Raw genomic sequence first — 121,896 nt, 5'->3', positions numbered from 1 at the left:
TTTTTAGTACAAAAATTATTATAACATTTTGATATTCTCATCTACAGAGAAGCCACAAAGTTCCATCCATAATACATAAGCTACAGAACACAGTTTGTCATTAGGTGATTAAAAAGGTTAATCAACTGCTTTCATTCAATCAGTAAACTGCTAATTTGTTAGAAGTTTATGTTATTTTCACATATTCAATGAGAATTTTGATTTGTGTGGGTATTTAAGTTAAAATAGCAGACACAAGAAGTATATTACAATTGAAGAAAGACTTCTGTTGCTAGTGCTTGGGTGCATGAGTGTAGAAAATGCAAATGAAAACATAAGACAGATTCAATTAGCGTTTTGATAAGGGAGCTCTATCAGTAGTAACACATTAAGTTAAGCAGGAAGTAAGATTAAGGTAGAAAGTGGGAAAAGTCTTTTCCAACCAGTCTATCCCCTTGATTTGAAAAGATCTGAATATCCTTAAATTTGACTGAATAGCTCTGCTATCGTTGAAGAATCCTGTTTATGATCGACTCTTAAGTCAACCAGGAAAAGGTCTTCAGAAAAAAAATTCTCCATTCAAGAAAACAACAAAAAAAGATTGTGGGTTAAAGCCCTTAAAGCCTACTTGTGTTAATTAGCTTTTTTGGTTGAGACATAGTCTTAAGGTAAATTTGTTTTTAAGGGAACCTCCCAATGTTAGTAGCGGAAATCAGTTTTTTCTCCTATAGTTGGCATTTACCTGAATAATAGATCCTTGGAACATGCATTTTTGGTGTAAATTCCTACTTTTATAAGGAAATCACAGACTACTCAATTCATATAATGATCTGGGCAGTGATAACTAAAATGCATCTAATAGGATCATAATCTTTTTAAAGAAATGTTAACAACATTACACGTGCTTGAAAATTATGTTATTCCTTGGTGTCGATTGATTGGTATAGAATTAATTACTATTTTATAGCAAGATGGAATTCCAATTTATTATGCCCAATCAATAAGAGAGTTCTTACATTAACATTTTTAAGGGTGATGATTGGTAGTGACTCCAAAATTTGATAGCTGCCTAGAAATTTATATTTAATAACCTGTTACAACTCCCTTTGGGTCTTAATCAAGTAAATATTTCCAGTTATGACAAGGAATGTTGATGAGCTGAAAACTGCTGTCAGAAACTGTTTTTATTATTTTAAATTTCAATATGGAAAAAAGGTCTAATAGCATCTAGGGACTGATAAAGTGTGTTTGGTCAATGATGGAGCACATACAGATATAACACGAAGCAAGTTTTGTAAGTAAAAACATTAGATAAACTAATGACAAACAATTTATGTTTATTTTTTATGTGGAAAAGTACAGTGTAGGAAAGTGTACGTTTAAAAAGTTCAAAAGTTTACAGTGTATGATACTGTTATGCTCACAGCACCACTAAACATTATGTAGTTCATATCAGTAACGGGTAGGAGTTCTATTTCTAACAAAATATATTTACTGAATAATTTGAGGCCAGAGTGAATAGTTCTCGTATGATAGATGAGAAATTTTTTTGACAAAAGTTGAACATATTTTATTTGTTCTTTTAATCAATGTATAATTTATATAAATAAAAATAAGACCAGGTCATAGAACTATAGGCAAAATAAAATAGTAATTTTATTTTATTATAGTATTATTTATTGTAGTTGCATCTTTGTATATTTTTATTTCTTAGGAGAAATATAGTACTTAGATACAAATAAAAATTCAGCATTTTGTTTTATGAAATTTTGTTTATTTATCTTATGAAATAGTGGTTTGTAAGAAACAGATGTGAACAGACCAATGTTCAATTATTTTTATAGATTCATTTTCTCAAGGATATAAAAGCATTTATTCCCAATAATAAAATATTCTGAAAAAATTTATTCTCAATGCTTATCAATATGTTTGTTCAGAGCAGTAACACATTGGTGTGTTATTCTACAGTAAACTACCACTTTATAGTTATCATTGAACAAAATGTAAAATATAATTATGAAACTTAAGTAATATATTTTACAGTGCTTAGTTTTGACTTATTTGAAAGTAAGGATAGATTAGATAGTTTCTGCATTTTATATACATACATATGGTTAAAAATAAAGAGAAAGATTCTGAAAATTTACAGAGAAATAAAAAGGAAAAGATCAGTTAAATGGAAATTTTAAAACATTTTCTTGTAATAAATCACATTGTTATTGTTCACTTTCAAAATAAACACTACATTTGATTTTATTATTATTTTTTTACAATGGTAAAAATAAGTTAAAAGTTCCTGCCTATTAAAACCAGGTGAACTAACTGTTCTGCTTTTTTAATCCATAACTTAGTGTAAAGTGTCATTACAATTATTTTATTTTTGTTCCTTGTTCTCTACTGAACTTGAAATATCTACTTTTCATTTCTTTCTTGCCATTCTGGTTTTTTCGTTTATATTTTTTATTCTATTTTAAAATAAGCTAACAGAAATTTCTTTTGCCTTGTAATATTGTATGCAAAACTTCTGCCTATGGTTATTCATTTCTTTCTTAAAGTACTGATTTTGCTTACCTAATTTATTGTTTTATTATTCTAATAACTTAACTTGATAACTTTGCTAATGAATTCAATTTGTTTCCTGACGTATGCAAAAATAATTATCTTGATAATTCTTTTTTGAATCTACTTCTAAATGTTATTGAATCATTACACTGATAAACATAATTTTTGTTTCCTAACATACGATACACGATTTTAATCTGTTTTTTGATGCTGAAAAGAAATATGTACTCAGAATCTTTCTATCGCCCACCATTTTTGAAAAATTAAAAAAATTTTATTTAAGGATTTTTTTCCATTTTTCAACATATAATTAGCATTTGAAGCTTCTATATTGTATTTTGTTAGCTCATTTTTTTATTGTTTAGCTTTGTTAATGTAATTTGTAAGCTATAAGTAAACAATACAAGACAAAGAATTAAATCGTATTTTAGTTACATATTGTGACATCATATCTAATACTGAAGAGTGAGCCTTCACGGATAAGGTAAATCATATCTGTGCAAGTCAAAACATGTAGCTGAAAACACAGCTGTGTTGTTTGTATTAAGCACTGGATTTAGGAATGAATTAATTTTGTTCAGTCTTAAATTTGTTAATAGTGCAGTGTTGTAATGCCTCAAAATTGTGTAAATGATGTAGATGCCTTTTGTTATGTATGTGGTGAGTTTACTGTAAAATCAAATAGAAAAAAAAAACATTACACCTTTAATTACAAAAACATATAATTTGTACTTTCAGTGTAAAGTTGGTGATCAGGATAAGACGTGGGCTCCTGATATGGTATGCACTAATTGTTCTGTATATTTAAGAGGAAGGCTGAAAGGTACACAGAAGGCTTTGCCATTTGGTGTACCTATGGTTTGGCATGAATCAAAGAATCATGTAACTGATTGTTAGTTTTCTTTAACAATTGTGTCTGGAATTTTTAAAAATCTAAACATGCTGTAAAATATCCTTCATTGCAATCTGCAATCAGGCCTGTAAAATCACAGTGAAATTATTCCCGTTTCCAAGTCCCTTCTGTGAATGTATGTTTCGAAAGCAGTGATGAAGAATCAGGCAGTACTGAAGACAATAATGATTTTGATTTTGAATTACCTTCCAATAAGCCACATCTTATGTGACAAGGTAAATTAAATGACTTGGTTAGGGATTTAAATTTATCAAAAAATCAAGCTGAACTGTTAGGATCAAGACTGCAAGATTGGAATTTACTTAAAAAAAATACAAAAATTTTGGGCTTTAGAAGCCAACAAAAAGAACTTTCTCAGTACTTTTATTGATGAAAATAATTTGGTTTATTGCCACAATAAAGTACTTTTTTATACATTCCAATTTCCATGCCCTTTCTGGTGTTGAAAATGTTCATGTTATAAGCAGTACCAAGTTGTTGGCAAAACCATGGTATTTTAACCAAGGCATTTTGATTTTTCGATCTATTTTTATTTTTGGGGGGCATTTTTTGAGCCATTCCCTCATTACCACTTCCAGAGAGCAGTTTAATAGTAGCATGAGAGTCCATCACCTTGGTGCAGTCCTGTTTTGATCTCAGATGGTTCTGAGATGGAAAGATCTCAAATGAGAAGAAGAATTGTTGAATTCTTCTTCTATTGATTTCAGTATGCCTTTTTATTTTCTGCAGAGATCGATGAGTCTCTGTCCATTTTTGTTTTTCTTTTGGGTGGGTCATTTTCCAATGATGTCACAGTATCTTCTTTCTCTGTCTAGTTGAGCACTGAAGTTTCTGATTAGTTGCTTAACATGGTTTTTGGGGATGTTATTTATAGTCAGGTTGAGTAGTTTTCAGAATGTTTCTGTTTTTTTATGGTCTTTTGGAGAGTTATTTTTATTATTAGTGGGTGCATGGGTGTTTATTAGTGTAGATTTTATTAGATGCTTTTAGGGTGAGTGTTGAGATTCTTGCGGATTGAGACAATAAACCATTCTTGTTTTGTTCTTGTCAAGTTTATTATTTTGAGGCTGACTAAAAAGCCTGTTCCAAACTGTGGGACACTTTTCATCACTCTCTTCCCAGGTATACCTTTGTAGAATCTATATCCTTGAGATTTCATGGCGTTCTGGTTGGTGTTTCTTATTTCCTGCAGACCCTTGATGAGAATTTCATGTCTGTCCATTAGGCCAGTTATTATTTTTAGTTTACCAGTCTGCATGAGTGAGTTTACATTGTGTATGGAAATGTAGGTGATTTGCTTGGTTTGATTTTTTGACGTTGTATTTTTCTTGCGTAATGTTGGGACATTCCAATGCTTCTGATTGTGTGTTGACTTCTAAGTGGCAGACCACCATATCCGAATGCTGCCTTCTCTGAACTCTGGTGTAGCTTGGTTCAGCCAGTGGAGTTTCCTTAAAAAAGCTTTCATGGTTGACTGTCAAGGGATCACTTTTGGTGGGACTAGGTTCCGAGTTATAACTTAGGTGTGATCTAGTGAGGTGATACTGGGGAATGACTTAATGATAGATAAAGTTGTGAAGTTTGTTTAGATTCAATTCACCAGACAGATTTCTCCTATTTGTTCCGGATATATCCATATGCACCTCATGGAGATTTGATCTGCCTTTCATTAAAATTACCTTGGAGAAAATTTAAAAAGTCTAATCCTAATCATTTCACCCATATATACATTTATAATAAATAATCTTTTTTTTAAATCTTAATCACAGGCAACTATATGTCAATTTCAAATTGCCTAATGAAATATGAAGGGAAACAGCATTTATTTTTGTTTAACCGTAGCAATCCACAAAAACAAGTTTATTAAATATGGCTTGCTGTTAGCATTTTGTACATGTTAATATCATTCAATTTCTGGATGGTTTTGTAAGAGATACTTTCTAATCTTTTTCAGGTATTGCATGTAGAATCATGATTCTACATGATATAATTGGTTTAACCAGCATATGTAGTTATAAACATATAAAAACAAGAATGTTACTTTTCACTTGAATTTTAATTTTTAATGTTATGAGTCTGAAAAAAGATTAAATATGTATAATAATTTTTATATCAAGCATAATTTTAAATTAAAACATTACATATGCATGACATTTACATAAAATATATAAATATGGATGAATTTTCAGAATAAAAATAATTAATTTACAGCTTGTTTAGATGGTGATTTAAGTGATTTTTAATTTTCAGACATTATTCTACACATACAACAAGGAAGATGGATAAAAAGATGCCCAATCCTTGCCCGTTATAATACAAGAACAACCAACATGCTAACCAATTACAATCACCGTGATTTGTGTAGTATGCCATCTCTGAGAAAAATTGCCATGACTGTCTAGGTATTCATTTCGAAGCCCCATTGTTTGAAAGGGCAACTGCTGAATGAATATTAAAATTCTACATTTAGTACATGAATTCTTGTTAGGAATTAAGGCAAAAACATCTTTAATAAAGCAATAACTATATTAATGATTGTTGTTAAAAAAAAGTTTTATTGTAAAAATTATTTATTTATCTTGGTACCTTACTTAGTATTTCTATCTAACCAACAAAAGCAATGTTTGGTTGGAAAAAACAATTTAGTACCAGCATTTTTGGAACCTGAATTATTTCAGTGAAATTATAAAATACTTCAAAATCACCGATATTTTTATTTTATTATTTTTTTGGAGTAATTACTAGTACTTTAGGTTTTTGTATTACAATAATTTTTTTGTTTTGTTGGGACATTGTAAGGGAACTTGGCTGACTAGTCGACACGCAGCGCTGTTGTTGCTATTTATCGTCAAGGCAACGTGCCTTTAGTGTTGTGAAGTTGATTCAGTTCAGTTGTGGCCACAGCGTCAGTGAGTTGTGTTTTTATGGCGGTGATGGTGGGAAATTTTTGAAAGTTTTGATTCGGAAACTGTTTATTTCATAATGAGTGTATTATCTTTTTCCGAGATAACAATTTTTGTAACCATTTTATTGACAGTTTTCTTCAGAACTGGTTAGTATTTATTTTACAAACATTATTTAAACTTTCTATTGAATAGGTTATACTAGTTCATGTCTACCTGCAGTCAGGTTACGAGCGTTACACCTATAGTGTGATTGTTTTGTTGTGGGCGTTGTTCATGCTAACTGATTCACGAACCGAAATTAAAATAAGGTCTCGTAAGAATTGTTACTTACAAAAGAATGAATCTGAAAACAGTATTAAAGTAGAATAAATGTTTTTAAATTGTTTAAGTTTAGTTTAACTTAATTTTCTATTGTTTTTTACAGGACAAGTGACATTTTTTCCATGTAAATACAAAAATAACCTCTATTGAAATGTGTTTTCTTTCATTTCAGTTTATTGCGTTTATGTTGTTTTGAATTCAATTTCAATTACTACTGTAACTATAATTTTTTTCGTACTTTTTTTAAATTCATTTTTCATAATCATTCAAATTATCTTTAAATTAAATTTACCAAAAAATAGCATTTTCTCTCTCTCTCTCTCTCTCCATATATATATATATTTTTTTTTTAATTGCATATACTAGTAATCTAACCTCTTGTTTTCGGTTATGATTATTATTGTTTCAATTTAAATTATTTAGATGTCATCCATAAAATTACATAAGTATAAATGTAAAACAATTTACGTTAGAAATTGTGAAATAATTTTTCGTTAAAAATTATTCCGAAAATTTTTTAATTTGGATTTGATAAAAGAAATAAGTTTTTTTGGATATAACTTTGAGATCTTGTTTACTCTTTTCTGAAATAGTTTGCAAATTATCTCACTCATTTAAATTACCCTTAATCGTGTGAAATTTCCTAGAAATCGAATACTTCTTCACAGTTGTAAATAAGTAAGTTTTTTATTCGGATTAGCTCTTTATTTTTATTATATAGATAGCTCAAAAATAGGTAAGAGAACCATAACAGAACAACAAAAAGAACGAACCGATTCGTCGTTTACCAGGTAGGATCAAGGGGCACTGAAAAAATTTGGACAGAATAACCTCACGAAATTAATAATAAAAGGTAAAACTGTTTATGCTCATTAATTCATTAAAATTATTGTATATTGCAATTAACGTTTTGGAATAAATTAAAGATTTTGAAGAGGTTATATGAAAAATGTATGTGTATGTTGTATGTAAATATACCGTACGTTTTTTAAGTATTCGTTAAACAAAAATACAGGAAATACGAGTTTATTTAATGTGCATTATTTAAAATATCCACAGCAGAATAATCATGTTTTTGAACAATAATGTATCCTAATTTAATTTAAAATAAATTGGCCAATAGATCTTTTAGATGGTTAGATAAATGTGTTTGTTGTTTTCTATATAACTAGGTTTGTACTGATTTAAGTGTTTAGTTTGGTACTGTAAAATACTGGGATCTTTTTCGGAATTCCCCCCCACCACCCTAAAAAACCACTTAATTTGTGGTGCAATTTTTAATATCCAATAAGAGTTAGGTGGGAATATGCGTGTTTCAAAATAGCAGGAAATATTGCTACTAACAATAGCCAGGTTTGAGAAAAATCCGATAACACATTTTCATGCTCTTTTATATAGGTCATTATAAATATTCTCCATATTAACTTATTTTACATATTAAAAATATAAGCGTTATTGCTTACATTTATAGATATAAATTATAAATATAAGTAACCAAACTTAACCTACGCTCGCTTCGATCGCTAACCTTGACTAATAGTAATGTTCTGATTGTTTAAATAATTGCAATAATTACTGAATTTATTATTTAAATATTCAAAACATTACTGTTAATTAGTAAGGTTAGCGAGCGTAGGTTAAGATTCGTTAGATTGCATTTATAAAATAAATAAAGATAAATGGTTATATCTGATTATTGGGTTATTTCTCAAACCTGGTTATTAATATAAATATTTCTTGCTATTTTCAGTTCTCCAGGTGAAAAACTTGCAAACTTTCTGGTGAGGGGGGGTAACGAAAAAGTACTAATTTTAATTTTTTATTTTGAAACAAGCATGTTTCCACCTAATCCTTATTTGATATTAAAAATACATCAATTTTTGGCCGATTGATTAAAAAATTAGTGTTTTTTTGTGGGAGGAATTCTGAAAAAGATCCAATTACTGTCTGATCACTTTTTTAATTATTCTTTATTATTGTGTATGCTTTTATTATTTGTATCACATACTTAATGTGATACATTTAATTTGTTGCATGTGCTATTACTCTGATAAATGATAAAACTATATCTTTTATCTAATTTACTAGATTTTAATTTACTAAATTTTATTTTTAACAGATGCTGTTATCAAATTACTTTTTATTAACATAACTTTTTATCATTATTTGTAAAAGAAATGAGAGCGTGAAAGAAATCTGTATTGAAATTATTTTTTCAGCTTTTTCCTTGTTTTAAAACGTAATGAAATAAAATTTATGATTTTGCGTTACAACAGTGTATGTTAAAACAATAATTCATGTTTAGTCTTTGCTTTTACTTTTTTTTTTAATATCTGAATTATCTATTTTATTTAATTATTGCCGATAAGATATTTTGGCCTCTGTTATCATTATCACTTCACGTTAAGATTTTTAATTTTCGCTCGAGTTTTCTAGATAGACTAGGTCTTCGGATTTAATGTAGTAAGCTGCTGCAACCGGCTTAAAATTTCAGAATTTATTAACGATAATAAAATTTACTTTTGGTGAATACCGACTTTATTTTTGAAACGAAGAAAATTCGTCTGTTAACGTGAGAAAACTTAAGAGCAGGAAATATGGTTTCATCCTAATTTCCTTAAGTTATACTTACAATGGAATAGAATGCAAAAGTGGCGGGAGTTTCACAAATTCTCCCTTCGAATCGCAGAGCCTGGACAGTGTCCCTTGCTGCTGTATGATTCTGTAATCGGGCGTTATTTTTAATGACGGGTCTAAGTTTTTAAGTTTTATTATATTTTATGGACGGATTTATGATTAGCATTCCATATCCGTTTGGACCGGCGTTCGCAAACCCATTTCTGGGTCCGACCGCGGGAGGCTAGGTTTTTAAAACCTGTGCCCCCGATGTAATTCCCCTTCAGACCGTCCGCTGAAGTCCTTTCGGTGCTAGCGCTTCATAGGCTAGCAGGAATACGCCACAATGGGGCCCTAGTTTTGGAGGGAGCAATGCGCCCCCTTTTCCGGAGGGAGTCGCAATTACTGGTTTAAATTAATTGTAAGTATTAAGATATTTTACGGTATGGATAAGGAGAAGTGCTTCATCTACTTCTTCAATGGCTGCCCTTCACGGTGCTTCTCTGCTGGGCTCTTTTTCCGGACTCCTGTCTGTGACGTCGGGTCGCGTAGCGGGTCTTCTTTTTCTTCTTCAGATGACCTCTTCGTTCTTCTTTGGCTTGCACTTTCCGAGACTCGGTAGTAATCGAAATTACATACTAGTAACCTTGATGTTCCCTTATATTTACAAGAGGAGTAAAGTGGAAATATCACATTTTATGCTTGCTGAGAAAAAGAGTGAAGCAAAGTCATTTCTTGTCGCCTTCTTCCAGAATCTAATATATAATTACGTATCGGTATTCCCACCGAAATTCAGGTGATATTAAGCCCTATAAGTAATCCTTATTGTTTTCAATTGTTATTTTAAATCTGTTTATTCATGGTTGTGTAGTTAACACCATTACTCTCACTGAAAATAACATTGACTCTAGTTTATCGGGTGCTTTACAACCATAAGACAGACTGAGATAGACAGGCTGTAATTTGTGCTACAGATATATGTTTAATTTATAAAATAAATTGAATCAGTTGCGATAGTGAAACGGCGTTGTGTACTACTTCAACTCATTGTCAGAAGGAAAGTTTTTTATAACTGCTAAAATATAATTTATTGTTTATAAAGATTTTGCCGGTTACAAAAAAAATTGTTTCCAAGTAAAAAAATCTCGCCTTTGTACAATATAACACAATGCGTTTTTTTGTTTATGTAGGCTAATCCATTGTCAATTGATTAAATGAAATAACATTCCGTATTCACATTGTTTGCTTAGGGTTATCGAAATTATTTTGTTTTAATATTTTATTTATCTAGTTACAATGTAAAAATAGACAAAAGACTGCACAAGAAGCATTAAATAATACATTGAACGTGTTGTGTAGTTAATATTGTTTACCCATTAACGAAGATTAAAGGTCAGTCGATAGAAGTTACATTGTGTGTTGAACTGAAGATCATAAGATAATATACGCCAAAATCTCATGGTGTCGGTGATTTTAGGGCATAACTCAAAGAATAAATATTTTTATTTAGGCGATTTTTGTTATACAAATCTAGTATTCAAATCCGTATAAAAATAAAACTGCCTTTACTAGAATTTGAACCTTTGAACTCTCGACTTCGAAATCAGCTAATTTGCGATGACGCGGTCACCACTATTTGTGGCAGGCAATAGAAGATTCAACCGGACGGGGGGTGGTCCGATCTGCCGTGCCGGATTTTTAGCCTGGTGGGTGCGGAGGCCTCCTTTGAGTTAAAGGACATGCCCCCGGGCCGAGTATACTTAATTGGATGTCCGGCACGGGGATGTAGGGATATATATAAACAAAAAAAAATTGAATAATAACTTAATAAACGGTTTTACGTTAACCTATTAACTGCCGGACATAAAAATACGCAATTTTTTTCTCGAAATAAACTCCATATTTCATGTATAATTAAGTATATATTCTCATATTAACAAAAAAATCAATTATAGCTGAGGAATAAAGTGGTTCGTTTACCCAACTTTAGCAAAAGCATGCAAATAGTCATTTTCTGAAGAATATAAGTCACACGAACAATTTACATTGCAATTTATTAAACTGAAAGTAATACAGTTTCAAATACGATATTTTAAGTTGCACTTATATATATATATATATATATATATATATATATATATATATATAGAAAAAGATTTTATAGTTTTTGCATGTCATGCTCATTTTGCATGTTCTGTAATAACTTGTGCCCTATTTGATCATATCGAACATCTGGCAAACTGTTTTTTGACGGACGACTCTTGGTTGCCGTTGGTGGAAAATTTATCTTTACTTTTTTCTTCATCCTCAGCAATGCTTCGTGGTATTTATATTTCTTCACTCTTTATCTGTGATAATACAAGAGAAGACCTAAAATCAATTAGTCTGGTTTTACTGTTATTTGCACTTGCAAATAAAAGATATAAAATAAATAAGATATACATACTTATGTATATCTTCCATAAATTTACTGTAACAGACGATTCTATTAAATACTATCTATATAGTATTTATAAACAACGGCCACCACCGTTTTTTCTCACGCACTCGAATTCTATAATTTCCAATACCATTGTCATAGGAATCAACGCCTCATACTTTTAGTATGTTCTGCTATCATTAATCTCCGAGCAGTGACAATGTCTTCTTTCTTTTCGGCTACGTTTCCCTATTTGATAACGGATATATGTCATTGCGATTACTGGTAAATGTCACCACTGCATTATCGTTTCATCTAGCAACCGAGAAATTTGTTTTTTCAAGGGCAGTTGGGAAGCTTATTTCTCTGACGGTGCCAGTCGCAAAATATCTTTTGTCGTTCAGTAAATTAAACTGATCATATGTACAAAAAAAATTGTCAAAAAAGTTCTACGCTCATTAGGATTGGTACATTAACAAATTTAGTATTTACTACTTATATCCGAAGAGCGTATTCAGATTTTTCTTCGTTTGCACCTCCGTTTGGAATAAGCGGTACAAATTTCTATCTGAACTACATAAACACCAAAGCTTAAATTTAAATTTAATTGGTTTTCCCTTGTTAAACATTTTTGCTGAGCGCCTACCAAAATGTGGCACCATTTTTTCGTCAATAGATAAATTATGAGAAAAAAAACAAATTGCAAACTCCGTTTGTCGAAAAACGTAAAAACTGAACGTTTTATAAAATAACGATTTCTATAAAACTAGGAAATTATACACAAAACAAAAATTTAACTATTCAAACACAAAAATAGTACAATACGAGATTGTGAAATTATTATTTACAAAGTAAGAATATAACATATTGCACGCCTAGCGTGTGATTCATCACTCCATAACCAAAGGTTCGTAATCAAACCGTTATATTAACAACCAGTATTCATTATCAGTTTTCAAAATAAATCATTTTCATAAACTGATGAACAAAAGCAACACTTAAATAAGCAAATAAAATAGAAATATTTTTAGCAAGCATATCGCGATTATTATATACGTAGTAAATTTACTATACGATAGTAAATTCAGTTTATAACAGCGTACAACGTAAACCCACGCAGTAATTTAAAGATGAAACCGAATATAGATTCAAACCGAAACAAATGGTTTGATCTAGTAAAAGTGATGCACATATTTGCATTTTAAAGGTAGCTGTTACCTCTTACAAGCCATGTTACGGCCTATGACATATGGATAACTGAAGAAAAATGATAACGTGTCGATGAATAGTCATATCCGTATCGTGAGTCAACAATAAGATCTGTCATCTGCTGATGTAAATTATCAGTGCTATATGCTCATGCGCATTCATAAAATTTTAATAATTTGACAAATAATTACCGCATTTGTTTGATTATAAAAAGTAATACACTATCCGCGTATTATATTTATTAATCTTAATCTCGGATGTATGATCGTACCGTAATACAGGATAAATAACTTTCTTCTGAAGCTGTACTGTATTCGAACTAAGTTATTTCCTTTTTAGTGAAAAGAATTACTACTAAATTAAATTCTTTTCTGGTGGAAAACTGTACGATATGATAGAAAGTATTCGACGTCAAATTAATTAATTCACGGGGAAATGAGAATTCGTTTGAAGAAAATTTCTCTTTGAAGTACTCTTTGAAATTCCAGATGAAAAATCTTACTCTAGTCATCGGGTTAAAATACTTTTTCTTTCTTTTTTTTTAATTAAAAAATTTAATAACTACTGTATAAAACTTTGCCTATCAGAAAGTTTTTCATTTAATTAGATTTTCGTTTAAATTTAAAACTGAAACTTAATAAAAAAATTAATTCTTATATTAATGACGTTTTTTTTTTTTTTTGGTCGGTTTGTAACTTTCATCGATATAACTACGCTTTTCGATATTGTATCGTATTTTATTTTTTGTTATGAGTGTATAATATGGATTGGTATTATACACATCCCATAAGATGCTCTCTTAAGGCAGGGTAATGGTTTTCACTTATTTCTACGGTTCGCGTAAGTATGTTTTTAAAATCGACTGATTAAATAAAGATTTAAAATAAACTTAATTTTTCACGTTTCATAAATAAATCATGAAACGTAATTTTATCTTGATAATATTGCGTGCCGGCATTGCAGCAGGAGAGGTGCCCGGTGCATTTTTGATTTTTAAGTAGGACAGAATCGAGAAGGTTATCGTAAAATGAACTCTGTGACGCAAGAAAAACTGTTGAAAACAAAATCAATGGAAAATCTATCATCTCGATCGGTTTTGGTAGTCATAACTGTTTCTTTCGCAACAGAAAATTACAATTGAAATACGGGTTTTCCAAAAAAAAAAACCTTATTTATTGATTGTTGTACGCTGAAGGTTAAATCATGTTAAGTAACTATTCGATTGAAAGCAAGTGTTGTCGTTCAAAATTTTGTCTTGTTGAAAATTTATAAATTTAGAATTCATCCTTGTACGAGTATCTATTTTTGTGACGATAATGCAGCGGCTGAAGGGTTTGGGAGAAACTTGGATGATTGCGATTATATCTTGTTGGGGAAGTTTTCTCGTTAGATTTCCTGATGTATTTTCGGTTCGTTAATCTTTCTTTTAAATTTTCGCGTTTTGTTCCTTATATAAAATTCATTAAATCGTCAAATTTATTTTGTAATTTTCCCATCGAATTTCCTCTGACGCGTTTATATTTTTGATTCGAAAGTTTTAATAATATGGTTTTTTTTTTGTAAATGCGATTTACCCATTTTATCTTAAAAGCGGATTTTAATTAAGCTAATTAATCGCACTTGACATTAAATTTGTATATAATTCGTTAAAATAAGCCGAGCGTTGGATTTATTAATTTTCTTCTATTTATTAATTTTGTTGTTTTTTTTTTTAGGAAATTATTTTATACGTTAGCATGTAAAAGTTAATTAAGTTTTACCACAAAATCGATCATGGAGATTGGATTTGTGCGGAATATTTCGGCAACTTGTTGATGGAGGGTATGTCTTTTTATTATTGCGTAAACCAACTGTTATATGTGCATGGAAGCGAGAACAGTGTGCAATACTCGTGCCTCTGTCACTTTTGTTGTTAATTTTATTTATTTAATTTTTTAAAGAAAAAAAAAGAGGAAACTGATTTCTTTCTGTATTAAATTTTTTTTCAATTCATCGGCTCGATATCCTATAGATATCACCTACATTATCACTGTTTGATGATCGAGATTGATCTCTGTTAACATCACTACTATTATTATTATTATTGTCATCGTTCGAGATTATAGAACTTTTAGTTCGCATATCGGAAATCTTATTTGTCCCTTAAGTTTTCAGTTTAGGAAAGATCGCAACACTTATTCGGCCGAAATTTTCATGAGATATTCGGTTAAAAATTTACATCATTCATTCATCTCCGGCTTCTGACAGATTTTTCTTCCTGATCTAATTTCATTTTCTTTGAAATCGGCTTATTCGGGTAAAGTTCAAGGTGGTAGAGCGGCAAACTTAATACGCAGTGACGGTAATTCTGTAGGCATTTAATCCTGTAGGTCGAGATAGTATTTTTAATAATTTTCATAGCGCAGCTTAAAACTGTTTTTACTAAAGCGTGGGTAGTTTGTTCTTTCTTTTATCTCACTTCGTAGCTTAATTTCTGTTTTGGAAGATTCGTATTGTGATTGTTATATTGATTTTGTTTTCAACAGTTTTTCTTAGCTCCCAGTGTTCATTTTACGGTAATTTTCTTGATTCTGGCCTACCTAACTATCAAAAGTGCTTCAGGCATCTTTCCTGCTGCATTGCCGGCACGCGGTATTGTCATATCGTTACGGTTTTTCTGTATCTGTCAACAATGTTGTCAATCCGGTCGAAACTTTTTAACGCATCGAATGAATATAATAATCGTCTGAAAAAAAATAATCTGCCTACATTAGCTTTTGTAGGTTTTGCATAACTTTTCAGTAATTTGCGATTTTGAAACGTCTAGTATCTAGTGTTTTACCACCAAAAGCTTTCTCTTATTAACAGCTTTTTTCATCTGAAACCCATACTCCTTAAAAGTTTGTCTAACGTTGCGTGCGTATTGAACGAAAATCCGGGTGTTTTGTTTTTATAATCGTTAACAACGGTTTCCATGTCGAAATTGTTTTATGGTGTGCGTGGAGATTGTATGCAATATTTCTTAACTTGCATCGTTCGTAATTGTTATCGCTGATAACATTTCACTTTATTCCTTTAGGACGTTTTCTCAAAATACTGAAACGTTCAGTTTCTTCCGCCTCATTAGATTTTATTAAAGCTTTATAAACAATATGAGAAGCTTGAATATCTGAAATTACATTTCCGGATTTTCTTCTGTAATTTTATCTTGAAGATTCATTTTTTTCATGCTTTTAATAATCAATATTCAAGCTCTTCTTTGTCCTTATCGGCGGTTAAAACATATTCAAGGCATTACCGGGGTAGGCACAGCTGTATCTAAGGTACTAATGCGGACTGAAGTAATTTATGAATTACTGAAGTAATATTTTTTTTTAAATACTGGATAGTATTGAAAAATATTACTGTAGTCTGTTGAAGAACGCAGTGTTATAATTAATAAAGCTATTCTAACCCGAGTTCAATGAGTAACGAAGCTAAAGGCCTTCGAAAGATGTATTGTGGTGTTAGTACTGGATATTTTTTGTAATTTTATTCACCATTTAATCATATAATAAATCAATATATTAATATCCGACCATTTTCTGCAAAAAAATATGTGTTATGTATTTTTCAAAATTGTAGTGACAAGAATTGCTTATGTGAAACTCTGGGAATTAGTCAACAGTATGCGTACCCATAAAGCGGTTTAGCATTCGAATTAAAATGTGTTACCTTCATTGAGTGCTGGTGTTCAGTTTTATTTTCAAACACATAATTCAAAGGTTAATGCAAGATAACGATTAAATGCACTAAATAACGGAATCGGATATTACAGCAGAACTTTTTTTTTTTTTTTTGTCTTCAGTCATTTGACTGGTTTGATGCAGCTCTCCAAGATTCCCTATCTAGTGCTAGTCGTTTCATTTCAGTATACCCTCTACATCCTACATCCCCAACAATTTGTTTTACATACTCCAAACGTGGCCTGCCTACACAATTTTTCCCTTCTACCTGTCCTTCCAATATTAAAGCGACTATTCCAGGATGCCTTAGTATGTGGCCTATAAGTCTGTCTCTTCTTTTAACTATATTTTTCCAAATACTTTTTTTTATTAATTTGCTGCAACACCTCTTCATTTGTCACTTTAGCCACCCATCTGATTTTTAACATTCTCCTATAGCACCACATTTCAAAAGCTTCTAATCTTTTCTTCTCAGATACTCCGATTGTCCAAGTTTCACTTCCATATAAAGCGACACTCCAAACATACACTTTCAAAAATCTTTTCCTGAGATTTAAATTAATTTTTGATGTAAACAAATTATATTTCTTACTGAAGGCTCGTTTAGCTTGTGCTATTCGGCATTTTATATCGCTCCTGCTTCGTCCATCTTTAGTAATTTTACTTCCCAAATAACAAAATTCTTCTACCTCCATAATCTTTTCTCCTCCTATTTTCACATTCAGTGGTCCATCTTTGTTATTTCTACTACATTTCATTACTTTTGTTTTGTTCTTGTTTATTTTCATGCGATAGTTCTTGCGTAGGACTTCATCTATGCCGTTCATTGTTTCTTCTAAATCCTTTTTACTCTCGGCTAGAATTACTATATCATCAGCAAATCGTAGCATCTTTATCTTTTCACCTTGTACTGTTACTCCGAATCTAAATTGTTCTTTAACATCATTAACTGCTAGTTCCATGTAAAGATTAAAAAGTAACGGAGATAGGGAACATCCTTGTCGGACTCCCTTTCTTATTAGGGCTTCTTTCTTATGTTCTTCAATTGTTATTGTTGCTGTTTGGTTCCTGTACATGTTAGCAATTGTTCTTCTATCTCTGTATTTGAACCCTAATTTTTTTAAAATGCTGAACATTTTATTCCAATCTACGTTATCGAAAGCCTTTTCTAGGTCTATAAACGCCAAGTATGTTGGTTTGTTTTTCTTTAATCTTCCTTCTACTATTAATCTGAGGCCTAAAATTGCTTCCCTTGTCCCTATACTTTTCCTGAAACCAAATTGGTCTTCTCCTAACACTTCTTCCACTCTCCTCTCAATTCTTCTGTATAAAATTCTAGTTAAGATTTTTGATGCATGACTAGTTAAACTAATTGTTCTATATTCTTCACATTTATCTGCCCCTGCTTTCTTTGGTATCATAACTATAACACTTTTTTTGAAGTCTGACGGAAATTCCCCTTTTTCATAAATATTACACACCAGTTTGTATAATCTATCAATCGCTTCCTCACCTGCACTGCGCAGTAATTCTACAGGTATTCCGTCTATTCCAGGAGCCTTTCTGCCATTTAAATCTTTTAATGCTCTTAAATTCAGATCTCAGTATTGTTTCTCCCATTTCATCCTCCTCAACTTCCTCTTCTTCCTCTATAAAACCATTTTCTAATTCATTTCCTCCGTATAACTCTTCAATATATTCCACCCATCTATCGACTTTACCTTTCGTATTATATATCGGTGTACCATCTTTGTTTAACACATTATTAGATTTTAATTTATGTACCCCAAAATTTTCCTTAACTTTCCTGTATGCTCCGTCTATTTTACCAATGTTCATTTGTCTTTCCACTTCTGAACACTTTTCTTTAATCCACTCTTCTTTCGCCAGTTTGCACTTCCTATTTATAGCATTTCTTAATTGCCGATAGTTCCTTTTACTTTCTTCATCATTAGCATTCTTATATTTTCTACGTTCATCCATCAGCTGCAATATATCGTCTGAAACCCAAGGTTTTCTACCAGTTCTCTTTATTCCGCCTAAGTTTGCTTCTGCTGATTTAAGAATTTCCTTTTTAACATTCTCCCATTCTTCTTCTACATTTTCTACCTTATCTTTTTTACTCAGACCTCTTGCGATGTCCTCCTCAAAAATCTTCTTTACCTCCTCTTCCTCAAGCTTCTCTAAATTCCACCGATTCATCTGACAACTTTTCTTCAGGAAAGCAGAACTAATTATTTTTAAAAATTAGATAATTAAAAAGGGTGGACGCCATCCACTCGCAAGAAATATTAGTTTCCGAGGCTACTGTCATCAGAATCATCATCATAGTCATTACTGTCATGCTTCCATGGTATTGTCAGTAATATTTCCGAGTCACATTATAGGCTTCCGTTTCCTTAATTTTATCACAATACACCTTCCAATTTTTTTCATTCGTGTCTGCCACTTTATTTTCACACAGTCTTTAAACATCTTTGATATCAAAAGTTACGTTATGACTTGTTACGTATCCTCGAACTTCTGACCAAACCATCTCGATAGGATTTAAATCCGGGTGGTATGGAGGTAATCGGAGAATGTCATACCCTTTTTTTTTTGTAAAAGTTCGTCAAACAGTAAACTTTTCTCTGTTTGCTTTAATCATTTCGTTCAATTGTGGTGTCACTGTAGAGGAAAAATAAGGAACAGAATGCTTATCTGCAACCGCTTTATCATAATCTTCTTTTCTTGATTTAGAAATTTTTTTTTTAAACGGCGTTTTGATAGGATTCATATCTGAAAACTAAGTTATAGGGAAGTTATTTGGAATAATTATCTCTTCTGTTCAGTTTAAGTAATTTTCTGCATTCATTTGACCTCGGTAATCGCCACTTTTTAAACTTGCTTGCCGATATAGTAAGGCGTTTGGACTATTAAATGCGATTACTTTTCTCGATCAAAACGCGAATAAAAAGAAACGGAATTGCGCAAATTCTGTTACAGGATCAACAATTCCAGGATAACTAGTTAATTGGATTATACTCAAGCATTCAATAACGTAGGCATGTACGTAATTATTTATTTTTACATTGGCTTGGCTGTATTTGAAAACTACGATCCACTTAGTAACAGTATTGTTCTCGATATGAATATAAGAAAGGTGACTCATTTCTTGAGTTAAAATACTTTTCTTGTCCGTGTTTATTTTTAAATAAATAAAATTACGATACATTGTAAATTATGTTTAATATATCAGACAATTATAATGTTAGTTAATTTATCATTTAGTGTTTGTCTGCGACGTAATTATAATATTTGTTGAGAATAGGTTTACGTTTAAAAATAAACCGTAAATTTTTTTGTCAGAATACTTTATACTATTATATGAAGAGGAAGAGGGTTTCTGTTTTTCAGGATAAACAAAAAAACTACCCGATCAATTGCAACCAAAGTTTTACCCGTGTTTCTTGGCATATCTAAGAATGTTTTTGGATGTATTTAATCTCGAAATATTTCAAATAATATATATGTAGTAGTGGGGATTTCCCGGTTGAAGCACAAACGTTAATGAAATGAATTAATGAACTGTGAACAGAGTTTGAACTGAGTAATTTGAATCGATGGAATAAATAGTATTACATAATAATAGTATTAAATTTACATTAAATGAAGTAATCTATCTATTCTATACTATTTTATAAAGCGGAATAGCGGTTTTTCTTTGTTCGGGATAAACAAAAAATCTAATGTGGACAACAGATGACTGACTTCTTTGTACGCCTATTAAATTACATATACACATTTTCTTTTTAAATGAAAAGTACATAAAATTTTATTCTATCGCAAATTTTCCACACGTGCAAATGAACACATTTAAAAATAATAAATAAATAAATAGCATTAAAAATAATAAACCAGAAAATTCTAATTTTGCCAAAAATTTAATAGAATACGTACAATCATAACAATTTCATGAAAGTTTAAGATATTTCTTATAAATGTTTTAATACTTTCTGATTTGAAAAAAAAAAAATATATATATATACCGTAATAATAAAAATTTAATTAATGAACAAAAATTTTAATTATTTAAAAATATGCTAAACATAAGTATAAAGAAGTAATAATTTAATTTAATAATTATCTCTTTGATAACATGGTTCCGTTTCATTTCATTTTAATCTACCAGAGTACATTTATTTCCTTCAGTTACTATAGTGCATATAGTTTCCTTCAGTTACTGATAGGACCGGACAGTCATGAGTGTTTTACATTTTAACTGTGGTTTTTACATTTTTGACTTCAATGCAATAATTTTATCTCCTGATGATGGCTTTCAAATAAGCCGAAAGATCTTGAGTTCATATCAATGTGCTGGTAAGGTGGATTTCGTTAATTGTTAATATTACTTATTTAACATATCAGCGGTACCATGTTCGAGAAATTAAAAATTTTATTTCATTAAAAACTTTGGTACATTTTCATATTGTTTTTTTTTTGTTATTATTGAATTATTACTAATCGTAAAAAATTATTTACAATGAGAGGTTAATAATTATTAATAAATCAATATATTTAAATTAAAAAAAAAAGTTAAAAAAAGGAGATGACGTCTGATTCTAACCGATGTCCCTTCCCCTAAGATCCAAATATTTCATTAATTAAAATTTTATTTGGCTATAACTTTGGAACCAATACAACTTATGTATATCGCTGAAAAGCTCTCAATGAGGGCTTATTACTGCAGTTAAGAAAAGGACCAAAATCCAAATTGTTTTGGATTTTCGGCTTTTTCGGACACTTTTGGTTCAGTCGATTGCAATCAAAAGGGGAGATACACAACTAGTTGTTACAGCAGTCCTAAATCCAAAATTTCAACATCCTACGACTAATCGTTTTTGAGTTATGCGAGATTCATACGTACGTTCAGATGTCACGCCGAAACTAGTCAAAATGGATATTTCCGTTGAAATCTGAAAACCGAAATTTTTTGCTATCACAATACTTCCTTTAGTTCGTACAAGGAAGTAAAAAACTACCCGTTCAGTCGCAAACAAATTTTTACCCATTATTCTTGGCATAACTGAGAAGGTTTTTAGGTATATTTAATCTCAAAAAATTTCGAAAAAAATAAAACTGCTATATGTAGTAAACTGCTGTACTGCTATATATATACTATTAAGTATGTAGTAAACTTTAATGAATTGTGAACTGTGAGTGTCTATCACTGTTTGAGCTGGGTTTTAACTGAACGATTATGAATATTTTTAGACCAATTTCTAGATTTTTTGAAATTCCGAGTTTCATGGATAAAAAATTATTTTTGAATTTTTCTTGAAACCCTGTTTTTTTCAATTTCTCGGTCACAAATGAAGAAATCAACCTGATTTTTGGCGAGTGTAATCTTCATGTCAATATACTAATTTCTAGATTTTTGAAATTCGATCTTGAAAGGGGATGAAGAAAGGTAAAAAAAATTTGAACAATGATTGTAAATTTTCCCAATCGAGATATTCAGTAGATCTGGGCTTGCAAATACTCTTCAGATAAATATTTATAAACCATTTTCGTTTTTTTTTTTAATTTCGATTTTTTAAAGGGTAGCGAAGTATACTCAGTATATACTGAGTATATACTGTATGTGTGACTGGCTGCACCTGCCTCCGGTTACTCGACTAAACAACATAAAATAAAAAGATTGACCGCTACGGGAAACGCAAGCAACCATACAGCGCAGGCGAAACTGCGACGGGGAGCTAGTGTACAACAAGAACAAAGAAGGTGTTGAAAACTTAAGTTCTGCTTCTAAAAATGTGAGTTTTAAAATTTTTGGTTATAAAATTTTTAACAGAGGATGCGTATGCCTTGTTCTAGCAAATACACATCTATCATCTATCCGATGTAGTTTCGAGACAACCTATTGGTAAATATTTCGTTGTAGTAAAAAGGTTTTATTTATTTTCTATGATAGCTGTAGAATAATTTCTTCAAATCTATTTTAGTATTTCAATTTTTATAGTTGAAAATTTTGCCCCTAAGCGAGGATCATCATGGTGTACATATAAAGTTCCATCCATATTACAGTACTAGGTAGTTTTTAACTTCCGTGTACGAAGTAAAGGAAGTATTGCGATCGCGAAAAATTTCGGTTTCCAGATTTCAACATAAATATTCATTTTGACCATCCCTGAATCAAATTTTACTAGTTTCGGCGTGATGTCTGTGCGTACGTACGTACTTATGTACCTCGCGTAACTCGATTAATCGATTAATCGCGTAAACGATTGGCCATAGGATGTTGAAATTTTGGATTTAGGACTGTTGTAACATCTATTTGTGCACCCTGTTTGATTGCAATCGGCTGGAACAAAGTGTCCAAATAAGTCCAAATCCAAAAAAAATTGGTTTTTGGATTTTTTTCTTAACTGCAGTAATAAGCTCTCATCGAGAGCTTTTCAACAATATATCGTAAGTGGGACTTATTTTCATCGGTTCCAGAGTTATAGCGGAATAAAATTTTAATTAATGAAATATTTGGATGTTCGGGGAAGGAGCATCGGTTCGAATCAGACTTCTCCTTTTTTTATACTTTTTTTCATTTAAATATATTGATTTATTAATAATTATTAACCTCTGATTGTAATAAAAGTGTTACAATAAACAATAACTCGATAATAACAGTAAAAAAATTAAAAAAATAGGAAAAAATATCAGAATTTATTAATGAAATAAAATTTTATGTACTTTTCATTTAAAAAAATGTGTATGTGTAATTTAATAAGCGTAAAGGAAGTTATGTGGTGTCCACATCAAATTAAAAAAAAAAGAAGAAAAACCAGCAGATAAAAATATTACGTTATAACAGCTGAGAGTATTGCCGTTTGAGGTACTGATTTGCACATAAGAAAATAAACAAATATTAATTTTAAATTAACAAAATTGTTTTAAAAAATCACAGCAGCTATTTCGGTACACTGTACCTACCCATCGATTACTTCTATCATACTTGTATCTCAGTACTGGATTGAATATTGGGTACTGTCAAATTTTATAACTTGCTGTTTACAAACCTCTCTAGATTTTTTCTTTCTCTACTTTTTCTTTGAGTAAATATCGTAAGCGTATTTACAACTTCCATTTTTTATTAATAGGAGGGAAGAACGCCTAAAATTTTCACGCTTCGATTAAGTTCTCGACCTAAAGAAGTGTATTAGTTGCGCATCGATTATTTAATTTGTATGTTTTTCTCGACGACAATCTGCGAAGAAAATTATTGAAAACTTCAAATGACAATCCGAACGAATAAATTACAACGTTCTATTCAAAGTGTTCTCACTCGCGCTTTTGCGACCATTTTTAACCTGGCGTCAGCTGATGATATTGCTAACAATTTTTTTGAGTTAAACAAAAAAATTATTAGAAAGTGGTTATTATATATATATATATATATATATTTTTTCTATTATATTTTTCAATCGTATTCAAAGTCCTTATCTGCCTAACTAAAAAAAAAAAAGAAAAAACCCGTCCGTTAAAACATCGGTTGATGCTACGATGAGGGTGGTGATACTGAAAGGTTGATGCCTGCCTTTTTGCAGGCATCAAGTTCTTAAGTGATTTGTATAATAGTTTTATATATTAAACTGTTTTTGGCTTATGGTTTAAAAAATTTGTAGTTTTAAATTATTATATAATTTTTTTATTCATTGCGTATTTCAAATACTAACAAATTATTTAACGCATAAATCAAGGTGTATTAAATAAAGATGGTACACCGATTTATAATACCAAAAAAAAGGTCGATTAGGTGGGTGGAATATATTGAATTAAAAACTAGTGTTTTAGGGGAAGAAGAGGACGTTGAAGAGGATGAAAAGCAGATACAATACTGAGATCTGAATTTAATAGAGCATTAAAAAATTTGAATGGCTGACAGGCTCCTGGAATAGACAGGATACCTGCAGAATTACTGCGCAGTGCAGGTGAGGAAGCGATAGATAGATTTTACAAACTGGTGTGTAATATTTACAAAAAAAGGGAAGTTCCGTCAGACTTCAAAAAGAGTGTTACTGTCATGATACCAAAAAAGCAGGAGCAGATAAATGTGAAGAATACAGAACAGTTAGCTTAACTACTGACGCATCAAAAATCTTTACTAGAATTCTGTATGGAAGAAGTGTTAGGAGAAGACCAATTTGGTTTCAGGAAAATTATAGGAGCAAGGGAAGCAATTTTAGCGCTCATATTATAGTAGAAAGAAGATTAAAGAAAAACAAACCAACATACATAGTAGCCTTTATAGACTTAGAAAGGCGTTTGATAACGCAGACTGGAATAAAATGTTCAGCAAAAAAAAAAATTTAGGGTTCAAGTCTAGAGATAGAACAATTGCCAATATTTACAGGAACCAAATTGCAACTTAATAATCGAAGAACATAAGAAAGAAGCCGTAATAAAAGAGGGAGTCCGACAAGGATGTTCCCTGTCCCCGTTACTTTTTAATATTTACATAGAACTAGCAGTTAATGATGTTAAACAACAGTTTAGATCCGGAGTAATAGTGGAAGGTGAAAAGATAAAGATGCTACGATTTGCTGATGATATAGTAATTCTAGCTGAGAGTAAAGAGGATTTAGAAGAAACAATGCATGGCATGGATGAAGTCTTACGCAAAAACTACCGCATGAAAATAAGAACAAAACTAAAGTAATGAAATGTAGTAGACAGCTGAATATAAAAAGAGGTAAAGAAAATATTACGAAGGTAGAAGAATTCTGCTATTTGGGAAATAGAATTACTAAAGATGGACGAAGCAGGAGCGATATAAAATGCCGAATAGCACAAGCGAAACGAGCCTTCAGTCAAAAATATAATTTGCTTACGTCAAAAATCAATTTAAGCGTCAGGAAAACATTTTTGAAAGTATATGTTTGGAGCGTAGCCTTATATGAAAGTGAAACTTGGACGATCGGAGTACCTGAGAAGAAAAGATTAGAAGGTTTTGGAATGCGGTGCTATAGGAGAATGTTAAAAATCAAATGGGTGGATAAAGTGACAAATGAAGATGTGTTGCGGCAAATCGACGTAGAAAGAAGCGGTTGGAAAAATACAGTTAAAAGAAAAGACAGACTTATAGGCCGCATATTAAGGCATCCTGGAATAGTCGCTTTAATATTACAGGGTCAGGCAGATGGGAAAAATTGTGTAGGCAGGCAACGTTTGACGACTGGCATTAGATGTAGGGAATCTAGTGCTTGACTTTATTTAGGGAATCTTGGAGAGCTGCATCAAACCAGTCAAATGACTGAAGACAAAAGAAACAACAAATTATTAGTATTTTCCGGATAGCCTCAGGTTCGTTCGATAAGATAGATGTGGTCTTTGAATTTTGATTATTATTAATGGTAGTTATATTATTCAAGGTCGTCCATCCCTCTTGTAAATGCAGTAAGATCATTATTGCTACTTTTATTATTTTATATTACGTAGAATAAAATTAACAGTTTTTACTCGGCATAAACAGTGCTTATTAAATTATTGTATCGCCTAAAATTGCTTTGATATAAAATATTATTAATGATAATAGATATATTTTTTTAAAATAATATCTTATCTAATGTATTACTTTCCCCTATCCGTTAAAATTTACGTATATTACATTTGATGAAAAGAAAATTGTAAAAGCAGTGTTTATTGGCATTTTTTTTGTCGTCAACAATCAATACTCTTTGTTTTATATGAAAACCTGAATGCGCTTTTAACGAAGTGTTTTAAGATTTAACAATACAATGACTACACCGATGAAGAGAGGAATATCGAGTACACGGAACAATTTTGAACACCCATTAGTGTGTAGTAGTACTGTCGCGTCAGCAGAAAAAAGGTTGTACGGTAGTTCCCCCCATACGTAGTCAGCAGAACATCGAAAACGACAAAGTATCGATAGCGGTATTTCTGCTTGTAAGTTTAATGTATATTTGTAATTAATTATCAGTAGAAAATTTTATAATTACCTTTACGTGAACTAATGATCTAATGATCGTAAAATAATGCAACTTTCTAACTTAATCGTGTGATTTTAACGACAGAAAATAACATTTTTAATTTTGTCCATATCGTACAATTTTATCTCTTTGGAAATAATTTCCAAATCGCTTCCATGTTAATTTCACTTTAAATTCCAGTGAATGTAAAATGACCTTAGTTTATGTCTGTTTTTTAAAACGTAACTTTAAAGGAAACTCTGTTTTTCATCGTTTCTTTAAACTGCAGTATAATTGTTAATTTTTCTTAAAGACATATGAATTCGATGCGGAAGATAATAAAATCATTTAACTTTTTGATTATCTTTCAGTAAACTTTAACGTATATTTCGGTTTGTTTAATTAAATTTTAATAATTTTCATACTAGTAATTAGCTTGTCAAACATTTAAACAAGTATTTATGTGGTTATTGTTTAATTGTGATGCGAGTATGTATAAATATTAAATAAAAAATTATTTTGCAGTGTGGACAGATATTTACAAATCATCAGTAATAATAATTATTAATAATATTACTTTGATTGTGGAACAGAAAAACTATTGTATTTGACTAATTATCGAGGAGATGGAAAAAAAGAACTCGTGAGTGTAATGAAACTCAAAGAATCTAATTTTCATTGGCTAAGAAATTAATTTTTAGGCCCACCATTTATGCGCTTTAAGAGTTTTATGACCATACCTCTTTCCTAGCACTAATGTGCTGGAAGTTATCATTAAAAGATTACGAGGGCTGTCCAAAAATAAAAAACCAACCAAATAAAAAAAAAATTTTATTATATACATTTGAAAGGGGCTTTAAACTATTTTTCTACATAGTCGCCATTTAAATTGAAGCACAGCTAATTAATTGAGGTTATTTTTATAACGATGCACAGTAAGCTTTTCAATTTCTTCTCTGTGGAAATCTGCCGCCTTAGATTTTTTGAATCCATCTTGCACATAACTTGCCAAGATGGCGGCTCTATCACCACCCATCTCCATGCTAGGCACAAATATAAGTTATTTTCTGGACCGCCCTCGTACAATACATTTTTTTAGTTGTAAAAGTTATAAATAAAGACTAACCAATGCCTGTCGGAAACAAGTTGGTCTCTATGTTCTCATTCCTGAATCGTAGATTTACCTATATTTTAGGCACGAGTATAAAGACAAATGTAGTCTCTTGAAGTATATGAAACTTCCCGTGAATATTCCGAGTCCATATTTGTCTGTGTCCTCACCATCAATGATCGGGTGGAGACTCCATTGCAGACGAGGGGAGGAATGCAAGACTGTAGTCCCGGTGGGGCATCCTCCTGGGGTTTCCATTAAAGGTTAGGCATCAAGACCTGAGTCCCAGCGGGGGAATTCCTTGGGGTTCCCCGGCTAGAGGCATGGCATGTAACTCAAGACTGAATTCCGGCTACCTGGGTGGGGCCTAGCGCCCTACCGGGGTAGTTTGAGGCGAAGGCACCCCCTCGAAGCTTTGTTTATGCTTACTAAGAAGTCCGGCACTGGGGGACGGGGAAATTACAGACTAAAAAAAAATTGTGTGTATGTGTGCACGCACACGCATACAATTTTACAGACTAGCAATTTTATATTTATTTTTAACAAATTTTTATAGTTGTAAGTAGGCGTTGATTACTTAAACATGATCTTCCAATAACCATTACCTGTGTAATAGTGATTGATAACTTGAGGCGCTTTAAATTAAAACAAATGACTTTAAAAAATTTTGTGACAGTTACTTAGTGTGTAAAATATTTAGCCTTTTACATAATCAGAAATATATTTACACTAAAACTTTATCAAAATTATATCCATATTTTAGAAAATGTACTTAGTAGTAATGAGGTTAAATAAAGCAATGCTAAAAATATTTTGTGAGTGTAACCTTTTTTCTTATGATAAGATTTTCCATTTTCTCAAAGTTGTATGAACCATTTCAGAGAAAATCAGCTTTGAAGATTTTTAAAACACCTGGGAATGACTGTGCATAAGTTGCAGTTTTCATAAAGAATACCTTATCAATATCTAAAAAGTAACAAGAAGTAAAAAAAAAAATTTGTTCAAATTTTTTTAGCTGAAATACTTTAAAACCTTGATTTTAGCTTATTAATGTGACCATTAACTGAACCTTATAGATTTTTTCTGCTATTGGTACCAACTTTGTCTTGAACCATATTGGTTTCCTAACACAAACTTGTTTTAACAGATACCAAACAAAATAAGTTATTAATCTACTTACCTACCAAGTAATATACTAGAGAAGGCTATGACAGAGGATTAGAGAACAATCATAAGAGAACAATCATAATATGTTTTTTTCTTTTGGAGACTTCAGTCTCCAAAAGAAAAAAACATATTTTTTAAATTCATGCTGTTTTTATGAAAAACCTAAAGGGATTATTTTTCCAAACATCTGCATGTGTATCAATAATTGTTTGCTGTTTTAGAGCTAGTTATTCCATTCATTGTTGCCTAGAGTCAACTTTTCCTTAATCTTTAATACCATTATACCATATTTTTGATGATTTAATTGGTTTAATTTTGGTGATCTAGAATGGCAATTTTTTCCCCATCATTGGTTTTATCAAACACTGTGTCCTTCTAAAGTCCATTTAAGATGCCTACATGATTGACGATATGTGAAAACCAAATTCATCTTCACCTTTTTTACTCTAGTTGCATAATAAAAATCTAATAAATGTGGATTTTTAGTAAATCCTCTTTATAAAAGTATGCCTTCATTTTCCTTTCTGCCCCTCTTTTTATTTCACTTCTTTATGTGTACAAAGAGGGATGATTATCATGTGTAATAGTTCTTTTTCTATAATATAGTCAGTTTTTCTACTTGTTATCCCCACTGCTTTTCTTTTGTCTTAAGTTAGATTTTGTTTTCCATTCTCCTATAGAATTTCATTAAAATTCTCTTTATATTATAAAAAGCTTTTCAATTTCTTCATGAAATATTTGCATACTCTTGCTTCTCTTTTAATGGCTACCTCTGATTGAGTAGTTTAATTTAATAAGTTATTAATAAAAGAGTGTTTTATTAATAATAAACAGTCTTCAATCAATATTGCATTTGAATAAGCACAGAAAAGAATGCTGTGTCAATAACTAACTGGGTAAGGCTCTACTTTTGTAATATCAAACATGTGAAATATTTGTTCAAACATATGAAATATTTAATTTTAAATAAATGCTTATTCAGCTGCATTAAATGTTATAGATGTGTCAGTAACTGAATATTCCAGTATTAGTAATTTAAAAATGTAGTAATTACAAAAAATGGTTGAGGTAAAAGTGTATTTAATTGAATTACAAAATCCAGTTTTATCTCTACATTAGGATTAATGCAAATTGTGCAGAAATTAATTGGAATTGTGCAGAACAAGTTGATTTGATAAAATTAATAGTTGTTCTAACTGGAAATATGAATAATTTTCTTTCTAATTAACAAAACTGATGAATTTGAAGAAAATTTGCAAACTGCAACCATGTGTGGTTGAAGCTCATTGCCTGTCACATTCATTGTTGCTGATGGTTGTTCAAAATATTCTGATATAGAAACAGCTATGTATGCTACTGGAAAAAAATTGTTTGTATAACTGTGCCTAAATGTACCTTCCAGAATTCAGAACTTATGTCGCTGGAACATTAATATCTTTCAATAAATACCTTGTTAGTATGAACAATTATAGTTTTATGATATGCAATTTATAAAAAATTTAGATACATTTCGTTTACATAAATATTGTATTATTAGTTACTTATTTCACATTATTGAGATTAATTATGATGTACATGTACATTATTTTTATTTTAAGAGGTATTATATTAAAGTATTTTATTTAGATTCACATTTAAGCTACTTCTTTAACTAAACTGAATTAACTATCAGAACTGATTTAACTGATATAGTCACATTGATTGTACATAATACAGTAATAATAATCATAGAGCTTGAATATATAAGTTACTTATCAGCAATATTTCCTTTGTTACAGGTAAGTGCATCTTAATAACCATTTTTCTAGTAAATTGGGTAATCTATACTGATTATTGTACCTAATTCATATAGATATTAGAATTTGTTTAAAAATGTTGTTTGTGAGTCCTTATGATGTCCAGGTGTATTCATTGGTGAACATCTCACTCCAATGAAGATTTAGTGTAAATAATGTATGAATATCAGAAATCTGGATTGGGATCAATAATCCACTAAAATAAATAATGCATAAATACAAAATATAGTTTTCTCTCTAATCAACAAAACTGATGAATTTGAAGAAAATCTGTAAACTGCAACCATGTGTAGTTGAAGCTCATTGCCTGTTGCATTCATTTTGCTGTAGGTTGTTCAAAATATTCTGATGTGAAAACAGTTATGTATGATGACTATTTCCAGAACAGGTGTTTTATCATAAGTTGAATAATCATTTTCAGATAATGTCTGGAGATTCTAAAGTAAGATACATGAAATCAGTTAATGAATGCATAGGAGTGCATAAATCATAAAACCAAAGGTTGGGTAACAGGTATTCTATAAGAAAGAAAACAGTAGGATTGAAGAAAAACGGAATTACATTAGTCGGGCTGTACACTAGTAAAGCTATTCTTTTCTAAAGAAAGAAATAAGACTGGATCTATTTTTATTTACCTCAACCTGGGTGTGATTTCATTTGAAAAGTTTCAAGTGAACAGTGAACAAAAAACTGATAAGATTTGATTTTCTTTGAAATCTATCTTTGATAAAATTTAATGTAAGGCTATTCTGAGCTAGCATTCTTTTTTCTTCTTTTAGGATCATCCAGGATGTTTGAAAAGTTACCAGTGGCATCCTACCAGTGATTCTTGGGGTGCATCCACCCTTTTTAGGACTGGTACTGGACCTAATCCCTTTTCTCTTATGTTGGTATCTATGATTTCCCAAAATTATCCAATTTTTAACTATTTTAGATCTACATGATATAGATTTTTTAGTAAAGTTCAGTTTATTAGAACAATTAATGAATATATTTAAAACTATTCTGTATATGAAAGAACAGAATCCAAAAAGTAAACTTCAGCGTAGCACAGATAGTTTCCAAATTATGAAATTAACATAAAAACTGTTAAATTTCTGCCTATTATTTTCATCATGAAGCGAAAGTAAACTGGCCCTACAATCAAACAAATAAAACACTTTGATCCCATTAATAATTCTCACTTATTACAATTACTTTGGAAGTTCCAGTATTGTTTTGGGAATTTCTTTAAATGAAGAATCTTTAAAATTGGAAGTAGATTGGTCAGATGCAAAGCTGTTACACCTAGATCGTGTAAGCTTCTTAAATCACTAAAAATTCTTTCTTTATGCTCTTTATATGTAGGAGATGTTAATGTTTTATTCACTATTACTCTGATCAGGTTTGTACCTGATCCATTGTGTAGGTCCATGTAACTGCTGGGTGAATAACCTTAGAAGCGTAGCAGAAGAAGGTTTAGTAGTGTATCACACATATCTGAAAATATGTGTCAGACAGTAGCCTACATTTATCCCATAGTCCCACCTAGCTGATATATATTCATCAGCTCACGGATAAAATATGAAAAGTACATTCTAGTTATGTTTAGAACTGATATATACTAATACTCTACTAAGTTGTTAGGTTATGATTTTTAATTCACTGTGATTAGCACAGCACAGTCCAACATTATTAAAATATAATGCATATAATCCTAAAATTTTTAAATTTGAAGATAAAGATGTTCACATTTTGGTAAATTTTTATTTTAATTGTGATTTTTAGTAAATGTTTTTAAAATTTTTGTTTGAACAAATGTATATTCTGTAAATGTTTAAAATTTCTTATATTTTACTCAATAACCAAAGTTATAACAAGTAACTAAAGTGTAAAGGTATTGAATAGTAGTTATGTGTGTAAATCTAAATGAAGATAAATCAAAAACATTACTGAGGATGGGCTTATGCCTGAAAGCGTTCTATTGTAAAGGAAATAAAGTAAAAAAAAGGGTAAGAATGTTTCTTTAATTCTGTACTCGGCAGATTGGGTGAAAATATATATATATTTTCTCAAAAAAACAAAAAATATATATATATATTTGTAAACTGTCATGATTATGATGTGAATTTACATATATTTTAGTTATAAAGGTTATAAATAAAAACATGTAATTAATTCATAAATCTATGTTCTGTTATAATGTATACTGAATAATTAATTTTATGATTTTTTAACATTTTATTTCAGTAAGTGGCATTGAGTGTTATCAGTGTTCTAGCAGAGATCATACAAATCCTTTCCAATGTAATGAGTACATGACAGACGATAAAGATATTACCCCACAGCCATGTGATAATGTGTATGATGCTTCATATTGCATTAAACAAACAGGGCGATTTGAAGGTTTGATAAATAACTTTCTAAGGCTGTTAATTCGGCTTTGTAAGGAATATGGAATCTCATATAATGTTGGTACTGGTTACATAACACAAATTTAATGTTACTTGTGGTGTTGGCAATCTCTATTGGATATGTTTTGTGATTATGAATTTCTGAGGATCACTTTATTTAATTCTGAGGTCAGGGATTTCATAAACAGAAAAGATACTTTTAAGTTTTTGAAGTTATTTTGTTGGTTTCATTATTGTTATGAATAGAAATCAATTTCTTTATAAATATTTAAAAAAATATGGTATTTAATAGCTTTTTGTGCCTCTTCTTTTGCCCTTAAGAATTTCTTTGTGTTATTTTTGTTGTCAAAATTTCGTTTTCTTTAAGTTATTCTATAAAAAAATGTTAATTTGAAAATTTATGCAGTTTTAGAGCTTCTTTTAAAAATATCTATTCTACATATAAGGAAATACTGCTTTTAGAAGATACTGTTGAAGCTGTTATACAGCCCTTTTTCAGAGATGCTGGTTTTTTATTTACATGGTAAAATATTTGTTTACACATAAAAGAATCTGTTCAACAGGTTAAACTCATTTACCATTGCTTATTAAAAGTTTGAGAAGACTTTAAACATTATTCTATTTTCTAAATTCTAACTAAAAATCACAGTGTATTTTATTTTATTAATTGGTTTAGTGCTGTCAAAAATTCAATATAAATGTACAAATATATCATACTGCTTTTCACTGCTAAAAGGACTTGCTTTTGATTTTGCATGATTATACATTGCATGAATTTTATGTGCTAAATTGTAGGGTGCAATATAAAAAACATCAGTTATTTTTTGGGGTATATATTGCATGTTGTAACATACAGAAACCACCATTTACAATTATTACCAAATAGGTTGAATTGTTATTATTTGTGATACTTCTACTATATTTACACAGAAAAGAAAAATAGTTTGGTGTTTCATGAACTAATGTGTAAATAATTTAATCTAAGACAAATGATTTTGTTAATAATTTCAACTTAACATAATTTTCATGCAACATGAAAATTTTGTGCAATAACATTAAAGGACAAAAACTCAACATACTTGAGCAACTTGAAATATACAAATTCCTAAAAATAACAGTAATGAACAATTGCAGTTTGAGCCATATTCATTCTTCAAACAGATCACAAAGAACAACAAAGATCCTTCTCAAATCCAGTTCATATACCAGCACCAATCCAATACACAACACTACGTGCTCCCAGCACCAGTCTTTGAAAAAGCTTAAATTATAATGAGATTTTAATCAAATTCTATGAAATTTTTACTCACCTGGAAAATAAAATTATTTCGTAGTTAATTTAAAAACTCTTCTGTTTATTTCCTTAGTATGATTCAGTGTATTGGCATGGTAAACAAAAATTATTTTTTATGTACATCTTTACTTATTTGTGTAGTCTTTCTCATCATTACTAAATCGATATATATCTTTATTAGCGTAAAATGCAACGTATAATACATACACAATGCAGATATCACCTGGTAAAATTACACATTTGTAAGAGTTGGGATAGTAGATAATCCATCTATCTACAAACTATACATGTTTTGAAAAGAATTCAGTAATGACATTGTTCCTAGGCAAATAAGTGACTGATAGAATTTATTTTCAAGGCACTTGAGAAAAGCGCATTACAGCAGTACACACCTTTCTTTTTCTGTTTAGCTTCCAGAACCATCGTAAGGTATAACTTCAGTGGATGATATGTGTGAATGTAAATGAAGTGTAGTCTTGTACAGTCTCAGGTTAACCATTCCTGATATGTGTGATTAATTGAAACCCAACCACCAAAGAACACTGGTATCTACGATCTAGTATTCAAATCCATATAAAAGTAACACAATAGTACACACTGGCTTTCCAATACCCCACCTTCATCTGTGTATATAACATCTTGTGCAAAAGTGAGGATGTGGTATAATTGACCACTTAAATATCATGAAGGTGAATAATATTTGACGTTTATTCCCATTTTAACAAAAATTCATGAATTTAATATTTTCATAAAACTATTTGAAAACACTTTTGAAATCATGGTTTTCTATTTTGAAAAAAGGAAATTCTTTTTAAAGATCTGTAGAGAGCTGAATCCAAATTGAGTTACTCATTAACTGTAAAGAATCTTTTCACATTAATCAATAGTTTCTGAAATTATTCACAATTTCTTGAGAAAAAGTACAGTGAATTAGATGGAGATCTAAATTTTTGTAATATAATTATACACAAATCATTTCAGTAAGTACCCTTTCTTTAATAATTGTGCATCCATATTTTTAAATTTAAATTTTGTAAATAAAAGACCAGGATTTGCATGGAACTTATAAGTTGGCTGTTTATCACATGGAAAAGCACTGAAACCAGTTCTCTAATTACTTTTTAATGTAAAGTTATTTCACAATGTCATAGAAGTAGGTGGTTTATTTAAAACTTTTTCTCAGAAAATACATTTGGAATTACTTCTACGCTTCATTTTCAATATTTTACACATTTTTTCTCTTTAGAAATTAAACTACAGTCACTCTACATACTACATCTAGTAGACCAGATGCATATTTCATCAATGTATATAAAAAACAAATTTAAGCACTGCTGTTCAATTGATTCAATCTTTGTAAATGACATGAAACAACAGGATGTACATCAAAGAGATTATCACATCATGCAAATTTTACTCATGGGTAAAAGTCACAATCTCAATCTTTTTGAAAACTGTTAAATTTACAAACACATTAAAGTTGTCTTAATCAATAAAATATACCACTTTATAACATAATAATAAAAGAATTTCCAGATCACCAGTAACAATAATTAATTTAACAGCTAAGAGTATGTCTAATAGCAGTAAAATATTTATTGTAACTGAATTGTTAATTACAACCTTTTCAAGTTTTCATACGCATAAAGCATTCGTTCTCAAAGTGGACAATAACACCCCCTTGTGGGTGCTAGAGGCTTTCAGGAGGGATGGTGGTAGAAGACCCACAAAAAATTTGGGGCATTCAGGCAGTCTAGGAAGGCAATGGCTGATTAAAAAAAAATAGGCAAAAATTATGTTTTCCTGATATTTCAAATTAAAATTAAATACCTACTACACTAGTATAAAAAATTAAAGGGACACTTTTATTTTATGATAAAAAATTATTGTATTCATTGCATCCAACAGGCTTAGAGACGAATAAAAAAAAAATGAAAGCTTGAGTACTACTTTTTGGCAGTATATTTCGAATTTCAGAAATCATTGAATTAAAAAGAAAATCACGAGAAGAAAGATTTTAAAAATTTGAATGTTTTTCTTTGTGTTCGATTGAGCTAGTGGGGGAAACAAATTTTTTTCAGTAAACTGCATTAGCATCATTTAAAAGCTTGAAGACTTAGTTATATTTCCTTTTTTTGTATGTCTAGCTATGATTTTCTGAACCGAAATATTCCACTGTAAAGAGAAAAGGTTACTTTTGTCTTTAATGCTGCGTATATCCAGATTTAAGCCAAATATTGATACAAATAATTATGAAAATTAAAGGGTCTTTTTAAATGCTATTTTTAAGAGTGCATCATAAAAATAGTAATTGCAATTATTATTTTTAACAGATGGTAAGTTTAAAAATTTTGTGGGTGCCAGAAAATGTTTGATTCTCAATGTGGGTGGTGGGTAAAAAAGTTTCAGAATCAGCAGCTTAGAGTTTGATGTTCACTGAAATTTTTAAAATGCAAATAGTACATAAAGTATCAATACACTGAACTGTATAAAATTTACAAAGCACTTAATTTGATAAACAACACATTTACTCAGTAAACAGACAGTCACATATATTACTCTACCCCATATCTAAGAGCAGGTATGTAAAGTGGTTTCTTAACTGCTTTAAGATACGAGAGTTGTCTAAAAAATTTTGAGTCTCAACATGAAAATGGCAGCACTCAACAAAAATCACTGATCTCTATATAACAGGGTAGCGATTCATTTATTGGAATTGGTAAAATTTGAAGCATAAACTAGCACCACCAAATAATTGGTAGAACTAAATAAAATGAAACAGCGTATGCGCAGAGGTAAGTGTAATAGTAGGGATAAAACCACGTTTTAAACCGATGCGTAGAAGTATTCTGATTTTGTATTTTGAACACTGATCTCCATATAAATTTTCTACACCTGCCCGTAAATTTCTGCTTGAGTTGCGAAATGACCGTTCTTTTGATTATCTGACTTTAGTAAAATAAACATCACGATTATAGTTGCGCAAGCATATAATGGTTTTATCTAGTTCCCAGCTGCTCATTCTGCGGCACTGGAGTATGCTTCAATATTGTAACACTTAATTGTATTTTACACCGTAAGGATCCCTATCCAGTGATATAGAAATCAGTGACCAAAGTTAGGAAATGTGTTCGCGCATGCTTTGAAAGGTACTCGCTGAAATTTCTTTTTTTTTTGAAGTTCAGTTTGATAAACATTTGAATAAGTCATTGCGAGTGTTTTTGTGAAAATGGAAAAAAATCGAATATCGTGCTGGGATTAAATACATTTGAAAGGCAATCGAGTTAAGACGCTCTTTACGGGGACTCTTTCCCATCATTTGCTATCGTGAAAAGACGGGCAGCTAAATTTAAACATAGCTGTACTAGCTTGGATGATGATTGTCCATCATGACAGTGCGCCTGCTCACACTTCGACAGTCGCCATGGGTAAAATTCACGAATTGCACTTCGAATTGGTTGACCACTCGTGTATTCACCAGATCTGGCCCCAAGCAACTTTTTCTTGTTTCCTAACTTTAAAGTTTCTCCTGGAGAAAAGATTTTCATCGGACAAGGAGGTTATCGCACACGTAAACGCCTAATTTGCAGAGAAAGACGCCAGCTACTATTTGGAAGGGTTAAAGAAGTTAGAGCATCGCTGGAAAAAGTGTATCTACTTGAAACGAGACTGCTGAAAAATAAAATAGATATCTCTTATTTAATTATACAAAACTATGAATCTATCTTTTCTGTTTATGAAGGCTATATATTTTGTGTGAGACTTTGATATTGTTCTTAGTCATTAATGTACTTTCATCATGCCAATGGGTATAAAGATTAATATATTAACAGTATAATTGATTTTGGTTTCACTCTCTAACCAAAACATTATTATTTAGCACTACTCTTACTAATACGTTTACTAACAAATGTTTTCATCTGCTTTTGTTACTTGCACTCTTACTAACCTGGATTTCACTAGTTGGATCAATCAACTGCTATGAGTGTTCGACACCATTAAATATTGATTGTGGTGATATCTTGATCCACGATCAGGATGGGAAATCACTTACACCCACTAGCTGTGATCATCTGTTTGAAGCTAGATATTGTATTAAAACAACTGGAATATACAAAGGTAAAACGAAATAAAAGCTATTGAAATTTTATTGAATTTTAATCATTATTATTTAAGTAGAGTTTAGTGCCTACTAAACTATCCATACTAAGTTGAGTAAAACTCAACTGGGATTGAAGCTTGTCCATATTGTCAAAATTTGGTAACATTTAATGTATAGAAAAGGCAGTTGAATATTTCAATTGCCTACTATTTTCACTCATTTTTGCAATGACTTGATAGCAATGCATTTTCTTTGCTTTGAATCTATTCAAATTCTTTTTTTGTTGACTGGCAGTTTTTACACTTATTGGTATATTTTGTATAGGATAATTGGTTCATTAGTAATGTGCTTTCTTATCTAATATTAAAATCATTTTACTGAAATTAACATTTATTATTTGGAAAATACCAAAATAATTATATCAGCTCCAGAAAATCTCATTCTGGAAGTTTTTAACCTAACTTTTTAATTTATTTCCAGTATCTCTTGTAGCAGATTTTGTGGTATGTATGTACATTTTAAAGAATTTTTGTAGAATTTCTGGAGTTTTTCAAATTTACAGATTACCTCTTTCATTTAGCCATTAATGAAGGTGATTACCACCTTTTAGCCATTGATTTGATTTTTTCTATGCTTACAGCTATCAAGTTTCTTCATTGAGCATTTTTTATTACATATTCCTTTTCTTTCATGTTAATATGCCATTAGTAAATAATAATGTTTGAATTTCTTTTTCTTTCTCATGAATGTTATCCAAAACAATGGTAAATTACAAAAGTAGGGTATGTTATTTTGTCTTTGGCTGGTTTACATTGCATTGCAAAGCTATCTCTCTCCTACTATATACTTGTACTATATTTTACTATTTGTAAAATTGTTTTTACTATAATGATCTGATATACTGCTGAGATCTGAAATTACTTTCTGGGAATACCATAAATATTATTGGTATTTAGTATGAAGTACTTCATGTGTATTTAGTTCAAATACTAACATATAATGTTTAATTTAATCATCTCCATAATCCTAACTCTTACCAATTAACTACCACCTGGGAAAGATCAAATGAGATGTGGACCTTCTCTAGAAAGCATACTGTTCTTTCTCAAAATGCTATTATTCTCCTTTAATTTTTCTGTTAATTCCTTTAAAAGGTTTTAGCCTACGAGATATTTGTGGAGTTGCCAGAATCTTTTCTATCACCTTTTTTTTGAAATTGAATATATTTTACCCAGTCATCAGGCATTTTCTTTCTTCTTATGGCTTTAATCATGCTGGTCAACTACTACAATCCAACTTACGCAGCTAGCTATCCTTTTCAATGCAGTATATTTTTTAAATTTCTTAAAGCCTTCACCATTATTCTATTTACTAGTTCTTTTACTTCTTTCATGAAAATATTTTCATTCCCCACTGTGTGTATTTAGTATTCTGCTGATTTTCTTCATCTTCATTAACTATCTAACACCACACACAGAACCAACATCCCATTATATTTCAATTCATCTTTATACTATAAACATTCCTTTTCACAACTAACCTCCAACCTTAAAATTTCTTTCTTTATTGTTTATTCTGTTTTATAAAAAATATAATTTCTTTTTCGTAAATTATTTCTAAGGCTCATGGTATTTTCAGTCTTCTTTTTTACGATTAATTTGTATTGTATTCCAGAAGTCTACAGGTATCTTGTCCAGTTTTGTTGAATCAGAGCAGAAACAACTTCATATATTCTGCACAGTGAGTGTATCTGTAGTACATCTAATCTGAATCACCAGGCCAGGGTGTGTGTTTAATAGAACCCAACAACAGAATATGACCAGGAAAAAGTATAATGAACTATGACATTATTATACAGTTTGTCTGCTAACTGCTTTTTTATACTTCGCATGTTTTATTATTTTTCTTTTTGTTATCCACTCTTTCACAGTATTTCACTGTGCAACTTATTGTTAATTTTTAATTTTTTTATTATTCTTTTGTATTCTAAAATCATGGTTTTAACGTGCCCCAAAAAATTCTATTCTTCCAAACTTTAATACCTTTATTTTCTTTTTTATTATCTTTAGTTCTTTTAATATCCTGACCTAGAATTTTTAATTACAATCTTTGTACTGCTCCTTCACAACTTCATCAGATACAGCATATTTATCAGGTCTGTTTCATGTTTTCAAAAAGGAAGTAATTGATGTTTCTTCTCTTTTTATGTCATACTAATCTTCTGCGAGCTTCTGTAACTTATCCAAGTAATAATAATTATTTAGTAATTTCTTTCAAGTGTATCAAGCAATATCTCTTTATTTTTATTACTATTATCATGAGATTTCTAAGGTCCTTCATCCTATTCTTTCTTTTACTACCGGAACATTTAGATAACCCATAAATTATCACAGGTATATCCATTCTCTTTTTTCTAATTTACCTACATATTCCTGTAGGTATATTTGTTAGACTCATACTGTAGGATAGGTTACACATTTTGCATGAGTCCCTTTCATGTAGTCCTTATTTTTATAATTAGTTTTAATATTCTGGCAAATATAAATGTCTGTATTGGTTAGTATCTCACATCTTGTGAAATTTAACAGTGTGACAATTCAGCTACATTTCTTTCCTTCATTTTGTTCCCAATCCAGTAAAGTTCAAACTTTTTTTACTCTCTTGTACTTTTCCTTTTATCTTTGTGTGTTTTGGAGCATTGAATTCTCTTTATCATGTAATCTACAAACTCTTACTTTTCATTTTGTGTCAAGATTGTTAATTGCATTTCTTCTCCATGTTGGTAACTACATTTTTTTAAATTAAAAGTTCTAATCGCTCACACTTTGCAATAGCTCTGTATGAAATTGCTGATAAAGGGAACACGTTTGCATTTGCACCTTTTGGTGCATATCCATAAATTTATGCTCTAATGATAAAGTCTGTTTGTCTTCTTCACCAGTAAACAGGATAAAAGACTTTATTTGTCATAGGCATTTGTATGAAAAGTAGTCATGCAAGTTGTAACTTATCAAGACTTGTACTATTTTAATGGTCCTTTGAACACCACATAAATTTTCATAATCATTACTCATACAGGTTGTACTTATTCTGCTATTACAGCTAAGCTACATTTAAATTGTTTTAATAAATAGCTTTATGAAAACAGGATGTATAAATTAATTTTCAATATTTTTTTCAAATTTTTCCACTTTACTGGAAAAAACTTTTTCCAATTTTTAAAAATCTCCATTGATACTTTTGATGATTGCTTCCAAGTAAGAAGAAATATCTAGAGAACATATCAATGTGCTGATAAAGTAAGGTGGGTTATATTAATTGTTAATTTATTTGTTTAACATGTCAGCGGTACCATATTTGAGAAATTGATACTTTTACATTTTTTTTTTTTTTTTAAATAAATTAAAAATACTTAAATATTTTCATTCAAAACTATATTTTATATGACACCAAACTATAATTTCATTGTCTCCCAATGTATTGTAATAGCAACAGAATAATTCAATTTGTTTCAATGAGAAGCATCCTTTAATAACTTAAAAGTTTAATTTTTGATAAAAAATCGGTTGTAAAGAAGCAGAGATCTCATCGTGAAAGTATTCAATGGAGATTATAAAAAAGGAAAAGCACTAAGTGAAGAATTTTAATATCAATTTTCAATAGTAACCTACATATCTAGTGGCTGTTATCCTACGCATAAGCTGGTTATGCTTTGCTGCCAGCAAATGAGCATCAATTCATTAGGCAAAGTTTGAGCATTAGACCTAAAGCATAAAGATTTTTGTAATGTAATTCAACAGAAAGGCATCATCAAATAGATCAAAAGGTGCAGTCTTTCAGATCATTAAATCTTTAAATAAATGTTTTAACCATTTCATCTTATTCCTTTGAAATAAAATAATAAAATGAATTTATAATATTATTAACAAATCAGAAATGTGAAATGTGACATCATTTTGGATTAATTTGGCAGCTATAAATGATTCATTGAATGAGTAGATGTTTTAGTTGCTGTATTGTCTTAGGTACTGTACGGAACTGTGTTGTGTTATGTTAAATTATACAGGTAAGTTAATATTGACATATAGTTGTTAACGAAGATCATACCTAATGATGAAATGAACTTTTCCCTTTGTTTTTTTTTTGAAAGAATTAAAATTTCATCTACATCTGAAAATACTTTTCCAAAGCTACATAGCATAAATAATTTAAAATAAGGTCAATCTCAGTACTTATAAAGTTGCACATTGGTTGTAGTAGAAAATCTACTATATAATATCCTTTTAAATTGAAAATTACTATTCATAACAGTCTGGAAGACAAAAATACTAGGTTACTCCTAAAAATATTAGGAGTGCACTTAATTTTTATTTAGATAATTTTTACCATCAGAAATACAAAAAAAAAGTTATGGCTTTGTTTTTATATTAGTTTATCCTCAGATCTTGCAGATTAAACTGATTTACAGTTAAGTCAAGCAATTTAAGTAGCTTTAAGGAAGAGATGTTTTTTTTCCAGCTCGAATATTTTACATGATGTGCAATTGTTAAAAAAATATTTTTGTATAAAGGCCCCAATAATTATTTTATGTATTTGTAGTAAATGAATTATTGTATTTATCAAATTAATTATTGTATTTATGTATTTATCAAAATAAATTTGTTATTTTGAGATTTTACCATTTCATAAGAAGCTGCCAGTCCAATTACAGCAATATACATTGCACCAGTCCGATTTTGATGAGATTTTGTTTCATCCAGTCTAATACTGGAAATTCTTAAGACGATGTTGTATAGTTAAAATAAATTATTGATTGTATTTAAATGTATATAATAGTGATAGTGATGACATTAATGGAAAAAAAAAATTTGTTTTTCTGATTTTATACCTATTTTTTTTTATTGCAGGTGGTTTAGGAACAAAAAGGTTTTGTTCTTCACTTGATCTTGGAAATTACTGTAATGATATTCAACAGCCAGGAGATGAATTAGAATATCGTTCTTGTGTTTATACTTGTTCTTCTGATGGTTGTAATGATGGTGTATCACTGAAAGCAAATATTGTTTATGTGTCTGTTTTTTCAGTTGTGATGTTATTATCTTTATAAGAACCATCATTTATGTTAATTATATTGTGTACAGAATTTTATTTTTGTATTTTAGCTTTATGAAACTTTATACACATATTTCCTGTTGTTTCATACATTTGATTTCAGATTTTTTATTCTATGAGTTTTAATTGTAACATTTTTCAATACGTTATTCCATTTGTGCATTTTAAATAAAAATGAGAAGTTAAAAAAATATATATAAATATTTTAGTATTAAAAATAATAAAAGTGTTATAAGGCTTTTCTGTGCAGAATAATTCAAGTGAGAAAAGATTATGGAAAATTTATGATATGGATAGAGTTTAAAAGAAAAAGATAACTTGTTAAAAATTATACTGAAAATTTAATTATTATTGAACAGATGATGAAGCACCTGAAGTTTTATCAGGGATTATTCCAAAGCATAAAGCTACCTTGAAAGAACCTTTGTGACCTGATTTCACTAGAAATTGAATAGTGCAGTCTAAAGAGGAAATTTTTAATTCATGGTTAGTTTGTTATCTATATCCTTAAATAGAAAGAGGGTATTTGGCATTGTTTCCTGATTTCTGCTGCCATTACTATGTTACTCATATTTAATGAGTAATTTACATATGTAATGAGTATTTTACCAAATACTCATATTTGATACCTGTTTGTTAATGTGTTTTTATATTTATTTTTATTTTTTATTTTTATTTTTTTAAATTTTTTATGTAAGTATTTATTAGGCGATGATATGTGGATGACTTCACCAAATAAAAATTCATTGACTAGGTTTTTTTTTTAATTACTAAAAGTGTATTTTGTATATGTTTATGTATTTTGTTTCATTGTGTATTTGTAGATATGTAAACATGCACTATGAGAAACAAGAGTTCGCTTCAACAGTTTCAAGAATTATACACTTTTTTCAGTTATTTCAAGAAGCATAATAAAAAAGTATTTTTAAATACTGAACTAAAATGGAAAAAAAAGTTAATTTTTAGATAGTCTCTGTATATAATTGATAGATGAAAAGCGGCTATCTTTAAATATAAAATAATAATTCACAAAAAGAAACTGATTGTGCTATTTTGAAATTACTGTAATTTATAAATGTAGTAAAAGTATGTTAAGATGAAATTTGCTCAGTTGTTTATATTCACCATCAATACATACTTGTAGTTATTCTACAAAATTGTTTATGACACAGTGTAGGAGATTCAAATTAATGTTTACCACTTACTTTCTGAATTTTCTTTTTAACTTCCAACATTGTGCCAGTTCATTTAGAGAATTCTTCTTTTAAATAGTCCTATAGAAAAAAATTAGTTATTGAAAGATGTTGTGATCTTTGGAGGCTGTTGATTGTGCCCAAAATGAAAGATTATTCTGTTACTGAATAATTTCTCATAAAACATGCATGATATTATTCCTGTAGAATGGTTGCTTCCTCTTGTTGAAACTATAAGTAAATAGTTTACCTTTAATAAAAGCATTCTAACTTGCCAGTGCCATCTTAAAAAATACTTTTTTACTCTATGGGAAAATACAGAGCACCAGGTAACAACTATTTTGTAGTTTTATGGCCGCTAATGTAACTAATCAGAGTTTTCAGCTTACCTACATGTAAGTTTTTTTTTTGGGAAGTTCAAAATGTCTTTCATCTGATATTAAAAGTGTATGTAGAAGTTCTGCATCACTCTATATGATCTCCAAAAGTTCTTTGCAAAAAGTGAATCTGGTGACTTTGTGCCACTAACATAACTGAAGCTTGTGAGGATGAAAATTTATGTCCATTGTGATATCCTTTAAACACTTGCATGAGAGATCATTAACAAAGGCAGTGGGTCTGGTTGTCTTACAAGACCTCTACTTTCTGGTGTTTGTGTTCAAGGTCCAGGATCAGGACCTTTTACCTGCACAGTGGTTCTCTGTTCTGTTATTGTTAACCCAATTGGTAGTTGTTTTGAGGTAGAATAATTCCAAAAAAGTGTTTGAAAATACTATTTAATATACTATTATACTATGAACACACAATTATATATTGTCTAGCAGTCTTATTATCTAAGACTTAAATTGGCAAAGTACATAATAGTGAGCTGAAAGAGTCCACCATTCTTCCTATATTGGTAGGGTAGCTGACATAAAACCCATCTTTTTATTGTCCACTCTAAACAGTTTTTGCATTTAGGCTAAAAAAAAAAAAAAAGTTTCTTATTTCGAAATGCATATTTGTACATTAACCATTACATAATATATATATAATAAAATGGGGAAAAAGTACTAAATTTAATCCTTAAGTTTTTTCCATTTTCTTACAATTACACAGCTAAGATCATATGGATTTATTCTACAGTATTGCATATTTGTTGTTAGTAGTCATCACTGTTATATGCTGAATATAAACTTACGAGATGATAAAAGTTATCATACAATAATTTGTTGATTAAGTTTCATAGTAACCAATTCTAAAAAACATTGTGAAACTTTTTGTCTGTTGTAAAGCGAATTTCCATTTACTAATTTTTTAAAATACTGTACTGCTGAATAGAGTAATTGAATTTTAAGTAACATGTTTAAGCATGTGTACTGTTAACATTTGTAATCTATGGTTTTGTATATATTAACCCTCTACTGCCTGAATTATTTTAATTAAAAAATAATAAAAATAAATATCTATTATAATAAAAATAAATATAATTACAATAAAAATGATAAATAAAAATTAATTTTTAAATATTATTAAGAATAGTATTTTCATAATTTTTCTTCTGGGGTAGCTTTGGGTCTTTGCAGTCACAATCTTTCAAACTGTGAGAGTGTTTTTCTGAATGGATTTTTAAATTAAACGTAGACAATCAATGAACGTATTAAAATTTAATTATTATTAATACAGTAAAATTTTTTTTGTTACAAATTATAAAGTAAAAACTCCTAATTAAAAAGAAAAATAATTGAGTATAAAAATAAAATTATCATAAATTAGTCTTGTTTTTAGTTGTAATACAATACAGTAAATCTTGGTAATCTTGGAATGAAATAATGTGAAACAGTTTTTTTCTGGAGTAAAACAAAATCTACATTACAGTTTGAGCACATAACCTTCAGAGCAGCCGCATATTTTGAAAATTTACCCCTTGCTCTCTTAGTTGCAAAAGTAGACCAATCTCATCCTGCTGAATCTCTTTTATCAGAACTGGTGCCATCAGTCCTCGTTTTGTTTTCTGTTCCAACTTTACTTCAATATTTGTGGTACTCTTCCCCTTTTTTTAGAAATGATTTTCTCTTAATGGCATAAAGCTTCTGCTACACGAGCCCTGAATTGTAATAAGCTCAGATATTTCTTACTTTCTAAGTTCAATGCTAAGTAGTCTTGCTTGTATAATAACCAGGAATTAACAATTATTTGGGCCATTAAATGAAAATAAATGCGTAAAATATCATTTTTTAGATTGAATTTCAGTTCTATACAAAGCAATTAGAGAGTGCAACATGTCACACTTATATGCTAACACAATGCTAGGGTGGTCAATTTTCTTTTATTCATGTGAGTCTTAACATTTCACTTTACTTAGTGGATGTGCTCCAACAAAAGAACTTAGTAAATGAACTGGTTTATTGTCATACCATTTAACTCCACTAAGATAGTTGTTTTTGTTGAATGAAGCTGTTCTTTCTTCTACTGCACCTCTTCCTCTTTTTTTCATATGTTTGTTGCTCGTAAACTGACAAATATGTAGTCTCTTTGATTGAACTGTACCTAATGACTCTGTCCCAATTTTCCACAATACTGTCACTGGATTGGTGCCTGTAAACCAGTTGTCGAAGTAAAGTTTATGTAAGTTTCTGGGTGTAGTTTTAGACAATCTGAGAACTACATTTCTGCAAACACCCATGTCAGTTAAAGAAGGGTCATGCTGAGCTTTCCCAATATAAAATTCAAAATTATAAAGAATTCTCTTCTCATTGCTCGTCATAGAAGATTTATATCCCCACTTCATGGGTTTTTTTTTGTACATAAACCTTCATTGAATGTTTTTGTTTAAATGTAATTATTTGCTCGTCTACAGAGAGTTTTTCATCCATCTTTATATTACAAAATTTATCTAAAATATCAATAAACAGATGCAGTTTATATAATTTATCATTCAGTTTTGAAATACTGTTATCATTAAATTAAGACTATTTTTAATACTTTTCTAGGAATTTCTAGGCATTACATTAGCTATTTTGGAAATTCTGGTTTCACTTCGCCAGCACATACTGGTTTGTGGCAATCTGTAAATACTCGTGTAAAAGCATGTTCCAATAAATTGTTCTAAAGTATTTTTATAGAGTTCTAAGGGTTTATTTATATTTGCTTGATGAGTGTATAATTTGATTCTTGGACAATATTTTCAAGAATGTTGTCAGAAATAAAATGTTGAAAATAAGTGACAGGGTCTTGTATTTCGGTACAATCATTATCTAATTGACCTTTTCATTGTGGAATAGGTCTGCAAACTCTGGAACAATAAGTTTTCCAATTAAGTTCTATATTATTTTCAGTAATAATGGTATCATTACCTGCATTTTCAGTAAAGTTTTCATTCTCATGGTTAATATTTTCATTTACCTTTGTTGCTACCATATTATCTGCAAGATCATCTTTTGTTTGTTGGTTTATACTTGTATTATTCTTCACAATCGCTATCATTTAAAAATTCATCATCTGATAAGTCATAATCTAGTACTCTAATAATAAAATCGTCATTTAATTTTGCTCATTCTATTTCTAAAAACTGATAATCCTTATCAAAAAAATTTACAATGCAATCAATTATCTCAACAAAAGCTATCTCACAATTACCATTCACATACATAACCTAGGGGCGTTCACTCATTCACCAGCTCAAGTACACAACCACAGTATGGCCAACTGTGACTTTCAAGACAAACATAAAAATTAAAAATTATTTGCTTAAAATATCTTTAAAATGATTGGTAATATTAGAAAATTTCTAGAAATTTAAAACTATATAGTAATTTTTTTAGTAAGCAGTAATAAGCATATATTTATCTAAATGACTTTATTTTGACCACATCAGGTGGTGGAAAGAATGTAATGAACTGTGAATTGTAAAAGGCTATGTAATTCAGCTTATGTATAATGTAATGCTCTTTTAACTAATCTACAAGGACCCATATGTTTCCTTAAAGTCACAGTGCGTTCTGAAGTATGAAAGTATTATGACAATATAATTTAAAGTTGTTTTTAAAGAACGTAACTTTTAAGTCACATGGGGCAATAGAGGGTTAAATTAAAAATACAAATAATCTGTTCATCACAAATAAATACAGTGCATTCTGCATTTTATATTAAATTACATAATTTATAAGCTTTTATATATGTAATTTAAAACTGTGTGAAATTAATAGGCATTACCAAAGATAATTGTCATAATTCTGTATTTTATTAAATACAGTGGTTAGTTAGGTTACTAATTTCTAATATATATATGCAAAACAGAGTTAACATTTTTGGTTGATGTTATGATAATATTCATGAACTTAGTACACATTTTCAGTATTTTCTTTAATAAGTAATTCTTAAGTTATCACCCATAGATAACAAAAATAAAAGAAAAAAAAATTAGTTAAGCAGAATGAAAAAATTAGCTTAATCTCACATGATGTTTCTCCCAAAGTTCTAGGCTTACCATCCCAGTCTGATTAGTACAGGCAGTGCAACCAATCTTGATGCTTGGTGCCATGGCAGCAACAGCCGCAATTCAAATCATTCTACTGTCGTTTTAGCATAACATTTGCTTCATTACCTAACAGCGAATGGGCCTTTGTAAGATGTATTGTGATATTAAATATTGATTATATATATATATATATATATATGTTATGTCAAATTTAATTGGCTCACTGAAACATTTTTAATTAATATCCAATCATTTTTTTTTTAACAAAATGGTTAGATAAAAAAAAATATATTATGCATTTTTCAAAATGATAAACATAACAAGAATTACAGAACTGCTTATGTGAAGCTGGGAAATGTTCAATAGTCGGCTACATATAAAATGGTATAACATGCAAATCACAATGTATATTACCTTCAATTAGTGCTGGTGTTCAATTTTATTTTCAAACAGATATTGAAAAGTTAATGGAAGATAACAATTAATTACACTTAATAATCAAATCTGAAATTACAGCAGAAACTAATTATTTTTAAATGTTAGAAGAAAATAAAGCTATTCTAATTAAAGAGGGTGAAACGCCATCCACTTTCTTACTGTGATCAGAGTCATCACTATCACTTGCATTCTTGTAAAGAAATAGTAAATGATTCCACATTATTGTCACTAGTGTGTGTTCTTTAACTATGAGCACGTAACAAACAGTTAGCTATATTGTTTCTTGATATGATTCTAAGAACGGCAGCTCATTTCCTGAGTTATAATACTTGGCTTGTCCATGTTTATTTTTACAATAAATAAAATCACAATACATTTTAAACTGTGTTTGTTTACGTCAGACAATTATAATGTTAGTTAATTTATCATTTAGTGTTTGACTGCTGATGTAATTATAATACTTGTTGAGAATAGGTTGCATTTTTATAACATTTAAATATATATATATCATAACTATGTTTTTATTTTATAATACTTACTCATTTATAAAGTATTCTTTTACAAGAAATTATAATATATTATACAACAAAAATTATAAAATATTTAGAACTAATCCGTAATGCCATCCAGTAACAAAAAGTAATAAGTTGTATTTACAAGAAAGCAATTTGCTTTTGCATGTGAAAACTAAACTGGAAGTTTTCAGTTTGGATAACAGACACTGTACTTGCTGTTTTAGTCCAAGCTTCAAGATTCATTGTAACAGCTATAAATTGTGTACATGTGCATGTGTACATATCTTTATATTGGAAAACGCCTGGGATTTCAGGTTAAATGTCTTGCAAACGTAGTTTAATTTGTGATTTCTTTTAACTAATATAATTTAATTTTTTTGAATTTTTATATCTGTATGATTGGTGATATAAAGAAATAGAATTAAAGAAAATATTGAAAACTTACATGTTTGATTTTATATGTTTTTATAAATTTTTTTTAATATTTATTTATGATTTTTTGTTTATGTATATGATTTTTATATTTTCTATATATAAGGACAACAGAATTTAAAAATAATACTTTTGAAAATTATTCAAAATATGTTTTAAATATCATTGTTTGAATTTTTCCTTTCTGTACACTTTTAAAAGTCCTCTTTTTATTTATTTTTTTTATAAGATTGTTATATTAAATGTATGTCTACTTGATTTATTACACTTGATTTATTAGTATTTCACAGTTGCTTTACTATTCATTACCTGAATATTCAAATTGACGGAATATATTTTATATTTTACCTAATCCAGCTACACCCGAAAATATTTTTAGGGATATATCATTACTTTTTGCAGAAAGTTGAATTTATAATAATTTAAAATATAAAAATTGTTTAAAAACAAATTGTTTGTATAAAAACTGTTTAAAATAAAAGTTGTCATTTTTCAAGAAAAACCATATAGCTTTAGTTTTGTTTTTGGGAGGATTTATTGCAGAAACATAAGCATAAACATTTACAAATTCAAAGAAAAAGGCATACTCGATTAATAGCATTGAAGGTATAAAATCATAAATATTCTTTGCACTGAATGTAAAGAGAATCATCAGTTGTTGCCAAAACCTGTTATGGAAAAATGCATCTGTTTTCATCAGTAACATAAATCTAGAAATCACTACAGTAATATTAACACTTATTATACTTCTTGGGAGGTCATTTCTATAATAAAACGTAGCCTTTAGCTGTATTGTGTTAGCTGTAAGTACATAAAATAGTCATTCCTGTTAAATTTGTATCATTTAAAAAATGAAATTGTGTAACATTTTCATTGGTTCAGAAATCCAAGTTAAACTTAAAATAAAATATTTTAGTTCATAATTATCGATAAAAGCAAAGAATTATGCATGTTACTACACATATAAATTTACAGATATTAACACTAGTATATTTTTTATTAAACTTGCTACACTTGAAGTAAGAGGACATTTACTTTTATAGAAATATTAATATTATTAGTAATGTTGTTTTAAATATATTTGACTGGAGTAAGGTAGAGCGGGAAAACCTGGTTTAGTTACAACAATTTTTAATTCATGTTTATATGTAATATTTGATACCAATGAACATAGCTACTATGCATCATGTTTGTAGTTAACAGCTGCATGTGCTAAATACAAACTATTTTGATCTGTCCTTGTATAAAAAAAGTATGTATTTTTAATTTTTGTAAATTGATTTTGATTAATTACTTAGTAAAAGTTTAAAAACATCATTAAATGCAATTAAGTGTGAAAGTTAATTATTAAAATTATTTACTTTTTATGGATTCTGTCTGGTCGCAAAATTTGTAGTTTCATTAATCTACAAATGAACTCTGCAATAGTTGTTATGATATAAATAGTTATGTGCAGCATTTGCTGTTTATTATCTAACAATTGCAGTCCAATAGTTAAATATTGGTTTGTTTGTAGTAAGTGAATTACTAGACAACGTAACTCCTTTCCTTTTTTTAACATATTTGTAATGTACTGGTAATTAATTGGTAAATGGTCTCTTCATTACTAGAACTCATTACATTACTGCAAGAGAATGTAATACAGTTGCAAATATTTTACTTAAAGTTTTTGTGAATCTCAAAGAATTGAGTGTAATGTTAACTGTTGTGTTTAATTATTAATTGTAATGAGTAGTACTTAATTTTTTTATAGTTTTATAATAAAAAAACAAAAACATTATTTTTACTTTTTTTATAATTATTTTTAAATGTACTTATACTCTAAAATTTATTTTAATTTTTTTATGAAGAATAAAATTTTTTTGAATGGTATTGTTTATTTATAAGAAATGTTTGTTATATTGTGTATATTTTATATAAATAATTTGTTTAAATCTAATTGTTGGATTATTTAATTGTTAGTAGTCATACCTTATAATTTAACTTTTGATAGTGAAACACTCTTTATCTCAAAGGGCTTTTCACTGTATTTCATTGCACTATTGGAATTTTAGTCAGAGAATCTCAACACAAGAGGTAAAAATGTACAACACAGGTGTACAATGAATTAAAACAACTTGCTTGCATTAGAAGCTGTTGTAAACAAGATAATCAAAAGTTAATAGTTATGAGCTCTTCAACTTCGTTGTTTTGTGCTAAATATGTTAAAATGAGTTAATAAATTGCAAAATTATTAATCACTTGCTTTCGAATGGAAATGTATTCTTCCAGGAATTCCTAGAGTTAATTATTAACAAACCACCGATTCAATAAAATTTCCAGTAGGTTTAATGGTTCCCACTGGGTTGATCTAGTAGTAAATGTGTCATCGCAAATCAGCTGATTTTGAAGTCGAGAATTCTAAGGTTCAAATTCTAGTGAAGGTAGTTACTTTTATACGGATTTGAATACTAGATTGTTGATACCATTGTTCTTTATTGGTTGGGTTTCAGTTAACCAAACATCTCAGAATGGTCGACCCAAGACTACAAGAAGTCTACACTTCATTTACATTCATACATATCATCCTTTGAAGTAATATCTTATGGTAGTTCTGGAGGCTAAACAGTAAAAAAGAGCTTTATTTATGGTGTTCATTCTTAATAAGTTGGGAAACCTGTTGTATATAATCAAATAATACATTCTAGTCTGTGTTGTGTTTTTCATTTAGTTTAGCTGATCTCCATAGTGGACTGATTATTCAAGTGTGTTGTATCTTGGTTTTTATGTGCTGTACATAAATTTGCATATTGATCATAAAGTCTGTATGCTAGTTCTGTTTCTATGAGGTGATTAGCAAAAGCTATCCTGTTGTACATATTGGTCTGTATGTTCCTTGCGTCTAGGGTAACATGCGTCCAGTATATCTTGGTGTCATATTTAGTGTATTCATTGTAGTTTAATTTATTTGCTTCTGGGATGCTGTGTTTGTTATTGACCTGTTTTGTTAATCTGCTCCATAATCTTGTGTAATCTGTTTGAAAGTAGCACAATAACCTTTTCATGAAAGTGTTGGCAATTTTTTATAAATGTTGATTGATGTATATTAATGTTATTTACCTCTTTCTTTACTTCATCTGTTTTTTGATTTTGTTCTGTATTTTATGAAGCATATTGTGAGTTACATGCAGATGTAGTCATTAATTGTTCAAGAGGCACTATTGTATTGGGTTTCTTCAGTGAATTTGTTACACCACACAGTACAGACATGCAGCTTTTTCATACATTATACTGATGAATATAAATGTATTTGGTAGCTGATAACAGACCTAATATTATGTTTTCAACCAGTGAACACTGGCTGATGGAAACTGGTGAGTATATTACAAATAGTTCTTTCTCAACAAACATTCTTAGAAAGTGTCATGGATTATATGTTTAACATCCCAATGTTAATGCTGGATTTGCATCACCCAAAAATTGCTTTTTGGATTATAGAAGAGAAAGTGTTATTGTTTCAAATCAGATAAAGAATTCATCAATTACACAAACTGCACCCAAAGCATAACGTAAATTCATGTAACCTTGGTTATTTGGGAAACAGTGGTCAAGGATAAGAGGTAGATTGTCAAAAGGGACATCTCAAAAAGAGCTCAGTGTAAAACAAGCAATCCCAAAAAGATAACTTTAAGCCCCCTGGGGAACTTCTATCCTGTGGACAACTTCTCAGGAAATCAGAATTTAGCTTGGAGGCAGTCAACAATTTTGCTTAACTGATCAACTATTGACCACATTATATGTATGTTATAGCAAATTCTTCAATTGAAATTAAACTACTACCTAAAACCATACTCATTTAAAAAATTATCATTGTTTAAGTTTAACATTTAAAGTAATTCAATTATTTTTAAAAAATCTGATGTGGGCACTACATGACTTGTACACTTATTAAATTACATTACTCATTTTTTTAAAAATGAAGTATATAACATTTTTATTTCATTAATAACTTCTGATATATTTTATTTATTGTAGAATTGTTTTTTACAATCTGAGATTAATAATTATTATTAATAAATCAATATATTTAAATTTAAAAAAAAGTCTGATTCAAATCAATTAGGCTTACCATACAGTTCTCATTTTTTAGTGCTGTTTGGGGTTTGAGAATTTTAATTTTGGAATTGGAGGATTTTTTAAATTTTATATCTGTATGTTCAACATCATGTTTTTAAACATTTTCTTATGGCTGTGCATCTATCAGCCAACCTTGGAGCAAACGCTGATGTAGATTTTGACAGAGACGTGGCTGCTGGTCGTGCCACAACTTTTTACTTAGTCATTTGGCAACATAACAGGAGCAGTGTGTTTATGTTGTTTTCATGTGTGAAAAAACTTGTCTACACATTTTTGATCATTTTATCTCTATTAGTTTTTTATCTCATCGTTTAGCAATGGGCAAAAGATAATGTGTGTTTAATGTTAACCTGCAACAGGAATAAAAATTTTTGAAATTGTGTAATGACGGTAACAATGAATGTGTTTATTGCACACTGTGTACTGGAGAATTTTCTGTTGCACATCAAGGAAAGGGAGATTTTGAAGACCATGTGAAAAACAGCTAAACATAGGAGTTTAGTTACTGCTAAACTCACTGCACATCTAAGCTGGTTAAAAAGTTATATGACCCAAAATTTTCATCTGCTAGAACCAAACCTGAGGTAATTATTGTTAACGTTTTTTTGCCATTTATATTTGATACTGTGCTGTGTTCTTTGGAAAACATTAATTATGTAAGTAACAATGGATAGCTTAAAGAGAAGTGAAGTAAAACTTGTTCCAATTGTAGTAAGTTATTTCAGTCTGGAGGAGGGAATTTTTGCTCAAATTTTGACTCTGTATCTTTTGAAGTATGTGAAAAAATACAAACTTGAAGAAAAGTTGGTTTGTTATACTGCTGATAACACTAACAGTAATTTTGGTGGTGTGAAGAGAAAGGGGGATGAAAATGTGCAGAAAAGTTCAAAGTGATTTAGATAAACCTATTTTATGAATTGGTTATTCAGCCCACATTGTACACAATTCAGTACAAACAGCATGTGATTCTCTACCCCTGGACATAGAAGTTATTGTTATAAACATTTATAAATAGTTTCACATATATGCGGTAAGAGTAACAAAACAGAGTTTTGTGAATTTGTAGAAACAGATTACAAAAAAGTATTATCTCATAGCAGCACAAGGTTCCTTATTTGTTGCCAGCAATAGAAGGAATTCTTTCCATTTTTGATGGCCTAAAATCACACTTCTTATCTTGGGACAAATGTCCAAAATTATGATTTGATTTTTGAAAATCTAGAAAGTATACTTTTTTGAAATTTTTATATGGTACTCTGCAGTTATTTAATAAGTAGTTCTGAATTTGGAAGCTAATTGTATCATCAACAGAAGCACTTCAAATATATTCTGAATTAATTTGTCAACTTCAGGAAAGAGAATTTGAGAAACCCACAAATTTATACCATCCGTCAAAGAATTGTTATACCCCCTAAAAGAAAATAATGATGTTCAGAACAAAAATTCTTCTCATGCGTAGACAATTTTTTAAATTCTAGTATTGAATACTTAATACTAGAGTTGTGGAGAATCAGTTTTAATAAATTTAGTAAGTTTCAGTGGATAAATTTACGAACTGAAATTGCCTGGTCTGATTTAAAAGAGAGTGCACAAGTTAATGAAATTATAAAAGATTCCATAAATATTTAGGACCTATTTGATGAATGAACATTGTTGAACCAGGTAATTCAAAACCAAAGGGTAGGTTGTGGTTCAAGTTCTAAAAAATTGCCAGATAATATTGAAGCGAAGTGGAAAGCAATTTTTAAGGTGTTTCAAAAGACTAGTAGTTCATGTTGCAATATTTATAAAGTGGTTGAGTTTGTGATGTCTTTGCCTTGGATGTCTGCTCCAGTTGAGAGGGGTTTTTCAGTTAACAGGAAACATTTGGTTTGCAGAATGGGGTAGACGTTGAGTATCTACTGTTAAAAATCTGCTAAATGTTAAAATTAATTAAGAACTTTCTTGTTGTGAATTTTATGATGTAATTAAAACAAACAAAACATTTCTGAAAAAAAGTCATGTCTCGTGAAAAATACTACTGAATAAATAGTTTATTGTTTCAGTAAACTATTAAGACTTTTAAGTAATTTAAAAAATATGTCCTTGGTTGCACCCAAAAAAATATAAGTCTAGAACCGATGTGCCTTCGCCTTGTAAGATCCAAATATTTCATTAATTAAAATTTTATTTGGCTATAACTCTGAAACCAATGAAAATAAGTACCTCTTATGATATATCATTGAAAAACTCTCAATGAAGGCACACTTGAAGTTTACTACTGCAGTTAAAAAAGTCCAAAATCCAAATCTTGGATTTTGGGCTTTTTTGGACACTTTTGGTACAGTCAATTGCAATCAAAAGGGAAGAACAACTAAATGTTACAACAGTACTAAATCCAAAATTTAACATCCTATGGCTAATCGTTTTTGAGTTATGCGAGATAACAGATGTTACGCCAAAACTAGTCAAAATGGATATTATCGTTGAAATCTGAAATTTTTCGCAATCATAATACTTACCTTACTTCATACAATGAAGTAAAAAACTTAAGCAAAACTGCATAAAACATATTGTAAATTTTAAATAATGGTTAGGTATAATATTTAAAGAAAATGCCACAAGGTAACAGTCCAATGAAGAGATTAACAAAACAGTTTTATCCGTTCATTGCATCAAAGTTCAGGTTTAATATGCTTTTCAGTGAAAATGCCTGGATGAGTTAAAAAAATTTAAATAATTTATAAGGAATAAATTAATTTTATAGAGGAATTTTTTAATTTTATAGTCAATAGTGATTATTTAATTACACAAACTAATTTGTGAAATAACTATTTAAACTGGCTTACATTCGCCAAATTTTGTAAATCTATGTATTCTATATTTAATGTAATTTGTAAGGATCCATTATATATAAGCTTTATGGAAAAAAGGCAAACTAAAATTAATTAGTCCGATGCTTCAAAGGCTGTGGAACATTGCCGACATGATAAATCAGCAACTGGAGGGCGTGACTTTTCACTGTTGTTGGAAGGAAGCATGTCTCGTCCTCCTTCCCAAGCAGAGAAAGAAGGACTTCCCACAAGGAATTTCATCCTTTATGTCCATAGCTAAGGCAGTAGAGAAGATGTTGGCTACCAGCATACTTGATGAGCTTAGATCAAGTATTGAACACACCCGAACCAATATGACTTTATGAAGGGCATATCAGCCATACAGGCTTTATTAAGAGTGCCGAACTGGGCGGTGGAGACCAGGAGCGGGACACAGAGGACCAGGGAGATACCGACCCTCATTCAAAATGGACGGATACTGGATGTCAAAGATGCCTTTGTGGTTCAGTACCATGGAAGGTATCATGGTGGCCAATGGTGGGGGGTGGAGGAGGGAATCAGCGACTACCTGCTGAAGCAGATCAGCGATTATTTCAGAGATAGAAATGTCCACGTTGAGACCCTTGAAGGCTGTTTCAGTTTTTTCGATGTATGGAGGGATTCCACAGGAGTCGGTGTTGGGGCTTCTCTTATGGAATATCATATTTGACAATGTGCTGGACGTTTATTCGTCCAGCACAATTTAACACAATTCATCGTCTTTGCGGATGATTTGGCGTTGCTAGTTCATGTGAGAAATGAGGTGGAGACTCAGGAGCAAAGCAATGCAGCACTTGTCTCAATAGATTCCTGGCTCAAAGACCACGGTCTGGCGTTGGCGCCTTCGAAATGCCACTACATAATTTTGGCGGCCAGAACGATGATAGGACTTAGTGACTTAAAAACAGGGGACCATAGTATTCAGCCCAAAGACAGAGTTAAATATCTGGGAGTCACACTCAATAAGTTGCATAATTTTAGTGATCATGTGTTAAGAGATTTGTGCAAAGGTTGAATGTACCTCCTCTGCCCTGAGCCGTTTGATATCCTCTCATGTTGCTCCCAGAGCGACCAAAAGTTTGATCATAATGGGCACGATGACCTCAACCATTGTATACAGTCCCGTAGGGGGGGGGGGGTTCCGCAGTTACTATCAAAAGGAACTTAGAGAGCTTGAGGAAGGTGTATCACAGATGTCTGCTGGTCGTGGTGTTGGCGTACAGAACGTTTTCGTACGACGCCATTTGTGTGTTGGGTGGGATCCCCTCCCCAATAGACCTCCTGGTACAGGACCGTTTAATGAGGTACTGCAGAGAGAGCAAGGACGAGGCCAGATCTAGTACGTTACGCGCCTGGCAACATTGTTGGGAATCTGGTGAGAAAGCAGCCTGGACCAGGAGATTAATTCCTGATCTGGCTGAAGAGGAAGCATGGAGAAGCTAATTATTATATTACGCAGATCATTTCCGGACATGGACTATTCGATGCGTACCTTTATGGTGTAGGTAGAAGGGAATCTCTTACTTGTATGTTCTGCGAGGATTGGGACTCACTGGACCATTTATTGTTTCACTGTCCTGAGTCTGAAGACAAACGCAGACACGCCAGTATCAGTGATTTATCACTGGAACAACTGATGGGATATATACTATCCAGGGCAAGTAATTGGAATGCTGTCGACGTATTTGCCAGAACCGTTCTCTGAGCTAAGAAGATAGAAGAGAGGAGCAGAGGATTTTAGGAGCAGCCGTCCATGGAGAAGCTGGGGGTGATGGATAGCCGACTTGGGGAGTCTCCGCGCTTGCGTGGATTGGCGAGGGAAATGAGCCATGAGGACTCCAGATTCCCCGCCAGCCATTGAGATTACCTGATGAAAAGTACTGTGTACAGGCGAAGAAACGGACCTGAGCGAAAGAGCGAAGGACAACCTCCTGCTGAGCCGCCGTTCGTCCGCGCTTTGTGGGTGATGACACAAGGCCTCCGACCTCCCGAGCTTGAAGACTATCCCGGCGCCGCGTATCGCTTGATTGCAGGGCCGGCCCCGGGTGGGGAGGAATGGTGAGATAGGAGTCGTTTAGTCGGGTGCGGAAACACGTAGGCTTTCAACACCATTTCGCTGAACCCGTGCGAGTCCGTCTTTGCCTGCGCTATTCCAGACGTACGTAAATGACATTTTTCTGACTGATCAATAAAAAAACCAGTATTTTGATACCTTTTTTTTTGAGTACATCATTAGTTTATCCCCCACCCTCCCGGAGCTTGATTCACAATTAAGCTTTTACTCAGCTCCCAGGGGTGCCATCGCCTCAAACTACCTAGTCGGGAACTAAAGTTCCGCCCAGGTAACCGAAACTCGGTCTTTTAATTATTCGTCATGCCTTTAATGAGGAACCCCAAGGGATCCCCCAACGGGACTCCAGTCTTGACGCCACACCTCAAATGGGGAGCATTTTTTAGGAATCCCACGAATATAAACAACAAAATTACAGTATAACAACTGTGTTGCTAAGGTAAATCGCCCTTAACAACCGTAGGCTTCCATTAAAAAAATAAAAAATAAACACTATATGCTTAAACAACAACAAAACATTAATAAACGCAAACAGAACGTTAAATTAAATGAAATAAAACAAAAAACTAACAGTTAATAAAATCACGGGGAACAAAAGTAGCCCGCAAGGCAAACCAACCTAAATCGAACTAACTTAAACAAGCGAATTAGAACGAAAAACACAAAAAAAAACGCAAGAAAGCTAAACAAAACACGAACGAAACAATTCAAAATAACAAACGAAACAACTACTAACGAAAATAAACAACAAAACATAAAGAATGGACTCAATGAAAATGTGAAAACGGAGAGCGCTATCAACACGTCTACACTCGCTCAGATCTCGACCTCCCCATAGGTTAAGTTGATATCATACGAAGAGTGCACGAAAATACGTTACTAACCACACTAACGTTTTTTAACATTCCATTTCCAAATTACATACAATTTGTATATAATATTAGTGTACTATTTAAAATAAATTATGTGGGACGCCAACCGAGGAGGCGAGCCGCTAACTGCTAAGAACCAAAAATTTGGTTGATAAAAAACGAAATAAATTGTAATATTGTAAATAAATATGACAATATAAACGTGATAAAAATTTAAATATAATTGTCAATCGACCGAAATTTCAGTACTTTTTGTGAATCAGACAGCCACTTTTTATAATTTTTTTCCAAATCAGTGGGTATTTGCAGACAAATTATAAATATAATCTAACCAAACTTAACCTACGCTAGCAAACGTATTACTTTATTTCTGCTCGTCGATTTTATTCAAACATGGGTCCTCCCAATGTATCTCAGAGAGGTCGGATATACGCATTATGCGTATAATCTAACCATACTTAACCTAAGCTCGCTAACCTTGACTAGCGAGCACAGGTTATGTTTGGTTAGATTATATTTATAACACCCACCTGGTTAGTCTAGTAGTGAACTAGACCAAGGGGTACCTGACGGTGATTCCGGGAGGCTAAACAGAAAAAAAAGATTATATTTATAACACTGATCTCTATGTAACTGCATAGGGGACCTTGGCGTAAAATTACTGATCTCTATATAACTGGATAGGGGATCCCATGTACTGGAATTGGTAGGGTTTGAAGCATAAACTAACACTAAATGAGTGATGCTACTTTAAAAATGAAACAGCGCATGCACAGAGGTAAGTATAAAAATAGGGCTAAAACGACGTTTTAAACCGATGCAGTAGGGGTGTTCTGATTTTGTGTTTTACGTTTCAAAAGCTTCTAATCTTTTCTTCTCAGGTACTCCGATCGTCCAAGTTTCACGTCCATATAAAGCGATGCTCCAAAAATATACTTTCAAAAATCTTTTCCTCACGTTTAAATTAATTTTTGATGTAAACAAATTATATTTCTGACTGAAAGCTCGTTTCACCTGTGCTGCTTGGAATTTTATATCACTCCTGCTTCATCCATCTTTAGTAATTCTTCTTCCCAAAATAACAAAATTCTTCTACCTCCATAATCTTTTCTCCTCCTATTTTCACGTTCAGTGGTCCGTCTTTGTTATTTCTACTACATTTCATTACTTTCGTTTTGAAAGTACATCTTACATCTTCATGAGGTAGTTGTTGCGTAGTACTTCATCCATGCCGTTCATTGTTTCTTCTAAATCCTTTATACTCTTAGCTAGAATTACTATATCATCAGCAAATTGTATCATCTTTATCTTTTCACCTTGTACTGTTACTCCGGATCTAAACTGTTCTTTAACATCATTAACTGCTAGTTCTATATAAAGATAAAAAAGTAACAGAGATAGGAAACATCCATGTCGGACTCACTTTCTTATACAGCTTCTTTCTTATGTTCTTCAATTATTACTGTTGCTGTTTGGTTCCTGTAAATGTTAGCAATCGTTCTTCTATCTCTGTATTTGAACCCTAATTTTTTAAAAATGCTGAACATTTTATTCCAGTCTACGTTATCGAATGCCTTTTCTAGGTCTATAAATTCCAAGTTTGTTTTTTGTCTGCTTTCTTTGGTAATATGACTATAACACTCTTTTTGAAGTCTGACAGAACTTCCCCTTTTTCATAAATATTATACACCAGTTTGTATAATTTATTAATCGCTTCCTCACCTGCACTGTGCAGTAATTCTACAGGTTTCCGTCTATTCCAGGAGCCTTTTGCCATTCAGATCTTTTAATGCTCTTTTAAATTCACATCTCAGTATTGTTTCTCCCCTTTCATCCTCTTCGACTTCCTCTTCAACACCATTTTCTAATTCATTTCCTCCGTATAACTGTTCAATATATTCCACCCCCTATCGACTTTGCCTTTCATATTATAAATCGATGTACCATCTTCAACACATTATTAGATTATAATTTATGTACCCCAAAATTTTCCTTAACTTTCCTGTATGCTCCATCTATTTTACCAATTTTCATTTATCTTTCCACTTCTGAACACTTTTCTTTAATAAAATTTAATTGCACTTCCTGTTTATATTATTTCTTAATTGTCGATAGTTCCTTTACTTTCTTCATCACTGTCATTCTTATATTTTCTACGTTTATCCATCAGCTGCAATATATCATCTGAAATCCAAGGTTTTCTACCAGTTCTCTTTGTTCCGCCTAAGTTCGCTTCTGCTGATTTAAGAATTTCCTTTTTAACATTCTCCCATTCTTCTTCTACATTTTCTACTTTATCTTTTTTACTCAGACCTCTTGCGATGTTCTCCTCAAAATCTTCTTTACCTTCTCTTCATCAAGCTTCTCTAAATTCCACAGATTCATCTGACACCCTTCTTCAGGTTTTTAAACCCCATCTACATTTCATTATCACTAAATTATGGTCTCTATCAATATCTGCTCCAGGGTAAGTTTTTCAGTCGACGAGTTGATTTCTAAATCTTTGCTTAACCATGATATAATCTATCTGATACCTTGCAGTATCGCCTGGGTTTTTCCATGTGTATATTCTGCTATTATGATTTTTAAACTGGGTGTTGGCAATTACTAAATTATACTTCGTGCAAAACTCTATACGTCAGTCCCTTCTTTCATTCCTTTTGCCCAGCCCGTATTCACCTACTATATTAATTTCCTTGCCTTTCCAATGCTTGCATTCCAATCTCCAACTATTATTAAATTTTCATTTCCTTTTATGTGTTTAATTGCTTCGTCAATTTCTTCGTATACACTCATTCATGGGCGCTTGTAGGTACATAGACATTAACAATCGTTGTCGGTTTAGGTTTCGATTTTATGTAATGATTTTTTTATTCTGTATCAATATTAGCTATTTACGTAAAAAAAATTCTGATATTTTCTACAACTGTCCCTAAATGTATGCTTATGTGGCGAAAATGACAGTTGTTTTGGTTATCTGACGAGTAAAATAAGCATCACAGTAATAGTCGGCAAGCGTACATTGATTTTATTTAGTTAGCATCTAGTTCTGCAGCGCTGGAGTACGTTTCAATATTGAACATTTAATTTCATTTTACGCAATAAGGTCCCTTATCCAGTAATGTACAGATCAGTGGTTTAAATTTAAAACGTTGGTTTTACCCTACTCCTAAATTTACCTCTGCGCATGCGCCGTTTCATTTCATTTTGTTTTACCGTTTCTACCATTTATTTAGTGGCGCTAGTTTATGCTTAAAATTTTACCAAATCCAATACATGGGATCCCTAACTAGTTGCGTAGATACCAGTGATTTATAATTTCTTTGCAAATATCCACTGATTTGAAAGAAAAAAAAGTGGCTGTCGGATTGCGAAAATGAACCAAAATTTCAATCATTCAAAAATTCGAACGAGATGTGTTTCGAAAAATTTAAAAACACCACTATGGATTATATTATAGTAAAGAGCTGAAATGGAATATGATATTAAAAAAAAAAAAACAACACTGGTTGAACAGTAATATGTGATATTAAACCCATCAAAAAAATACATCAGTATGAAAGTGTTCGCGAATCCCTCTGTACTACCTTCCAAAAAAATTATCGCTTCCCCAAAAAAAACACGTATCAAAATGTAACAAAAAACATATCAAAAAAGAAAGCGGTGAATTTCATTCCCATTTTTAGGTATGTGGTATGTTAACAACGTCTTAAGAAAGTAATTAACATGCTAGATGCTTACGATAGAAAAACACAAAAAAAAAACACGCAGCTTTTCTCGAATAAAGTAGTTTCTTGTTCATTTATAAGCAAGAGAAAAATTTCTTTAAAATTCTAAGATTCACTCGAATTATATATATAATTTTTTAATTTTTGCAAACATAAAAATTTTTAAACGTCACTATAAATGAATAAAAGAAAAGAAACAAATTTGTATTTTAATTTAAATCATACTTTAGTTAAAACAAAACATTTTTTTTTTAGCCACATTATACTGTCCAATCATTTATAGTGTTAGACATTAATTCTCTATTTTTATTTAAAAAAATATATATACTTGAGTTTGTACGTTGGTATGGTAAATAAGATGGGAATATTTAGTCTATTTGAACTTGGCAACACTGAAAAATACCGTTGCCAGTTGTTTTCCATGTATGATGTCGGTTTGTTAAGTTTTCCCATTCATTATCATAAAAAAAAAATTATTTGCCAGAAATGTCCAGTGATGCTGCAGCTGCACGTCGTGAAGCAAGAAGACGGAGAATTTTAGAAAATTCTGATAAAAGATTAACTAAAATTATTAGCTGTGATAATTCCCGTGGAGACGACTTAGGTAAAAGTAGGTTATGTTATGTTACAGTTTTTCACGACTTTGTTGATGTTGCTTGTCTTCTGTTTTTTCTGAATTAATATTAAGTCTAGTTAAGTAGTCTAGCCTGTTTATTTGCGTCATTCTGTTTTCTAGTGTTTCCCGATGATTTAAAACATTACAACTTACATCAGAAAACTATTTTAATGTAACAATAACTGGAAACTATTATTTTATGAAAGTAATTTTTTTTAAAGCATACTGTTTTTATGGATGATTCATGTTACTACATTCTGCACGTGTCTTAATAGGTTTATTTGCTGTGGAATTTAAGTAGAATGTAAATACCAGAAAATAAAGTATGAAATTACCAGTTAAATATCCGTAATTTATTAAATTTTTACTGGAGAAGTCGAAAGAACTTGTCGGACTTGGATATGCACAAATGTTTTATAATAAGGTTTGAATGTATTTGGGATATAAGGAAAATGTAAAATGATTTACTTAGGGATTGGCCCTGAGCTTGTGTTGTCAAGATAAAAATAATTTTTAATAACATAAAGATGGACAATACCATCTGTTAATTCTTCAGTATTTGAAAATAAGATTTGGTTTTATTTTAAGTAACTTATCTATTGGTTAATGAGGAAAGTATTAAAATCTTTATTATAGACTAGCTGTACATAAAGCTATTTAACATTAATACAAATATACAGTTATCATACCTGTACTAGTAGCTATGTAACATCTGAATATTTTACCACAACATACTATGACACTGGATTAATTGTTAACTGTATAAAATCATATATAATCATAAACTTTATGCTTTTAGCAATTAAAATATTAAAAGAAAACTAGTAGAAGAGCTGAAATGGATAAAAAAAAATAGATATTGCCTACTATGCAACATCTATATATGCATTCATCTTATAGAGATGATGTATAAATATAAACATATAATGTCTAAGTAAATTCATTTTTACACATGTTCTGAAATGTAATGAATGCTTTTTTTTATACAGATAGTTGAAATTTTCTCTTGTTGCTTTTGTGGAGCAGTAACCTTAAAGTTATTTAACAATAATTCTAAAGCACTCTCGTCACTATTTCATATAGTGAAGAAAGTGCTGAGTTTTTCTTTTATATTTTTTAAAATGTGTTGACATATTCTTTTATTGACTATATCACTTTTTCTGTATTTCTGCCATATACTTTTATATGAATATTTTTGTAGTTAGTAAATATTTAGGTTTCTATAATATCACATGATTAATTTGAAGCTTTTGGTAATGGATATTATCCACCTTGGTTATGTGTGTTCTTGTTTCTAAATTAACTTTCTAGCATATATTAGGAAGGATGTAGGTGCCTCATATATATGTGGAAATTGGCATGTTTTGAAATACTGTACATTTGTGCTCTTAGTGAGAACATAGACAATTAATTTCTTAAGCTCAGTAACTGCAGTCTGCTAAGAAAATTTTGATCTGCTCACCAGAATTTTATTATTTCACTGGATCTTAATGTAATAGATATACTGTTATATTTTCTGTTATCTAGGGCTGAATTTTCAAACATTGCAATATGATGATTACACATTCACGTGCGCGCGTGTACATAGGTATGCTCGTAAGTACCCAGTTCTCAAACATGATTGATTATTTTTTTTTATGAATGGATAGAGTTATTCTCCTTCTGAACCCTTTATTACTAGCAGCACTCTTTCTTCTGTAACTTTTTGTAATACGTATAGTAACATTTTTTTCTCTCACCTTGTACATGTTATACGTAGAACCAATTGTACTGTTTTGATCTGCAGGACACATTCTTTCTATTTAGTCTCTGTCAAGGTACAAATTTTTGCACCATCTTACTTGTTGAACTTTTCTTCTCACAACTCATCATTACATAAAGAATTTAGACACATGATTATTCATTCATAATTCTCATAGCTTCTTTGTTATAATACGTAAAATTGATTCTTTTAAAATGAATTGTATATTACTTTTTTTTCTATTCTTGGCTCACTTTATCTTTGCTGAGTTTGAAATAATTCATTTCACAATGGTAGAATGTCAAGAAGTGTGTCACCGTTCATTTTTCTGTTAAGTTATTTAATTTCATTGCAGAAATTTATCTTTAAAAAACATAAAAATAAATACTTTTTTTGTTACTTTTATGAGCTGCTTGTTAACATAATTTTTTTTATTTTCTTGTCCCTTAAATTTTTTTAAATCAACATTTTTTTTAATGGCTAGCTGTTTTAAAGAAATGGTTTATTTTTAAAAATTAAAAACTGAAATGTTCATTTTGATGAGCTGTGTAAGAAAATGTATAATTACGCAAATTGTAAAAGGGAATAAAATTTTATTTGTAAAAATTACTTTTAAAATTACTGCTACATTTCACACCAGACTGAGCAGTACATAATAATTATATGTTAATTTCTGTTCTCAAATAAATTATTGTACAGGTATACATTGTTTATCCTTTTTGTTATTTCTCTAAGATTTATGATTACTTTTTGTTTTACATATTTACTTACTGATTAATAAAAAATACAACGTAATTCAATAAAACTAATATTTAAGGAGTTACTAACGATTAAAACAATTAAAATGGATGTAATTTTGGACTTATTTATCAAACTTCAAACTTATTTATCTAAAAATTGCTGGGTGTGATGTACACTAAATTTCATTAGAATATACTAGTCCATTTTTAAGATAAAAATTTTTATTGATAAAAATACAAAATGGTGGACTGAGAGAAAATGATGCAAGATAGGGCATTTGTCTATGTGAAGTTCCTTGTTATTCTGAAGAAATCTCAGAAATGAAAGGACCAAGTATCTTAAAGAAAGAAGGAAGAGGATCCATTGTCAAACTTGGAACGACAAAGCACCTGGACCTGATCATGTTACTGCTGAGATACTTAAAGCCTCTGGAACGCTATGTGTTTGTATTATGCAAGAGATATGGAACAAAATATCGAAAAGGTGTAAGTTATTGTAGCGTTTATTATAATTATTAATTGATTAAACAGGTTGTCTAATAGATTCATTTTTAATTTTTTCCAGTATCTTCTTTGAGTTCTGTTAGTAATGAGCAGATTCAGTGTAATGGGACTGTCAGTTCTGCCATTGATGAAGAATTGCAACCACAAGGGTCTTTTTTTCCACATGAAGAGGTTAATGTTAGTGAATCAGTTCTACCTAATAAATGTGAAGAATCTGTGAGCCAATTGTTATTTGAGGAAACATTAGTTGATGCTGATGTTGAGGATAAAACAACAGTAATATTTTGGATTGACTGCTTATTTATAATTTTTCTCAGTATAACAGTTCGACTTATGTATCAGTTTAATATGAGTTCAATGTTTGCAGAGGCAAGTACTTTTATTTTCCTGTAATTATTAAGACTTTTAAGTAATTGTAATTTTTCCCCCAAATGGCATAATTATTGAAATAAGGCTAATAAAGTATTCTTACTTTTTAATTATTCTTTAAAATAAAGTTATTGGTATATATGTATAGAGAAAGTTAGTTAAAGAGATTAAATATTTTTTTATTTCTTAATTTATTGAATATAAAAGATGAAATCAATTGTCTTCATGGCATGTAGTGTGTTTTGAAATTGAATGGGTATTTCAAGAAAAAAAGTATTTTTTTACTTAGAATGCAACCACTCTTGCATCACCTCTTTGTTTTTCTTGAAACACTTGCTCCCATTGTCTCTGAGCAGTCCAAATACATTAGAATACTAGGGCTGAGGTTTGTCAAAAATAGTGAATGTAGAATAAACTTGGTTAGATACATGAAAAACAGATGATTGCTACAGTTGAATGGATGGTATGGGGTTGAATGTTGACCAGTTGCAGTCAGACACTTTTTGATTCTTAAGGAAATCTATATACATTAAACTGAGGAATGTCTCCTTTTGATATGTAATGCTTCAAAATTACCTCTTTGTCCATTCCAAAAGAGTATAAGCAAAACTCTTCCTGCCTGTGGTGTGGAGATTTTTTTCACTTTTTGTGAAAATGTATTCCTTATTTATTTTCTTGGTTTCCTGTTGGTGACAGATAGATACAGAATTCATCTCCATTGACAGTTCTTCCTAGGAAGTCATCAACTTTTTACTTCAAAGCATCTCAAGAATTTTTTGCAGGGTATTAAGCCATCATTCAGTCAATCTGCAGTCAGCTGATGTGATACTCAACTTGCAGACTATTGAATTGTGGAATATCATGTACAGTAAGTTCAAGGATGGTCTGTTATTAACAGCCTCTAGGAACTTTCAAATCATTCGTATATTTACTATAGTAAATGAAATGTATCTCCATTCTGAATGAACCTTTGTCAGTGACTTCACACTTTTATTAATCAAAAAATGAATGACAGAATGCTACTCATTTTTGGTATGTTTGGAAATGAACCCGCCATCTTCACTATACTGCTGCGCCTCAGTTTGTGTTCTGTTATTGTCATGTCATCTGTACACCACTCTTCGACCATGTTTGTTACTTTTATCAACTTACAGGCCTATGACGTGGTGTTTTGAATTTTTATTTTACTTTTAAGGCTCCTTCAAATATCTATAAAATGACTTCAGGTTTCTATGTTTATTGTAGCATTATTCCTTAATTTTTAATTAAACTTTCAGGTTTATTTTGCCTGATTTAAACAGATTGTTGAGCATTTCTAAGAGGTGGTAAGGGATGCATTCCTTTTTTATTGAAACATTATTTTAGTTGTTTTATAATTTATGTGTCATTAGTTAAAAGTAATAACCAGTTTTAATCATAAAATTTTGAATAATATCTTCCTTAAACATATTTTATGTTTGGGTTTATTATAAATAAAATTAGTCAATCCAGAATTAATTAATTGCTGACCATTTAAAAATGCTTACTTTGTCAGGATAATTTCTCATATATTTATTGTTGAAAATTGGGTTTATTTTTTCAGTAGTCTTTTCTTTACTTGGTTTTATGCCGTTTTTCAATAAGATGAAAATTGTGTTTAAAAACTGTGTAGATTTTTTTAACAATTGTCATGTCAGTATGAAAAGACCCCCCTTTACAATGATTTGTAGCAACATATTTTTTAGCAGTGATGAAAGAATAACATATTTAAATTTAATAGTTATTCATATAAACAAACAGATAAAATGGCATCTGGAAGCAAAAGTATCTAATTTTTAACATATATATTAGTTAAGTGATTTAGCGAATGCATTTGATCTTAGAGAAAAAGGGATTGGTTTAATTATTGGCAAATACTAAATCTGATTTAGTATGGAGAAATCTGATTTAAATGGAATCCAATTCCTTTTTTCCAATTTAAATTTATTCATAACTGTAATTTTTATTGTGTAAATGAAAATATAATGATAATACTCCTTAGGGGATTTATTATGAGAAGAAAAACAATTGTTAAAACACTTTATACCATTAAATGCCATCAGAGAATGTATGTCCTTGGTTAAAAAAAAATTGTTTTGTCTTAAGAGCTAAAGATGATGGACATGCAAAGGAGTTGTCTTTTTGGGATTATGTGATTTGCAGTATTGGGATTATTAGGATGTAGTTTGTACGGGCTTGGTGTTTGCTAAATAATATCTTTGATATGCTTTATTTTTCAATTGGCACGTACCTATTTGTTACTTGTTGAGTTGAGAGTAGAATGTGATATCTCTTTTTGTGAAAATTAAAAACTTCAATATTCTCCCCAATCATAGTTATCCTTTCTTTTTTATTTATTTTATAGGTGTGTGTTTATAGCTTAAAAATAAAAGAAAAATTAAATTAAAAATTAATTTCAAATAATTAAAGTAGATATAAAGTAAATAAATTTAAATAAAATGCTTTGTTTCTAGTCTTAAAACGTTTAATAAGTGAAATAAAAAATTATAAATTTATATATATATTTAATGTTTCATTTTAATCCCTTCAGGTAATTATCTCGTAAACTGCACTCAATACAAAAAAATATGATGTGGACATCACATGACTTCCTTGTATGCCTATTAAATTACATATATATATTTTTTTAAATGAAAAGTACATAAAATTGTATTTCATTAATAACTTCTGATATTTTTTCATATTTTTTTTTTGTTATTGAATTATTATTTGTTGTAAAATTTATTTTACAATCAGGGATTAATAATTATTAATAAATATATTTAAATTAAGAAAAAAAGTTAAAAAAAAGGAGATGAAGATGGATTCGAACTGTTGCCCCTTGTAAAATCCAAATATTTCATTAATTAAAATTTTATTTGGCTGTAACTCTCGAACCAATGAATATAAGTACCACTTATGATATATCGTTGAAAAACACTCAATGAAGGCCTATTGCTGCAGTTAAGAAATTACTGGACACTTTTAGTCCAGTTGATTGTAATCAAAATCGAAGGTGCACAGCTAGATGTTACAACAGCCCTAAATCCAAAATTTCTACATCCTATGGCTAATCATTTATAAGTTATGTGAGATACATACATACTTGCAGATGTCATGCCGAAACTAGTCAAAATGGATATTTCCATTGAAATCTGAAAACTGACATTTTTTGTGATCACAATACCCCCTTTACTTCATACAAAAAAGTAAAAATGACTTTAACAAAAGTTACTCGGACTGGAGGAGGACACTTCATCATGAACTTGACCTGGACTGTTATTTCATGGTTAACCTGACATTTTTCAAATGGAATGACTTGTTATGACACCACCAATGAAAAGAGCAAACATTTAACATTGGTACATGTGGTCAGACATATAACCTTGGAACCTTTTTGAAGGTTATATGATGGATGCTATTTGTCTCACAAACTATGGGAAAGAGTATAAAAATTACTTCACAGAAATTGTGTGGATAGGATGGGGATGTGTAGCAGTGACCTTGAGGTCTCCCTTGGAGGCGGTACCAAAGTATCTCAAAAAATACTGAAGATTGATTTTGTAAAGGACATCCTCTATACTGCTGTTAACACCTTGAGATTTACTCCCACCGTTATTAAAAATATTAAGTAAATTCTCAAATCTTTTGTTCCAAAATAAAAGTGTTCGATATCACTTGTGATAAAAAAATAAATCTTTGCAAGAATTGGTGTTTACTTTTAAATCAGAAATTGAGAAAAGCACCTAATCTAATACATCTTATGTACAGATCAACTAACCATCAGAGTTAGTATTATATGGGTGCTGGATTCTTTTCTTAGATATTTACAATCACTAGTTTCTAAGTTGTGAGAAGAGGATTGCTATCTGGTACTGTCTTTGAAATTCAGCAAATTGTGTTAATTGGATACTGTATGTGATTAACTCGTAAACCATGAACTTCAAGAAGCTGGAAAAAATTGAACGTAATCATGTAACATCATACTAAATTCAAATATATCATTGTAACATTTTTCACTCTTTCTGTTGATGCTGTAGAAAAAAGCAATTAATTGCATTTGAAAAACCTTAATGACCTTTGAAAGACCTCCAAAGGCGACTAGTGACCTCAAGGTCACTATCGGATGTTCCCCTTCTACACAGATAACTTCTGTAAAGTCATTTTTATGCTCTTTTTTCCCCATAATTTGCAACATAAATGGCCTGGGGGGGGGGGGGGGGAGCAGCACTTGTGCATGTTTTAAAGTGAACTGCGGCGCCCTGTGATATGTACCAGCATTTCAATTTAATTATTTATTCTTTTATTGACAAAAATGCATTATTTCAAATAAAGGAATACATTACTTCAGATAAACACAAAGAAAGAATTAACATAATATAATTAACTAGCATCCCTGTCGCGGCTTCAGTCATGCTGTATAGTTGCATTTTCCATTGCATTTTTATTTTTTATTTTATGTTTTTTAGTCAAGTAACTGGAGGCAGGTTAGCAGTGGCTGTGATTGAGTTGTCGTGCCATACACTGTCACTCTTGTTAAAGAATCAAAATTAAAAAAAAAAACTCGAAAATCGTTTTTAGTTATTTATCTGAAGAGTATTTGCAAGCCCAAATGTATATAGTATCTGGTTTAGTATAGTCAAAAGTGGGACAATTTTGCAATCATTGTTTAAAATCTTTTTACTTTTCAATTGATTTTTAGATATTCACATGACAATTACCCACGCCAAAAATCAAGTTGATGTCTTTATTTGTTACTTAGAAATAAAAAAAAGCTGGGTTTTAAAAAATTTCAAAAATCCATTTTAACCCTTAATCCCTTAATCTCTGAATTTCAGAAAATCTAGAAATTGGTTATTAGATTTTCACATGAAGATTACACACAACAAAAATCAAGTTAGTGATTACACACATCAAAATCTTCATTTCTTACTGAAAAATTAAAAAAAATCTAAAATCCATTTTAACCCTTAAACTCAAAATTTAAAAAATCTAGAAATTGGTTTTTAGATATTCGTATGAAGATTACAATCAACAATCAAGTGATATTTTGATATTTGTTACCACGAAATTAAAAAAAATAGTAAATTTCACTGTTACTCCATTTGAACTCTTTAAACTTGGAATTTCAATAACTCCTTTCTTAGTATTCCCTTATATTACACAAGAATGTGTATACAAATTTTCATCAATTTATTTTCGGAATTTTTTGCCGGGTTTTGATTATGAATTACTCATGATATGTTGTTTTATATATATATAAATATATACATACATAAACTGCAGTTCATGAAAAATTAAAAATTGTTAACATTTGTTGTTTTTGTTAGGACTGTTAATTTTAAAAAGCACTTTCAAGAGCAAGAAATGTTGAAATTTGCTCTTAAATTATTAAAAATGTAGATCTCTCTTATAACTCAACACCTAGTAGCATAATAGGGATGTCTAATTGAGTACGTTTTTCAGAATATTTTTATGAGTAAAGTCGATTTTAGAATTTTAGATAAAGTTAGAGAAATTCTTACTTATTAATGCTTTAACAAAGGAAGAGATTATGTAGTTGCATATGAGAAATTCTTTATATATATTATTGTACAAGTAAGTGACAGGTGTGTATAGTTTATTTACTATTTTTTTAATATACAATTGTATGTAAAAAAAGTGCCTGAAGTTGAAAATTTAATATTAATATTAGTATTAAAAAAGCTCTTACTTCATTGTCCATCAATCTTTGTATTTTTCAACATTCTTCTGTTACACCATATTCAAAAAAATCTCTTAATTGCTGTTTCTGGCTTTCTTAGAGTCTTCATTACCGTGGACTTACATATACTTGTTATAAACTGAATTAATGACTATGTGAATTGAATTAATGTATGTATGAGGCATGGTTCAAAAGTAAGAGCCGATTGGAAACAAAATGAGAACAGTTGAAAAAATGAAGAATTTATTAATGGTTTCAAATTACTTATATGTTTACGTTATTTTTCTGTATAATTACTATTTTGTTCCAAACACTTTTGATATCATGAAACAAACTTCTTCAATCCCACTGCATCAAATTCCACCACCTGGAATTGTCACCACTTTTACACTGAGATTTTCAGCTCGTCACTGGGCCCGAGATTAGGACTGTTAGGAGATGATCAAAATCACCCATCCAAATTTTTGAATTGTTTTTGTTGTGCATGCAAGTGTGTGAACGTCTGTTTTGAAGAAAAGCAATTCATGATCTCAGCATTTCCCATTATCGGTTTTGAATGGCAGGATGCAGTTTATAAGTATTTCACAATAGACTTGTGATATGATGGATGTTCTAGGTTCCATAAAATCAAAAGCACATCCTTTTGGTTCCAAAATTCAGTTGCCATGATTTTTCTTTGAGGCTGGGGTTGTTTGATTTATGTTTGGATGAACTGGAACAATGTTACTGCATGGATTGTTGTTTCATCTTAGCATCGTTATATTAAATCCACATTTTGACACCAGTGACAATTTAGGAGAAATATTCTTTTCCCTTATGGTTGAAGTTGTCAAGAAAAGTATGAACAGATGTTATTCTGTAACCTTTATGAACACTTGTCAACATTTTTGATACCCATCATGTACACAGTTTATAGTACAACTTACAATTGTTATTTACAGTGTTACAATTTATAACAATGTTGTCTTTGAAACTTGTGGAAATTCTGGAGTAAGATTGCTAATCATAAAGTGACGATTTTCAGTCACTCTTGCATTCACGGGTTCAATGAGATTGTCAGTCTGGACACAAGACCTTGCCACTTCTCTCTTCATCATGAACATTTGAACCGGCCTTCCTTAAATTCATGACACCATTGTTGCTTCACTTTTCCTTAACTCATCGTAGTAAGCCTACATGTTTCACACAATTGGTGGTGAATTTCACTAGCATTATGTTCTATTGAGTTTAGAAATCTAATCGCTGATAAAACTTCTCAACTGATGGGATTTGTTATTACTGTACTCATTTTAACTCATGTCTTGCTAAGGCAAATAACAATGAACTGGCAGCAATGTGGTGATTCGTGCCCAACAAACTACTTAAACTTCTGCGCATGTGTGAACCATACAGTGTTGCTGGTTGCTAACTATAACTCATCGACACATACTTTTGACCCGTGCCTTGTATATAAAATACTTAAGACAGTGTCTTATCTTCACCATCACTGGAAATTGGAAATGACTAGTTGTAATGAAAATATAAATTATAAATTATTTTGGTACTGGAAATAAATTATTTACAAACACCCCCAACCTAACTGAGACCATCAAATTCTTATTAATGAGACTACTAAATATTACATTTCAGATTTTAAAGTATTCCTTTGGAACTAAAATATTATTTGGATTAAACATATAAAGATGAAGAGCTGTAAATGTTTGACATTTTTTATCTACTTTGTACAATAGAGTAGCTGTAGTATTTACACTGAGTCGATTAAATATTATTGGGGTATTTGAAAATAAAGATAGAAATTAGGGATATTAGATCAATTTAAAAATGAAATCATTAAGCTTGGTTGGGAGTTGGGAATTTGTATTATATTTGAGGGTAAGGAGTTATTAGTAAAAATAAATAGGAAAAAGTGATTCGGGAAACACATATCAATTACTATTTCTAGCTTTTAACAAAAAGCTAGAAATAGTAATAGAGTGCTACAGCACCTCTGTGCTGTAGTTTTTAACAAATTAAAACTGTGACAATAGATGAAATGTAGTATAAACATTGGTGTTTGAGGATTACAAGTTTAATAAACAATAGATGTTTAAGATGTAAATAAAGTATTTAGTATTTGTATTCAATAACTTTATCTGCTGAATAAGCTTATTGTACAGATGCAACTGTTTATATCTGTACTGAAACTGTTACATGGTAGTGTGTAATTCAGTGCTATTGACATTGACATAAATCATATTTATTGTTTTTATAGGACATATTATAAATACAATGTAACTAACTGCAGCTGCTTGATTTCTTTTCTACTGATAGATAAACTTGTTCAGTGTTACAAGCTTTACTTTGTGTTATATTCTCATCTTGTTAATTTATAATAGATTTTTTTTTTGTTAACTGATTTAAATTAAAAAAAATTGTTGAAAGATTCCCTTTGTTATTAGTATAAAATTAGAATTACAGAAATTCTTGCACAAATTTTTAGTGTAGAATGTATCATTTTGTGGTAATAAAACTCTGAATAGTTAGTTATATTTTATAACTCTATAACTCTAGGTTAGTCGTTCTCAAAGTGTGTTTTCCTGATATTTCAAACTAAAATTAAATATCTACAATACTAGTACAAAAAATTAAAGGGACACCTATATTTTATGATAAAAATGATTGTATTCAAACTAGTTTAACTTTGCAACCAAGAGGCTTAGAGATGAATAAAAAAAATATTTAAGCTTGAATATTCTACTTTTTGACAGTATACTTCAGATTTAAATCATCAAATTGAAAAAATAAATCTGAGAAATTGCTCTCATTTAAAATGTAAATTTCAACTCAGAAGTAGAATATTCCAAATTTAAAAACAATTGCAATTGCTGATTTTAAGAGCACATCTTAAAAACAGCAATTGCAGCTATTATTTTTAACAGATAATAAGTTTAAAAATTTTGGGGGCGCTAGAAAATTTTTGTTCCTTAATGTGAGCAGTGGCAAAAAAGTTTGAGAATCAATGCTGTAGATATACGTTTAACTGTTATATGATTATCTGCCCTTCTTTGTGTGAGAATTCATTGGTTTATTATCTCCTACCCATAATACATCTGTTTTCTTAACTTTCATTTTCTTTCATAATATGTTCTAATTTATCTATTGAATATCCTTTGTTACATCTTGTAAAGCAACTCATCAACAATCCTCGTACAGTTTATTTTCCATTCTCCTACGTTACCCCTTCATCCTCTTCTAAGAATCTTTGGCATACACTTCTAGGATTAAATTGCTTAGTTTGTGCGTAATTTATTTTTAAGGCTGGTCACTTCCTGAGTATCTTTACATTTTACTTTAAATAAAGTATAAAAAGAAATGGAATAAAAATTTACTTTTAATTGTAATTTATGTAGGAGTTTGTCGATCCATGTTCTGATTAATAAAACGCTGAAAAAATTACACTATTTCATTAAAAACTGAAAATAAAACAAAATGTACATTATCAGACAAAAATTCTTGTAAAAACCAAACAAATTTTATTTATTTTGAGGGTACAAACTTCATTTTTCAGACTGTAAAATGTGCTATATGTCTAACAGGACACAGTTTTTAACAGTGATACATGTACAAGGAATGCATTTAGTACTTCATTCCATCACTGAATTTATTTTGGTAAACTGTCTCGCTGAAATGAGTGCAGACAATAACGTGAAAATGTTACATAAAATAAATAGCAAACAAATCAGACTTAGTACACTTGAGTGGCTCAGAATATATAGAAACTCATAAAAATACATTAAAACAATATTCTAAAGAAGCACTATTTAAATCGCACACATTCTTCATTTACATCATAAACTATAAACATATGAAATCAGATTGACACCAGCATTATCTAACAGCAATACAACACTCAGTACTCTCAGAGACAGTCTCTTAAAAGGTTAATTTAGAATCAGAGGAAAAGATACCTCAGATTCAGGTAGATGAACTTTTTTTTGTACATTTTACCCATAAAATAGTATAAATGTTTTTAAAGTGTGGTACATCATGGATATCAAAATTCAAGTTTTTTATGCCCATTTTTAATTTTCATTTCTCTTTTTGAATCTTCTCTCTTAATGTGCTTGCATAAAGGTTTGTATATCTCATGTGCTTATTCATATCTTCTTTCTATTTCTTGTTTGGCCCTTTCTTACAGCTGATTATTACAACTTCTTGTATTGCTTACTAAATTGAAACAATTTTTACCAAAAGGGAGATCTAAGTGAGAAGCAGCTTTACCTCTTGACATTCAACAAAAAAGACTATACCATGATGTTAAGCTAATTTAATTAAAATTAATTGGGTTAATTTAATTGAAATTAATTGGGTTAATTTAATTGAAATTAATTAAGTTAATTTAATTTTAATTGTTAATGAAAAAATATTGGATGTTGTGGTATTTCTATTCCCTTTCACCAATCCATCATCTGCTATTAAAAGTATGTTATTTTTATTTGTTCTTAATATAACAGTGATGCTGTTTTAAAGCCATATCTAACAATAAGTATAGACTTCTACGAAGCATTTCTTATTCCGTCTCCTAACCTTCAACCTGGTTCAGAAAGCTATACCAGTAGCTAAGCTATCATTAGCAGCAAGCTCTCTGGTTCAGCAGACGTATAGCTCCTACCACCAGCTACATTGAGATTCTGTTCTCTCTTGGTGGGGATGTAGACCATAGAAAGAAAGAACAAATGTTATAAATTTTTTAAATCTTGTGTTACAAGAGAATTATAGGAGACATGTATAATATTGTTAATGGTGTACAAAGTAAAGAGGTTTTAGCAATTATAGAACAATGTTGTTGAAGGATCTTGTAAAGAGGAGTAAATTTTTGGGCCAAACATCCCGGATTAATTAGTTTGATTATAGGAAGGAAGTGTAAAGAGTAAAGCGGTAAGGGAATATAAATATTTTAATACGCAGTAGGTCTGAAAAGTTCCCGAACCAAATTTCTGTAGTCGACTCAAGTAGCGCCATCTCTCGGACAAACAAGGAACTATATAGTACGATATCGGACGAGTGTGTGTAAAAAATTTCATCACGTTTTGTCACACCAGTGTCGAGTTATATTCGGCCGCGTACGTTGTGTTCATGTGACCCTGTGCGAGCTCGCGACATGGATCAGAGAAGCTCGATAAAATTTTGTGTTCGACTTCAAAAATCTTCTGTTGAAACTTATTCTTTGATATAGCAAGCATTCGGTGATAAAGCCGCATCTCTTACAACATACACGTGGTGGAAGGGGTTTAAAGACGTTAGAGAATAGTTGGATGACGACGAACGAGACGGCAGGCCGTCAACAGCTATTCACGACAAAAACGTTGCGCGCGCTCCTGCTCGAACAACCCCCCCCCATCTTATCTTTCGGGCCATAGCAGAAGAGCTAAACATCGGTAAAGACGCGGTGCGTAAAATTCTAACAGAAAAAATGAAGCGCCGAAAGGTGTGCTCTCGTTTCGTTCCACACTTCTTGACCGAAGAACAAAAACAGGTGCGTCTTTCTTGCGCTCAAGACTTCATTGAAACTGCCGATAGCGACCCGAATTTTTTTGCAAACAATTATAACTGGAGATGAAAGCTGGTGCTTCATGCATGATCCGCAAACGAAGCGTTAATACGCTGCTTAGTTGACTCCTGGAGCACAAAGACGGGCGAAAGTCAGGCAGCAAAAATCAAGAGTGAAAACAATGTTGATTGCATTCTTCGACTCAAAGGGCCTGATTCATTATGAATTTGTCCCAACTGGTCAAACTGTGAATTCTAAATTGTATGTGGAAGTAATGAAATGCCTGGTGTGTCGCATTCATTGAATCTGGCCCAAGTACCAGGATCCGAGCAGTTGGACTCTTGCACGACAATGACCCGGCACACATGGCAACAGTTTTAGTACATTACTACACTGCAGATCAAATCACTATCTTATCTTACCTACCCTATTTACCCGAGTTCACCCCAGCAGACCATTTTCTGTTCCTGAAACTCAAGTTGAAGATGAAAGGCTTGCACCGAGCAGTTGAAGGCGATCCCACAAAGTGATTTCTCCAGAGCATTTGACAGGCTCTACTGGCACTGCAGCAATGGTATAATGGGAGAAGGATTTTATGTAGAGGGCTGATGTAAGTAAATTCATTTATCTTTAAATCTATATTTTTATTTAATTTAGTTCCGGAACTTTTCTGAAACTTTTGTATATGAAACAAATTATTTTATTTGCTGGATGTGGAAAGTACAGTATGTTGGGGTTAAAAAATTGATACAGTACAGAAATAATTGTAGATGTGTATAAAACCAATTGTACAAGTAATTAAAAAAAAAGAAGTGTTTTCAGTTGTCAGTAGTTTTGTAATCAAAGGCAACAGTGATGTACCTGGTATACTTTCCAAAGAAAGTGTGGATGTGTGTGGTTCCATGGTTGGTTGTTTTAAGATTTCACTGTACATTGGTTTTAGTTATTCACTAATCAAATTTGTTGTTTGGTAATATTTCTGAAAGTATTGTATCAGTTTATTCATTTCCTTAAGTGACAGTTTCTGAAATTTCTTTCAGTGTATATTGTTTGTTAACTTTTGCCTACTTTTGTGTGTGTTGCTATGCTTTATTATTGTACACTTTTTGTTGCAGTCACTCTTTGTACCGTTTGCTACAATCTCAGTTGCAAAGTTTGCTGCAAATCCATCAAAACATATATCAAAATCAATTCAGTGTTTTGGAATGATCAGAGCTTCATTACTTCTCAGTGGTGTGCCAAAGAAGTGGTTGGATAAAATTTTCCTGGTTGCACAGATGTTTGTTGATATAGGAAATGATTTTGCTTTGTACTTATTCTCATTTACTGTAACTCATATATTTTTAGAATCATTTGTTAATAGATGAATCCTGTAAAGTAAAAGTTGTATTTATATTTTTTATATAATCTTTTACAAGTAAACATAACGTCCATTTTATTGTACAAAATATTCCTTAATGAAATTATATTTAAAACTCATTTCTGGACTGCCTCAATATATTTTATTTTGTGCAGATTGCTTTTCTTGAACTGATTATAAATATCCAGTTTTAATTTTTTTAAATATTTGAATTTAATCAATAAATTTTTACTAAATGTATGCATTCTACCTGAAATAATACCATATTCCTTATTCATCTTTGTTATGGAATCGGAGAGCTGACTTGGTGTGTGATCTTGCATATAAGGAAGCTGCTTTGAGAATATTTGTGCAGTAGAAGTTTGATACTAGAGTCATTCAGGTATAAAGTGGAATTTAACATAACTTTATTGATATTAGATAAAATTACAAATAAATTACCTTATTTTTCTATATAGTTTCCTTCAACAGAGAAATACATTTTCTTGAATGGATAAATGTAAAAAAATAAAATGGTTTTTCCAACAACCAGTTGTACACATAATGCTCCACTGAGACATCGTCTTTGAATCTTTCCCCTCCTAAAGCTTATATGGAAAACACACAGTAACAATCTGGACTGTACGGTAGGTGTTCAAGAAATGTCCAAAAGATTTTAGCGAGTTTGAGCTGCTGTGTGTGGCCGTGCATTGTCATGAAGGAGGACATTGCGAATCAGTTGCCAGTGTCATTTGTTGTGATAACTGGCCCTGATGTCATCCAACAACTGGTAGCATGCCACATTTACCATCCTTTGTTTGTGCAGGAAATCAATCTGCAGCTCACCTGTTGAATCTCAAAACACAGTTGCCAGAACTTTTCTAACTGACGAGCATTTCTTGGCCTTGATCAGTGCCTTCTTTCCACCTTTTTACTATACTCTGTACTTGTTCTCTTGCTTTCCTGGATGTAGTGAGGGACTCATGTTTCATCACAGATCACAGTACGATCCAAAAATGCCTCTCCTTAGAACGATTCACTAGTTGCTGACAGTTGTCTTTCCAGATATTTCTCTGTACCTATAATTCCTTACAGTGGGAGCCATCTCACTGACACTTTGCTTTAGCCAAGTTTCTGTTATCATTGTATGCACATTCCCAACACTTATGCCTACATCTGATGCAATTTCAGCGACAGTTATGTAGTGGTCACCTTACACAAAACACAAACAGCTTGAATGTTATCATTGATGCTGATCCATGGGTAATGTTTGTGAGTTTTGTTCTCCACTGCATCATGGCCACTCCAAAAATTTTGGCCCCATCAAATACTTGAGCTTTTGACTGGGTAGCATCTCTGAATTGTGTCTGGAGTTGAGTCAAAATTTCAGAGAATATGAACACATTGTTGGCAAGAAATTGGGTTATAATTCGTTGCACTATAAATGGTGGTACCTCCTGCTCAGACATTTTGCTACTGATGTGGGAACAAGACCTACGGGCGTGGCCAGCCAGTTTCCCCCATGTATCTTTGCATATTTGGATAAAAGTCTTCCATTACCTACTTATACAAATTTTTTTTTATTGCCGTTTTTGTTAAATTTTCCCTTGAGTGGTATAAAATGCTTGACTCAGTGCAATAATTGCATTAGTACAATTATGTACACCCATTATATACAGACTTAGCATTCATTTTTAGAAAAGCTAACACATTTCTAAATTTTATTTTTGAGATTAAAATTTGTTTAAATGCTTTTGAACATTTTATTTTTTGTAATTTGGCGATAACAAAACAAGGTAAACAAGGTTACTGTAAACAAAACAAGCTTGTGTCTGTACCTTTTTTGTGACTTTTAGAGTCGTATCTCAAAAATTTTAAGTTTTCCAGCTAATAATCGTTGTTTTGTCATTAACTGGTTACTGTGCTGTTAAAAGGTTTACTAAAATTTATGTTTTTAGATTTCATAAAGTGTGTCTAAGCATCACTTTTTCCATGTTTTACCTTAAATTGTTAGAACTGGCTAGTTATCTAGTCATGTAATTATGAAAAAGCTATTACGGAAATAACATTTTTTCTTTTTTAACATTTTTACTTCATTCATTTAGCATTCAATATTTGTTTTGACTTTGAAAAATAAATAAATGATTTTGATATGGTTAAGTAAAAATTGAAACAGAATTAAATGTTCCTCTGGATATAGTTTAGTAAAACCAAGCTTGGTTTACTGGAACCACTAACTTGGCTTATTGATATTATTCATTTATGTTATTTATACTGTTGCCAATTAAAAAGAAAAATTGTTTATTAAAAAAAATAATTCCTTTACTACTTGTGTCGATTTCTATGAGGGAATGAACTAATTATCTACATCAAAACTCTTGCCTTCAATGAAGTGTGTAGTATTTGACTTAATGTTATGAAGAATTATAATATTAAATGTAAGTACAATGATTAGAGTACTAAATTGGTCAAAAGAGCCTAATTAAATGAAAATGAATTGGAAGTAATGTTATAAAAAATGATGCTGTATATAAAAAGTAATTAAATTAGTTCTTAGAGGTAAATAATGTTTTAGAGTAGTTGGAAACCTATTTTTAACAAGTTCAAAAAAGAAGGTTATCAGGTAAATCAGATGTTTTTAAATATATTCTAGCCTTACCAATCAGTTGCATAAATTTTGATGACTAACTTTTTAATTTGTTGGAATTCATCTTCTTGCCCTACAAAAAGTTTCTTCCTGATAATATAATGGAAGATGTTTTAAATAAAAATGTTTGTATGATTACACAGATATGAAATATTTTTTGTGGTTTCTTTTCATTATTTTGTAGCATCTTTTCATTATTTTGTAGCATTTTATTATAATTTTTAAGATCTTTATATTCAGAATATGTTTACATATTCAAGAAAATTCATTAAAAACTTAAAAAAGAAAAAATGGCTCTTATTCAACTTATCATTTAGCTTTTTAGCTTATAGTCGCAAGTAGCTGCTCAAGCCATTTTTTGCATTCCTTTTCTTATTGTTATTAAGCTGCTGATTATTTTTTTTTTCCAAATAGCCTTTTATGAAATAGTTATTTTTTGAAAAAAATAAAAATATTTAATTCTTCTTAAGTACATCTATTTACCTAAATTAAAAAATCTGTATATATATATATATATATATATATATATATATAAGAACATGTCCTGACTGACTGATTGATTCACTGAAGCCCAGCAAAAACTACTGAAGCTACATTGTTGAAAATTTGTATACATGTTCTTACGTTGTAAGTGTACACAAAGAAAGGGTTTCTTGAAATTCCAAGTTGGAAGAGTTAAACTGGATCAACAGTGAAATTTACTGTTTATTTTAATTACTTCGTAACAAATGAAGATATCAACTTGATTTTTGATATGTGTATTCTTCATGTGAATATCTAAAATCCAGGTTTTACATTTTTTGAAAATCGATCGGTAAAAAGATTTTGAAAAATTATTGCAAATTTTCCTTAGTTCTGACTATACTAAACCAGATATTAAGTAGATTTATAATAATGGGAAAGGGTTACAAAAGCAAGTGAAATATGTGGGGTATCAATGATGATGCTGTAACTATTATGTAGCATGCTATACAGTAAAAAATATACCATATACATATTTCATTCAAGTGTAACCCTAAAAATTCTTTATATTAAAGTACAGATAATTTTCAGTCGGTTTAGTAATCAGGTTGAATGCTTTTCACTTCCCAACAATTGGTCCTGGATCTGAAAGTTTTTTACCGTTCATCTCATAATGATTAAGTTTTGCAGCCATAAGTCAGCATTGGTAAAAATTTTATTTATATTTTATTGAAATTAATATATTTAAAATTCATATTACTCCTCTGTACTGTAAATTATATATTAAATTCTATAATATAAAACTACATAATTTTTAAAATGCAGTTTTAATTAAATAGTTCAATCATGACTGAGGATGTAGGATCCCATGAAAGTACTTTCATGATGGAATTAAGGCAAGAAATGTCTTATCTCAATATTCTGTATCAGGTGGTTTATATTATAGAATTTAAAATATAATAATATATATATATATATATATAATAACAGACTTGTCACAGCTTCATTCATGCTATATGGTTACTTGCTTTTCCCTTCACGGTCAAGGGATGTTTAGTTGTTACAGCACACTTCACTCGCCCTTCCCATCTAGCCAGGGGCTTTGCCCCCTAGATCCCGTTGTGTTCATTAAATTCATGTGAGAATAATAATAATAATAATAAAGCATATTCAATATATAAAAAATATCAGTGTATTGTAATTTCTTCACAGCCACAGTTTGGTCAGTACAGATCTTAACTTTGAGTGATTTAAGAATATGGGTTTTAGAACAGACAGCCTCCATATTAAAAATGTTAGTTAAACTGTCTAAAAGTATTTTGTACAAGTAAAAATGTATTTTGCTTGGTTCTTATCATTACCCAACCACCACTAGGAAGTGGTGTATTTTTTTTAAATTACTTTTTTTTTGTGTTTTTTAGTCAAGTAACTGGAGGTAAGTGCAGCTAGTTTCACATACAGATACAGTGCTGTGTTTGTGTTAGTTAAGATGCCATGAAAATGGTTTTTGGATATTTATCTGAAGAGTATTTTCATAATATGATTATTATATAGTCATAATATGAATAATAATAATAGTCTGGTAATGAGGATATACCAAATGCTGTGATCTATTCTTTAAACATTACTAAATGCAGTTAGAATGTAAACTGTTAATGTTTGTATGGTTGGCAGTAGATCCTCATGCTTCTTTTAGTTTACAAAAATTGATTTATTGCCTATTCAGATTATTCGTTCACTTCAGGGATAAGTAAAAACTTTAAAGGCAGAATGCCTTTAATTAATTACAATTTAAATATTGTTGTAATGTTTAAACTCTTATTTTACAAAAAGTGTCTGCTTCCTGGTGCTAGTAAAAGATTTCAAGAGTATCATTATATTTTAGGACCCCTTGCCTAATACTACTCCTACAATTAACAAAAAAACTAAAGCATTTTCAATTTGCTTTTTTTTTCAAAAATTTGTTTTCGGGATGTAATTCATTCTTTGTATTGTTTATACTTTAGTTATTACATGAGTGTGTTGGTTCCTTATTCAATGCAAACTTAAAATGACTTATGTTATCAATTTTCTACTTTGATTTAGCATTAAAGATATTCTTTCTGTTGTTTATATTTAGTGAGAATTAATTAAAAAGTAATTTATTTAATATATGTTAATTCAATTTTGTATTTTTATGTATTAGATTGTTTTTGTTTTAGTAGAGTTTTAGAATTGGTTCAAGATTAGGTGTATGTGTGATTGTGGTTTGGTGTAAGACCAATTTAATATTAAGAATATTTAATTTTAAAAATCTCCCATTTCCCTGAATTGTCCTGAGCAACAGGTAAGGAGTGAATCACTAATTTTACCAAGTTGAAACGAGTCTTGACTCCTCTTTTACATATTGAGCTCAGATGTAGGAAAAAACGTGAAACTACAAATACTTTAGCCAAGGCTCGGTCAAAAATATTAATTAAAAAACTTGAGTCTAATCTCTGTTATGTACATCTCGATTTGACTTATTTTATCTCAATAAACATTAAAAAAATATGGTAAGGAATGTGAGAACTTAACTCCTAGTGAAAAACAATCATTCGTGATCCTCGAGTCAACCAGAAAAAATATTTTTACTGCCCCTTCATATTAAATTGAGATTAATAAAAAATGTTATGAAATGTTTAACTTTGTGTTGGCTGATGTAGAACTCAATACTTGGACATTTCAAGTATTTTTTGGGTGTCCATAAATCACAAAATTACTAGAATATTATAGATAAACTGATAAATTCATAGAGTTATGGGATGAAATATTATATATCACTAAAAGTTCATTTCCTGCATTCACATATGAATTTCTTCCTGCCAAATCTGGGGATGAGACAGTATGATATGAACATTGTCAACATTTCCACCAAGGTATTTCAGTGTTGGAAAACCATTACAAAGGCAGATGAACTGTTAATAATCTAGCTAATTACATTAATTTGAAATGTACCTCAGTTGTATTAACTTTTATAAACCTTTAATGTACCATTTTAAACGAAGAGGGATAGAAAAATTCTCTGTACAGATCTGTAATCTATGCAATAAAACTATGCAGAGATAGATATCACTTAAGAGGAACATTAAAAATGTTTTGTATATTAGTGTAATTTGTAGAAATATGTATAATTTTTGCACAACAAAGTTTTTCGCCATGGTGATTTATCAATCTGATGTGACTGTAATCATGAGGCCATTCTCTTTATAAAAAAATAAGTGTATTATGCCATAGGATGACACAGCCCACCACACTGTAGCCTTGTTGTTGTCTAGCAGGCGTTGGTGTAGCTGTGAAGGATTCTCTTGTGCCGAGAAACAAATAATTCTTTCATTAACAATTCTGTTAAGGTGGAATTAACTTGATTCATTATCAACCTTTTGATAACATAGTCATTGTCTCATTTATATTTGCAACCATTCGTTCACAGTATTGATCGCACATTAGGTTATCATTTGGTTTTAGTTTCTGGATGATCTACAACTTGTATGTAGGTATATTTATAGGCTTTTATTATTCTAACATTTCTACATATACCATCTGGGTAGTATATTAACTCAAATGGTAAAACAAATCCCATCATTTTTCCCTTCCAATTAAATTTATGAAATAAATTTCAGATAACAGTTTCAGATAACAGAGTTTCAGATAACAGAAGCAAACACAAGCTGAGTTTTCGCAAACAAAGAAGCTTTAATGTATAAAGATTATCAAATTATTAATTCTATTACATCTTATCAATTCAAACAATGACAAAAACCTTTTTTATTTTTCAAAATATACATGTTAGAAGCTAAACCAGAATCAAGGGCAATCCTGGTTAATACAAAGAGGTATGAACTTTATTAATTTTATTAGTAAATATTGTGTAAATAAATAACATGTTATTGCATTTAACAGAAAATGTTATAACTGAAGATTTAGAAAAGTTGAAATGCACTTTGTTAAAATGAGACCGAAGTAACAAATTACTTATAACAATAAAGGATCACTAGCGACTTGGCAGAAAAATATTTAACAAATTAAAAAATAAATCAAATAGTTGTATACTTATAAACATAAACGTTTAATGTTTGGTTTTAAGTATATTCAAATCTGAATAAGTAATAATGTAGAATGGTCAACAAAATTCACATAATAAAACAGAAGAAATTTGATTGAGAACTAATTTTTCAGTAGAAACTTTAATTTAAAAAAATGTTATGCATGTAGAATACCAGAAATACATGAGGCATCAGCCAGTTGCTTTCATTGAAAGTAATACTTTTCAATATAGAGCCAGCCAGTTCCTGTAGTGAACAGAATGAAGGTATCACTTGCAGGGTTGAATATCACCTACAGTTCAATGAGCGTGACATAGAAATAATCAATCATACGTTCGGGTCGATGAAGAAAGCTCATTCTTCACTTTCCATAATAAGCTGGCATTGATATTTTTGAGAATTGCTACACCATTTTTTTGGAGTAACTTTTAACTCATAAAATTGCCTACATCTATTATGGCGCTTAATAATGAAAAATTAAATTACCCGGAAGGGGTATCAGTGGTTGGCTATGCGGACGATATAGCGGTTATAGTGGAAGATAGAAATGTAGATATCGTAGAGGACAAAGCCAATCGAGCGCTATGTCTAGTTGACGAGTGACTGGAAAGAAATCAGTTGCAGATTTCCCTTAGGAAATCTTGTTGCATAGTTCTTGCTGGTAGAAGACCCATCAGAAACATAAATATAAACATCAGAGGAGAAAGAGTCATCGAGGTCAACGAAGCAAAATACCTTGGTGTTCTGGTAGACAAAAGCTTCAAATTTAGTAAACATGTCGATATGATTTGCAACAGGGTTACCCCCACCATTAAGGCCTTGAGGGGGCTTTTTTCAAAATCATGGCACAACTAAGATGGAAATCAGGAGGCTGATAACGGCGGCCACCACATCGGCGTTATTGTATGCGGCCCCGGTATGGGGAAATGCAATAAATACACAGAGAAATAAAACTAAACTAAAAAGTGTTCATAGACTCGCTCTGCTTAGGGTGGCTGCAGGCTACAGAGCAATGTCGTATGATGCGTTGTGTATAATAACAGAAGTTCCCCCTATAGATTTGCGAATTAGAGAGAGGACATTAAGAGCCACGGAACTTCCCAGAGGCGAGACCTTAGAGTTAATACAGCAAGAGTGGCAGAGTGCATGGGCGCACTCAAGAGTTGGGGATTGGATGAGAAGGCTAATCCCCAACATAAATTCATGGGTTGGTAAGAGACTGGGTCACGCAACTATTCACAGGCCGTGGTTGTTTTGGTCAATATTTATTCAGAATTGGGAAGAGGGCCACCCCACTATGCGTTTATTGTCAGGAGATCGACAATGTAGAACACACCATCTTCGCATGTCCCAGATGGGCTGATAATAGAAGGGAAATTTGAATTAATAGACTGACCCCTGACAATTTAATTAATTGGATGGTGTATAGTCAGGAAAATTGGGACTGGTTCAAGAAGTTTTCGGGGGAAATTCTCCGTATTAAAGAAGACGAAGACAGAAGACGGGGGTCGTAGTTAAAGTAGGGAAGGGAGGACAGTCCCTCCGTGGAGGGCCCGCATGATGAGGTGTGCGGGTTCCTGAGAAGGGAGGGAACTCTGGGAAACTGTGGGGTAAAGTTAAGACCGAGTCCAGGCCGGCGGTGTCGGCCCTGCGGGTGCCTTGGTGCGTAGTGGGATCGGAGCCACTGGTTTGAGGCATGGCAAAAGATAAAGACCGAGACCCGGTTCCCTGCCGAGGGGCTGAGGGACGGCGTTGCCGGACCTTGGCCATGAGGTGGGGGATTAGAGGCATGGCAAATGGAAAATAAAAGATCCGAGACCGGGGAGGCTAACCTGCCGTGCCGGAGGGTGAGGGACGCCTCCTTTGAGTATATGGACACTCTCCCCGACAGCGTATACTTAAATGGATATCCGGTCGGGGGGAGAAGCGAAAAAAAAAGCTTACATAGAACTACACGAGGAGGAGGAGAAGAAGAAGAAGCAGTTAATTTTGAAAAACGATAAAGACGGATTTTGTATCGGTATCGATTTAAAATCCATTTTCGGAAAATGGTATGTTCATATATACAATAATATGGGTACGCGAATTCATTTCACATTTGTAGAGTGGAAACATTTAAAGGAAGTGATGCCAATGTTTTCTAATTACTTGGATAATATAATTCGTGATTGCATACCTGAATATACAAAATCACTCTTGTTGTTGGACAACAACGAAAAACAGTTCTTAGTACACTTTGGGCAAAGCTGTTGCGAGATGAAGTAAAACTGTTGGTTACAGGTAAAAAATAAACTATGAATATATTATATAGTTTTACGATGGATCGCCAGAGTCGCAGTGTAACGATGGACGTAGATTTATCAACATCGGTGTGGTTGATTAGATATTGCCCACTATATCGTGTAAGAACATTAAAACATCTGATTAAGATTGTGACTAAAGCTTTTCTGCACGCTTTAAATATAAATATAGATGTTGATCGGTTCAATACGGTTAGAATAATTTTCAGTTATAATGCCACCTACGATGAAATTCAAAGGCGTTTGCAAGAATACCTCGACGGTGGTTTGAAGATCGACGATACTGTCGATGGTTTGTGTAGACGTTTGGGTATTAATAATTAGGCAAAATAATTCATATTATCAGTCTCTCTTCAGTCATGGATGTGAAAACACATCGTGCTGACGTTGAAGAACTTATATTGGCATTGAAAAATATTGGTTTGCGTATTGCTGAATGAAATAATAACAATTCAAAGGAACTCCAACATATGTTTGCTGATCTTCTCTTTACAATACAACGAATTATACGTTGTTGTTTTTAACAACTAATTGTAAGGGACATTCGGGTGAGGGGGGTATTTCGTACAGGTGGTGTGGGACAGTTGTTAATCAGATAAAATGGTCGTCCGTTGAAGAAGAAGAAATAAACCGTCGTCGACGTTTACTGAACTGGTTAACGAATTGAAGTGGATCGCGCCACGCGTATGCAAACACTGCTTTATGATGATAATCACCAATTCTTACACAGGTTGTTATCACGCTCTCGATTGTGAAAAATTAAACTATTGCGGACTTGGACTACCCGAGTACATGTGTTCGTGCGAACTGATTATCGAAAACGTGAAAAAATTGAGATCGATGGTGTACAAAAAGTACTATGAAGTGTTGTGGGAAAAACAGTACGCGTGTAGACTTATCGGGGAAAACGAACCTTATCAGTTATTTTGTGAAATTTATGAATGTTTGGGAGGGGTGAAAGAAGGCAATAAATAAATATCTGGTCTCCGAGCCGATCGCGTCACTTTAGAACATTTCGAATAAGAGAATGGACGTCATATCATTCATAAATATTTTCAATGATGGAAATTACACGTCAATACTAACGCGTAAGAAATTAACTGATCTGCGAGTCGGTCTCGACTACAGGTTATGGGATATGAAGAAGATATTTACAAAATACGGTGAATTTCGTATTTGTGTCATGTTGCACGAGTACACCAGCAATGTTGATGACTTGTTGCGATCGACATCTTACTTTTTTACATTTTACTTTTTTTAAAAAAATCTCAACCCGCCGTGGTTGTTACCTCTTGGGCGGTGTGGAATTGCAACGGTTTTTTTTGTTTGGTAAAGGTTTTTAAGATAAATCGTTTCTCTCTCAACTTCTAACGACTTAAACGTACCTTTACCTAGAGGAATTTAGACCCTAAAGTAATAAAATATTTTATCATGGTTTATTCTAAAAATCTGACGACAACGAGGACGTTGTCGACGTCGTGGTTGTTGACCACGATTGTTATTTGTTCTTAATCTTTCAATATACCAACCGATTTCATCTACATTAGGATTTAGATTCTCCTTAATTTCACACTCTACCTCATTTACAATAAATTTTTCATTAGCGTACAGATCCATTTTACAAAGTGTGATGGGTAAGATTTTTTAATTTTATTTATACATAAGCATCAGCTAACTGTTAATTAATTTTTTGTCAACAGGATGATGTGGTTTTGATCGAAATACTTATTTAATCTTGTACAACCGGATGGGGTGGCTTTAACGAACGCTAATTAATTTTTTATCGACAGGATGTTGCGATTTTAGACCGATCCAATTATTTATAACCTTGACAACCGGATGTTGCGGTTTTAAAAAGAATGTTAATTAATTTTTTTAACGGCAGGATGTTGCGGTTTTAGACTGAAACAGAGTTATTTATAAACTTGTGATTTTGACAAGTATTAATTAACATTTATCTAAACAGGATTTTGTGGTCTTATAATGTATTAGGTTATGTTAAAAAAGGTATATATAAAGAGGTTCTTTAGCAGAACCAATTAAGAATGGAAAGGTTATTTCATCATAAACTACGTTGCGTCAAAAGCATAATTTTAAAATATTTATCACCTCTCGACATTGCGACTCTATATGATGTTTTAAGAACTGATTTCTTGTATCATCGTTTAATATCAATGACACACCAAGAATGGTTAAATATTTCGTATTTCTCTAACGAACTTAGCGACAAATTTTTTAGAATCTTCCGCGATTTTATTGACTGGGACTTGACAGATTGTGATAGATACGTGTCGGACTTTGGTTTCTTCTTAGAATTATGGGAAAAATAGAATCGTCGATGAAGAGAAACGGCATCATCCATCATTGGAATTGTAGGGGTGACAGTCTTTGTGATTTTCATTTTACTGGATCGATTTACCCAAAAAAGGCTACAGATATTACATTCAGTTGAAATAGTGAAAACATCCTATAGTATGGAGAAATTATTCCATCACAATCTTCATGTTGTCAACAGCGTAATTTTAAAATATTTATCACCCTTTGAAATTGCGAATTTATATGATGTCTTTAGAACCGATTGACTGTATCATCGCGTAATATCAATGTCACGTAAAGAGTGGTTTAAAACTTCCTATTTCTCTTACAACTTTAGGGATGGATTTTTTAGGATCTTTCGCCTCTATATTGACTGGAAATTAGTAGATTGTAACGATATGTATTTGAACGATATGTAACGGACGTTGGTTTTTTCTTAGAATTAATGGATGAAATAGAATCGTCAATGACAAAGTGAGCCTTTTACCTACATTGAAATAACGTGGGTAAGGCTTTTCCGTGTGAATATCACTTGTCTGTTTGTATGCAACATCCATACCTTTCTCCGATTGAGTTTCCGTTGAGTGAAAAATAAAAGAAGAGATAATTCGGAAGAAACTGTAAAGAAGTACACACACACACATACAAATACATATATACACACACAACATAAACACTTTAAACCCCCATACAGTAATATGTATGTATTACTATATGCAGTGGTTCCAAGGCCCGCAACACGATCTGATATTGGATTCATCCACTATCAGATTATGTTGCAAAGGGTGAGGAAAGTGTTTATTATTTAACACATTGTACAAAGTGTGGTGGTGGTATTACTTATATTTTTCTCTCTCTCTTGCATAGGTATTACTTACATCAGCTGATTGTTTTATTCTCTTTTTGCATTTTATTAATATGGTGGTGATTGTATTACTTTTATTTCTCTTTCTTATTGTTGTTGCATTTTATTAACTTTGTATGTGTATATATTTGTCTGTGTATATGTACAGGCAGGATGTGGTGGGGTGCTGGCGGTGGTCGTGAGGGGGGCAATCTAACTTTCAGTCGGCCGTCGACAGGTCGAGACGTCCGACTGTTTGGAATCGGACGTCTCCAACGTCCGACTTTGTGGGTGGGGTGGAGGCATGGCCTAGGGTTGAGGCTTGGCTCTGGGGTGGGCGTGGCTGGGGGCGGAACTACGTCCTAATTGGCTGGTGACGCAGTATCCCTATTTCCGTACTACTGACGTAGTAAATTTTAATTTATGGATGTCATATATATTTTTTGTAGTTGACGGGGTTCGCCTACCCATTTTAGTAAACATATGACAAGTGAGCGGTTGGGACACGTAAGCCAGTGGTGTATGACACCGCGCTTAATTCGCTCACGCTGTTAGGTAAGCTCTGGAGCTATTTAGGACACTGGTCACTGAACTGTCTCGATGCTCAATAGCCGTTTGTGACACAGACATTCGGTCTTATGCGTTAGGGCGACCGAAATGGGTGGTGGCGGGAGAAATGCCAAGCAAATCAATTAATTACTTAGTTAATGTACTTTCGAATCTAAACGACTTGAATATGAATCTACTAGGACGTGATAAATATATTTTATTAATGACAGACAAAGTTCGTGTTTTAATTTAGAAGTTTGATATTTAGATTCAATGCAAAAAATTTGATATGTTACTTAAAAGTAATTTGATACTTCCAAATATATTGAGAAAAATTTGGATTATTAAGATACTATTTTCACTACAATTTGGATAGTATGAAGGTGCATTTGCGTGGACTAAAAATTCAGTTGGTGGAATATTTCCCCGAAGATAAAAATGATTTCTCGAAGCGATGAGTACTGAATCTATTTAATGAAAACGTTGTTCCATCTGCTAAGTTACCAGTGGAAATTCCCGAACAGCTGGTCGAAATTTCTGCCGATAAAACGTTACCATTACAATTAACACCTGAAGATGTAGATACGTTTTGGCTTGTTCGTCGATGTGAATATGGAAATTTAATCACAGAAACATTGAAAATATTAATCTTTTTCGCCACATCCTACTTCTGTGAAAACGAGTTTTTCGTTTTGTAATTCCGCTAAAAACTAAAAATATATTAATTGTTTTTTAACACTTGAAAACAAACTGCTTCTGTGTATTCCTAACATAGATCCACGTATGGATAAATTTTTAAATGAAAAACAAACGCAACCATATCAGTTTAGTTTATTTTCTCTACATGCGCTCGTATAAATTTAAGTAAAAAGATTATAATAAATGATATTTTTTCTCATAAAATCATTTCATTATTATTTACGTGTAAAGTTGTAGGCTAATTTCGCGACCCCCGGTTTGAAAAACGCTAGGTAGAGAGCACTCGAACAGTTGACAGTTGACTAAGTTGTTGGTTTAACCTTTTACCACTAAAGCGAAAACATTTTAAAAACCTTTGAATAATGGATCGTATAATAATTTTCTTAATGATGATCCAATATTTAAAGAATATTGAACTAATTGAATATCCCCATTTAAAAGACGTAAATGCTCACTTTTAATTATTAAGTTCGTTGGATGTACGTTTTATGTAGGATAACTTGATGTTATTCTTATGTCAAATTGGAGTTCTGTAGGTGACCGCCTACACGAAGCATGCCAGAAGAGTGTGTAAATGGATCAAGAGAGAATAATTTACTTTGTTTATTAATTTATGATCATTTTGTACATTTAATTTCTAAGCTAAAATATTTCAATTGTAAATGCATATGAAAACATAAGTGCAACATTTAATTATTTAGTGGTTAATGGGCCAATTACTCTTTCAGAGAAGCTTGTTTTAACATTATGAATAGATCTAAGGCGATAACTAAAGCTTTGCATTAATTTAGAGTGACGAACGTTTTCAGAAATATTGTAATAAACGAGAATTGAATATGTACGTTTTTCAAAGTCACAGCCAAGTTGTAGAATAAATTAATTAGACAAGACGTTATTGTTATTAGTAATACTCTGGGGATAACCTTTATTACACTGACGGCAAGTTGTACGCGACACAAGTAAGTTAATACAAAATAAATATTCTTAAAATTCATCCACTGGGTGATTTGTTTCTGAAATTTTACCTATTGGATGGATTTTTCTAAAATCCATCTCAAAGATGAAAATTAATTAGTTAATTTACTATAATCATTAAATATTTTTTTCCTAAAATTATCAGATGATTTTTTCTCCACATACGCCTCTAGTTTCTGCTAGTTTTTAATCAAGCCTTGCATCTTTTCCCATCACTCCAGCATTGGTCCTCTTTCACCATTTACATGATAATTACCATATACAATGACTGCTTAAATGTCACCGTCTGTTTATGAAGAAAATTTTAGTTTTTTTTCTATTTAAAAGTAATTAATTGTGTTCTTTTGTATTAATGTTTTATAATTCTACGCAACATGTTGCACACTTGGCGGATAAATGAAAGATTTTATCATTTGTCATAATAATACGTATAATTGTGATATAATAGGTTTATTTAATTAAAATTATCTTTACGAATAGAACTTTTTAAAACAATTTAAATAAATAAAGTAATTTTTTAATTGAAAGACTGGAAAATCTACTCCCTAATATAATATTGTGACGGAATATTTTCAGGGGCATATAAACGATTTTGCCAAAGTAACTAGTTAATTATTATTTACGCGATATTAGTAGAACAAATCGGTTTTTTGCTGGACTTAACTTGTACATCTTAATTTGATTACATTAGTACAAAATTTTCTCTTATGTTCTGTTTATCATATCATAAGAACTAAAAGCGTTTTGTTTGTGATGTTTTCCATTGTTGCTCGGTCTATAGTTTAATTATTTATTAAGCAAACATTATTATTTCAAAAATATTATGTATTTTTATTATCTTTAAAATATTATCTTTAGTGAACACATTTTGTACCGTATTAAAAAAACCGTTCTGTAAGGTATACCTATTCTGTTATGAAATAATAACTTCAATTTATTAATCAAAAATTCAATTTAACAAGATATAATATAATATAAAATCGATTTAAGATACATTATAAACAAAATCTTTGTTTATTACAATAATATTTTGGTAGTTTATGATCCCTATTAACAATTATATTGATTCAAATTATATAAATCCAATAAAAGCGGCAATATCATTCCTTTTAAGACGTATTTCTTTTACAATCTAAACAAAATTAGTGGAGACCTTCGTTTGTATCAACGCTTAGTTTAATCGATTTTAATCAGTCACATGGACAATTTGTGATTAACCGACGCATAGACTAATGCGTGGTCACATATGTAAGAGTTTATTAAAAAATGGATACGATCAATTTAAAAAAAAACAACAAAAAAGCAGGTATCAGTTGTTTTACATATTCAAACTAAGTTTGTAAATACAGAAATAAAATAATCGGGCAAATATTAACTGAGAAACGATTCTTTTTTTTACATTATTAAAATTTTGTTTTGGGGTTATTGCAATAATTTTTATTTTTGTGACTCGTTTACTACTTACTTTATGTAATTGCGTTATAGTATCTGTTGAACTATGTGATGTAAATAAGCGATCATTTTTTCTGAATTTTTATTTGAGTTTTTTAAGCGAAAGAATTCAAAGTTGAAATTCACTCATTAGTTTTTCTCCCTATGAAGATTTTTAGTGTTTTTATCCGTTATTTTTATCGAACCGATTTCATTAAAAAAAGTTATCCATTGCCTTTTTTCATAAATTTAATGAAAAAATGCCGATGATTTTTCCATCACTCAGCTTAAAAACTATTATATGTGTAAGTTTTCATTTCGTGATGAACACTTAATTAATCTTAAGTCACTTATAACATGAATCGGCAATAATTATTGAATAAATTTATTAATCTATCAACTACTAAAGAACCGTTAGAACGGGGCAATTTAAAATTATAAGTGGGAAATATTATTCTATTTGTGGATATGTGAAGCGTAGACGGATTAATTTCCATGCGAATATAAGTATGTGGAGTAGGTAATTGTGCATTGTGCGTATGCTAAGTGTAAGTTAGGTTTGTGAGAAGCTTCGTACTATATATACATATCGAAGGCCTGGGAAGCGGAAGGTGTAAGGTAGCAGGTGATAGGAAGGAGATGTCGGAGAGAAGGGAGGAATTGATGACGTCATACATCAAAGCGGGAACGCTCCAAAAGGAACTCACCGGCCTGGCAAATCCATCCCGTGAGTGCTCACTCAAGCAATTACACATTTTCATTCCTTCACATCGCTTCTATCTCTATTTTTCATTCCGGGTATCACCACGTACTAACCGGTTAACCTTTGTTCTGCTTTGTTTTCATCATCTCTTTCACACTTTCTCTCAAAAAGTGAGATAAATAATACCAGAAAATAAATTTAGTTTGTATAATGTAATTTATCTCGTGAAATAGTCGTATCGGTGGAATTTTACACAAATTTTGTTTAAATAATTATTCTACATTAATTTACAATTCGTGGTATCAACACCCAGAACTTTTACGTTATCTGTTAGGAAATCTGACGTACTTTATTAACGCGTATTTTTCTTAATAATGTGAGATTTATTTAAAGACTTGTATATTTACATTTTTTTCCAATTACAATTACATTTATGTGACACCTTTTTCATTAAAGTGGGGCTCATATAATGAAATTGTAATTAATGACTTTTTTTATCTTCAGTTATTTGACTGGTTTGATGCAGTTCCCCAAGGTTCTCTACCTAGTGGCAGTGGTTTCATTTCGGTATATCCCCTACATCGTACATCCCTAACAATTTGTTTTAAATATTCCAAAGTTGCCTGCCTGCACAATTTTTCCCATCTTCCTGTCCCTCCAATATCAAAGCGACTATTCCAGGATGCCTTAAGGTGTGGCCTATAAGTCTGTCTCTTCTTTTAGCTATACTTTTCCAAATGCTTCTTTCTTCATCAATTTGCAGTAATACTCTTCATTTGTCACTTTTTCCACCCATTTGATTTTTAATATTCTCCTATAGCACCGCGTTTCAAAAGCTTCTAATCTTTTCTTCTCAGGTACTCCGATCGTCCAAGTTTCACTTCCATATAAAACTACGCCCCGTTTGAGGATCAACGAAAGATTCTGACTAATTCACAATGAGATGAATGTAATTTACTGGGAGGTTGCGAATGCCTCGATTCCATGCCCATTCGTCTGAAACAATAGTAGAACCCGCTCTTATGTAATTAGTTACAACGGTAGCAATGAGTCATTGCTATTCTCCGGTACCGCGATCCTGAAATACTCTTTCGTTCCTCTACAAAACTCACGGAAGACCCTCTGCTGAGGTAGTACCGGCCGACGTGATTATTTCATTTTCAAAATATATTTTCATCTACTTCTATAGTCATGCCAGGCCCGCCGATTTGTACCGGATTGTTCAGCGGACACCTCCCGCATGTAGTTACACCAGTCGACTGCCGCATTGTGGTCTATTTCTAATTTTAACTCTTAGCCTAACAATAAATGAAAAATATTGTCTTGCGGGACGGCAAGTTTGACTCGGAATAAATGTTTCTTAGCTCTTTGTAACTGTTTGAACTCCCTGCTGCCGTCCCTCAAGTATGTCCAGCGATCCCGCGGACCCATTTGTAAAATCATGTCATGACAATTATACGAATTATGGAGAATGCCTTACTCCTGTAACAATGCGACAGTGCCATTTCATTTGATCAACAAGGCGTACAAAATTCGTGTTGACTGATTGAACTACCGAACACAATTTAAGAATACGTAATAGAATACGTAGGCGATACGCAGAATTCAACTGCGGTAATGTAATCATTTGACGAGGTGAATGAACGTGCAACATGTAAAAGAGTATAAAATTCCTGGTTAAATGAAATCGGAAGCGTCCAAAATAACGTAAACAATCACATGCGACGTTAGAATAAGTAAGTAAGTAAAATTAAGTAATGCTAGCAATTCATATCTCTTGACAGAAAACAGAAAAGTACCTAAAGTTTAATAGTTTAATGATTAACAAATGCTTCAGATTAGAGCTGTGAAAAGGAGCAGGCGTCAAATGGTATGATATTTAATTCTTAGTTTTTACATAAACAGTTTTATTAGAAACTGAACCTAGATACCCGAATTCAAGCTTTCTCTAAATACCGGCTTCTAGAATGTCAGTCCGTAGGTTGTTTCTGTAGTATTCAAGAAAGTATTCTGTCTTTTAGAGAAAAAAATATTTAAAATTTATATGTCGTGTATTACGTTGTATCGAAATAAAAATATCGATATAAGATAGCAACCTTTGTGCTATTATAAATTATATACTTAAAGTGAAGCCGCAGGAAAATTTTTTTATACATGGAATAGCAGAAATATTCAATTTCATTTGGATTTAATTACGCAACTCAAATATTTCTCTCAAGGAGAAATAAAAAAGAAACCAGCAGTGATCATCCAACAGGAATTTTTGGCAACCGTCAGTAGTTACGAAGAACATATTAGAATTTATACTGACGGTTCTAAAACCGAACATGGTGTTGGATGCTCAATATATGTAAATGAAGAAGCCCACTTTTGGAAACTGCCAGATGTGGCCAGTGTCTACACGGCAGAACTCACTGCAATTCAGCAAGCTCTTCGCTACACTGAACACTATTGCGAAGAGAGAGTGCTAATATGTTCCGATTCATTAAGTGCACTTGTCGCAATTCGGAACAAGAACATTAAGGATGTCCTAATTGCAAACATCCTGTCCATTTTATACGTTCTAAAACAACGAGGACAGCGGTGCGTATTTGTATGGACTCCGGGGCATGCTGGTATTACAGGTAATGAAATCGCAGACGAAGCTGCCAGAAAGGCAACAGTCTGTGATGATTTGGATGCATTTTCTGTAAGAGTGGCAGATGTTAAAAACCGTCTAACAAACATAGTAAGAAATAAGTGGAACGCTGAATGGAGGAGTTTAATTACAAAATTAAACTCGGTAAAAACATCTCCTAATAAATGGAAAAGCGACTTTAAGTTGACTCGCCGTGAAAAGTAGCGGTGACCAGACTTAGAATCGGTCACACGCGACTAACAAATTTATATATGCTAACCGGCGAAGTGAGACCAATGTGCGGTGTTTGTAATAAAACACTGACAATCAAGCATCTAATAGAAGAGTGTACCATATATGAGGACCTCAGAAAGAGGTTCCGTCTTACAAATAATATTAGAGCTGATCTGGATAATGGAAATGAAGAAAATATAGTTGCATTTTTACACGCCAGTGGACTTCTTAAAAGTCCATAAAATGAATGTTTAAAGCTGTGACAAAAGAATCTCTAAGCGGTAGTTTTATATATACTTATAAGGGAGTCTCGAAGCGTGGCACGTATAGTGACGGGAGGTAGCCCTCTTGCCTAGGCCATTTTGGCTCACCTGCATTCAAGAGCAGTGAGTCGGGGTGTGTCCGATGATGGCATGGGGGACCCTCAACGGTGGATTGAGGGCGCGAGGCTGTGGGTGTACGCCGTGCATGCCTATAGCCTGTTTATAAGAAGGATTCAACTGCCACGGTCCCCTTGCCAGGGTACCGATATACTGCTCAACGGTAGTTCTGGTCGCCCCGAGGGTGCTTAAACAAACTATAAATGAGACTCGTAGAAGAAAGAAAGAAAGATACGGTATTGATAAGCTGAAATTTTAATTTTATGGTCTTTTGAGAACCTATCTCAAATTTTAATATGGGGGCCCTTTACACCCCATAAGTGTTTGTGATTGTCTTTGTCTTTTATGTCTTAATGTTTATTGTGAAGTTTGTGTTTTTAAATAAAATGTAAGGGCCCTTTACACCCTTACATATGACGATCCTGATGGAGATAATAATTTCTTTTAAAGAATGTGACGAGGGCTAATGACCTTAGCAGTCGATGCCCGTAAAAATTCAGTTAAAAAAAAAAAAAATATTCAATTTCATTTGGATTTAATTACGCAACTCAAATATGTATATTTTTATCGATTACAATAACTTTTTATCGATAAACGTATAATATGGTAATAATAATATTCTATTATTCGTGCCGGAATCACGTGAGATACTGGAAAGATAGCCGGTACTAAATATCAACTGTCAACGATTTTTACGGTAGTTACGGTAAAATGTTACGAAGGCTACTTGTGACAATTTATTTCAAGTCAAGAAATATCTTGATTGTAATAAATTCAGCTATTCCGTGTAGTTCGTTGCGTGCTGATAAAAAAATGTAGTACTTCATTATTTTACAGTTTCAGGGGATCACTCTATTCTTCTTTTTAATCATACTTTTATAATTAATTCGTGAAAATTTAAAGAAAAATTTACTTATTTATTTTTGATTTTTCCGGGCGAATCTGTTACATTTAACAGATTATCTAAGTAAAAATATTCGAGAAGACGGTGAAAATTTACTGCTTTATAGAAGAATGAAGATGAAAAAAATGATTAAAAATTAGCAAACTGTTCTTTGTTGCTTTAATTTATTAAACCACTGGCGTGTGTGCTTTTAAAAGTGAAAACAATGTGTGCCTTGAATAAATATCAAGACATTAATTTGAAATGTTAGCCGAGTGTGAATCAGACAGTAAGATTTACTGCATTAACAACATTTAATATATACGTATTTTGCTGAATACATTTGAAACAAAAAACTTTCTGCACTCATGCTTGTAAACATAGTGGTTTATATCTGGTACAGTTGAAGCGAATTACTCTTAGGAAAATGTCCGACTTGGGAATGATGAGGTCGACTAGCGGTCGACACTTCGCAGTTGTACTCGTGCAAACTGTGTTCACATACAATCACATTTTAAGAGAAACCGGAGTATGAGGTGGGTTAATCAGAACTTCCCCTTTGTAATATAATTACTACAGTTGTGGCAATCCATATATTAAAGTTACTATTTACATTAATTTTTTATTCAAAGAAACGCGGTATTTCTGAATTAACGCTGTTAATGGTATTCTATACAGATATTTTTTCAGTTTCCAGAGAAGATTCATCTAGAACCTTCTCCAGAGAAGGTTCATCTATTTATAAATTTGGGTACTAGGTTTCAGCTGATTAGATATTAATATTTTTAATTGAGAAAGGTAAAAAAATACAAAGTAGGATATATAGACAAATCTTTTAAATAAATTTTATTCTTGTTATTCATTTACCAATTAATGAATTACATGTAGTATTGTAATCTGTCGATTATTACATTATTTACCATTTTTTCAATTTTATCTTATATTAAAATGTGGTAACTGACCCTTGTAAAAGAAAAAAAAACATTTTTTTAAAAGTAATATAATTACTTTAAAAAAAATAATTATGTTAATTATAACTATTTTAATTATCATATTATTATTATTATAATATAAACGTTTAACTCGTATACAAAACAGTCATCGTTTAGACAGATTACTATCTACAGAATTATTGTTAAAATTAAAAATATCACTGATTGAAACAACGTATCCTTTGAAATATTTTCATGTAATAAGAGATCTATACTTGTTTCGTTGAATTTGACAGAATTCTAGTTTTTTTAGTTTAACCATTAATCAGTAAAAAAAGTTGAGATGGTGTGTTAAAATAGAATTAGCGTTGAAATAATGTAAATACTATACAAAAGAAATTTTTTGCATCACAGGGAAGTTGCAATGCAAAACCAAGTTCACTGTAAAGTTTATAATGCAGTTTCAGAAGCTGTAATGAAAACGTTTTATTAGGTTAGAGCCAAACTTAAAAATAATATTGTTTTTATTTTGCATCTCCCTGAGAAAGTGTAATGTATATATATATTAGCATTTTCTGCAGGTCAGGTTGTCTGAATCATAAATTCAGTATTTCATTACCATATATTAATCGGTTTTCAGTGAAAAAGCTTAAAAAACAATTCAACTTGCATTTTGAAGTAAAGGAGTCATTTATTATTATTGTTTTTGTACTGTATGATGATGAATGTTCAAAAACTATTTACAAGATATATATATAAAACTATAAGTAGATACGAACTTACAAATCATCAAAAATCAACCGAATATTGTCAGAGTAAATATTAAAAGAAAACATTAAAAAGAAGGAATTGCATTAAAAAAAGATATTAAATTAACATAAATGTAACGATTAGAAAACACTAAAAAATTGTCTCCCCTGTAATTAAACTAAAAGTTTACTCTTATACAACAATACTTTTTAAACGGGTTTTAAGTGTAACTTTATTTTTCAACTTATCTTGTAACGATGATTTTTTAACTATTGAAATATGTATTTAACTATAGAAATGTATTTATTGTAGATGGTTCTTAGACATTTCTCTGCGGTTTCAAAATTATTTAACATAGCTTAAATATTTGTGTTTTTGTTACGTAAATTAGTTCTATTTTTACTTGAAAATTTGGTATTTTTGTTCCCAAGAGTTAACATTTATACTATTAGATTTCTAATTTACATGTTTCTGAATAAATAATATAGTAAAACATTCTTTAATAATTTTTTTAATTTTATATCCTACGATTTCAACATTTATTATAAATTAAAAAAAAAAAAAAAAATTGAAGCTGACAACTGTATAACGCTTGAGGCGTTATTAAATTACTTTTTTTGTTTGTTTAACGTTCGGGACCACCGTCAGGAATTGCTTCAGAGGATGAGATGAATGATTTGTAGCGTGTGTGAAAATGCCATGCCTGACCGGGATTCGAACCCGGATGAAAAGCCGAGGCGCTACCATTCGTGTCACGGAAGCCGGCGTTATTGAATTACTTAATAAAAGATAAACTATTAAATTTTATTTCATTTATTACACATTTAAGCAAAGTTAATGATAACTATTCATTAACGCGAAATCGGATTTAAAGTACTCAACAAGTATTGCTTTGGAAATGATTTGAGATAATGTAATTAAAACAAGATCATCATTTTTAGCATATAAACGTACATTGAGATTTAAAAAACCCTCCTTTAACTAAATATCATAAAATTATAATTCTCGTACATACGTTATCCCTTTTAGACGAAGTTGGTTCTTGCTGCTGAATTCGTTTTGGGATAAAGGCGGTTCTCGTTTTGATGATATGAAGATTGAACCCTAATAAAACGAGTACGCAAAGTATAAACATCATTGTATGACTATGCTACACGTGAAGCCGGTTGTCGTGTACGTCAACGTTGAATGCGATGCAAGATGTATTTAGATGCTGTTACATAAATTTGCAATATTATTTATGTAAAATAATAACAGTGAAGCGCTTAAGACAGTTTAATATTATGTAAGGCAATATTTTAAAAAGATATAAAAAAACCAACAGTTTTTAACAAGATTAATTTTTTTCGAAATCTGCATTATAGTAAATTCCTGATTTTGTCGTCAGAATTAACTCAAAAAAATATGACAGCTTTTGTGGTTGATTTTTTTGTAGTAGTAGGGGATGAAAGTACTATTCAGAGCAAAAGATGTTTTCAGACTCGAGAAGAGATTAATGTCTTGAAAAAATTTATTAAGTTGGGCTGTATTTAGATAAAAGTTGTATGAAGGAGGCGCGAGCACGTAGCTGCTGTTGGTGCAGTGGTATCTGTCTTAAATTTTTGTTTGGGAGTGTTTTATGAGCAAACTCTTAAATGAATTCAGGCAATGTTGGCCAAAGGCCCAAAGGGGCGAGGGCAGACGAGATATGCCCTATGGGCGTGTCGAAGGCTTGTTACTTTGTACTACTACTGATGCCGCTCTTAACTCATTTTTCCATAATTGAACGAGCGTTTTTCCATGATCGAGCGTTTTCAACGCTCTAGTAGTAATCGTTAATAATAATAATAATAATAATCCAATAATCGTATTTAATTTTTTAATTTTATCTAATACGTTTTATTTCATTGGAAATTAACACGACCTATATCTGAGTTATCGGTACTACTGTTAAAATTATTTAAAATATAAATAACATATAATTGATAGTCTGTAATAATTATAATCATATTTTTCATATATTTCATATTTAGCTTTTCAGTATCCGAGTGTTTTCACAGAAACGTAATCAATTTCTAAATACGACGTAATCAATTTTCTTTTACGTAAATTTATTTTTTAACAATAATGTTTGAAACCACAGGGGTTATACCATTATCGCCTACATGCCTTTTAAAATCTTTAAATTTTTTCCAAGTCACTGTATCTTTATAATTAATTTAATAATAAATGGACCTTATAACTTTACGATTTATTAATTACTGAAACATACATTACAACAGGTAGTGTCTATATATCTACCTTCATTCTTTTTAAAATCTAAATTCATTAACAAAAAAAAAAATCATCTAGCATGATTTTTTTACTAACTGAGTAGTCAGTTAGGTGTCAGAGAGTAGTACTGTCAGTTACTAGTTCTTAGTGGAGAACTAGTAACTTCTCCGTTTACCTTTTTTTTCAGACATATGCATGTATGAATGATGTAATACGGATAACGGTAAAAATATTATTTTATATTTTAATCCTATTCCGAATTAATAGCACTACGCTTGATTAATTTCTACATAAATCTTAATTGTCAGAAATGATGAAATTTAAAAAAAATTATAACTTGTTAATAACTTATCGCTTAACGCTAGTAATGTCTTACATCTGAATAAATAGTTAGTTATTTTATTTTACTTAAATTTACAAGATTATTTACAAAAATAATATCAATATAAAGTGTTTAATATCATGTAAGATAATATTTTTATATAGATATAAAAAACCATTTTAGGTTCTGTTTATAAAATTACTAGATTTAATAAATTTTATTCTTAGAAATAGTTTTACATTATTGTACGAACATTTTTATCGGACAAAATATACAATTCTGTACGGAATAGAAATGGTATTAGAAAAAGGAATCGCCAACATTCTAAGGAATATTTTACACTATTCTAATTCATTAAATAGCAGAACTAAATCTTGAAATCTTAATTTTACCGTCTAATTTGTATGGTGATACGATTTTTCATGAGTATTGGAAAATTTAGCGCTTATTTTTTTCTTGGAATGTTAACTCAAGAAAATAAGTTTACAAAGCGATATGTTTGTTATAATTAATATACATATTAAATGTCATAAGCAAACATATTGTAGACAAGAGGAGATACAAGTCATTGTAAGCTGGTACTAAAGAAATGGGGGGGGGGGGACGTGAAATGGTTTCCTATCGCATTATTCATTAAACCATACTGCATCAACTTAACAAAATGCCGCCAAAAAATTTTATAATTTTGATTTATCACGAAATCCTTAAATTTAACCGCTTACAATAAAGTATTATTGTTTTCGATTAAAGTAATGAATGGTTCTGGCCAGTCACAATTCCTGAAGTATATATTAATCATGGTTATCCTCGAAGAAGTAACTGCGTGTAATTATTTAAACTATGAGAACTTAGTTTCTTTGCTGTGGTATATCCGTTATATTGCCGATTACCGTTCCGAATAAGGACCAACAGTGCTCAGATTAATCACGGATCATCATGGCCTATTGAATAATAAAATCACATTTATCTGCAAGTTTGTTTTATTTTTCAAATTTAAAATTGATATTAACAGATTTGGAAAAATTCCAACTTCATATTAAATATTTTATATCTTAATCATAGAATAAAGAAAAAGGCAAAATGTGCGCGCATTTCACACACACACACACACACACACACACACACACACACACAGAGAGAGAGAGAGAGAGAGAGAGAGAGAGAGAGAGAGAGAGTGAGAGAGAGAGATATCAAGGAGGGTTCAGAAGAGGAAGATCGTGCGTGGAACAAATCTTCAATTTAAAAAATATATTAAGACTAAGAGCATTGAGAGGTATTAACACCGTAGTAACATTTGTAGATTTCAAGAAGGCATACGATTCGATAGACAGACAGTCAATGATGGAAACGCTCAAGGAATTCGGAGTAGACAGGAAGACGCAAACATTAATAGGACAAACGTTGACAAATACGCAGTCCAAAATAAAATTTATGGGAGAAATATCAGAGCCCTTTGAAGTTAAAACGGGATTGAGGCAGGGAGATGGGCTGTCGCCAATATTGTTTAATCTAATCCTCGAGAAAATAATAAGGGAATGGCGGAAGAAGAAAGAGGAAAACGGATTAAAAGAAATACGACTAGGAGCTGGTAAAAACCAAATAATAGTGGATTGTTTGGTCTTTGCAGACGATATAGCAATAATTACAAAAAATGTTGAAGAGGCTAGAGAATCGATAGAGTTACTAGAGGAAATAGCCATAAGGACAGGACTACAGATATCTTACGAGAAGACGGAATACATGGAATACCGACATCACAAGGAGAAAGAAATAAAAACAAAAGGAGGGAATATCAGGAGAGTCGATCGTTTCAAAAATCTTGGAGAAATTATTCAAGCTAATGGACTCGATGAGGCAGCTAACACGGAAAGGACCAGGAAATTAGAAAGAGCATACGGGATAACAAAGAATATCTACAACAAAAAAAGTATATCATACGGATCAAAAATAAGATATTACACTACCGTGCTCAAACCAGAGGCACTGTACGCATCAGAATGTTTGATACTCAGGAAAAAGAATGAACTGAAGGAAATGGAAATACGTGAAAGAAGAATCTTGAGGAAAATATTGGGACCAAGAAAACTAGAAGACGGATCTTACAGACTAAGAAGTAACGAAGGACTTTATAAAGGGAACAACGAACCGCTGACGTCGACGATGAGAAAACGAAGGGTCAAGTTCTACGGTCATATACTCAGGATGTCGGATGATAGGTTAACGAAGCGCGTCTTTAGTTTTTTAACAAATATGAAAGCGACTACGGATTGGGTCGTCAAAGTTAAGAAGGACCTCAGCGAACTACAACGGAACGAAGGCGATGAGTGTAACAGAACTGAGTTTAGAGATAATAAACACATTTTCCAGAAACTTACAGATAAGACTAGAACTGGGAGGCAGTGGACTGATGAACAAAAACAAGTTAAACGAGACGAAATGAAATTGTAATGGGAAAACAGACAGAAGACATCTGTTGTGCAAAAAGTTCAACGCGGCCCAAGAGACCATAACGAAAAAAATATATATATGTATATGTATCTGTACACCTTACATAGCATATTACCTAATGATATGATAATCGTTATAAAAAACAAGCCTAAATCGAGTGAAATAAACACCTGAAAATGGTACTTTTTAATTTTATGAAATTAACATATTGCATAGTAACACTCGCTTAAAAAAATTATTTCCTAATGGTTATTGAATGTTTTTAATAAAAACAATACTAAAAAACTTGTTCATGAACACTTCCACCTTAACTTTAATAGTGTAATTCAAATTTAATTTAAAAAAAAGCTGACAACTAAATTTAATATTCTCCTGGCTTTGGTTATTTATACTTATGCAGGAGAAAAATAATTATACAAGAAAAAATTACTTAAGATTTCTTTTTTGTGGTTGGGGCAATTTGTAATGAAGTTTTATTGTAAAATTATCATTTTTACTTTCTTGTACGAAATAAAGTATTATGTTCGCGAAAAATTTCGTTTTCAGATTTGAATATCCATTTTGACCATCCCCGAATTTATTTTGACTAGTTTCGGCGTGACATCTGTACGTACGTACGTATACATATATATAAATACATAACTAAAAAACAATTAGCCATAGGATATTGAAATTTTGGATTTAGAACTGTTGTAACATCTAGTTGTGATATCCCTTTTTGATTCCAATCGGCTGAACCAAAAGTGTCCAAAAACCTCAAAATCCATTACAAAAAACGGATTTCGGACTTTTTCTTAACTGCAGTAATAAGCTCTCATTGAGAGCTTTTCAACGATATGTCATAAGTGGTACCTATTTTCATTGGTTCCAGTGTTATAGCCAAATTAAATTTTAATTAATGTAATATTTGGATCTTAGAAGGGAAAGGTACTTCAGTTCGAATCAGATTTTATCTCCTTCTTTTAATTTAAATGTATTGATATTAATAAATAACTATTAACCTCTGATTGTACAAAAGGTTTTACGATAAATAACAGTTAAATAATAATAATAAAAAAAAAAAGATATATATGAAAAATTATCAGAAGTTATTAATGAAATAAAATTTTATGTACTTTTCATTTTAAAACAATGTGTATATGTAATTTAATAGGCGTATAAGTAAGTCATGTGGTGCCCATATCAGATTTTTGGTTTAAATAACCAAAAAAGGGTTAAAAATTAAAAAAACATTGTAGTGTTTTCTGCTCCCCGCCTCAAAAATCACCTTCCAAGAAAGGTTTTTTATTTTTCTATGTTTAGTATGTTTAATGGAAGAAAGTAAAAAAAATTCACGAAAAAGTGTAGAAACAATAAAAAATTACCTAAGATCTCGTTTTGTGGGTGAGGAGGTGAATTATGATGAAATTCTATTGTAATAGTATTAAATTTATTTAAATTTTTAATAATATTAAAATTTCTAATAAATCAAAATAGGTTTTGAAAAATTGAAAAAAATTGATATTTTTAAAATTGATCGGTTCCCTCACCCGTAATATTGTCCTTAAGAATTTTTTGTGGTTTATTGCATCACTACTATCCCTAGGAAGACAGTAAAAAAAATTTCGTTAAAAATATACAACAAAGAAAAATATAGCTTTTTTTCGATTTTTGGGGTTAAGTTTTTAAAATATGGTGAAATAAGGATGCACGCATGTACTGCTTAGTATAAAGTAGGGCTATATTTGCAAAATTTTGAGAAAATTTGCTCCCAAACCGTACATAAATATCAATATAAAATAAATACCTTTCCTGAAAAAATAAAGTAATAATCGGTTCAAGTGGTTCACCAAAAACGTCAGGAAATTAAGAGACGGATCGGTACTAGTTGAGACTTTTAATGACGACCAGAAACTATCACTCTTGCGTATCACCAATACGGGTGGTATCATTATAAGATCGGTATGCCACAAATCTTTGAATATCATCCGAGGCATTATCTTCTGCTGGGATCGTTGACTCGTATTTGCAGGGGCGTGTCTTGATATAGCAGCAGCAAAAGAGATGTCTGGTTTAACCAAATTCCGAGAGTTCAATGTATTTTTATATTTTCTTCGGGCGGACGGAAAAGATAACTTTTGACGGTACAAAATACTTTAAGAGCAATATTAGAGGCGAGGGAGCCGATCAAAGTTAAAAATATCAAATTTTTTGGAATTCTTCAAAACCTTTCTTGATTTATTTGAATTTTTAATATTATTAAAAATTTAAATAAACTTTTAATAATAATATGACAATAGAGAACTTCATTTTTATATTTTCTTCGGGTGGACGGAAAAGATAGCTTTTGACGGTACACATTTTGAGAATTACCTTCTTTTCTTTAAATGCTGGACAAACTTGTGAGCGAGCAGAATGTGATCCACCACAGTTAGCACATTTTTCTTCTTCACAGTTGTATCGTTTTGAATTTCTTTAGTTTTCGAGCAAGATGTTGTAGTGTGGTCATACCCTTGACATTGGAAACATCGCCGTGGGTTGGGGATGATTAGTCGTACACGAACGGACAGGTAACCTACTCTTATTTTTTACGGTAGTATGGGAAAAATTATCGTTAGTGCAAGAGAGGGAGTAGGTTCTTCCACTCCGCTCTGACATTTCATAATACGCTTTACTTGGACAACACCTTACGGATGAAGCTCATTAGCGATCTCATTCACATTAGTCTCCAAAAGGTTCTGGCAGAGGATATCACCTCGGCTGGTATTCAAACATTTTTGGCATGCCGATCTTATATTGGTGAAATATTACGTCTCACCACCCATATTGGTGAGACGCAAGAGTGATCGACTCTGATCGTTATTAAACATCTCAACGTCTCTTAATTTCCTGACGTTTTTTGGTGAACCAAATGTACAATAAAAATTGAGGTAACTAAATAAGAAAGGTCGTGAAGGTAAAAGTAATTTTTGAGTTTAAATCTCGGAGTGTAATTTATTTCTTAATTATTATATGCAAGGTCCAAGAAAATTAAACAACGCCGTTGCCATAAATTTTTTCAAACAACACCCGTTTTACATGCGCAGAGGTGAATTTGTTGGCAGCTCGACTTTTGTAGCCGATAGTGTTCAGTTGGATATTGTGTATTTCTCAGTATATACGAACCGGATTGGTTGACGGAAGCAAAAGAACTCGGGTTGTGTATTGATTTTTACACTTTATGATAAACGAATTCGGCCGAATATTTCAGGTTTGTTTTTGGTAGGACTTTATACAAGAGAAAAAAAATCGGTGTACTAGCTGAATATAAAAAAATTACGCAGATTCTTTTTAAACTTTTTATTCATTTGTAGTCATCTGAAGATCTATAAATTACGGTCGTTAAGTATTAGATTACAATCGAAATAACTGCTGACAACTCCAGACGAAACTAAAGCTTCAGACTCGTCACGAACCCGACTAGGTTTATCGTACGATTACAGATATACATAAATCTGAATCAATAATATTTCAGCTGTCATTACTCTCTCCTCGTAATTACATTATTTGTTTACAGGGAAATGAAAACAGAGTTTGAATACAATGGTGTTTCAGTACTATTATTATTATGAATTAATTTAAATACCGATTGTGCTAAAGCGTCGTTTCAATCAAGCATTATTGTTTTGCTATCGAAACCAATTTGTTTATAAAATCAGTATGAATTACTCCAGGATGAAAATCCATTATTTAATAATAAAGATTTCTTTTTATTTTCACTGTTGACAACAGCTGTTGTTCGTATCGTCTACTGTAATGTTATTCTGGATGGTTTATTCTATTAGATTCCTCGAACAAATTTTCTACTGAATGCAAGTTATTTTACAAACTGCTTAATGATTCGCGTTCGCTTAAACACTTACTTTAAATGTATACGTATAGAAACTGAAGTTTATTACATTACATAATTATATGAATAGTTATGAATGGATGTATGAAGTTAGCACAGAAACTTCATCGAGTCAAACTTCATCTTGTGTTGTTTTATTTAAATTAGCAGTTTTTAAATCCGTACTTTGCAATTTAAACAAGGATACCTTTTTGTTGTTTAACTGTAGTTGAAGTGCGGTTTCACAATTACCTTTCATCTTGATGGATGTTGTATATATAGCACACAACAGTGTAGCTTGAAGAGATGTAAATGAAGATAAATAATGAAATAAATTGGAAAAAAACTCAATCTGTATAATAATGTTACAAATAATTAACTGCAATAATATTAATATCAGAAGCTCTATAAGACTAGTTGATTTATTTAGAAAGAAAACATTCTAGCTTTTATTTAGTAAAACATAAAAGAGTTTCTTATTAAAATAAAAGGTAAATGAAAATAATTTAAGTACAGTAAACATTTTCTTGAATCTGTGCAAATTTTTTACCAAAAGTTGATTTAAAGAATGCTATTAGAGCATGTACTAAGACAAAGTATTGTCAGTAAGACAATAGTATTGTCTATTGTCTTACGTATACCAGAGGAAAAGGAAATAATGTATTACAATACGTTCAAAATTATTTTACCTCCAATTTTTTTGCGTCGTAAATCATTTTTTTTGTTGTCCTATTATATTTACGTTCAAAATTATTTTACCTCAATTTTTTTTTGGCGTCGTAAATCATATTTTTTTGTACTATTACATTTACTAGTCACTGCATCTTAATAAATGTCATTAAATGAAGAATACGAAATGGTTATTTGAACAGTCAAACAAGGATATCTTTTTTTTAGATCTAGGCTAGACATTATTTTTTATTTATTTCTATTTTTATTGTCTAACAAATAGTTTATTAATGTTTCTTTAATCTTTTCTTCTATGGATTATTTGTGTTATGATCCATATAAAAATGCTTATAGAATTGATTAATTGGCATCATAACTGGGTGTTATTTTATTTTTTTTACTTGCTTTTCTTTAACTCACAATGTTTTTTGTCGTGTCTGTCCTTAAATCTTGCAACCTTAATTTAATATACTTCCTGACATTACCGATTTATGAAATTTTGCACAGTTGCTAAGGCCGGGTAAAAATACAATACTCCACCATTATTTTTGCAAACATTTTGGGGCACAGGGACGACATAGTTAGACCTGGCCATCTCACTCTAGGAACTAGAGGCAACCAACCATACAGAGAACCGACTTGTAACATACACTACTGGTGGATGGGAAGGCCAGCATTTCTCCTGTGACACAAGACGAACTCTAAAGAGCGAAGAGGTGAAGGACAGCCCTCTGCGGAGCCATCACTCGTCTGCACCAGAGCGGATGGGTGCTGGTGATGAGGCATGGGGACTCTTGATACCCTGAGCTCAAAAGTCACCCCCGAGGTTCTGCCATGCTTGACTGTTGATCCGGCATCGGGTGGGGAGATACGGTGAAATAGGAGTTTTAGTCGGTAGGGTACGGGCATACGTAGGTTCTGATAACAACATCTAGCCGAACCTGTAAGAGTCTGACACTCCCTCACTTTGTGGGGGGTAGATAAATGCCTGTTGATAAAATTTTGCACAGTTACTAAGGTCGGGTGACAATACATTATTCCACCGTTACTTTTGCAAACATTGCTCCGTACGGGGGGTAAATTAAGGATGCGGGTGTAAAAACTTGCAAAATCTGCAAAACGGGTATGCGGGTTGCAATATATGTTGTTATCTTTTGAAATTCAAATTAACCTACTAATTAAACTCATACAATGTATGATAATAATTTCATTAAACTATGACAAAAAAGTATAAAGTAATTTTGAAAATTTTTGTAATATTGTTCTTTAAGTATTTCTATAATATTTAAAAAAAATTCACATATTTTGAAAACCTATACTGGCAGATTTGGTGTAGTTTACTCTTTCATGCAAAATCTCTTTTCCACGATGGAAAACATTTTTATCTTTATACAAAGTAAAGGAAGTATCGTAATCGCGAATAATTTAGGTTTTCAGATTTCAACGAAAATATCTATTATAACCATCCCTGAATCCATTTTGTCTAGTTTCGGCGTGACGTCTGTATGTATATGTATCTGCATAACTCATAAACGATTAGTCGTAGAATGTTGAAATTTTTAATGTAGGGCTATTGTAACATCTAATTGTTCACCTTCTCTTCTGACTGCAATCGGCTAGTCAAAAATGTGTATACAGTGGGTTTCAATTTTGAAAAATTTAGTTTTTAGACTTTTTCTTAACTGCGGTAATAAACCCTCATTGAGAACGTTTCAACGATATATCATAAGTGGTATTTATTTTGATCGGTTCCAAAGATATAGCAAAATAAAATTTTAATTAATGAAATATTTGGATCTTACAAGGGAAGGCACATCGGTTTGCATCTGATTTCATATTCATAAATTTTATTGAACTTTTTTTTTAATTTAAATATATTGATTTATTAATAATTATTAACGTCTGATTGTACAAAAAATTAGCAATAAATAATAACAATTCAAAAAATAATATGAAAAAAAAATCAGAAGCTATTACTTAAACAAAAATTTTATGTACTTTTCATTTTAATTCAGAAATCTTTACAGAGGTTAAATTACAGAGGTTTTGATTGCAATCGATATTTTGAATAATTGAATGTTATGTCGGTAATAACCATGTGTAATATTACATCTGATTATTTAATGTTAATTGAAAATTATAATTTAGAATCGTATTATTTTTGGATTTTCTTAGCAAAATCTCCTAAAAATTGTATATTTATTTAAAAAAAAAATAATTTTATTTAATTATTTGAAAGAACAATAAAATACAATGTTATATTGGTACTAACTGTACATTTTTGAATTGTATTCAATTTAAAGTGATTGTTGAAAATTATTTTATTAATTACCATTGACATTTGAATTAAAATAATATTAAAAAAAAAGTATTTATATTTACTAGAAAAATTATTTTCATTTGTTATAAGAATGATTTGTATAGACGAGACGTGAGATGTACTGAAAATTCACAAAATGTAGTAATAAATGTTATAAATTCAGAATAAATATACAAAAACAAAAACCCTACAACACCATACTCATTTTAAACACAGTAAAAACATGTTAAAAATGTAAACTAAAAATTTACTAATCTTTTCCTGTTTCGTTTTTGTTTTCATTGAAAAAAAATATATATATAAAATGATGATGAAATATGATATGCATGAATAGGTAACACTTACTTAGTTCTCCATTTCTTCTTTATAAATAAATAATTTTTTTATTTATGCATTTGTTTAAATGCATCAGTCTACCTGATAATAAATATCCCTATCAAATTCAGTAACCTTCTCCTGTTTCGTTTTATTTTCATTTTGTTGATGGTTACATCATATAAAATAAAAAAAACATAGTATTAGATAGATACACGACTTACATGTATTTAAAGAGTAATAAAGGGACTTTTACTGTCCTAATATTTCAGGTAAGTTGTTAAATTAATAATTGTTTAAATATTTGATGTTAATAAAAACTAATATTTTAGCAATTGTGTAACTGTCCACTTTACTAAAGAATTCGAGGATCGTATCTCACTTTCAAATGAAATAATTTTAAATGAATTACAACAAAAAATGTGTATATGTAATTTAATAGTACAAGAAAGTCATATGGTGTCCACTTCAAATTTTTAATTTTTAATATTAGTTTTGCGCGCGCGCGCAAAACACACACTGCCTGTATTTGTTTTTTCCCTGAGACAAAAGTAATTATAATTATTACTTTGAAACTTATAAGTTCCTATCATTATGTTTCTACAGTTATTATTTTTATCTGTCATTTCAAAGAGTAGTTTGATCTCCAAACTATCAGTTTGAATTTTTTTAAATTTAATTTATTTTATTGTTTTACGCTTTTTTTACTGCCATCAGAGAAAGTAAAAGGAAATGCTCTTTTAATTTTTTAAATTTCACTGTTTTGAAGTCAGAAACGAAGTAAAAACAAATAACCAACGTTCTAACAATTTATTTAGCAAACTTTAGAAATTCAAAAATTTCAAGAATAATTGAAAAATTATTATATTTTACTTTTTGGTGCGATCTTTTATGTCGGTTTAAAATAATTTTATACTAATTTTTTTTAGTTAAATGATGAATAAGTAAAGAAAAATTGCAACCCGTCACTTATAAACAGGGTTTTTAAGAAACCCTGTTTATAAGAAAGGAAAAGGCGAAAAAACCGCATCTAAATCTGCCTGTATAAAGAGAAAATGTATTTTTTTTTGTGCCTGACTGCAGCCTATATATCAGTACTCCAATATAAGCCAGTGATTATACTAAGCGATAATTATTATAACTAAATAATAAAAACGTAAAAAAATAAAAAAAGGCATCAAAATGGATGCATTCGATCGTCAGTAAGTCTAGAAGATTCGTACAAAATATGCTTAACTAAGGGAAACTCAGGAAATTAGTTTTAATAAATAAATATTTCTTTTAGATCAGTAGTTAAAAATGTTCTGTATAGTTTACATACAGACGCGTAGTTTTGCCATTGTAACCCTAAAAAAACGCCGGCCTCCGGGGCGCGAGTGGTAGCATCTCCGCCTTTCATCCGGAGGTCCTGGGTTCGAATCCCGGTCAGGCATGGCATTTTCACACATGCTACAAATAATTCATCTCATCCTCTGAAGCATACCTACTGGTGGACCCGGAGGTTAAACAAAAAAAACCCAAAAAATAAACCCCTAAAAAAAGAACCCACAGGTTGGTCTAGTGGTGAACACGTCTTCCCAAATCAGCTGATTTGGAAGTCGAGAATTCCAGCGTTCAAGTCCTAGTAAAGTCAGTTATTTTTACACGGATTTGAATACTAGATCGTGGATACCGGTATTCTTTGGTGGTTGGGTTTCAATTAACCACACATCTCAGGAATAGTCGAACTGAGACTGTACAAGACTACAGTCATACATATCAAACTCATTCATTCTCTGAAGTATTATCTGAACGGTAATTACCGGTGGCTAAACAGGAAAAAGAAAGAAAGAACTCTAAGAAAAGGAAAACCAGATAAAGATGGAAACGCCTTTTTCCAGGAATTTTTCCAGAAAGAGGATCAAAGGGAACTAAGAGAAAACCTTGGTCAGAGCTGTGTCGTAACATGTAAAATTAAATATTGTGTATGTTGTGTTGTTTTAATTACAAAAAAAGAGAAGTGTTAAAAGAAAAAAAATTACTTCATAAAAATAAGTATATGAAATTACCCCTAATTATAATTAAGTAAAAAATGTGTCAAAAGTAAATAATACAATTAAAAAATATTATTTTAACATCTCATTTATTAAGATATTAACTGAATACGAGGATGTAACAAATTCGGTTTTATTATTGTTATCGTCTAAAAACTCATTGACAATCCGATATTAGTTTTGTAAAAAAAACCTTTAGTGAAAGATCACTTTAAAGATTAAGATAAAGTTTTAAATTGTAAGAAATTTATTAAAGATGGCAGCGGAAACATAATGAGGCACTTTTCCCATGAACTACCTTTATTCACAGTTTACTTCCGTATAATATCTTTAATTTTAAGTAGTATTTTTTTTTATTTATATTTGTTCGAAGCCAAAGTTTTATTAAGAGAATAATAAATTCGGCAAAATTGAAAAAATAAATTATTAATACTAGACTTGTATTCTGTCTATTACGTATTCACAGTGTCACTTTCCATTTATTAATTATTTATTTAGGTCATCACCTGATCAGTACAGTTAAAAAAAAATATTTTTCATTTATTTTGTATTATTTTAATATTTTTTTTTTTTATATAAACGATATAAGATAAACCTTAAATAATCATAAGAAATACGGAAAAAAAATTGCTGGGTTGAGATTTTCACGGACTGTTTTAACAATAGCATTGAAAAAACCTTTACGAATGACGCCACAACATAAACTAACCCGAGCCAGCTGGTTAGGCTCGAATATAAATATTTGATATTGAACTTTTTCATATTTTACATCTTATATTTTAAACTGAACACAAAATTTATTATAACGTGTTAACCAGTCATTAGCGCTAAATGTGTTAACAGTGCTATTTTATTTTAGGAATAAATGTGCCGATGACATATATGTTTCTATTTAGTTTCAGTGATGTAGTGTTTCATACTATATCACACAAATATCACTTATTTTTTATGTATGTTACACCGATAAGACGTCCTGAATCAGGTGGGGTGGGGTGGTTTGTTTCCCCTTAAAACCATAAAAAGCCGGCTAATGACCGGTACCTTAGCAGAATGAAGAGTAAACAACAAAATAATTGCACGAAACTGACTATTATCGATCCGTTCTGTCTACGAAAAGGCTGATCTGTTTTTATAATTTGAAAAAAATCTGATGTTGACACCGCATTACTTCCTTGTACTCCTATTAAATTACATATACACATTTTTTTAAAATGAAAAGTACATAAAATTTTATTTCATTAATAACTTCTGATATTTTTTCATATATTTAAAAAAAAAGTATTACTGATTTATTATTATTTATTGTAAAAGTTTTTTTAAAAATCAGACGTTAATAATTATTAATAAATCAATATATTTAAATTAAAAAAAAAGGAGATGAAGTCGGATTTGAACCGATGCGCCTTCCCCTTATAAGAGCCAAATATTTCATTAATACAAATTTTATTTGGCTATAACTCTGGAACCAATGAAAATAAGTACCAAGTATCGTTGAAAAGCTTTTAATGGGGGCTTATTATTGCAGTTAATAAAAAGTCCAAAATTCTGAATTTTTTCGATTTTGTGCTCTTTTGGACACTAAGTCCAGTTGATTGCAACAACTGTTGTAACAGTTCCCGTCTCAACTGTTGTAGCATCTAGTTAGATGTTACAACAGTTCTAAATTAAAAATTTCAACATTCTACGGCTAATCATTTTTGAGTTACGCGAGATACATATGTATGTACGTATAGATGTCGCGCCGAAACTAGTCAAAATGGATTCAGGAATGATCAAAATGGATTTTTCCGTTAGAATTTGAAAAACCGAAGCTTTTTGTGATCACAATACTTCCTTTACTTCCAACAAGGAAGTAACATATGTTTTTAAGTTAAATTAATGGCCTGAAATTAATGTACAAGTTCATTACGGAAGTACGTTGTATACGAGGGTGATAGAAACTACGGGAACTGTTATTACTGGTACCTTTCGCAGTACAACAAGTTATACATTGCTATTAAATTTATTGCATAATACTTTTATAGTAAAACGTACTTTTAGATGTCAAATATTTGATAGTACACTATATCATCTTGCTTAATGAAAAACAGTTTATCTTGTTATCTGGCTAAAACGGTTAATCTATACTGTTAATTTATGCGTACCGTAATGTAACACTGTAATCTAATTGCTTTCTCCGTACTTACAAAGAGACCATAAAATAAAAAAATCAGTTTAGATTTATTTTTGTTTTGCGGGCTATTATTGATTGGGTTTTCTTTGAATTCTAATCCAGTGTAATTTATTTTAACCTATGGGTCACAAACCGATATTGGCGAATCGTCAAACCTTTTCCGATTATTTTTTAAATACAAAGAAATATTAAATAACGATTCACTGGAAAATAGATAAAGAAATAAAATTTTAAAGAAGTAAACGAGACCTGTGTTTCCCAATTGACTTTGTATAATGTGAGACTTCTATATGATAATTTAGTAAAAACATCATTAAAATAGAAGCTTTAACGCAAAAAATTGATATTAATTTAGTTATCGGTTCAAAAAAGTATCCAATATTCTTAATAAACTTCTAAAAGTTCTAACTGCTTCATTATCCACTTATGCATAAGCCACATATGTAAGTATAAAAAATCATACGTGTATAAACAATTTCCGGCTTCAGTTGGATGTATGACTTTGACGGGGATCAAAATACCTAAAATTTTTACTTTCGTAACAAAAATAGCCAGATGATGTACATCAATGCACCGTAACAAGAAACAAGAAGAAGCTCATATATCTCAGATACTTCTAATGAGAAGTTATAGATACGTTACTATGTAAAATAAAGTTCCAAATAAAGTATATGTGTCAAAATTATTTATTTTTTAATAATAAATTTTTATAACACTTTATTCTTCCTTTAAAACCGTTATTAAAAAAAAATATTTATACATAAAAGGTGGGGATAACAGTAGATTATTATTCTGAAAGGTGGGCCGTGAGGCAAGAAAGTGTCAAATCATTGTTTTATCAGCTTTGATCGGTCTCAGATAGTAATATGGTTAATTGAACTACGGATCTGAGTAGAATATATGTATGTACACACGTAGATGGTCGTGCAGTGTTCTTAACCCCCTTCAAAGACATTCACCATAGAGGCGTTAATAAGCAACGAAAGAAACCAGAAAATACTGATAGCTTTTTTAATCTTGACGCTCACTGAAATTCATTATTTTTTTATAAAAAAATGTTAACTCATTAGATTATCCTCGCCTACATCATGAAATGAGTATACAAAAAAAAAAAAGAGTGGAATTCTAATAAACTGATAACATGAAAAATGACCTAATAGTCCATGTTTGGATTTTAGCTTAAAAAATGCTATGAAAAATTTTTCTTTACATTTTATGTAAAGGATACGATACAAAATTTTGTTTATTGATAATAAAACAATTCAAATTTGTAAATCTAAAATTGGGATAACATTCAGATTAAGAGTTTTCGCTTGTGTTTTTGATACAACTTTACAGTTTTTATAATTAGCAAAGTTGAACATTTTCTTGACAGAAAAAAGTTTGTATGAGAATAATGTTTGATTATTATTAAACAGCATAAAGCAAAACATAATTTGTGTGAAGGATTCAGATCTAATTTTAAGTCCAGGATTGTTTGTTTCAAAAATTAATAGAAGTTTACACTACGAATATATATTTAATTCTGAGAGCGGCTAAAAGGGAAATAATGTTTGAATTATTATAATTTATAATTAAGTATTATACTATGCGTCATATTAATACGATATGGTTCATTGTCAAGTGGTGTCTTTGTTTGAAGTTATAATGAAATTTCATTACGGATTAGTAATTAGGTATGTTTCTGAAACATGAAACATTCATACCTGTATTTAAAATAATATAGATGTTTTGAAATTTTATTGTTGAATTTATTTTCACCGAGTTTCCTGCTTTTGTAGGGATTCCTTTGTTTTCATTGCTGTACAAGTACAGCGCAGGTGATAAACTACGCATTGTGACGTAGTCACAGGGTAATAGCAATGTCAAATTAAGACTTTTAATGTTATATAAATATTACAACATGCATAAAAAGCGTACATTA

General features: G+C 30.9%; 2 protein-coding genes across 4 annotated transcripts; both read left to right on the top strand.

The window, feature by feature from the left end:
- The first annotated feature begins 6,336 nt into the window (after window positions 1–6,336).
- On the top strand, window positions 6,337–52,545 carry bou (glycosylphosphatidylinositol anchored membrane protein boudin). Of its 2 annotated transcripts, none has more exons than XM_075382203.1 (3): window positions 6,337–6,506; window positions 38,319–38,474; window positions 43,365–52,545. In XM_075382203.1, the coding sequence occupies exons 1-3, from the start codon at window positions 6,437–6,439 to the stop codon at window positions 43,562–43,564; spliced, it is 426 nt and encodes a 141-aa protein (XP_075238318.1). In that variant the 5' UTR covers window positions 6,337–6,436; the 3' UTR covers window positions 43,565–52,545. The 2 variants fall into 2 exon arrangements, with proteins under 2 accessions (XP_075238318.1, XP_075238317.1); XM_075382202.1 differs by lacking the exon at window positions 38,319–38,474 and adding an exon at window positions 32,898–33,053.
- Window positions 52,546–64,637: 12,092 nt separating this feature from the next.
- Window positions 64,638–81,067, top strand: LOC142334283 (uncharacterized). Of its 2 annotated transcripts, none has more exons than XM_075382201.1 (3): window positions 64,638–64,849; window positions 67,908–68,215; window positions 80,583–81,067. In XM_075382201.1, the coding sequence occupies exons 1-3, from the start codon at window positions 64,732–64,734 to the stop codon at window positions 80,832–80,834; spliced, it is 678 nt and encodes a 225-aa protein (XP_075238316.1). In that variant the 5' UTR covers window positions 64,638–64,731; the 3' UTR covers window positions 80,835–81,067. The 2 variants fall into 2 exon arrangements, with proteins under 2 accessions (XP_075238316.1, XP_075238314.1); XM_075382199.1 differs by having other exon boundaries at window positions 64,638–64,855.
- Window positions 81,068–121,896: the final 40,829 nt, after the last annotated feature.

Source organism: Lycorma delicatula, chromosome 1, assembly GCF_047948215.1.
Source record: "Lycorma delicatula isolate Av1 chromosome 1, ASM4794821v1, whole genome shotgun sequence".
Taxonomy (NCBI): domain Eukaryota; kingdom Metazoa; phylum Arthropoda; class Insecta; order Hemiptera; family Fulgoridae; genus Lycorma; species Lycorma delicatula.
Note: the sequence above shows the minus strand (reverse complement) of the source record. Positions and strands in the feature narration are given on the sequence as shown.

Bases quoted from the DNA above. Each gene is read 5' to 3' on its own strand.
- LOC142334283 (XM_075382199.1), top strand. From the start codon at position 64,732: ATGTCCAGTGATGCTGCAGCTGCACGTCGTGAAGCAAGAAGACGGAGA. The intron at 64,856-67,907 runs GTAGGTTATGTT...AATTTTTTCCAG, and splicing joins TGGAGACGACTTAGGTAAAA to TATCTTCTTTGAGTTCTGTT. The intron at 68,216-80,582 runs GCAAGTACTTTT...TTTTTGTTGCAG, and splicing joins TGAGTTCAATGTTTGCAGAG to TCACTCTTTGTACCGTTTGC.
- bou (XM_075382203.1), top strand. From the start codon at position 6,437: ATGAGTGTATTATCTTTTTCCGAGATAACAATTTTTGTAACCATTTTA. The intron at 6,507-38,318 runs GTTAGTATTTAT...GGATTTCACTAG, and splicing joins GACAGTTTTCTTCAGAACTG to TTGGATCAATCAACTGCTAT. The intron at 38,475-43,364 runs GTAAAACGAAAT...TTTTTATTGCAG, and splicing joins AACAACTGGAATATACAAAG to GTGGTTTAGGAACAAAAAGG.